General features: G+C 45.3%; 1 protein-coding gene across 1 annotated transcript; it reads left to right on the top strand.

Annotated features, from left to right (window-relative positions):
- Nucleotides 1-383: 383 nt before the first annotated feature.
- LOC122946852 (calpain-1 catalytic subunit-like) lies at nucleotides 384-62,458 on the top strand. The gene is made up of 21 exons (XM_044306711.1): nucleotides 384-469; nucleotides 2,000-2,206; nucleotides 2,286-2,355; nucleotides 9,309-9,427; nucleotides 9,509-9,666; nucleotides 9,747-9,918; nucleotides 15,127-15,198; nucleotides 18,414-18,499; nucleotides 18,586-18,657; nucleotides 20,472-20,638; nucleotides 21,853-22,016; nucleotides 23,602-23,810; nucleotides 25,102-25,138; nucleotides 27,282-27,344; nucleotides 30,487-30,547; nucleotides 39,634-39,692; nucleotides 40,093-40,161; nucleotides 41,908-41,986; nucleotides 45,050-45,166; nucleotides 60,808-60,866; nucleotides 62,241-62,458. Exons 2-21 carry the CDS (start codon nucleotides 2,036-2,038, stop codon nucleotides 62,265-62,267), a joined length of 2,031 nt encoding a protein of 676 aa, XP_044162646.1. The 5' UTR covers nucleotides 384-469; nucleotides 2,000-2,035; the 3' UTR covers nucleotides 62,268-62,458.
- Nucleotides 62,459-114,467: the final 52,009 nt, after the last annotated feature.

Raw genomic sequence — 114,467 nt, 5'->3', positions numbered from 1 at the left:
GAACACAGCAAACCAGTCTAAAAATGGCAAAATATTAAAAAAAAAGACGCAAATGACAATAGTAAATGACCCCCAATGTGTCTGCATTTTAGTCTTCGTTTGTATTGGTTCCGTGTCTTACAACCTCATTATGGCCGCCTGAACGAGGCCTTACCTGTCATCGGTCATTTTGTATAATTGAACTGAACTGATTCACACAGGAAATCCACTGGGAATTGTCCCACTTTGTATAATGTAACACATGTGGATACAATGTATCAGGACAGGCTGAGGCTTGTAGTTTCACAGTAACCTGCCTGCTGCGTTATACCGAGAGGCTCAGAGTAAAGACAAGGATTTCCCATGAGGCTTTGCAGGCTACTGGTTGTTCAGGTTCTCAGTCACTTCCTTGTGTAAGTCAGCGTGTCTGAATGTCTCTGGTCAGGACTGTCCTGCGACACCTTGGGTTCCTACCTTGTGATTTACTCAGGTAATGGGCTGTTTGGGAAAGTAGAGGAGACTGCAGCTCATGTAGATCATGTTGGGTCACTCTCATCTCATTTGGATGCAGTTTTTGTAGCCAAAACAAGAAGATAAAAAAATGTAGTATCTGTGCTATAAAAGTTCCCAAACTTTATCCTACTTTCCTGATGTTGGGGGTCATTTACAAAGACAGGCGTTTTAAGCCGGTCTTTGTTTCCCCCTGCGGTAGCGGAGGGTCCGTGTGCCAAAAGTAACAGTTACTCCAGACCCTGACTGAAGTCGTTTTTCACCAACATTTAAGCCGGCTTCCTTTTTGCGACTTTTCAAATGCAATATTTTGTCACACTGGTGTTTTACGCCATCCTCGCTACTTAGGAGCAAATTTACTAACATTTACGCCTGGAAAATGTTGGCAAAAAACTCAGGGGGACACATTTAGTGTTTGCGCCTGTTTTTAATCTATAAAATTCTCTTTTATTTTTAGTGGAATTTACTACTGAAATTGCGCCAGTTTTTTAACTGTTGCGATTTTTTTTGCCGACCTTTTTTTGTATTTGGCGCCAGTCTAATTTCTACGTCACTCCAGGGCTGGTGTACTTTTCGTCATCTGTTTTCAGTGATAATAGCCAACTTTTTTTGCAATAAAAGTTGCTGTTTCCTGTCGAAATGTGACTTTTCTCCGCAAAGATGCGATTTATTTTTTTTCACGCGCAAAAAAATTAGACCAGTCTAAGTGAATATGAACCAGATTGTATCATAGAAAACGGGTCCGTCCCCAACGGATTTCCGGATCCGTTTGGCTCAGTTTCGTCAGACGGACACCAAAATGCTGCAAACAGTGTTTTGGTGTCCGCCTCCAAAGTGGAATGGAGATGGAACGGAGGTAAACTGATGTATTCTGAGCGGATCCTTTTCCATTCAGAATGCATTAGGGAAAAACTGATCCGTTTTGGACCGCGTGTGAGAGCCCTGAACGGATCTCGCAAACGGAAAGCCAAAACGCCCGTGTGAAAGAGGCCTAATACAAATACACCTTGTCTAATTCATCAGCTTCTGTGCGACTTTTAATAAATAAATAGTCTGTAAAAGAAAGACAGCCGAATGAAATACGCCAGTCCAATCTTATGGCCAAAAACACGCAAACTTGATAAATAGGAAGTGGAGTACTTTTTCACTCCAAGTGTACTGTCAGAGATGTGCCTAATTTATGACAAATTGGCCTGTACTGCAACATTGAAATTGCAACACCAAGAAGGACAAGTCGTAAGGTTCTGCAACAGGTGTCACTAAGATCTCTAGATGATCACATTTTCAAGCTCTAATCTGTGACAAGTGGGAAAAGCATTAACTTTTCAGGGCTCCTTTGGAAAATAAGAGGTAGAATCTGATTGGTTGCAACTGGCAAATAAGCCAGTTTTCCTTTGCACCAGTTTTGATAAATCTCCCCCAATGACTCTTAATGCCCTGGGAGCCCAATATGTGTCTGCTTACTCGACAGCATATTTTTACACTCAACCTTATGTTTACTTATTACCAGGTCATGGACATGTGCTAATGTTGGTTGTGGCCAGTCATGGAACCTCCTCCAGCCAAGAAACTGAAACCTACAATCTCTCCATGTGAGAACCTAGTTCTAGAAGCGCCTGTGCCACCATCCTCCTCCTCAGGGCCCCTCTTTGAGGACAACACCTTTCCTCAGGATAAGGCTCTACACATTGATGGAATCAAGTGGAAGAGACCCAAGGTCATGAATTGTACTTACCTTCTAACTTTACACAACTAATGTCAAAACATGTGTCCTTCATGCTGTTTTCTCCTTGTAGGAAATCTGTCAATGTCCCCGCTTTATAGTAGATGGAGCTACCAGGATGGATGTGTGCCAGGGTAACCTGAGTAAGTCTGTGCAAGACCTATTTCAAGACTCATGCAAATCAGTATTTTAGAAGTCTGGGGTAGAACCTAGTCCATGTCTTACTGATAATGCCTACATAACATAGGATCCCCATTTGTACCCCACTATTCTCCACTAAGCTGTGCTTCCTGCTCCACTCAAGAGCTAGTTCCAGGGCCCCAATGATCAGATATTGATGACCTATCATGAGGCTAGGTCATAAAAATCTGAGGACCTGAAAAACCCTTTAAAGGTACTGACTAGTGCTTTGAGAAGTCCACAAAATGGCCCAATGACATAGTGTTGAGGTGGAAGCAGCATAAAGAGACCACAGAGTGGCCCAGTGACATAGTAGTGAGGTGGCAGCAGCAGCAGGAGGAGACCACAGAGTGGTCCATTTACATAGTGTTGAGTTAGCAGCAGCATGAGGAGGCCACAGACTGGCAAGGTGACATAGTGTGGAGGTGGCAGCAGCAGCAGCATGAGGAGGCCACAGAGTGGCCTAGTAACATAGTGTTGATTTTGCAGCAGCATGAGGAGGCCACAGAGTGGCAAGGTGACATAGTGTGGAGGTGATAACCTAAAAAGTCACACACATACTGTATATAATTGATAAATCTTTATTAATAGAAAGACACAATAATTGGTACTACATATACAACGGTTTCAATTAGTGGTAAAAAGATGCAGGAGGATAAAGTGATAAGTGCACGGAGCCACCAAAATAATCCTAAAACTGGTATGTCAGATAAGTCAGATGGTACATGAAATAAAATAAGACAAAGTGTTGTCTAAACTGATGTGATGGATGGTTATAATACCAATAAATAATCACACAGAAAGCACAGCGTCCCTATTACGCCACCGCAAGTCACAAAAGAATACATAAATCGCAATAATATTGCAGGGAAGTCAGCAGGAGTGATCACAACACAGTGATCAGACGCTGATCCGCCTGCAACCAGCAATACAAAGTACAATTGACGGTGGGACAACCTATAGTGACCAGAAAGGATAGGATGATGGCTCCTTGCCCGACGCGCGTTTCGCCTTGCTTCTTCAGGGGGCGTAGGCTTCATAATCCGGTAGCCTTTCATCTTGAACTTCCTTAGGCTCTTAAAATTCATAATGTGTTTCATAGGCCTTTGTTAAATAGATATATTAAACCTTTGGAACCGTCTTCCTTGCCACCAGCTCCTGTCATGGTGGAAGGTAGTATGGAATTTCAGATCGTCAAGATAATTGACTCTCGAGTTCTCCGTAGATCTCTTCAGTATCTTGTGCACTGGAAGGGTTATGGACCAGAGGAGAGGATGTGGGTACCAGCATCTGACGTGAATGCCAGTCGTTTGGTGAAAGCCTTTCACAAGTCTCACCCAGATAAGGTCGGTCCTGGGTGCCCAGAGGTCACCCGTAAAAGGGGGGGTACTGTCACGGACATTCCTGTGACAGGTGCCATGAGATCGGTGAGACTGCCAACACCTGGTGTGATCTAACAAGTTCTTTGTGGATCATTTTGTGTCTGTGTTGTTTCTGGTGATGGCCACACCTCTTGCCTTAGGTGTTGCTCATGGTCATTTACCCTTTCCTATTTATTGGGGTTTCTTTCACCTTCTGGTGCAGTCTATTGCTTCTGTCTTGTTTTGGATTGCTGGTGTCTGGATCTTGGCTGAGTTCCTGTGCTTCCATGGCTATTTGAAGTTAAGTGTCTTTTACCTTTTGTTTGTTGTTTGGGGTTTCTTGTCTTTGGTGTTTAGGCCTGAGGGAGACTCCTGTTCATCCTACCTTTTGGAGGAACAGGTTGTCTCTTGTCCTGACATTAGTACCAGGGTCCTACAGGGTGAATTAGGACTTTAGGTTCCGGTGTATGAACTCGCCTACCTCTGGGGTCAGTTCATATTGGCAGTAAGTCAGGACTTGGATTAGGGTTTCCCCAGGAGGTGACCTGCTCCTTTCCCTAGCTTCCAGGTCTTTTCCCCTATCCCCTTGCCCTCCTACGTTTGGTGTGGGTTTCCCTCCCACACCGAAACGTGACATCCAGCGGATCTTCAATGTGGGGTGGCAGGGTGCTGTCCAAGTATGCCACCACATGCTGGTTCAGGTTCTGCTCCAGGTCTAGCTGCTGCTACTAGTGAGTAGTTTCTTCATCGACTTTAGACTCAAGCTGCTTCTGATGGAGCTGGGACTGCTCCTACCCCCTACCCCACCCCGCCACAGCAGCCATGGCAGTGGAACGAGAGCGCAGAGGGCCCCCTGGTTAAACCTGCGAGAGGATGGACGATGGCGCAGATGGGCAGTGGCCAACTGACTACATAGGATGTCTCTATAGTAGTTCAGTTTGTCCTTCCTTTTAGCAGGTGTAATAAAAGGCCCCCAAAAAGGGCTGTAAATTTCTCACTTCACCACACAACGGCTAATAAGCCCTTTTTCCCATTAATACACGCCAAAAAAAGGCTCTAGAACATATAACTGCACCGCACAAGGGCTAATAAGACATAGAAATATTTCCTAGTAATACACCCTGTTAATAGCTGTATCTCACAGCACTTGCACCCCAATAAAAAGTATGGTTTGCTGGAATTACAGAGGTATCATCTATTGCAAACCTGAAAGCAGCAGTATAATAGCAATTTGGATCCCCAATCAGTGCAGTAAAGTGTAATAGGATTGTTCCTATTACCCAGGCTGTACACTCCCCTATTGGAGCAATATGGAAGATAATCAGTATAAAACTTAACTTTTAATAGATATGCATATAGAAAAATAGGTCCCAATATAAGATACTTAGATATTGACTAAATACATCTATAGAGTATTGGTGAAAGACCCTTAATACATAATGACACTTAGTGGCCAAGAGTACTTAAGTTAGTATATAACAGCACAGTGCTCAGTGGCACCTCAAAGTGTAACTATTGGTCCTACCGCTCCAGTAGAAACGATCCTTGTCCACCAATGGCCTCGCAATGGTAGATGTCGTCCGAGGCTAAAGAGGATGGCAAGGAAGGGTTAGGGAGGCTGGCTACCTTGCCCTAAAATGCCCTGCAAGGTCCTACACTAGACCCTGATCACCCACGACCAGGTGCTACAGGAACCTAACCCTGGAATTGTGCGCCCTAGTAAGCCCTACATGCACGTTTCGCTTTATGATGAGTAAAAAGCTCATCAGGGGAAACGCTCAGTTTTATACTGATCCTTTGGACCAACATATTCAACCTACCTCTATTATATCAAATTTGCCATAAATGCCATACATATATACGGTAACGCGACCACATATCAGCGGCCGCGCATATGACAGGGGCTGGGGAGAGCGTCCCGGTCACCCGGCAACCAAGTCATTCTGGTCATTATGAATCAATGAGACCGGACGTGGTGACGTCATTGTATTCACCATCGTCCGCTTAGCGCTCCGTCCTTCAGTCATGTGGATATATCTAACCGCTCATGCGCGGACTTGACATGCAATGTGACGTAGTAAGGGCGGGACGCTAACCAAACCTCGCTTTGGGGCTAGCGTTTAAATAGTGGCAGGATCCACCGCCGCCGCCAACTACATCAGGTCTATGCGCCATTGCTCTTGTAGGAGGAAGGACATCTTCCATATTGCTACTTGATTTTGGTGGTAATAATCACACATTTGTTATCAAATTGGTTTTGTACTCCCCTATTGGACCCTGTTCTGCTTCAGTACTGTGGAATAATTCCTCCCTATCCTTTCCCTACACTTCTAATGATCTTTCCCTGAACTTCTATTCAGCAAAATAAAAGTTTTAAAGTCTTTTCTACCACTGTCCCTAGCGCCTGCTGACGTCTCTCCCTGCACTAAGTGCAGTGTGCCGCCCCCTGGGGCCCTAAAGGAAAAGTCCTGAGTACCCAGGTGTAGGAATGGCCGAGTGGTATAGCGTGGCCTAAAATGTCCCTTAATGTTTTGTGTCATGGTGCTCCTACCTGGATACGGCTGGACCCCAGGCGTTGGCTCTGAAGCAGAAAAATAGGGGGGAATAATTGAGGAATTGAAGAAATAATTGAGTTCAGACCTTGTTATGCAGTTGAATAGCAGCTTTACTTTGGTAAACATTCATCAGACACAATCTTCCAACATTGTCTTGGTCCCAGCAGTCTTTGCCATTAAAACTCTGGCAGGCAAACTCAACTGTACCGACAGGGTAGCTGTATAACTTAGCTTCTTCTTTATGCTGCAACTTCTCTCATTGTAGTCTGTCTCTAGAATAGGCCAGGGAACACTCCTCCTGGCTCCTTGAGACTCTAAGCTGTGGCCTTCACATCCAGCAGAGCTGAAGGTGCTCTGGCTGGCTTGGCTTAGTCTGGGCATGTCCAGCAGAGACGTGCCCAGCACACCCTCCTTCCCCTAGCAGGGGTTAAGCTAGACTGCTTCAGAAACTGGTCCCCACCCTTCCTGCAGGAAGTGGGACTCGCCCACTCCTCCACAGAGGGGGGTGTTAGAATGGAATGAAAGGTTCAATTCTCTCTCTGTAGCTCTGCCATATTTGCTGCCACCTGCTGGTGAACCAGGCACATTACACATTAGAAATAGGAATGCACATTGTGAAGGAATTGGAATAAATGGACAAAATTACATTATATCAGCGCATTAAAGACAGTAGCGGGGTGAAGAAGTGGTAATGCCACTCTGGGGCGTTTACATAAGTACACTGGAAAATGGCTGAATCCAAGATGGCTGAGGCTATTTATAGGGCTGGCTGCTGATTGGCTGCATGCATGGCATTGTGGGTGATCCCTCGTTACCAGAGTTTTTTGCTCCATGTCCTAACATGTGCAGCATGAAAAAATGCGATTCGTTACCACAAAGCAGGAGGAAATTCGGAGCGAATATAATTTTTTCTGAAATTCGGATCGAATTCCACTTCGTCAACTTCGATTCGCTCATCTCTAACTAGCATCCCTGCCATATACAGTACAGACCAAAAGTTTGGACACCCCTTCTCATTCAAAGAGTTTTCTTTATTTTCATGACTATGAAAATTGTAGATTCACACTGAAGGCATCAAAACTATGAATTAACACATGTGGAATTATATACGTAACAAAAAAGTGTGAAACAACTGAAAATATGTCATATTCTAGGTTCTTCAAAGTAGCCACCTTTTGCTTTGATTACTGCTTTGCACACTCTTGGCATTTCTTGATGAGCTTTAAGAGGTAGTCACCTGAAATGGTCTTCCAACATTCTTGAAGGAGTTCCCAGAGATGCTTAGCACTTGTTGGCCCTTTTGCCTTCACTCTGCGGTCCAGCTCACCCCAAACCATCTCGATTGGGTTCAGGTCCGGTGACTGTGGAGGCCAGGTCATCTGGCGCAGCACCCCATCACTCTCCTTCATGGTCAAATAGCCCTTACACAGCCTGGAGGTGTGTTTGGGGTCATTGTCCTGTTGAAAAATAAATGATGGTCCAACTAAACGCAAACCGGATGGAATAGCATGCCGCTGCAAGATGCTGTGGTAGCCATGCTGGTTCAGTATGCCTTCAATTTTGAATAAATCCCCAACAGTGTCACCAGCAAAGCACCCCCACACCATCACACCTCCTCCTCCATGCTTCACGGTGGAAACCAGGCATGTAGAGTCCATCCGTTCACCTTTTCTGCGTCGCACAAAGACACGGTGGTTGGAACCAAAGATCTCAAATTTGGACTCATCAGACCAAAGCACAGATTTCCACTGGTCTAATGTCCATTCCTTGTGTTCTTTAGCCCAAACAAGTCTCTTCTGCTTGTTGCCTGTCCTTAGCAGTGGTTTCCTAGCAGATATTCTACCATGGAGGCCTGATTCACACAGTCTCCTCTTAACAGTTGTTCTAGAGATGTGTCTGCTGCTAGAACTCTGTGTGGCATTGACCTGGTCTCTAATCTGAGCTGCTGTTGGCCTGCGATTTCTGAGGCTGGTGACTCGGATGAACTTATCCTCCGCAGCAGAGGTGACTCTTGGTCTTCTTTTTCCTGGGGCGGTCCGCATGTGAGCCAGTTTCTTTGTATCACTTGATGGTTTTTGTGACTGCACTTGGGGACACTTTCAAAGTTTTCCCAATTTTTCGGACTGACTGACCTTCATTTCTTAAAGTAATGATGGCCACTCGTTTTTCTTTACTTAGCTGCTTTTTTCTTGCCATAATACAAATTCTAACAGTCTATTCAGTAGGACTATCAGCTGTGTATCCACCTGACTTCTCCACAACGCAACTGATGGTCCCAACCCCATTTATAAGGCAAGAAATCCCACTTATTAAACCTGACAGGGCACACCTGTGAAGTGAAAACCATTTCAGGTGACTACCTCTTGAAGCTCATCAAGAGAATGCCAAGAGTGTGCAAAGCAGTAATCAAAGCAAAAGGTGGCTACTTTGAAGAACCTAGAATATGACATATTTTCAGTTGTTTCACACTTTTTTGTTATGTATATAATTCCACATGTGTTAATTCATAGTTTTGATGCCTTCAGTGTGAATCTACAATTTTCATAGTCATGAAAATAAAGAAAAGTCTTTGAATGAGAAGGTGTGTTATGTTATGTTACTAAGTCCTTGTATAGCGCTCTAGAGGAACTCAATCCGATCGAAGCGCTTGTCGACGGCTATATTGGTGGGCCCCTACGTCATCCTACACAAAAAGCCAGGTCTTAACCAACTTCCTAAATTCCAGGTAATTTGATGTTGTTCTAATGTGTTCTGGGAGGGAGTTCCAGATCTTGGGGGCCAATACTGAGAAACGTCTGTCCCCCCCTTGTCTTGAGGCGGGTTCTTGGCACCGACAGAAGGGAGGCTGAGGTTGTGTCCAAACTTTTGGTCTGTACTGTATATTATATATTTCACAGTACCTGTTATTTGTTATATATGTGTACTTCATGCATGGTCTTCATTCCAATCTGGGATGGGTAGTTATAATGAAGGCTCCTCAGTGAAAACTTTACTTTACAGGTAATTGTTGGTTCCTCTCGGCTGTGGCCTGTCTTTCTCTGTACCCGCAGCTGCTAGAACAAGTAGTCCCCATGGATCAAGATTTTGGAGATGGCTACAGCGGAAAATTTAGATTCCGCGTAAGATACCATTCATAAAGAAACCGTTGGACGCCAGTTGGACAAAGATAAGATATAAAAGCTATTATATCTCTTTTATAGTTTTGGCAGTATGGACATTGGGTAGACGTTATGGTGGATGACCTTCTGCCTACAGTTCCCGCCCAGAGCAATGGGAGGACTCAATATAATCTACTTTTTGTGCACTCTAAGGACAAGGATGAGTTCTGGAGCTCGCTTCTGGAGAAGGCCTATGCAAAGTGAGTACCATGTAGAATGCTCTATAGACAAACTGGGTTCATATAGGTTTGGGATCATACCTTGATTGTTCTTGTTGCAGACTGAAAGGTGGTTACTCTGCTCTTCAGATGGGATTTGCAGGAGAAGCTTTGGAAGATATGACTGGAGGTGTGGTGCAGAGCTGTGATACCAGTGGCCCAATGTCAGACTTGTGGAGTCACCTACACAATATGCTTGAGCGAGGAGCTCTTATCTGCTGTGGGAACACTCAGGTAAGACATCTGCATCTTCTACAATGACATGCACCTCCAACAGACACATGACCTGACGTCGCCATCTGACCGTACTGTATACATTTTTTTTATGTATGCTTCTTCATGGAAAAGTGCAACACAATGTTGGTCTTAGGTGTGGTTCACGCCCCATGCAACGTCTGTGTCACACCCCCACGTATGATGTACCATATAGTACCCAAAGAATACAGTCTTACACTGCCCAAATAGCATTGCCAAAGTGCTGCCTAAATGACACTGTCCACTGTCAGTAATAAAAGGTGGAGCGCCCTATGCAACTGCACAGGTTCCACAACCATAAGGCTGGCCACACAAGAGAAAATTGTCAGCCAAAAGCTTGTTCACCTGACATTGATCTCCCCCTATTCCCACCACACACACATACAGACGTGGACAAAATTGTTGGTACCCTTTGGTCAATGAAAGAAAAAGTCACAATGGTCACAGAAATAACTTTAATCTGACAAAAGTAATAATAAATTAAAATTCTATAAATGTTAACCAATGAAAGTCAGACATTGTTTTTCAACCATGCTTCAACAGAATTATGTAAAAAAATAAACTCATGAAACAGGCATGGACAAAAATGATGGTACCCCTAGAAAACACAGAACATAATGTGACCAAAGGGACATGTTAATTCAAGGTGTGTCCACTAATTAGCATCACAGGTGTCTACAACCTTGTAATCAGCCATTGGGCCTATATATATGGCTCCAGGTAATCACTGTGTTGTTTGGTGATATGGTGTGTACCACACTCGACATGGACCAGAGGAAGCAAAGGAAAGAGCTGTCTCAAGAGATCAGAAAGAAAATTATAGACAAGCATGTTAAAGGTAAAGGCTATAAGACCATCTCCAAGCAACTAGATGTTCCTGTGAGTACAGTTGCACATATTATTCATAAGTTTAAGATCCATGGGACTGTAGCCAACCTCCCTGGACGTGGCCGCAGGAGGAAAATTGATGACAAATCTAAGAGACGGATAATCCGAATGGTAACAAAAGAGCCTAGAAAGACTTCTAAAGAGATTCAAGGTGAACTTCATGCTCAAGGAACATCAGTGTCAGATCGCACCATCCGTCGTTGTTTGAGCCAAAGTGGACTACATGGGAGACGACCAAGGAGGACACCATTGTTGAAAACGAATCATAAAAAAGCAAGACTGGAATATGCCAAACTACATGTTGACAAGCCACAAAGCTTCTGGGAGAATGTCCTGTGGACAGATGAGACAAAAATCGAAGTTTTTGCCAAGGCACATCAGCTGTATGTTCACAGACGAAAAAATGAAGCATATCAAGAAAAGAACACTGTCCCTACTGTGAAACATGGAGGAGGCTCTGTTATGTTCTGGGGCTGCTTTGCTGCGTCTGGCACAGGGTGTCTTGAATCTGTGCAGGGTACAATGAAATCTCAAGACTATCAAGGAATTCTAGAGAGAAATGTACTAGCCAGTGTCAGAAAGCTTGGTCTCAGTCGCAGGTCATGGGTCTTGCAACAGGACAATGACCCAAAACACACCGCTAAAAACACCCAAGAATGGCTAAGAGGAAAAAATTGGACTATTCTAAAGTGGCCTTCTATGAGCCCTGACCTCAATCCTATTGAGCATCTTTGGAAGGAGCTGAAACATGCAGTCTGGAAAAGGCACCCTTCAAACCGGACACAACTGGAGCAGTTTGCTCATGAGGAGTGGGCCAAAATACCTGCTGAGAGGTGCAGATGTCTCATTGACAGTTACAGGAAGCGTTTGATTGCAGTGATTGCCTCAAAAGGTTGCGCAACAAAATATTAAGTTAGGGGTACCATCATTTTTGTCCATGCCTGTTTCATGAGTTTATTTTTTTACATAATTCTGTTGAAGCATGGTTGAAAAACAATGTCTGACTTTCATTGGTTAACATTTATAGAATTTTAATTTATTATTACTTTTGTCAGATTAAAGTTATTTCTGTGACCATTGTGACTTTTTCTTTCATTGACCAAAGGGTACCAACAATTTTGTCCACGTCTGTACATGTTCGGCGCAGCTGAGGATGCATGTGTTATCAGTGGGATATGGGAGAAAGGGGGTTCCAGGCACCTTTGGCAGAAGCTTATCTCCCCAAGAACAAAATAATATTTAAAATTCAACTCCTGAAAAGTAAGATCTCTGTCCTGGGCAAGTCAAGATTGAGTCCCTGTGTCCCTGGCCCAGTTAGAGTGGCCAGACGTCCAGCTTTAGGCCGGACAGTCCGGTTTCTTGGCTCCACGCTGTGGTGTCCTCCTTTTCTGTGGTTCCTCACTCAGACAGCAGCATTTCACTGTCTGAGGGTGACGTGTATCCACAAACCGACTGACTGAGGCTTCCCTCACCCCAAATCAGTCACTAAAGCTGGCGGACATGAGGGGGAGTGAAGCACTCCGGGGCCGAGGAAGGGGTTATGCCATGATTGATGTAAAAAAAATCAGGCATCATATAGTACACTGCAATCTCTATCTAAAACCAGCCCTGTTCCTCACATGGATCCAGAGATCTCCACATTCATTGCTCCAATTCTTCTGCTAGATTCTCTTCAGCCTGGCAGACTAGGGGACGTTTCCTTTATGTGGTAGCTCTTTCCTTTCCACATCTTCTAACGTAAGATGGAGCTGGAGACTTAGGCCTCATGCACACGACCGTTGTGTGCATCCGTGGCCGTTGTGCCGTTTTCCGTTTTTTTTCGCGGACCCATTGACTTTCAATGGGTCCGTGGAAAAATCGGAAAATGCACCGTTTTGCAGCCGAGGCTGTGATCAGTGTATCCTGTCCGTCAAAAAAATATGACCTGTCCTATTTTTTTGACGGACAACGGTTCACGGACCCATTCAAGTCAATGGGTCCGTGAAAGAACACGGATGCACACAAGATTGGCATCCGTGTCCGTGATCCGTGGCCGTAGGTTGCTTTCATACAGACGGATCCGAAGATCCGTCTGCATAAAAGCTTTTTCAGAGGTGAGTTTTCACTTCGCGAAAACTCAGATCCGACAGTATATTCTAACACAGAGGCGTTCCCATGGTGATGGGGACGCTTCAGGTTAGAATATACTGAAAACTGTGTACATGACTGCCCCCTGCTGCCTGGCAGGTGCTGCCAGGCAGCAGGGGGCAGACCCCCCCCCCCCCTGTTTTTAACTCATTTGTGGCCAGTGCGGCCGCCCCCCCCCCTCCCTCCCCTGTAGTTAACTTCTTGGTAGCCAGCCCCCCCTCCCTCCCCTGTAGTTAACTAATTGGTGTCCAGTGGGCCCCCCCCTCCGTCCGCTATAGATAACTCATTGGTGTCCAGTGGGCCCCCCCTCCGTCCGCTATAGATAACTCATTGGTGTCCAGTGGGCCCCCCCTCCGTCCGCTATAGATAACTCATTGGTGGCCAGTGGGCCCTCTCCCCTCCCACCCCCTCCTAATTAAAATCGCCCCCCTATCATTGGTGGCAGTGGTGAGTACCGATCGGAGTCCCAGTGTAATCGCTGGGGCTCCGATCGGTAACCATGGCAACCGGGACGCTACTGCAGTCCCGGTTGCCATGGTAGCTTAGCAATTTGTAGAAGCTTTATACTTACCTGAAGAGCAGCGATGTCTGTGACCGGCCGGGAGCTCCTCCTACTGGTAAGTGACAGGTCTGTGCTATAAGCAATGCGCCGCACAGACCTTTCACTTACCAGTAGGAGGAGCTCCCGGCCGGTCACAGACATCGCTGCTCTTCAGGTAAGTATAAAGCTTCTACAAATTGCTAAGCTACCATGGCAACCGGAACTGCAGTAGCGTCCCGGTTGCCATGGTTACCGATCGGAGCCCCAGCGATTACACTGGGACTCCGATCGGTACTCACCACTGCCACCAATGATAGGGGGGCGATTTTAATTAGGAGGGGGAGGGAGGGGAGAGGGCCCACTGGCCACCAACGAGTTATCTACAGCGGAGGGAGGGGGGGCCCACTGGACACCAATGAGTTATCTATAGCGGACGGAGGGGGGGCCCACTGGCCACCAACGAGTTAACTACAGGGGAGGGAGGGGGGGCCCACTGGACACCAACGAGTTTACTACAGGGGAGGGAGGGGGGGGGGGCGGCCGCACAGGGGAGGGAGGGGGGGGGGGGGCGGCCGCACTGGCCACCAATGAGTTAACTACAGGGGAGGGAGGGGGGGCGGCCGCACTGGCCACCAATGAGTTAAAAACAGGGGGCAGTCATGTACACAGTTTTTCAGTATATTCTAACCTGAAGCGTCCCCATCACCATGGGAACGCCTCTGTGTTAGAATATACTGTCGGATCTGATTTTCACGATGTAGCTCATATCCGACAGTATATTCTAACATAGAGGCGTTCCCATGGTGATGGGGACGCTTCAAGTTAAAATATACCATCGGATTGGAGAAAACTCCAATCCGATGGTATAAAAGAACTCCAGACTTTACATTGAAAGTCAATGGGGACGGATCTGTTTGAAATGGCACCATATTGTGTCAACTTCAAACGGATCCGTCCCTATTGACTTGCATTGTAATTCAGGACGGATCCGTTTGGCTCCGCACGGCCAGGCGGACGCCAAAACGACTTTTTATTCATGTCCGTGGATCCTCCAAAAATCAAGGAAGACCCACGGACGAAAAAACGGTCACGGATCACGGACCCACGGACCCAGTTTTTGCGGGCCGTGAAAAAAAACTGTCGTGTGCATGAGGCCTTAAACTGAGCACGTAACCAGCTCAGAGAGGTGGACAAGAAATTAGGAAAAAAGTAAACAGCAGGTGGCGCTATACAGATATGTTTTATTGAATAGCTCACTGGCTATATTACATTTTTAATGACATGCGATTACAAAAGTATTCAGATGCAGGTTCTGGTTTGAAAAATATAGAATGTGTTTCGCGGCACAGCCCCTTTAAGGTTTTTTCCAGTCTTTTTTTTTTTTTTTTGCCGAGCACTGTCACTGGAAGAAGGCGTGGCTTAGCGGGGCTGGGGAGTGGCCTAGAATGTCTGCCTTTTTGGGGTGAAGCAAGTGGCCTCCCTCTGCACAGGTGTATAGGCTTTGCATAGAGTTATTCTTTAAATATGGCATGTTAGCAAAAAAATGTTTTTGTCTGTAATAAGTGAAAATGTTCAAAATTTCCATGATCCTTATAATTTCTGTATATTAAATTGCAACTTTTTTCCTATAGGGAGAAATTGAAACTTCAAATCTAATGGGAATTCTCAGCTATCACATGTACTCAGTGACAGGGGCAAAAGAGGTAAGAGTCACATCGGGTCCCATGATCCACTATAAGTGAAAAAGCAACCAATTAGAGATTAGCTGTCCAAATCTTTTTTTATTTTTTATTTATATTTTATTAGTTTTAGTACAAAAATTCATATCGATATTACATTTATGATATTATAAAATCCATAAGTCCGTCAATTCTGATTTGTGAGCATGATTAACAATAATTTCATATAGGTGCCCATAATTGTGTAGATATTAAAAATCAAATGGAGATCTCACATACTGGGGGAGAGAACAGGATTCACTCAGCATCCAAGGCTTAATAAAGCGGATACGCGAAGCATCTCTTTTAGCGTAATATTATCCATAAAGGGCAGGGATCAGAGGCGCCCAGACGGCTGCCAGGCAGCGAACGCGCACCACGTACGCTCTCCTCCAAACATGGGTGAGCACAATCGGAAGGATTAACAATCATGTGACCAGTCACCTGATACTCACATAAACCATACGTAGCGGGCTTACGGCGATCTTTGATCACAAACATTTCATAGAGCAAAAGAGGGGGTCCAGCAGTCTTCTGTGGCAATGGTGGACAAACCACTCGCATATTTTACTGCCTCATCCCCGTATGATTAAAATTGAGTATTAATGCCCTGCATAACCGTGCCTCACATGTATTCACATTAGTATCTCGTATGCCAAAGGACTCGGATCGAGTATCACTCGACAGTCACCGACAATTAAAGAAAATATGGACAGAGACACAACCAATGACTGACTCTGTCCCATTAAGAGGACACATAATAGCACCCATACCACACATGTGTCATATCGCTGCCCGCAGTCCAACCTCATGTCTGACAGGAAGAAGCGCGTCTCGGGTCGCACCCGATGCCCAGCCCCCCCGAAGTCCCGAGCCCCGGACCCCCGCCCATAAACCGCACAGTATTATGGCTAGATCCACACTTTAACCATTATTTAATGCCGGTAGGTCCTGCCATCCTCCAGTATTCCTAGAGATACTCCAGTGCTCAGGTGAAACTTCACATTCTTCAACAATTACAATTCATATAGAAAAGACCAGACTAATAAGATCTGATGGGCTCAATGGATAGACGGTGTGCTCCATGTGTAGTGTACGGGAGAGTAATACCCCGTCACTACTGAAGGGTCACTTGGGTATTGTCGTTCCCCCTGTATTTAAGGGGAGGTTGGTATAGAATATCTTATAATGTCATGCTATGTATTTTCCTGTTACTGTGAAACGTGCATTTGCAGGCCGGCTAGGGTGTAGTTCCAGCTCTGAGTCACTAGAGGGAGCTAGGGAACCCTAGGTTATATAAGGCCCAGTCAGGAAGGAGTGGCAGGAGACAGACTGTGGGAGCAGAGGTCAGAAATGATCCTGTGTCTGAGAGAAGGCCAGGCTATGGGCCTGTGAGAGCAGTGCAGGCCTGAAGCCTGCCGGCTAGGAGAGGGTAGTAAAGGCCCTGTAACCGGGTTCCGGATCCAAGGAAAAGGTTCCCCTCCTGAGTCACCATCCGTTCAGCTGAAGCAGCATAAGCGAGCCACAAGCCAAGACACAGATTACCACAGAGGCCGATCAGATAAAGCGAGAGGTACTCAAGATAACAGAGGAGGTACTAGATAAGGACAGCTTCAAGGGTACGCCAGATAAAGGGCATTAGACCTTGGAGAGAAAGTCACATGTAGCAGGACCAGTCAGGAATAGTGTGCAAACCGCCTGTACTGCATCTCCTGTAATCAACACTCTGTATAATGCCTTGCTAAGACCGGCCATTCTGTACTCCCAAGAACCAGCTGTATCCACTGATATTCAGTAAAAGTTCCAGTTTTTGTTGGCTATCCTATGCTTGCTTCATTCTTCTACAATACCATACACGGCGTGTCACCGTTTAATTGACACTGGCGTCACGAACTGTTTAATAACCTGCCTGTTCCAGCATTCGCCCCGATTTGAAGACGACAGTGGATCCCAGGTTAGTGGTCAAACTGCACTGCAAAGCCCAGCATACACTACTGACCCCCTGGGACACTGCACATGCGGGTGCTTTTTTGGGTTATCAACCCTCTCATTCAGTTTTTGTGCTCTATGTGGGCGCTACTTTTGCCTCGTTCTAGCGATCAGAGGAGGTCTCAGCACTCAGACCCCCAATGATAAAAACCCTTGATATGTGGCTATGACTTATCTTAAGTTTCAGTTTAAGGTAGTGAAAGGAGAAATGTCTGCCGGATGAATGGGCGTTCAGCCTACATCTATCTCATATGCATACCTTTTTTGATCCAAGTTCCTTTGTTCCTGCTTGGTCCTTAAAGCCCATCTGTCAGAAGATCTGTCCCTATGACACTGGCTGACCTGTTACATGTGCGCTTGGCAGCTAAAGACATCTGTGTTCGTCCCATGTTCACATGTGCCCGCATTGCTGAGAAAAATTATGTTTTAATATATTCAAATGAGCCTCTAGGAGCAACGGGGGCGTTGCCATTACACCTAGAGGCTCCGCTCTCTCTGTAACTGTCGAGCCCTCTGCACTTTGATTGACAGGACCAGGCAGTGAAAACGTCATCACACCTGGACCTGTCAATCAAAGTGCAGAGGGTGCAGCAGGTTGCAGAGAGAGCAGAGCCTCTAGGTGTAATGACAACGCCCCCGTTGCTCCTAGAGGCATATATGAAAACATTATTTTTCTCAGCAATGCGGGCACATATGAACATGGGACCAACACAGATGCCTTCAGCTGCCAAGTGCACATGTAACAGGTCAGCCAGTGTCATATGTACAGATCTGCTGACAGATCCCCTTCAAGCAGCGGGGTATTAGACAGAAGTTGTGCACCTAAACGTAATCACCGCATGGTGCTGACCTGTTATTGCCCGAAGCAAGTGACTCTCTTTCCAGCCACTCCATCGATCATCATTTTTCTAATTATAGGCAATTTAAAGCCTTGAATAGGAACAAAACAATTAGAACAAACTACAACAAATGTGTGAACCTAATCAGCTCTCGGGCACAATGGATGACAACTTCTGACTCACGCTTTTCTGTAGTCGCTCGAAATAAGGCTCCTGACTTTTGCCCCGCAGCTCTATTGTAATGAGTGACAATTTGCCTCCTCGGCGCACATTGTTTAGGGCTGTTATGACTAATCAGCGATGACATCAGTCATTCCAGAGTCGTCTCTGTGCAGAGCGTTCACCCGGTTCAGCACCTGTCTTTTCCTGCAGGTTCAGACGTTGCGTGGCTCTGAGTCTCTGCTAAGAATTCGTAACCCCTGGGGACACACCGAGTGGATCGGGCCTTGGAGAGATGGGTAGGAGTTCTTCCCTCATTCAGATGATGAGCTGTCAGGTACAGAGACACGAGATCTCCGTGGACAATATATTTTTGTCTTCTCAGGGGGCCCGAATGGCAGAGTGTAACCGACCCGGAGCAGTCCGAGAATGTGATATTAGAAGATGGAGAATTCTGGTATAAAAAAAAAAGAAAATTATTGCAAAAGTAAAAAAAATAATATCGTCCAAAAAATGAAATGCCCTATACAAGGGGTGGCCAACCAGCGGATCTGCAGCTGTTGCAAAACTACAACTCCCAGCATGCCGAGACTGCCTACAGCTATCAGCCTACAGCAGGGCATGGTGGGAATTGTAGTTTTACAACAGCTCGAGAGCCGCAGGATAACTGGATAACTGTTAGATCAGTGGGGTCTGACAGCTGGGACCCCGCCGATTATGAGAACAAGGGAACCACGTCTCCCATTTGAATGGAGCAATAGTTGAGCATGAGCATTCAAAGTATATAGGACTTATGGAAATAGCTGGCAGTCCCATATAGTTGAATGAAACGGCATTGCACATGCTCAGCCTGTTCATACAGGGGAGCAGGACCCATATTCTTGTCATTCGTTGGGGTCCCGGTGGTGAGACGTCCACTGATCTAACAGTAATCCCCTATCCAGTGGTCACAGGATAAATTGTTCTAACTGGAATATCCCTTTAAGTCTGAACTTTACTCTGAACTGCTTTTTAAAGGTCAAGTATCCTTCCCGAGTGTCTGATGGTCATTTCCATCAAGAAGATCATTGCAGTCAGCAGGGTGCACGCTCCTTCCGGATGAGGAGGATCATGGTTACCCATCATCATCATAAATATCCCCTTTAATATGGGAGCTGCCAATAGGTTTGGTCCAGAGACTTCCCAGCAAATATGATTTTGCCATTGCCTGTTTATCGGCCATCCTTGTGATACATGGACAACTCAAGTCCACCATAGCGGAGGCAGCTCTCTTTTCTGGGTCAAAGCGGGGTCCTTCATCCAGGGGCGTAGCTATAGGGGGTGCAGAGGTAGCAGTCGCTACCGGGCCCAGGAGCCTGAGGGGGCCCAAAGACCCTTGTACCACATAAGACACTGGCATTATAGAAAGTGTATACTGGTCAATTTACACCTCATGCTGGAGGGAGGGGGTGCCCTTTCAATGTTTGCCTCAGGTAGGAGGAAGGCTATGTGCTCCCCTGCCCCTTGCCAACAAGCACTGAGGGACGGGGCCCAAGCTGAGCTCTTACACCAGGGCCCATGAGTTTTTAGCTACGCCCCTGCCTTCATCTGTGACGTAGATCCATATTCATAAGTTGTACTTTTAAAGGACAACCCCTTTAAAAGAGCACCTATTAATAGGGTTAATTTTCCATGGGTTAGAATTAAAAGGTGACAAAGTGTGGCCAAAAGAACCCATGTTCAATTTCAGTTAAAAATGCGAAGTCCACGCCAACGACTGCCACACCCGCCCGCTTATCAGGGACTATACATAAAAAGGCATTTAAATGACCATCACAAATAAGGGAACTTGTTTTAGGCTCCATTCACACATCCGCAATTCCATTCCGCATTTTGCGGAACGGAATTGCGGACCCGCAATTCCGATCCTGAAAAAAATAGAACATGTCTAAAAAGAGAAGTAAAGGGTTAATCAATGGGTTATGCAAAGAAGGGCTTTTTGGTGCACCAATGGGCATAGTTGGCACTGGAACGAGGAGGAGATGAGGTGCACTGAGGGGCTAGTGCCCCCCCCCCCCATCTGTGCACTGAGGCCCTTATTTGCATAAAGAATAAAAATATTTTTGTCCCCTGGAATGACTCAACACAATTTTCACAAGACATGTATTAATCAGCAGGATCAGCGCTACCATGCCCACTTCACTAGGGTTGATCCTGATGACAAGGTCTCTTTAAATGACATGAATATCTGGCATAGATATATCACTATCAGCTATGTATTCCTGTATGCAGGATGGCAGTGGAGGACTTCCAAAAGAATTTCCATCTTCTGGAGATATGTCACTTGGGGCCACAGAGTATTCTGCGTATTGGTGCAGCAGCCAAGCCTTGGGAATACGCCACCTACGAAGGACGCTGGGTGAAAGGACTGTCTGCAGGGGGCAGCCTCACCAGCAGTGGTAAGAACAGAGTGCATGCACTATAGCTTCCTCTTGTTCCTATTGCCCTTCAGTTACAAGGCTGGTAGCCTCGGGGGTGTAAGCCTCAATCCCTTAGAGAGGTCAACTTCTGCTTTTTTTTAGAGTATTCTACACAAAGGTCCAAAATGTAGATCTTGTGATCTGCAGTGTTGTAGGTGCATGCAAGGAGATGGCCATACACCTTCAATAGTTGTCGCTGAGTGTTCGGCTATACCTCCTGACCCCCCCATACACCTTTCATTTCGGCCGAGCGTGCTCTTGTTCTCAGTGGGAAAAGAATATGTCTGGAGGCAGCTTATCTTTCTTCAGAACACGAGATCAGGAATATTGAAATTCAACATGCCTGATCCTTTATTTCTCTGGCTTCCTTCTGCCGAACCTTGTATCCATTAGATAGCTGACATTATTCTGATGTGTTTGGTCAACTTTAGACCACCGCTGATTTCCACAATGAAAGGATCTGACCACTTTTGACTTTCCTTGGAGATCTGTTACTGAAAATCCATTGCAGTATTTCGGGTACCTTCCATGTACATGTTCCATGTTCTCTAAGAAGTAGCATGAATATATGAAAAAACTGCATCTCTCAAAAAGTAATATTTTAAAAGGGTTGTCCACCTTTGAAACTCTTTTGGGCAGTAGACCCTACCAGCCAGACCTGTAGAGGGACACATACTTTTTCATACCTGCTCCCCACCACTTGGTTCTGGCTCCTTTGGTCCACCTCACTCCAGTCCCCGCCAGAATGGATGGGTGTTACATGTGGCGCTGCAGGCAATGACTTGGCATGTGAAGTGGCATGTGACCCAGTGACGTGCCACTTAGAGGACACAGCGCCGCTGCAGCAGCACACATGACCCCTGTCCACTCCGGATGTTGACTGGAGAAACAGCTAAGTATGCTTCCCTCCACAGGTCCTCCAGGGAGGGAGGTGGCTTTCCAAAGTCTTTCAAAGCTTGACAACCCCTTTAAGGCCACATAGAGAAAGCACTAATGGGGCTTTCAAGATCCAGCTGCCAAGTTCCATTTCTTGCAATCCAAATGGACTGCAACGAATCTGCGTCAGAGCACTTACCGACTGTAGATGCTCGAAAGCAAACACCTGTGAACCCTATAAGATGGGTGTAAAAAATGTTACATCCCGAGGGAAGGAATAGGCAAATCCCAAAACTAGGTTTTTCTCTGCTTTACAGATTATTACTGGATGAACCCCCAATTTTCCCTCATTCTGGGGAATAACGATGATGATGACCACCCTGACCCTCAGACATCATGCAGCTTTATTGTATCCGTCATGCAGAAGCATCAGAGGTTACGGAAGACTGGACATATCCGTGTAGCATGTCACATATTTCAGGTAAAGGAATATACTATGTAGTTCACCCGTAACCCAAAGACTCCCAGTATCAGCCAGTTTCATAGGTACAAATCTGCTGACAGATGCCCTTTAAATAATACTGCCATGCAGTACATGCACATAGCACTACTTATTCTGGTAGTTGAAGGCCAAGAAGGTTTACATGCTCAACTCTCAGTTTGCTCCTGGGAATTCTGTCCTTGGGGGGACCCCCTGGGAAAGATGAACCCTGGGCAATTGCCTAGTTGCCTACTAATGGTGCTGTCCATGGCTTTGTAATCATTAAAGGGGTTGTCTGAGATAATGAAAAACGTGCCCAAAGCCGGGGTTTTGCGTGAAAGAAGAACCTATACTCACCCATGTAATCCTGTGTTGCACTGCTCGTCTGGTCCCTATCACCAGGCTTTGTTCACATGACTGTGCAACAACAGCAGTCCGCAAGGGGTCCCTTTAAGATGAGATAAGTGTTTTGTGACGGGATAGAGTCCCTTTAAGAAATGGTGTTGGTACCCAGGTGTAGGAATGGCTGAGTGATATAGTGTGGCCTATAATGTCCCTTAATGTTTTGTGTACGTGTCACTGTGCTCCTACCTGGATACACGCTGGAACCCAAGGCGTTGGCTGTGAAGCAGAAAAATAGGGTGAACAATTGAGGGATTTGAAGAAATATTTGAGTCCAGACCTTGTGATGAAGTTCAATGGCAGCTTTACTTTGCATAAACGTTTCTCCAAACAGTTTACAGACTTTATCTTGGTTCCAGCAGGCTTTAGCATTAACTCTGGCAGGCAAACAATCTCAACTCTGCTACATCGGTTTCTCTTTGGCTCTGCTGTACTAACAGACTTAAATGGAATCTCTGCTTCTGCAGGATGCTGCAACTTCTCTCTGTAGTTTGACTCTGGATTATGCCAGGGAATAGGTTAGAATCCTGGCAGCTCCAACATGGAGTCTCAACCAGAACACACCAGAACTCCCTACCTCCTTCTGGTAGCAAACAGGACTGGCCCACTTCTGACCAAGAAAGGAGGGGAGAATGGAATGGCGAGTTCCATTCTCTCTAAGTGTAGCTCTGCCATAGTTGCTGCCACCTGCTGGTGAACCAGGCACATTACATGAACAATTATATAACATTATTATAAATGCACAGTGTCTAGGGACTTAGAAATAAATTCATAAGATAACATTATATTAGCATTCACAGATAGAAGCAGGGTGTAGGAGTGGTAATGCCACTCGGGGGCGTTACAACTGCAGCATTGAAGTGGCTGTATACCGCACATTACCGCTGCAGCCAGTTACTGGTCTCTGTACTATACGGCACAAGGCCAGTGTGCCTAAGCGTTCAACTTCTTACAAGATGTGCCAAATCTATCATACATTGTGCCCCTGTGATCAGTTTGGCGCATCTTGTGGCGGCCTAGTTTACGCTCTCTGCCTATTAGGCAGCGTTAGTGTAAGTGTCGGCCAATGCGTCAGCCAGACTCATGGACTTTGTCCCTTCAAGCCATGCTGTTCAATAAGCTTAATATTGTAGTCCACAGGATATCCTCTGACATGAAGCTTTGTCTGTGTGTATTTTATCAGGGAGATGACACCCATGTGTATCTATTCCAAGACGCCCTCCGTTCCTCTCAGCCCCTTCTCAGTGCTGGACCGTGTGATAATCACCGGGAAGTTGTCCTCTGCTCCAGCCTGCCACGCGGACGCTACATAATCATCCCATCTTTAGAGAAGGAGTCTGACGAGGGCGAGTTTCTGATTCGGGTCCTAACTGAGAAGGGAAACAGTTCCAGGTAAAAGTGAAAAAGTAATAAGTAACTTAAGGATTTAAAGGGGTTTCCAAGTGTTTAGTACTGAATACCTATTCTAAGGATAGGTTAGTAGTAAATGTTTGGTGGGAATCTGATTCCCAGATTTGATTTTGAGGAGGCCACGGGGCTCCAGTGATGGCCCCTGCCTTCTCGCAGTTTATCAAGCACAGCGCCATCCATTGGCTAGTGGCTGTGCTTGGTATTGAAGCTCAGCTCCTTTCACTTGAATGGTACTGAGCTGTGTCTGGGCCATGTGACCGATGAACGTGATGTCACTGCCCTAGGAAAAGGTTGCAGCACCCACCGGAACGCCGAGGCCATCTTTAAACAGTTGATCAGCGGGGGTGCTGGGAGTCGGACCCCCACCAATCAGATGCTGATGACCTATCCTCAGGATAGGTCATTAGTATCTGATACAGTTGGACAACCCTTTTAATTGAGGATTCCCTAATAATGAACTATCGTCCATTCAAATTGTCTGGGTCCTAAAATGTATTCCTTAGTAGGGAAGTCTGAGTTGTAACCCTTTTACATTAGTGAGGAGTGGCTACAAAGAGGGTCCTTCCTTCAGGAGGACCAACCATATCCATGGCTTACATAGACAGCCCACTGAATTCAACATGCAATGCTTCCTTTCACCTGTGGTGGCACTGCAGAGGAATTAAACTCCTCCTACAGTGCCCACCCACAGTGTACGGCTGATCGGTGATCACATTCTCTATGACCAGGGAGCCTTCCAATAAAAAGGCAATTGTCAAAAATGGAAAAAAAAAAACTTAAAATACCTTAATTAATGACCTTTGAAAAGTTTATTTTTACAGAAATGGACAATTCCTTTAAGGCATTCATTTTGGTGGAAGTCATCTCTGATCAAATCAAACTTTTACAAAAGTCTCTTTTGTCTTTAAGATGATGATGTTGATATGATGAGCTATCAGCGTAGTACTCAAGGGTGTATATACCACAAAGGCAGCCTATGCAGGTGCTATGGGACCCATGATAGAAATAAGCCCAGCTCTAGCCGATAATGCTCCCTCAGTGGTGGAAAGGGGTTAGTGGGTTACAAGCTCTGGGCTCTTCTGCACCTGGATACTGGGATGTGATGGCATGACTATGGGGGTCCCGTTTTGGGTTTTGCTATGGGGCCTCTCTGCTTTATGTACACCATTGGCGGTACTGTACCTTGCAGGAAGAACCTCTATGAACCCTGGTAAAAATACAATGTGTGGAAACCCCGTGATAAATAATGGATTTGATTGCTTTTTAATTTAAGGCCAATGGAGAATCAAGCAAATTGCAGTAATATTCCGGTAAGTTTCTAATACTCATTACTTCATGTATGATGCTGATTTTACACGCTATGTTCTAGTTTACGTCCCTGCTTAGTACAATATGAATTATATTTGGACCTATAGACCTTGGAAGTCGCCTTGGCTCCAGTACAGTTGGGGGCGCCGTTGCACTTGTGTCCACAGAATGCATTTTTTTTAGGGCAGTTTTTCTCATCATAAAAATTAGTGGAATATCTCTAGACCATTCCACCAGTGTCTGATCAATACCGGTCCAAACAATGAGACCTACACAGATCCCTAGAACAAAATGGAGTCCCACACTGGGTCACTACCCCTCCTGTTGGCCCCTATAGTCAGTACATCCATGGGTCCGGCCTTGCACTACTGCCCTGTTTGACAGGGTTCACACTGGTCAGACACTGGCCGACTGAACATTATCAAAATGTCACCAATTGCTATAAGAGAACGCCAGTTCATTTGCCCAACTAGAGCACCTGGACATCATAAAGGGGAGGATGAGGGACCAAGATCTCTATATGCCAAAAAGTACATAGAACTGTTCTATAAGAGCAGTATCTGCCCTGATGGACCTGCTGGGCTAATTCATTACACCTACGACCATTCATCTGGATGGCTGAGATGTAATGCAACAATGGGGGAGGATTAAGGAAAATTTGCACACAAAATCTGGCGTACATGCCTTGCACCACATTTTTAGGTGTTTTAGGCCAGACACACACGAGCGAGTTAAATGCAAGGAACTCTCGGCGTGTGTCCGTGAGTGTGTTCCCGTTCTGGCCTCCACTCCTCTGATGGGATCACATAGCATTATACTGATTTATAATGCTGTGTGACCCTGAGAGTCCTGGAATCTACTGAATTACACTGAACTAATGCTGTCAGTGTAATACAATAAATTCCAGGACTCTCCGGGTCACACAGCATTATGTCAGTGTAATACAGGGTGGGCCATTTATATGGATACACCTTAATAAAATGGGAATGGTTGGTGATATTAACTTCCTGTTTGTGGCACATTAGTATATGTGAGGGGGGAAACTTTTCAAGATGGGTGGTGACCATGGCGGCCATTTTAAGGTCGGCCATTTTGAATCCAACTTTTGTTTTTTCAATAGGAAGAGGGTCATGTGACGCATCAAACTTATTGGGAATTTCACAAGAAAAACAATGGTGTGCTTGGTTTTAACGTAACTTTATTCTTTCATGAGTTATTTACAAGTTTCTGACCACTTATAAAATGTGTTCAATGTGCTGCCCATTGTGTTGGATTGTCAATGCAACCCTCTTCTCCCACTCTTCACACACTGATAGCAACACCGCAGGAGAAATGCTAGCACAGGCTTCCAGTATCCGTAGTTTCAGGTGCTGCACATCTCGTATCTTCACAGCATATGCTGCAGCACCTGAAACTACGGATACTGGAGGTGCGGAAGGCCTTAGACACTTTGCAGGAGGCCTTAGACACTTTTTTCGTCTCATCTAACAAGTTCCGTGGCCTAGCAGAAAGGTGCAAGGCTTAAGACCTGTAAGTGCGTGCAAAACTTTTGCCAAAAAATTAGTAAACCAACTAATGGGTGATAACAGTCTATTGACCAGTCTTACCATCCAGCAGGAGCCACTGTAATAAATCTGGTGCATTTTTAGACTGTCTAAAAATTAGACAGAATTAGTAAATCTGCCCCTTTATCCGCTGGAGTGGAAGTGCGTGACTGGTAGCGGCTTCCCCGGTGGTAACAGCTGATCACTAGAAGTTAGAGAAGCCAACTCAGCCATCTTCTTTTTAAGATGGGCTGTCTTTATGAAACAATCCCATAAATACCCCAAACAGGTCATGATTTGAGGATATCCCATAGCATCAGTGTCATACTAAGGACATCCTGAAAGCATGACATGAGAATTGGAATAGAGAAATACTGCCGTAACGCGAGCAGTTATTAAGCCATTATTGAAACCCGTTCAAGTATTACGCTGGCGACACTGCAAGATATGCTAATATTTCATAACGAAAGTCAACAAAGATCAATCAATGCATCTCCCATTATAATCCATGGGGATTACGGCAATGCCATCCTGACTATCCTGTTCTGTATTGACAAACGCCTGCCTACTGGGTACACAGCTCCATGTTGTTCTGTTACAGGCGCTTTCTGCATTCCCCACAGAGGACCAGTGTTTGAGCCGATTTCTACAGTTTGCAAATGAGGTACGATATCTATTACACTAAATACACAGGGATGGGGACAGAAATGAAAATAATGTAATAGTAATGAGATAACTATAAGAACAGGCCTTGAATAAAAAAAATCTTAATTTAAATAAGCCCAAAATTCTGAGCATATCTATCTATCTCTCTCTCTATCTCATATCTATCTATCTATCTATCTATCTATCTCATATCTATCTATCTATCTATCTATCTATCTCATATCTATCTATCTATCTCATATCTATCTATCTATCTATCTATCTATCTCATATCTATCTATCTATCTATCTATCTCATATCTATCTATCTCATATCTATCTATCTATCGCTCAAAATCCCATGTAATACACTTAGGGGTGAATTTATTCAAGGCGTTGTCCCATAAATAATAGTCTACAATTTTCAAACCAGCCCCTGGATCTGAATACTTTTGTAATTCCATGTAATTAAAGGGCTTCTGTCGACCCCCAAAAGTAATTTTTCTTTTTTGGGCTAATTTAAATCCTTATACTGCGATTTTTCAATATATAGTGCTCTTACCCTTTTCTGTTGGCTAGTTTCTTCAAAAACCGCACTTTTATAATATGTAAATTACCTCTCTACCAGCAAGTAGGGCTGTTACCTGCCGGTAGCCGTCGCATCCTCCTTTCAATCCTCCTGCTGATTGACAGGGCCAGCGAGTGCTCTCCTCCTCCGGCTGGCCCTGTCTGCATTCTAAATCTCGCGCCTGCGCCGTACCGGCCTTCAGTCGGCGCAGGCGCACTGAGAGGAGGACGCTCGCTCGGCCGCTCCTTCCTCAGTGCGCCTGCGCCGATGACGTCGCATCTACACCCGGCGCAGGCGCACTGAGGAAGGAGCGGCCGAGCGAGCGTCCTCCTCTCAGTGCGCCTGCACCGACTGTAGACCAGGTACGGCGCAGGCGCGAGATTTAGAGCGCAGACAGGGCCAGCCAAAGGACGAGAGCGATCGCTGGCCCTGTCAATCAACAGGAGGAGGGGGCGTTTTTTTGAAAGGAGGATGCGGCGGCTACCAGCAAGTAACCGCTCTACTTGCTGGTAGCGAGGTAATGAACATATTATAAAAGTGTGGTTTTTTAAGAAACTAGCCAACAGAAAAGGGTAAGAGCACTATATATTGAAAAATCGCAGTATAAGGCTTTTAATTAGCCCAAAAAAGAAAAATTACTTTTGGGGGGTGACAGAAGCCCTTTAAAAATATTGTATAGCCACTGAGTTATTCACTGAAATGTATCTGTAGAGCGCCACCTGCCGTTTGTTCTTTTTCTAATTTTTCTGTCCTGCTCACTGAGGTGGACGCACATGCTCAGTTCCATCCTTCAACTGCCACTAGCTGCAGCAGAGAGGACGCGCCTTCTGAGAAAAGACACTGCCCCTAAGCTGCCAGCTTGAAATAAATTTAGTAGAGCAATTGGAGCAATTTAGATTCATGTGAGGTACAGGGCTGGTTCTAGCTTTGTTACAAAGAGGCTGTCATGTACTAGATGATGTATAATTTTCATTTTTTACATTAATCATGGGATAACCCTCTTACCTTACCGATTCCGCAATCTGGGCTATGCTCATGTGACCTCCTGACTCTGGCGTACAAGCTCTTCCGCTGACATGTCAACCACGCCTGCTCCCATGCCTTCCTGTTCACTTGCATTATGTATATGCAGCTCAACAGAAGGACACAGGGGCAGATCCGGTCCAAACATCAGCGGAAGAGCCCGAAGCCAGAGTCGGGCGGTCACATGAGCATAGCTCAGATAGCGGAATTGGAGGCGTGACAGTATAATAAATAGCAGCAAATCGATCTTCCTTCACAAGTTGTCTGAAAGCTAGAATTTAGTCAAAGCCCTGGATAACCCTTTTAATAAATTGGCACCAGATATGTGCTATAATTGAAATTATTTAGATTATAGTAAATCTGTTGGGTCATGGGAGGCCACAACCCATTACGCTAAGCCCCACTCAGCCACCACTAGAGGGAGCTTAGGAACTTACTGTATACTGTTGGTGCATTGAAATGAATTAGAACACTGTATGCAGTAAGCTCCCCCTAGTGGTGCCTGAAGGGAATCAGAGTTTTACATTTTATGTGTCTAGAAAGCGAATTTAGGACACTCTGGACACATTGTTATAATCAGGATTACGAACTAATTCCATACTGTGATTTCCATATACCCTAATAATGTATACCTACAGTGGTTGTCTTGTTAAGCCAACATCTTTAAAGGGAACCTGTCACCAAAAAATCACTTATTAAGCTGTTCAGAGTACCTTACATACTCGCGCCCGACATCTTCTCTACCTGTGCCTAGCCTCTGCGGCGTGCCCGAGATCACAGCTCTGTATGCGCAGGTAGAGAAGATGCCGGACGCGGGCGCGAGTATGTAAGGCTGGCGGACGCATGCGCTGTAGCGAGACTGAAGCCGGCTGAGTGTACGAGCCGGAGCCGGGATCGCGCTACAGCAGTCCCTCTCCTGCGCATGCGGGCTGAGAGCGCGGTCCCGGCACTGAGATGCAGCGTGTCAATCAAGGCGGCGGGAGGCGGGGAGAGCAGGATTGGAGACGCCTAGCCCGATGCCCCCTTGACTTCAAGCCTGACTTGAAGCACGGGGCAGCAGCTGAATAAAACATCGATTTCTCAATGAGGCTAAATGCTGGAAAACGAAGAAAAAGTGCAATAGGACACTACTATGTAGCACTATAAGGTACTCTGAACAGCTTAATAAGCGATTTTTTGGTGACCTGGTTCCCTTTAAAGTAGCTTCACTTTAGCTTACTATACAGTGACCTCTCTAGGTAGTATTATTTAGCTATACGGGCTTGAATTGGTACTGTTCTGACTTGCCTTGTGGCTTTTATACTGATTTGATGACTACATGATTAGGTGAGATGTGGGCGGCAAAAATGTAGCGCCTTACATTGACTTCTATGTAATGAGCTTTGTCTTAAGAGTTTCATGTATAGACAGGCTCCTTTATTGTCTCACTTTCTCCAATGCTCCTCTGTCGCAGTTCAGTGTAATGCATATGACAGATGTAATTTATTACAGTGCTAACCCTATATACCACTCATGGACATCCCCTTTAAATACAACAATTTTCTCTCCCAAACCTCCTCTCCTCTCGCAGGACGGTCGAGTTAATAGCGTTCAACTTCACAAGCTTTTGGCTTCATTACTGAACGAATTTGGTGAGTAAATCTAAACACCGGGAGCCCATGGACAACACTCAGCGCTGCAGATTCCAGACTGCTGCTGTTTTCTGCAAACAACTTCTTTGAGGCCTGTTTTGTGTCTACAGCTCCTATGCAGACCTATGTCTTTCCATGGATACAGACCACATACAAAACCTGTGCGTAGCCCAGTCCTGCAGTCTTGTGTTACTCCACTACCACCACTGCCCTCTCTTCAACCTGACCTAGAAACAGTAGCATGACTGCAAGGTCAGACTACACACAATGTTGTTTGTAGTCTGTAAACATGGAGACATATAGCTCTGCATTGGAGCTGTGTACACAACAAGGCAGAATAGCTTTAATCAAGGCTGTAGGAAAACTTGTATCATTTTTTTATTTTTTTTAAATGCAGTTTTTGGTGAAGTTCTTTGACCCAGAGTTAGATGTGAAGTTTAAGGACCTTTTCACACGGGCGAGTATTCCGCGCGGATGCGATGCGTGAGTTGAACGCATTGCACCCGCACTGAATACCGACCCATTAATTTCTATGGGGCTGTTCACATGAGCGGTGATTTTCACGCATCACTTATGCGTTGCGTGAAAATCGCAGCATGCTCCTCTTTGTGCGTTGCGATAATCCACGCAACGCAGGTCCCATAGAAGTGAATGGGGTTGCGTGAAAATCGCAAGCATCCGCAAGCAAGTGCGGATGCGGTGCGATTTTGACGCACGGTTGCTAGGAGACGATCGGGATGGAGACCCAATCATTATTATTTTCCCTTATAACATGGTTATAAGGGAAAATAATAGCATTCTGAATACAGAAATGTCACGGACGGTGTACAGGAAACAAGACAATGCAACATGCATATATGACTCACTGGATCCAAAGCTAAGGAACCAAAAGGGAGACCCCTGCACAAGACCTGGCACTTTCCCTGGCTGCTCAGCCTATGCAAAAATTTCAAAGGTGGATGGTTGCATATCCACGTACCTCGACTATATAACACCTGAACACCCTACAATAGTGAGGGGACACGACCACCGGCTCCCTACACCAGACACGGAGGGAGTCAGGGTCACCTGGGATCCAGCAAACAGAAAATAACAGATAAATGTACAGCACTTAACTTAGTAGCAGACTGGGAAATAGGATCAGCATGCACACACACTCCAGGAAGAAGTATAAGCCGCCCAGTAATGCATTATGGGGAGGAATTTAAAGGGATGCAATCAGTCCAACTACATGACAGCTGCGAGAGGCTAACGAGATGAGGAACTGAACACCACAACAAAGAAAACTCAAGGAGGAGGTTCTGAAAGGCTTCTGTCAGAGCTTCTCAGCTGTCTGGTTGTGACAGGACCCCTCCCTCTACGAGTGGACTCCGGACACTCAGAGCCCACCTTCTCAGGATGGGACCTATGGAAAGCCCTGATGAGACGAGAGGCCTTAATGTCCGTCACTGGGATCCACATACTCTCCTCGGGACCATAACCCTCCCAATGAACAAGGTACTGGAGAGAACCGCGGACAAACGAGAATCCACAATCCTAGAGACCTGAAATTCAAGATTCCCATCAACCATAATCGGAGGAGGAGGCAAAGGCGAGGGTACAATGGGTTGAACATAAGGTTTCAATAAGGACTTATGAAAAACATTATGGATCTTCCAAGTCTGAGGAAGATCAAGACGGTAGGCAACAGGATTGATGACAGACAGGATTTTGTAAGGCCCAATAAACCTAGGACCCAACTTCCAGGCGGGAACCTTCAATTTGATATTCTAGGGAGACAACCACACCAGATCACCAACATTCAGGTCCGGACCAAGCACACGTCTCTTATCTGCCACACGCTTATATCTCTCACTCATGCTCTTTAGATTATCCTGAATCTTTTGCCAAATAGATGACAAAGATGAGGAGAATCTGTCCTCATCAGGTAAACCAGAAGACCCCTCTCCCGAGAAAGTCCCAAACTGCGGATGAAACCCATATGCACCAAAAAATGGTGACTTATCAGAGGACTCCTGACGACGGTTATTTAAAGCAAACTCAGCAAGGGACAAAAAAGAACACCAATCCTCCTGATTCTCCGCCACAAAACAGCGCAGATATGTCTCCAGATTCTGATTGACGCGCTCTGTCTGGCCATTCGACTGCGGGTGGAAAGCAGAAGAGAATGACAACCGAACCCCCAAGCGAGAACAGAAAGCCTTCCAGAATCTGGAAACAAACTGCGTGCCCCTATCAGAGACTATGTCTGAAGGAATACCGTGCAATTTGACAATGTGATCAGTAAATGCCTGCGCCAGCGTCTTAGCATTGGGCAAACCAGGAAAAGGGATGAAATGCACCATTTTGCTAAAACGGTCCACCACCACCAGAATCACAGTCTTCCCCGAGGAACGAGGCAGGTCCGTTATGAAGTCCATGGACAGGTGTGTCCAAGGACGGGAAGGAATGGGTAAAGGAAGGAGAGGACCTGATGGCCGTGAATGAGGGACTTTGGCACGAGCGCAAGTCTCGCAGGCTGCCACAAAACCCTCAACCGACTTACGAAGCGCAGGCCACCAGAATCTCCGAGCGATGAGATCCAGTGTGGCTCTTGCCCCTGGGTGCCCAGCAAGGACCGTATCGTGGTGTTCCTTAAAAATCTTGTGTCTTAAAGCGAGAGGCACAAACAACCTCCCAGGAGGACAAAGATCAGGAGCCTCTGACTGGGCTGCCTGCACCTCTGCCTCCAATTCAGAAAAAAGAGCAGAGACCACCACACCTTCAGCCAAAATGGGACCCGGGTCTTCAAAATTCCCGCCTCCCGGAAAACAACGTGACAGGGCATCTGCCTTCACATTCTTAACCCCAGGGTGGAACGTGACAACAAAATTAAACCTAGAAAAGAACAAAGACCATCTGGCCTGTCTCGGGTTCAGACGCTTGGCTGACTCCAAGTAGGCCAGATTTTTATGGTCAGTAAATACGGTAATAGGGTGTCTGGCTCCCTCTAGCCAATGGCGCCATTCCTCAATGGCCAACTTGATGGCCAACAATTCCCTATCTCCCACATCGTAATTTCTCTCTGCGGAGGAGAGTTTTTTCGAGAAAAAGGCACACGGTCGCCATTTGGCAGGAGAGGAACCCTGAGACAAGACCGCCCCCACACCCACCTCAGAAGCATCAACCTCAACTATGAAGGGTAAAGAAATATCAGGTTGCACCAAGATGGGAGCGGAAGCAAAACTCTCCTTGATATTAGAAAAAGCCTTACGCGCCTCTACTGACCAAGAAGAAAAATCTACCCCCTTTCTGGTCATATCAGTGAGTGGTTTAACAATAGAGGAATAATTCAAAATAAACTTCCTGTAATAATTGGCAAAGCCCAAAAAACGCATCAGCGCCTTCTGATTCTCAGGAAGCTCCCACTCAAGCACAGCGCGGACCTTCTCGGGGTCCATGCGAAAACCAGAAGCGGAGAAAAGAAACCCCAGAAATTGAATTTCTGGAACCGCAAACACACATTTTTCCAGTTTCGCATAAAAAAATTTCTCCCGCAGGATGAGCAAGACCTGACGTAAATGTTCCTTATGAGTTTTGAAATCAGGAGAAAAAATCTAAATGTCATCCAAATACACTAATACAAATTTTCCCATCAAATGATAAAAAATGCTGTTCACGAAATGCTGAAAAACGGCTGGGGCATTCATCAAACCAAAAGGCATAACCAAATTCTCAAAATGGCCCTCAGGGGTATTGAAGGCCGTCTTCCATTCGTCTCCTTCTCTGACCCTGTTGTACAGGAAACAAGACAATGCAACATGCATATATGACTCACTGGATCCAAAGCTAAGGAACCAAAAGGGAGACCCCTGCACAAGACCTGGCACTTTCCCTGGCTGCTCAGTCTATGCAAAAATTTCAAAGGTGGATGGTTGCATATCCACGTACCTCGACTATATAACACCTGAACACCCTACAATAGTGAGGGGACACGACCACCGGCTCCCTACACCAGACACGGAGGGAGTCAGGGTCACCTGGGATCCAGCAAACAGAAAATAACAGATAAATGTACAGCACTTAACTTAGTAGCAGACTGGGAAATAGGATCAGCATGCACACACACTCCAGGAAGAAGTATAAGCCGCCCAGTAATGCATTATGGGGAGGAATTTAAAGGGATGCAATCAGTCCAACTACATGACAGCTGAGAGAGGCTAACGAGATGAGGAACTGAACCCTACAACAAAGAAAACTCAAGGAGGAGGTTCTGAAAGGCTTCTGTCAGAGCTTCTCAGCTGTCTGGTTGTGACAAGAATGCATAGTCAAATAGCGCTGGAGGGGTTAAAATAAATAAATAAATAATTTAACTCACCTTAGTCCACTAGTTCGCATAGCCCGGCATCTCCTTCTGTCTCCTTTGCTGAACAGGACCTGGGGTGAGCATTAATTACATCAACAGGACCTGTGATGACGTCACTCCGGTCATCACATGTTCCATCACATGATCTTTTACCATGGTGATGGATCATGTGATGGAACATGTGATGACCGGAGTGACGTCATCACAGGTCCTGTAAATAATGCTCACCCCAGGTCCTGTTCAGCAAAGGAGACAGAAGAGATGCCGGCTACACGAACAAGTGGACTAAGGTGAGTTAAATAATTTTTTATTATTTTTTAACCCCTCCAGCGCTATTGTACTATGCATTCTGTATTCATAATGCTATTATTTTCCCTTATAACCATGTTATAAGGGAAAATAATACAATCTACAGAACACCGATCCCAAGCCTGAACTTCTGTGAAGAAGTTCGAGTTTGGGTACCAAACATGCGCGATTTTTTTCACGCGAGTGCAAAACGCATGACAATGTTTTGCACTCGTGCAGAAAAATCGCGGGTGTTCCCGTAACGCACCCACACATTTTCCCGCAACGCCCGTGTGAAAGAGGCCTAAAGGTGCGCGTACACATAACAGCCAGGGTGGCCGACTGTCGGCTGACAGCGGCTCAGTGGTTAGCACTGGTGTCTTGCAGCACTGTGGTCCTAGATTCGAATCCTAGGACCCGTGTATGTTCTCCCCGTGTTTGCATGAGTTTCCTCCGGGTACTCCGGTTTCCTCCCACACTCCAAGGATATATTGATAGGGAACTTAGATTGTGAGCCTGGGGACAGCGTGCTGATAATGTCTGTAAAGCGCTGCGGAATATAGTAGCGCTATATAAGTGCATACAATAAATATAGATGAGATGGAAGGATCTGGCATGCTAAATTGTAATATGCCCTATCCAATGTTCTCACTCCCTATTGAACATATGTGCACACTTGGGCAAACTGAGAGTGCATGGGTATGGTGCAGCTGGGTGAAACAGCTGTTGAAGGTGTATGACCACCTTAAAGGAATTTTCCAGGAGTTTGATATTGACCACCTTAAAGGGATTTTCCAGGAGTTTGATATTGACCACCTTAAAGGGATTTTCCAGCAGTTTGATATTGTGAAATTTAAAGGAAGGACTTAAAGTGGTCTATCCTTTGGTCATCGGTATCTGATCGGTGGAGGTCTGCCACCCGGCACCCCCGCCAATCAGCTGTTTGAAAGGGCAGTGGTGCTCCAGTCAGCGCTGCAGCCTCCTTTCAGCACACCAAGCACAGCGCCGTACGTTGTATAGTGGTTGTGCTTGGTATTGCAGCCCAGGTCCATTCACTTGAATGGGACTGAGATGCAAATAGGCCATGTAACCAAAGAATGTGACATCACCAGACTAGAAAGAGGCCATGGCCTATTCAAACAGATGATCGGCGAAGTGCCGGGACTCGGACCCCCACCGATCAGACATTTATCCTTAGAATAGGCCATCAACAGTAAAATCCTGGAGTCCTTCACATTGGCTTTGACTACATTCCTGGTTTGGCAAAAAATAAAATAATTGCATCGAGAACTGCACCAAAAACGGCGACTTGTGACTCCAGCCTTAGAGCAGTGAAAAATGTTTGCAAAAGTCTACATACCCTCTTTTATATACATGTACAGTGAACAAAATCCATCCACTGAAACTATCCTTTCATTACGTGCACGGTCTTGACTGACTCCTCATCTTATCCCACCCGTCTGCCCCTTCCGTCATGCGCTAACTTATATCCCAAGTCCAATCTCGCCCACGTACGCCCACAATTTACTGCTGTCATTCTGCTATGAAGGTGCCATATTAGCAGAGCTCAATCACATGTGAGTGTTTATGATGCCACTCCTGCTTGTAGATGCTTTGGTGCATGACAAACATCCCCTCCACACCTAGTAAATCCTTCCACAAACATGGCCATGGACAGCGTAGCTCAGCTCTGAGTCACCCGTCTTGTGCTAGGTTTGGTGGACGTGTAATACCTATGCTTTTAGCACTTGTAGCCTTCTATATAGCCCCTTCTCATTGCTTAGCCTCAGTTCACAGTTACAATAAGGTCTTAGGAGGCGAGCGGCAGTACCCTTTCCTGACTCAGGGAGGCAGCGTTCTGACAGATTAGGCTTCCATCCCTGCGCAATATACCGCAATGTCCCTTAATACCTACCAGTATTAGTAATAGGGATCTCATGCTCCACGTGCCGTACAGCTGTGAATGGAGAAACTGGAAACAGCTATACTTGAGAATCGGCTGTGTCCAATGACCAACCCACCAAATAGTAACCTTGGAGAATCCCGAGTTCAGACCCTTAACGGGGTTGTCTCATCTTAGACATTGATTTCCTATCGCTAAGATATGCCGTCATTGTCACCTGCTCCTATCTCCAGAACATGGCTACCAAAGTGAAGGAGAGCCAGGGGCGGATTGCGAACTTAAAGTGGCTCTGGAAAAAAAAACTAGAAGTGGGCCCATGCTGTAGGTGGGACCAATCTGACAGAAGGCAGGCCAACACAAGTAGATGGGGTAGGCCATAGGACAGCAAAAAAAATATAAAAAAAAATACCGTCCCAGAAGACCTAAATATGACAGTGCATGCCCCACAAAGTGTTCCTCTGTGGTAGACATCAATAGCTGCCACGTTCTGTCCTCCTCCTCTAATTGTCTGTAATTACGATAGTGAGCAGGGTGCTTACGAGGTGAGGCCACGTAAGCGGTGAGGGATCTTACGAGGTTTTTTCAGCCTGTGGCCTGAGACACCTGTGTTCCTGCGCCATTTGTACACTGTCTCATATAGTGGCCTAGAAGGTGAACAGCAGGGCAGGGAGCCATGGGTTCCCATGAAGGATGAGCGAAGTTCTAAAAAATTTGATTCGGCTGCTTTGCCGAATTTCACAAACAAATTCGCTTTGTGATGAATTACTTCGTTACAAAGCGCATTTGTTTGTGAGTAGCGGGCGCAATGATGGGGAATGGCGATTGCTCCGCGCCCGTCACTGAACCCCTCAGATGAGTTCTGATTTGGCTGACAACTCCTCATCCCGACTCCCCTATACACCTATGAAAAAATGGTATAAGCCACATGGAATGGGGCATAAAATCCAACCTGCCCGATCCTTCTTTCTCCTGACATCTACAATCAGAGGTGACCACCATGCACGATACATGGTCTCCTGACTATCAAGTTGCAATATATACGGGCATTTTTAGCATATTTTTATGGCATGCTTAATTGATCCCATTAAGACAGAAGTATGTACGTATTAAACAGGTCATCTCATGAAGACAGACCCTGTCCATATACTGTATTACGACGCTGGATAAGAATCGCCTGGCTGGCAGCAAGCCTGCCCCGGTAAAATCAGCTGTTTGCTGGGGGTGCAGGAGTCGGACTGCAGCAGATTTTTTTCTGAAAAGGGTTATCTGTGATCAGAGAACTGCTTTATGGACAAGGAGTGTGTGCAACCTATGCCCCAGCCCAGAACCAATGGTTATACCAGCATTACAACTGTTGTGAAACTACAAATCCCAGCTTCCTCCATTCTCTTCTATTCTATTCAGTTCCAAGTACAGCTTAGTAAGTGTGCATGATGGGAGTTGCAGTTTTTACAACATCTGGAGCGCCGGAGGTTTTTGACCCCCAGCTATACAATGCTCTAGCCATGCGAGAGGCTCAGCCTACAACTGGTTTAGGTTGCCCCTTGTTGTGTGGTGCCCATACACGTTCAATAGCTCTCGGCCATAAGCCCATACACTCTTGGTTCGGCCGAGCCTGTATATGTTTTCAATGGCAAGAGAGGAGAAATCTTGTGCCAGACACCTCTGATGTCTGGTCATACACCCTACAGGGAAATTTCCCGGTGAGTCTATTCCCAGGGGGCCGTCCGAGCCCCCCTCACAGCTGCCGGCTGGCTACATATGAATCTGATGCTCTCAGCACTATTAATGCTCAGAGCATCGGGTACTTATGTAGCTGGCCAGCGGCCGCATGTTCCCTCCTGTCCTCAGAACGGTGATACAGTTGAATACTGTGGTGAGGGAGGCAGCATTTTTTGCTGCACTGTGGTATTTGGTTCTGCAGGGGCGGTATTTTGTGCTGCACTATGATATTGCAGGCCCCGCCTACTTCTGTTGTCCCTGCTTACTTGTGTTGCCTTGTCTTGTGTCACTTTGAACCCGCCTACAACATGGGGCCACTTTCATAATTTTTTTCAGGGGCCACTTTAAGTTCACAGTCCGCCCCTGGGCTTATCTATCGGGACAAGCATCAGGGGAGAGTTGGGAACTCTAGAGACACATTAGATTGCTGGCTGGGCCCGCCGAAAACAGTAGGTTCTGCCAGAAACAGTAGGTTCTCTGACAATACTCTGATTGAAATCTCTTAATGTGCCTCCTACAGCCCATGCCACAGAAGCCATCGTCTAGTAGCCATGTAGATTATAGGGTGAGATTTATCAAACTGGTGTAAAGTAGAACGGGCTTAGTTGCCCATAGCAACCAATCAGATTCCACCTTTCATTTTTCACAGCTTCTTTGGAAAATGTAAGGTGGAATCTGATTGGTTGCTATGGGCAAATAGGCCAGTTTTCCTTTAGATAAATCTCCCCGATTGTGTCTTATGTATTTTTTATCTTCCTTTGTGATCTGCTGCTGCATACAGATGTCCTGTATAGTGATGTCACGTCATGTACTTCTATATATTTGCAGTTCCCCTCTTGCCAAAGTTCTCCTTGGAGATCTGCCGCTCGCTAATGGCCTCAATGGATGTATCCTTATGTGATGACTTATCTGTATGGTAACGCCCCATATAAAGAGCATAATGGGGGAGATTTATCAAAACTGGTGCAAATGAAAACTGGCTTAGTTGCCCATAGCAACCAATCAGATTCCACCTTTCATTTTAAAGAGCTCCTTTGTAAAATAAAAGGTGTAATCTTATTGGTTGCTATAGGCAACTAAGCCAGTTTTCCTTTGCACCAGTTTTTATAAATCTCCCCCCATAATGACCAGAGGTTTAGTACAGATGGAGATTGTTGATGGAAGTTCATCTAGTCATCCGGTCCTGGACATACCCCTCATGAATAACAGGTGATATATTGCTGCGACACTTTGGCCCCCTCCGCAACTCCTCCTGAATCTCTGTTATGATGACGTGACTCTAGACAGATATCAGCTGCTGGATCCCTGGCGTTGGAGCAGTTTTGCATACTTTGGAAGAAAATCCTAGCTGGAACGGTGCGTTTGTCCCTTTTGTATGTGTATTCTAGTATTGCTGATGGCTGGTTATATGTGTTGCAGGCAGTCCATATCATCCATTGTAACCACTGTGGCAATTCCAAAAAGAACTGCACTTTCATTGGGAATCGATACCAGCTTGTGTGCCTGGTACTGTGGCGCATCGTGTTGCAGTATATAGGACAAGCTGCAGTACCAGGCATGGACGCCCTTAGGGCCCATTCACAAGGTGTCGTTTACCTTCAGAATTTTGGCACAGATACAGCTCAAAAATTTCAGCATTGGCCACCTCACATTGTTTTCAAAGAGAAGCCACATAGCTGGCGGTTTAAAGATAGGACTACACCAGTGTGTCCAACACCAAAAGTGCAGTGTCCAACACCAACAAAGGACGATGACACCAACAGAGGACATGTCCCTTCTTGGCGCAGTGTCCACCATCAACGAAGAATGGCCACACCAACAAAGGACATGTCTCTCCTTGGCAAGTTGTCCAATACCAATAAAGGACGACCACACCAACAAAGGACTTGTCCCCTCTTGGCGCAGTGTCCAACACCGATGAAGGACAACCACAACAACAAAAGACATGTCCCTTCTTGGCGCAGTGTCCAACACCAACAAAGGACATGTCCCTTCTTGGCACAGAGTCCAATAAGACGCCGCTGGAAGCCCCGGAGAGTATCCACTTGCCATTTAGCTGCAGTCAATGGGGCTAAACCACGAGTGGACTAAGGCATTAAGAATGAAATAGGCAAAATACGCCATGTGAACCTACCCTCACAGTCAAGCAATTTTGCCTGCGTAAACAATTAAAGTGGAGCTGCTCTTACAAGAACCATTGATGATTTTGATTGGTGGGTGTCCCAGATGTAGGACCTCTACTGATGAAACATTGGAGGTCTCTCCTATGGATGGAGCATCAATGCTAAAATTCTAGAGGACTCCTTTAATCCAAATATAATGTATTTTTAGCTTTTTTACTCCCAGACTGCCACAGATTAGCCAAGAAAGACAGGGTAGGCGGTTACAAGAGAGAAGAGGAAAGGACTATGCATTTCTCGAATGCCTGGGTGACTTCGTGACTAAATGATAGCTACACAGAGAAGGGGCTTCTCCTCCCCTCTCACAGCAATCAGTTTTACAGAAACTGCAGCTCCATCCCCCTCCTCCACATTGTGCTATTTACTGTAGATGGATTTCTGGTGACTGAGGAGTTTTGCTGTCAGACAAAGGGGAACTTGAAGCTTCTGGAGAATGAGGAAGATATGACTTACCCCTAATATATTACAAAGTGTCATGTATTTGCATATACTGCTGATTACTGCTAAATAAAATTATAATGACGGGTATGATTTAAAGGGGTTTTCCGAGTGTTTTACACTGATCGTGGAGGTCCAACTCCCGGCACCTGTGCCGATCAGCTGCTTGAAGAGGCCTCAGTGTTCTGGTGAGGGCCACAGTCTCCTCGTAGCTCACCATGCACAGCGCCATACACTGGATAGCAGCTGTGTTTGCTATTGAATAGGAATAAGGTGCACCTCGGACCCCTTTAGACCAGATACTGATGACCTATCCTGAGGATAAAACACTCGAAAAACCCCTTTAGCTGTGAAAAAAAAATCTCTAAATGTTATAGATTCTGTGGATTTTATGCACTTGTAGAAGTCCTACGTGGGTGGACATGGTTTATAAAAGTCTCCACTTTATTCGAGGCATCTAATATTAATCTGATTTTTCATGCAGTGTATATTTGCTAATTTGCACAAAGACAAGATTGACAGAATTTCCGTTGATCAGCTGGTAGCGGCTCTCCAGTCTGCAGGTAACAGCATGACCTAGATATACTCAGATCGCTCAGTATGCAGGGCTTGCAGTACTTGGACATCTCTTATTTAACACACAGTCAATTGAGTAGATTTTAGAGAAGCTGAAATGTTTAATCGAGCAGCATTGCAGAATGGTGACTGACTGCAGCATCCTCCCCTGCAAACAGGTATTGCCGATGTAATATGGAAAAAAATCCCAAATCCTTGACTTGTCCTTGCCTATTAAGCTGTAAATTCTAACATGCTTTTTAAAGGGGTAGTCCAGCTTTTTGATATTGATGACATATTCTTAAGATAGATCATCAATATCAGATCAGGGGGGTCCAACACCTGGTATTCCCTACCCCCATCAATCAAGCTGCAGTATTCTGGGACTTCAAGTAAATGGGGACTCAGCTGCAGTACGCTGGGACTTAAAGTAAATGGGGACTCAGCTGCAGTACGTTGGGACTTCAACTGAATGGCAGCGGAGCTGCAGTATGGTGAGACATCAAATGAATGGGGACTAAGCTGCAGTACTCTGGGACTTCAAATAAATGGGGGCTGAGTTGTAGTACACTGGGATTTCAAGTGATTGGGTGCTGTGCTGCAGTACGCTGGACTTCAAATGAATGGGGACTGAGCTGCAGTATGCTGGGACTTCAAGTAAATGGGGACTGAGCTGCAGTTCGCTGGGACTTCAACTAAATGGCAGCTGAGCTGCAGTATGGTGAGACATCAAATGAATGGGGTCTAGGCTGCAATACTCTGGGACTTTAAATGAATGGGGGCTGAGCTGCAGTTCGCTGGGACTTCAATTGAATGGGACTAAACTGCAGTACGATGGGACTTTAAGTGAATAGGGACTGAGCTGTAGTACTACAGTACAACCACTACACAGTGGTCAGAGTCTTCTGTTCCTGATTCCAACCCTATTTAGTTTCTGACTCCAGCGGTTGAGGTGCTGGGGTGTCGGTACTCCACCAAACTGATATTGATGGCCTAGGTCAGTAATATCAAAACGTTGTAATACCCCTTTAACTATATATGGTTCTTGGAAAAACCTCTGACAACTAACATGTTCCATCAAAAGTGGTCATATAGCTATTTTTCAGACTTTAAAGGGCCTCCCTCAATTACAACAATGTGGCCCAAGATAGACATAGATTAGATTGAGGCAATTCATCTGCATTATAAAAGCTGCCATTGGTGGTGAGTGACACTGCCAGTAATGCAGAGATTTGGCATAGTCGCCCACCATACAGTAGATTACTTCTTAACTATTTGTGGATTTAGTAGGTGGAGGCTAGTAGTGGTTATTCAGATTACCAAAAATGGTGCACAGGAAGACTCGTTTCCCTCTATTGTGTTCCCAGTAAAGGCTGTCTTTGGTTTGGTCAACCCTTTTTTTTTTTTTTTTGAAAGGTCCCCTAAATGCAAGTGATCACAGGATTTCCTGCTCCTGAAAGCCCAAGTTGTAGCCTGCAGTGGAACCTGGCAGCAAGTGTTCAATTTCCCTGCAGCGCCACCGCAGGACAAATTAAGCATTACACAGTTCTCATTAAAATCAAAGGGCTGTCCATGTAATGCATGCATGCACCAGATCCTCCAGAGTTAAAGAAGAAAACTTAGCGGCTTTTTGCTCCGGTTTATAGTAGAATCTACTGAACCGACGACCCCCTCTAATTAATAATTAGGTCTTTGAAAATGTTTTCTTTAAACCAGACACTTTTTACTTTCTGCTATTTAGCATTTTAGTCGCTAGTAACATTCTTGGCACTTAAATAAATGTTGTGAATCAGCATTAAGTGTTAGTTACAGAACAACATGCTGAATAATGCTAAAACGTTTGTAAGACAAGATGGGAACATGTTGAAGAACATGCTGATGGGTGCACTCACGTGCGCACACACATACAGTATATACACACACATACAGTATATACCTACATACACATACATACTTGCAAATATAAAATTGTTGCTCACAACAATAAAGATCACAGAATCAGCTTATGCTCCCCTCATCCTCAGGCTTACTCCCAATATTGTTTTGTGCTGCTTTGCTATGTCTACCTGTATACTTGATTTGCTTGTGACCTACCTCATAGAGAGGGTCCTCTGTGTACATAAAACGCAGACCTGGCCCAGTAAAAACCTCATCCGCTCCTAAGGCACGTAAGGCTACTTTCACACTTGCGGCAGTGTGATCTGGCGGGCAGTTCCGCCGATTTGGATGTGACTGAAAGCATTTGTGAAACGGATTTGGATGCGGATCCATCTCACAAATGCATTGCAAGAACGGATTCGTCTCTCCGCGGACAGATGGATCCGTCTTGTATTTTTTTTCACATTTTTACCGGTCTGCGCATGCGCAGGCCGGAAGGACGGATCCAGCATTCCGGTAATTTGAATGCCGGATCCGGCACTAATACATTCCTATGGGGGAAAATGCCGGATCCGGAATTCAGGCGAGTCTTCATTTTTTTTCGTAGCATGCTACGGTTTTATCTTTTGCCTGATCAGTCAAAAACGACTGAAATGAAGACATCCTGATGCAAACTGAACGGATTACTCTGGGATATGCCTGATCAGTTCCTTTCCGGTATAGAGCCCCTGTGACGGAAGGCTAGTGTGAAAGTACCCTAAGTCTAAATGTAAGCTGGACTGGTGGACAGGTGGAAGAGAGTATGACTTTAGAATCAGACTACACAAGGAAAGCGTGTAGTCTGTAACCATAGAGATATGTTTGTCTGCAGAGGAGCTGTAGACAGATTCAGGTTTGTTAAGTTTCCTCAGAGCTGCCAACCTAAACCAACTGCAGCAGAAGAAACCAAAATAACAGAATTCAAGCCAAGATGGATCCATCACATGACGGACTTATAATGGGGTCTGTCGGGTTCCATCATGGGGTCTGTCATTTCATGAAAAAATACTGCTGCATGCTGCACTAATTTTTCTAGATATATGATGACATCTGCAACAGAGGCTCCAAATATAACCTCCACTGCAGATGTGAACAGCGGCTTACATGCCATTTTACTGCAGTGACAAGCAGATGATTTTCTTTGTTTCTGGTAGGTCTTCCAGCAGATGATTTTTTGGTTCGTTTGGCTCAAGTAAGATATGCAGATCCAGATGGCTTCCTCAGTTATCCAGATTTTATCTGCTGTCTCCTGAAGCTTCAGAGTCTGACAGGTAGGTATTTAAAAATGCTTCACAATAGCAGTTTGGTGCTCCTCCATGCTACCCAATGGTGAATGGAAGCAATATCACCCAATTATAGTGCATGCGTTAGCAGTTGTAGGTTGGTTGGTTGTCCCAAATACTGTAGGTTTCCCAGTATTCTATTAGTTGCCAGAAGATTGAGAGGACTTCCTACATTATATATTAGTACACCCCCAAACTAATATTTCAGGGTTTGGTCATTCTATGCACCCGCTGTGGAGATGGTGGAGAAGATAAGTAATGGACCTTTTGACCTGAGATAGCGGGTTGAGATCTGGCCACCAGGAAAGGGACCCTGTTTAGATATTTACTTTATGGCCCTTCTTTTCAATGTTCACATCTACACTTTGTTAACATTTCCAAACATTCTGCCACATCTGGACTGGGCTTAATGACCTAAGTTGTATCTGCTTATTTTTTTTTGTAAGTTCTTCTCAATGTTCTCATGCTTTTTCATTATGTGACCTCTATCCTTCGCCCCGTCATTGAAAAGGAAATCCCTGGTTCCTCTTCCCATTGTATGCCATGTGCTTTCATACTTAATTCTCTTCCTCAATTCCTCATTCTTTGCCATCATGTATTTAAGCGGTTCTCCGACCCCCCCCCCCCAAAAAAAAAAAAATCCCAAAATAAACTAAACCTCTACTAGTCCTAGCTGTTTTAGTTTATCTAAGCCAGAGGTGAAGCTTCTGGGCCCTCGTTTTCAATCTGTAACAGGGCCCCCACCTACCATTTAGAATACTGGTCTCTTCTTATATGGCAGAGGGATATTTGGGGGCTGCCCACTCAGCAGGAACTGGCCGTGGAAAAAACCTAAATGTGGCCCCATGTTGTAGGCGGGTCAAAGAAGGTAGGTCAACACAATTAGATAGGGTCAGCAACTCAGCATAAGGCCGAATGCACACGGCCGTGTTCTGCGGCCGAGAGCGGTCGGTGGTATGCCGGGCTGGATTCCTGTTCAGAGCAGGAGCGCACGGCGTCATTGGTTACTATGACGCTGTGCGCTTCATGCCGCCGCTGCTGTACAATGTATTACTGTACAGCAGCGGCGGCATGAAGCGCACGGCGTCATAGCAACTAATGACGCCGTGCGCTCCTGCTCTGAACAGGAATCCAGCCCGGCATACCACGGACCGCTCTCGGCCGCGGAACACGGCCGTGTGCATTCAGCCTTAGTATGTAGAGACACCAGAAGTAGACGGGGCCAGCAATACCATAATGCACCAACAAAATACGGTTTTCCTCTCCACAGTATTCAACTGTATGATTGTCCTAAGGACGGTGATACAGTTGAATTCAGAAGGGCACCCACGGCTGCTGGCCAGGTGCATAAGTACCTGATGTTCCTAGCATCAGACCAACTAAGAGAGGCAATAGGCCTAACTAACTGTGACAAAGTCCTCAAAAATAAAAATACAGCCACAAAATGGGAAATTTTTAAAAGCATCCTAAAATCTGATTGTGAGAGGTACATACCTTATAGGAATAAAGGGTTAAGGAACAAGAAGAAACCAATGTGGATAAATAGAACTGTAAAGAAAGCAATAAATGACAAAAAGAAAGCATTTAAGTCACTAAAACAGGAGTGTGGCAAGGAAGCACTGAAAAACTATAAGGAAAAAAATAGAATATGTAAAAAAACACATAAAAGCAGCCAAACTAGAGACCAAGAGATTAATTGCCAAAGATAGCAAAACTAACCTAAAATGGTAAAAAGTATAACTCTTCTATAAATATTTTGTTTCCACTGTATTCTGTCAGATGAAAATGCAGAATATAAAAGTTAAAGGGGTTATCCCACTTTGCCTTTTTATACTTACCTGCTGCCACCGCGCCGTTCACTTCCTGGATTCTGATTTAACAGTGATCATTATGATGGGATAACCCCTTTAATTCCCCATTAAGAGTGCCCTGTCTGACCCAGGAAGAAGTACAGCGGCGTCTTAAAAAGATTAAAATAGACAAATCACCAGGACCAGATGGCATACACCCCCATATCCTAAGAGAATTAAGTAATGTCATGGCCAGACCCTTATTTCTGATATTTAAGGACTCTATACTGACAGGGAGTGTTCTACAGGATTGGCGCATAGCAAATGTGGTGCCAATATTCAAAAAGGATCCAAAAACAGAGCCTGGAAACTATAGGCCGGTAAGTTTAACATCTGTCATGGGTATACTGTTTGAAGGTTTTCTAAGAGATGAAGTACCTCAAGGAAAATAAGCAAATAATGCCATATCAGCATGGTTTCATGAGGGATCGGTCATGTCAAACTAATTTAATCAGTTTCTATGAGGAGGTAAGTTCTAGACTTGACAGCGGCGAATCAATGGATGTCGTGTATCTGGACTTCTCCAAAGCATTTGACACTGTACCACATAAAAAGTTGCTATATAAAATGAGAATGCTTGGACTGGGAGAAAATGTCTGTATGTGGGTAAGTAACTGGCTCAATGATAAAAAACAGAGGGTGGTTATTAACGGTACACACTCAGATTGGGTCACTGTCACTAATGGGGTACCTCAGGGGTCAGTATTGAGCCCTATTCTCTTCAATATATTTATTAATGATCTTGTAGAAGGCTTGCACAGTAAAATATCATTTTTTGCAGATGACACTAAACTGTGTAAAGTAATTGACACGGAAGAGGACAGTATACTACTACAGAGAGATCTGGATAGATTGGAGGCTTGGGCAGATAAGTGGCAGATGAGGTTTAACACTGACAAATGTAAGGTTATGCACATGGGAAGGAATAATGCAAGTCACCCGTACATACTAAATGGTAAAACACTGGGTAACACTGACATGGAAAAGGATCTAGGAATTTTAGTGAACAGCAAACTAAGCTGTAAAAACCAGTGTCAGGCAGCTGCTGCCAAGGCCAATAAGATAATGGGTTGCATCAAAAGGGAGAACATAGTCCTACCACTTTGCAAATCACTAGTCAGACCACACATGGCGTACTGTGTACAGTTCTGGGCTCCTGTGAACAAGGCAGACATATCAGAGCTGGAGAGGGTCCAGAGGAGGGCAACTAAAGTAATAACTGGAATGAGGGAACTAGAGTACCCTGAAAGTTTATCAGCATTAGAGTTATTCACTTGAGAAAAAAGACGACTGAGGGGAGATCTAATTACTATGTATAAATATATCAGGGGTCAGCACAGAGATCTCTCCCATCATCTATTTATCCCCAGGACTGTGACGAGGGGATATCCTCTGCGTCTGGAGGAAAGAAGGTTTGTACACAAACATAGAAGAGGATTCTTTGCCTGAGGAGGTGGTGATGGTGAGTACAATAAAGGAATTCAAGAGGGGCCTGGATGTATTTCTGGAGTGTAATAATATTACAGGCTATAGCTACTAGAGAGGGGTCGTTGATCCAGGGATTTATTCTGATTGCCTGATTAGAGTCGGGAAGAATTTTTTTTCCCCTTAAGTGGGGAAAATTGGCTTCTACCTCACAGTTGTTTTTTTTTGCCTTCCTCTGGATCAACTTGCAGGATAACAGGCTGAACCTGATGGACAGATGTCTTTTTTCGACCTTATATACTATGTTACTATTATATACCCAACCGGCAGCCATGAGAAGGGTTTAAGCGGCTGTCTGGGCATCAGCCCACATGGAAATTTTCATGTAGGACCTATGGCTAATCCGCCTGTCACAACCAGACAGCTGAGAAGCTCTGACAGAAGCCTTTCAGAACCTCCTCCTTGAGTTTTCTTTGTTGTGGTGTTCAGTTCCTCATCTCGTTAGCCTCTCTCAGCTGTCATGTAGTTGGACTGATTGCTTCCCTTTAAATTCCTCCCCATAATGCATTACTGGGCGGCTTATACTTCTTCCTGGAGTGTGTGTGCATGCTGATCCTATTTCCCAGTCTGCTACAAAGTTAAGTGCTGAACATTTATCTGTTATTTTCTGTTTGCTGGATCCCAGGTGACCCTGACTCCCTCCGTGTCTGGTGTAGGGAGCCGGTGGTCATGTCCCCTCACTATTGTAGGGTGTTCAGGTGTTATATAGTCGAGGTACGTGGATATGCAACCATCCACCTCTGGGATTTTTGCATAGGCTGAGCAGCCAGGGAAAGTGCCAGGTTTTGTGCAGGGGTCTCCCTTTTGGTTCCTTAGCTTTGGATCCAGTGAGTCATATATGCATGTTGCATTGTTTTGTTTCCTGTACACCGTCCGTGACATTATAAGCCGCCAAGACCGTCTCAAGCATGGATCCGGTTTCACTTTTGGCTGAACGCTTCCAGGGTCTTTCATTGGAGGTAGCTGATCTCCGTAAGACTTTTTCTCAGCTTCAAGTGACCGGTTCAGCTTGCGTTCATGGAGTTTGTTCTGAGCCTAAGATCTCGCTCCCGGATACGTTCTCCGGGGGTAGTGAGAACTTTGTGCGTTTTAGAGAGGCTTGCAAACTCCATTTTCGCCTTCTTCCCCATTCCTCTGGTGATGAGGAACGGAGGGTGGGGATCATTATATCGCTGCTCAGGGGTAACGCTCAGTCTTGGGCCTTTTCGCTGCCGGAGGGGGCACGGCCTCTCCGTTCAGTGGATGAATTCTTTTTAGCCCTGGGTCAGATATATGATGATCCGGATCGTATTGCTCTGGCTGAGTCTAGACTACGTCTATTATGCCAGGGTAAACAATCCGCAGAGATATACTGCTCAGAATTTCGGAGATGGGCAGCTGATACTGGTTGGAATGATGCTGCACTCCGAAGTCAATTTTGCCATGGTCTTTCAGAGGGATTGAAAGATGCATTTGCCTTTCATGAGAGGCCTATTTCCTTGGACTCTATGTCTCAGGCCGTTCGTATTGACAGGCGTCTTAGAGAGAGAGGAGAGATATCTCCTTCCTGTCATACTCAGTCCCAGGACTGTGCAGCGGTCTCATTCTGTGCGCAGGGGTCTCGGTCGCTGTCAGCCCCTTCTGAGCAGGAGCCCATGCAGCTGGGGTTGATTGCTTCTGACAATAGAAGATTCAGCTCGCATGGGAGGGTTTGTTTTTGTTGTGGAGGTATAAATCATTTGGCAAATGTTTGTCCCTCTAGGAGATTCAGGCAGTTTTCTGGGAGTAATAAAGAAACAAACAGGAAAAAATCTTTTAAAAATGTTCCGTCTGTTACTATTGGCAGGGTTGAGGCGGAAATTGAAGGTTTTCCGTTTGCTTGTAGTTCCCGTTTTGTCCTGCCGGCTAGGGTGGCGCTAGAGAGCAAGAGCATTTTTTGTGAGATTTTTGTGGATAGTGGAGCAGCTGTCAATCTCATTGATAATCAATTTGCAATAACTCATGGTTTCCAGGTGCGCACTTTGGGAAAGGATATTCCTGTTTTTGCTATTGATTCCGCTTCACTTTCTCAGAAATCATTGAAGGGCATAGTTCACAATATCCGTTTAATTGTGAGTGATGCTCATGTTGAGGATGTGTCACGTTTGCCTACTCCTCTAGTGTTGGGGCTACCCTGGCTCACTAAACATAACCCCACCATTGATTGGCAAGCGAGGCAAATAAATGGTTGGAGTGACTTTTGCAGAGAGACATCTGTTTCTGAGGTTGCTACTAAGACTGTACCATCTTTTCTCTCTGAATTTTCGGATGTCTTCTCTGAGAGTGGAGTTCAGGATTTGCCCCCGCACAGGGAGTACGATTGCCCTATTAATCTCATCCCAGGCGCCAAGCTGCCTAAATCTCGTTTATACAATCTTTCCCAACCTGAGAGGATCGCTATGCGTGCTTATATCTCTGAGAGTCTGAGAAAAGGACACATACGACCCTCGAAGTCACCTGTTGCCGCTGGTTTTTTCTTTGTTAAGAAAAAAGATGGTTCTTTAAGACCTTGTCTGGATTTCAGGGAGCTGAACAGTATCACTATTCGTGACCCTTATCCGCTTCCTCTGATCCCGGACCTGTTTAACCAGGTTGTTGGGGCTAAAGTCTTTTCCAAATTAGATCTAAGAGGGGCATACAACCTGGTCAGGGTCAGAGAAGGAGACGAATGGAAGACGGCCTTCAATATCCCTGAGGGCCATTTTGAGAATTTGGCTATGCCTTTTGGTTTGATGAATGCCCCAGCCGTTTTTCAGCATTTCGTGAACAGCATTTTTTATCATTTGATGGGAAAATTTGTATTAGTGTATTTGGATGACATTTTGATTTTTTTCTCCTGATTTCAAAACTCATAAGGAACATTTACGTCAGGTCTTGCTCATCCTGCGGGAGAATAAATTATATGCGAAACTGGAAAAATGTGTGTTTGTGGTTCCAGAAATTCTATTTCTGGGGTTTCTTCTGTCCGCTTCGGGTTTTCGCATGGACCCCGAGAAGGTCCGTGCTGTGCTTGAGTGGGAGCTTCCTGAGAATCAGAAGGCGCTGATGCGTTTTTTGGGCTTTGCCAATTATTACAGGAAGTTTATTTTGAATTATTCCTCTATTGTTAAACCACTCACTGATATGACCAGAAAGGGGGTAGATTTTTCTTCTTGGTCAGTAGAGGCGCGTAAAGCTTTTTCTAATATCAAGGAGAGTTTTGCTTCCGCTCCCATCTTGGTGCAACCTGATATTTCTTTACCCTATATAGTTGAGGTTGATGCTTCTGAGGTGGGTGTGGGGGCGGTCTTGTCTCAGGGTTCCTCTCCTGCCAAATGGCGATCGTGTGCCTTTTTCTCGAAAAAACTCTCCTCCGCAGAGAGAAATTACGATGTGGGAGATAGGGAATTGTTAGCCATCAAGTTGGCTTTTGAGGAATGGCGCCATTGGCTAGAGGGAGCCAGACACCCTATTACCGTATTTACTGACCATAAAAATCTGGCCTACTTGGAGTCAGCCAAGCGTCTGAACCCGAGACAGGCCAGATGGTCTTTGTTCTTTCTAGGTTTAATTTTGTTGTCACGTTCCGCCCTGGAGTTAAGAATGTGAAGGCAGATGCCCTGTCACGTTGTTTTCCGGGAGGTGGGAATTTTGAAGACCCGGTCCCATTTTGGCTGAAGGTGTGGTGGTCTCTGCTCTTTTTTCTGAATTGGAGGCAGAGGTGCAGGCAGCCCAGTCAGAGGCTCCTGATCTTTGTCCTCCTGGGAGGTTGTTTGTGCCTCTCGCTTTAAGACACAAGATTTTTAAGGAACACCACGATACGGTCCTTGCTGGGCACCCGGGGGGCAAGAGCCACACTGGATCTCATCGCTCGGAGATTCTGGTGGCCTGCGCTTCGTAAGTCGGTTGAGGGTTTTGTGGCAGCCTGCGAGACTTGCGCTCGTGCCAAAGTCCCTCATTCACGGCCATCAGGTCCTCTCCTACCCTTACCCATTCCTTCCCGTCCTTGGACACATCTGTCCATGGACTTCATAACGGACCTGCCTCGTTCCTCGGGGAAGACTGTGATTCTGGTGGTGGTGGACCGTTTTAGCAAAATGGTGCATTTCATCCCTTTTCCTGGTTTGCCCAATGCTAAGACGCTGGCGCAGGCATTTATTGATCACATTGTCAAATTGCACGGTATTCCTTCAGACATAGTCTCTGATAGGGGCACGCAGTTTGTTTCCAGATTCTGGAAGGCTTTCTGTTCTCGCTTGGGGGTTCGGTTGTCATTCTCTTCTGCTTTCCACCTGCAGTCGAATGGCCAGACAGAGTGCGTCAATCAGAATCTGGAGACATATCTGCGCTGTTTTGTGGCGGAGAATCAGGAGGATTGGTGTTCTTTTTTGTCCCTTGCTGAGTTTGCTTTAAATAACCGTCGTCAGGAGTCCTCTGATAAGTCACCATTTTTTGGTGCATATGGGTTTCATCCGCAGTTTGGGACTTTCTCGGGAGAGGGGTCTTCTGGTTTACCTGATGAGGACAGATTCTCCTCGTCTTTGTCATCTATTTGGCAAAATATTCAGGATAATCTAAAGAGCATGAGTGAGAGATATAAGCGTGTGGCAGATAAGAGACGTGTGCTTGGTCCGGACCTGAATGTTGGTGATCTGGTGTGGTTGTCTACCAAGAATATCAAATTGAAGGTTCCCTCCTGGAAGTTGGGTCCTAGGATTATTGGGCCTTACAAAATCCTGTCTGTCATCAATCCTGTTGCCTACCGTCTTGATCTTCCTCAGACTTGGAAGATCCATAATGTTTTTCATAAGTCCTTATTGAAACCTTATGTTCAACCCATTGTACCCTCGCCTTTGCCTCCTCCTCCGATTATGGTTGATGGGAATCTTGAATTTCAGGTCTCTAGGATTGTGGATTCTCGTCTTGTCCGCGGTTCTCTTCAGTACCTTGTTCATTGGGAGGGTTATGGTCCTGAGGAGAGGATGTGGGTCCCAATGACGGACATTAAGGCCCCTCGTCTCATCAGGGCTTTCCATAGGTCCCATCCTGAAAAGGTGGGCTCTGAGTGTCCGGAGTCAACTCGTAGAAGGAGGGGTACTGTCACAACCAGACAGCTGAGAAGCTCTGACAGAAGCCTTTCAGAACCTCCTCCTTGAGTTTTCTTTGTTGTGGTGTTCAGTTCCTCATCTTGTTAGCCTCTCTCAGCTGTCATGTAGTTGGACTGATTGCTTCCCTTTAAATTCCTCCCCATAATGCATTACTGGGCGGCTTATACTTCTTCCTGGAGTGTGTGTGCATGCTGATCCTATTTCCCAGTCTGCTACTAAGTTAAGTGCTGTACATTTATCTGTTATTTTCTGTTTGCTGGATCCCAGGTGACCCTGACTCCCTCTGTGTCTGGTGTAGGGAGCCGGTGGTCGTGTCCCCTCACTATTGTAGGGTGTTCAGGTGTTATATAGTCGAGGTACGTGGATATGCAACCATCCACCTCTGGGATTTTTGCATAGGCTGAGCAGCCAGGGAAAGTGCCAGGTTTTGTGCAGGGGTCTCCCTTTTGGTTCCTTAGCTTTGGATCCAGTGAGACATATATGCATGTTGCATTGTCTTGTTTCCTGTACACCGTCCGTGACACCGCCCGTGCATTCAGCCCCTATAGTTACGCCCCCACTTAGCCTACTACACAGAGACTGTATTGCAAAATATGCCTTTCAGGACCTGGGTAAAGTTTGATAACACTCTATGAGTACTTTAAGGACAGCAATTAGGCCACCTGCGCACAAGTGCGGGTGAAGGCACAAAGGATCCTCACCAATTTTCGTGTGGATTTATGTGCGTTTCTGCACAATATCTGCACCAAAATCCATGGTTTTTGGTGCGGATTAGATGCGGTTTTACCACAGATCTCACTCTTCATTGGAAAAGGGTGAAATCTGCAGCTAAAACCGCACACATAATTGACATGCTGAGGATTTGGGAATGTGCACGGCAGGTCAATTTCTGCTCGGAAAAAAATCTGCAAGGTGTACATGAGATTTATGTAATCCGCTGGTAGTGTACGACACTGTGGTTTGTTCACACGGGAATCCGCACTGACAAAAATGCACGTATTCCACAACATGTGCAGGTGGCCTTAAGATATCACCCAGTATCTGTTAATGTTGTGCAAGAAAAAGATTGACTCATATATGACTAAATCACAGGAGAAGATGGGGTAGGGAGGGCAAATTCACACAAAAATGATAAGTTCATATCATAAGATCACATCCATGCAGGGGCGTAACTACCATAGCTGCAGACCAGGCGACTGCTATGGGTCCCAGGACAAGAGGGAGCCCAATCTTAGTTGGGATTATCTCCTCTTCTACTAGAGGTGAAAACTTGGTCAGGACTCTACCCTCTAAAGGAACAACTTTTAGCAAATGAGGCAGTGGAAAGAGGGCCCAAGGGTCATTGAAAAGGGTTTAGGCAGAAACCCTTTTGTCCTGTGTGGGGGGGCCTGGTTGATTCTTGCTATGGGGCCCTTACTTCTCTATGTACGCCACTGCATCCATGGATCTGTGAGCCTGAACGTAAAGGTGTTCCATAGAGATAGACCATGTGGCTGCTGTGAGGCACTTGGAGAAAGGGAGTCCAGTCATGGTTGGTTCCAATACTTTCCTACTGGTTGGTGAGAACCTGCTTTCTTCTCAGGGGAACTGCCTATTTAGAAAAAGGTAGAAACAAACACCAGACCTGTCCTGGGTCGCAAAACCCTGCACCATAATAGCAGCCCAGTTTGATCTCTGCAGTAGGGCCCCTGTTCTTCTCTGTATGCTTCTGCTTGGACTTCCACAATTAGGCTAAGGTATGCCAAACCCTGTAAGTCCAAGAGATTTCCATTCACCAAAATCTTGGTGTTCAGTAGAGGGCTGCAGCCTCTTCTTTCTGGACATGGCTGTGGGCCTGAGCTCACAAATTCTAGATCAGGTGTAGGCAACCCCCGGCACTCCAGCTGTTGTGGAACTACAACTCCCATCATGCATACTTGCTCTGCTGTTCTCAGAACTCCCATACAAATAAATGGAGCATTCTGGGAATTGTGGTTTCACAACAGCTGGAGTGCCGAAGGTTGCTGACCCCTGTTCTAGATATCAGCAGGTCATTTTGGTTACCTTTGCCCTTTAATGCTGGTAAAATAGTAGAAAAAAAAAAGAAGCTGAAAAGGCTGTCAGGACTTACACATGACTTCTCCGTCTCTTACTACCATACCATATTTTGCAGAACTTAGTTGAAGAACCTCTTTGAAGGATAAAGGGAACGTGGCCTCTGTCACCATTGCCCTGAAATCCCATCTGTCAGCAGATTTGTACCTATGGCACTGGCTGACCTGTTACATGTGCGCTTGGCAGCTGAAGGCATCTGTGTTGGTCCCATGTTCATATATTGCCCTTTGAGAAAACTGAAGTTTTAATATATGCAAATGAGCCTCTAGGAGCCACGAGGGCGTTGCCGTTACATCTAGAGGAACCACTTTTTCTGCAGCTGCTGCACCCTCTCCACTTTAATTCGCAGGGCCAGGCAAATGACATTTTCACTGTCAGGCACTGGCAGTTGCAGAGAGAACAGAGCCTCTAGGTGTAAGGGTAACGCCCCCATTGCTCCTAGAGGCTCATTTGCATATATGGAAGCCTCATTTTTCAGCAATGCGGGCACATATGAACATGGGACCAACTCAGATGTCTTTAGCTGCCAAGCGCACATGTAACAGGTCAGCCAGTGTCATAGGTACAAATTTTCTGACAGATGGGCTTTAATCTCCATTGAGAGCAAAGAGATCTCTGTCTCTTGACAATTAATACTCAGCAGAATTGGCATCAACCACCGGGCATACCTGGTCTAATCCCAGGGCTTGGAGAGTCCAAGGCAATGAATAGAAGGCGCATTGCTGCACAAGTGACCTGGCCCTACTACACAGATATTTTCTTCCCCCTCTTATATTGTCTTATTAATCAGATTTTTTTTCACTAAAAATGTATTTTGAATAATTCTTGAGCTTTTCTTATCCCATGGACACCTGCTTATTCAGTTTTCATAGCATCTCCTCTTCCACTTGAGGACCCTCAGGGATCTAGGCCGCACTCCATTAGACAGTTACACTTCTCCAGTTTTTGTTAGTTTAATTGGTGAATTTATTGTAACTTTCTTAAAGGGAACCTGTCACGAGGATTTTGTGTATAGAGCTGAGGACATGGGTTGCTAGATGGCCGCTAGCACATCCGCAATACCCAGTCCCTATAGCTCTGTGTGCTTTTATTGTGTAAAAAAAACTATTTGATACATATGCAAATTCACCCGAGAAGAGTCCTGCCCCTGACTCATCAGGGACAGGACTCATCTCAGGTTAATTTGCATATGTATCAAATCATTTTTTTTTTACCCAATAAAAGCACACAGAGCTATGGGGACTGGGTATTGCGGATGTGCTAGCGGCCACCTAGCAACCCATGTCCTTAGCTCTATACACAAAATCCCGGTGACAGGTTCCCTTTAAGTGTTTCTGTTGTAAACCTCCAAATTTAGCCTTACTCCTGTGGGCACCAGCTGTTCTAACCGCTGTTTGTTATGCTGCCGTCTCCGCCATATAATAGAATATAATGAAATTCTATCCCCTAGGATGGAAACACAGAAACTGTTACATCTTGTGTAAGGAATTTGGCACGTACAGGTTATATTTTACTGCAAGTAGCACAGATTCAAAGTGTTGATTCATCATGACAATGCTGACTATTGAGGTTATGGCGCACATCACAGCTCGGGTCCCAAGGATTTAAAGGGGATTTGGCTTAGATCACATTAAACTGGAGTGTTTATATTGTGTCCTAATGCAATTATGTGAGTGCACCCTTTAAGCCACCCAATCCCTTTTGCAGTCCCAATTGGGGTCCTGAAAGAGCTTTCTTTCCCTAATGTGACTGCTGAGGCCAGTGATTGGCTGCAGCGGCCATGTGAATGAATGACGGATGTGATGTTACCGCTGTCGCACCAGTTTTTCATTTTATTAACTTTAGACAGTCCCAAGCTCTGTGCTGAACGTCTAAAAATCTTGACTGCCAAGTGTAAAATTGCTTTAATTTCTGCAGGTGTGTAGGGTTAAATGGGTTTTTCGGTACTTTAATATTGGTGTCCATCCTCAGGACAGGTCATCAATATCTGATTGGCAGAGGCACGACATCCTGCAACCCTGCTGATCAGATGTTCTGCTGTAGCTCTGGTGGCAGAAGTCGGCAACTGTGTAGTACCCCAGAGGGGGCACCACCATTCTTACACCTAGCTACTGTCTCTAATGGCTAGCAAAGCATGTCATCTGTGTATTTAATTTCAGGTTCTCTGATACTGTGCCTTAATATTATTGTTAGGCAACTGTTATTACATATAATGTGCCTGGTTGTCCAGCAGGTGGCAGTGTATCTGGCAGAGAGTACCTTTAGATAAAATGGAACTTACCATTCCATTCTCCCCCTTTTGTGCAGAAGTGGGATAGTCCTGCTTCCTACCAAGGGAAGGGCTGGAGGAAGCTATAGTTGAGTCGAGAGTAGGGATCGAGCGATATTGATTTTTTAGAGCCGATACAGATAACCTGTGAACTTTCAGGCCAATAGCCGATAATTTATACTGATATTCCGTGCATTTTCATAATAATAATTTTTTTACGCCGTTCACCACATAGGATATTTTTTTTAATATTTTAATAGTTTGGACTTTTCGGACGTGGCAATATGTGATATGTTTATTTATTTATTGTTTATATATTTTATATGTAAAATTGGGAAAGTGGGTGATTTATACTTAATATTTAGGTGTTTTTTTACTTTTTATTTAATAACTATTTTCCCCCTTAGGGCCTAGAACCTGGGATCTTTTAATCCCTTGTCCTAGTCACCCTAATAGAGCTCTATTAGGGTAAATAGGACTTCACACTGTCCCTGCTGTCCTGTGCATAGTGCACACAGCAGCAGGGAGCTTACCATGGCAACCAGGGCTTCAGGAGCGTCCTGGCTGCCATGGTAACCGATCGGAGCCCCAGGATTACACTGCTGGAGCTCCGATCAGAAGCTGCCACTGCCACCAATGAAGAGGAGGGGACCATGAGGCCACTGCCACCAATGATTTTAATACTGGGGGTGGGGGGAGGGCGCACTGCGCCACCAATGTTTTTTGCACTGGGGAGGGCGCACTGCGCCACCAATGTTTTTAGTACTGGGGAGGGCCGACGTTTAATACAGGAGGTGGGTGTGCTGGTGCAGAATCACATAGCCAGCACCCTGCATCTGACAGGAGACAGGAACCTGTGATCAGCGGCAGCAGTTAACTGCCGCTGATCACAGCTTCCTGTCATATAGGCTGGGCAACGCCTCCTGTATTTGTATTAGACGTTAATTATCATTGGCGGTGCAGTGCACTCGCCCCTCCTCCTCCCGTCTCTCCTCATTGGCAGCGTGGCACAGGGGGGAGGGAGAGAGTGACTCCTTCTCCCCTGTGCTGCCAAGGGAACATGAGCGCGCTGACAGCAGTGTGCTCATGTTCTGTGATAGCACGCTGGACGCATTATCGGCAAGGTTAGATGCCGAATACCGATAACTTGGAAAATCGATAATATCGGTAACTCTGATAATCGGTCGATCCCTAGTCGAGAGTATAGAAGCTGAGAAGTGGAGTTGAGAGTTGGAGCAAGAGAGTGAAGTAGCACGGCGCGGGGAGGGGGCGGTTCCACTCACTTGCTGCAGAAGCTTTGGGAAAGTAACTCAAAGAGCAGCCCGCCGCTCCTGATATATAAAAGGACTTAGTACCTCTTAGAGGCAAAATGGAGCCAAAGACCCCTACTATGCAAAACAGGTCACAGGATACCTCACTCTATTAAGAAACAGTAACTGAAGCTGAGAGGAACCAGACTGAAGCCAGAGATCAGCACAGAGATAAAGCAAAGTATTCAAGTTTACCTGCCAGTTTACCCTTAGCCTGCTGGAGCCAAGATAAAGGTCAAATATCGTTTGGATGACACAAGTTTATTGCAAGTTTATTCAAGTAAAACCGTTTAACTTCTGTAATCTACTTACTCCACCAAGTACATCTCCTTTGTTGCTACAGAGCCTAACCCCGTGTTGCGACAGTATCCAGGTAGGAGCACCGTGACACAAACTTTTAAGGCAATAACATACCACTCTGCATTCCTAAACACTGGGATGCATGCCACAACTGGACTACACAGCTCGATAGAAGCAGCACTGCAGTAACCAGCTGCGCTGGAGCTATTGCAGCTTCTGCAGAACACCTGATCAGCAGTGGCGTGGGGTGTCAGAAATTCGCTGATCAGATAATATTGACCTATTATGAGGATAGCCCACCAAAATTAAAGTACTGGAAAAGCCCTTTAAGTGATTTCATTTTTATTGCCTGCAGCCACCACTAGGGGGAGCTTACAATCTTAGTGCATACTATTTTATTATTGAGCTCAATGTAGAAACAGTATGCAGTAAAATCTCCCCCTGGTGGTTGCTGCAGGTAATCACATTTCTGTCTTATAATCCTGTGTCTTTAAAGGGATTTTGGAGCTCTGCATCCGAAAAATTAAACTCTGAATGTTAGAAAGATATATTAAGTAATTAATGAGCCCATAAGGGTGGATCTATTAGGATTTAAAGGGAACCTGTCACATTGAAGTTGGTGTCTGAGCTGCAGGCAGCATGTTATAGGGCAGGAGGAGCTGAGCAGATTGATATATAATTTTGTGGGCAAAGATTCAGTAAAATTTGTAATCTATCCATTTAATTCTATGCTCATTCTGTCCTTTGAAGTCCAGGAGGCGGTCCTATCAGTGATTGACAGCCTTCCCTCTATAGCTGTGTATACACATATCACTTTCAATCACTGATAGGACCGTCTCCTGGACTTCAAAGCCCAGAATGAGAAGAAACTTAAATGAATAAAATACAAATTTTACTGACTCTTTTCCCACAAAACTGGATATCAATCTGCTCAGCTCCTCCTGCTCTATAACATGCTGACTTCAGATTTCTTAGCATTTTCATGGTGACAGGTTCCCTTTAAAAATGAAATAGTGTTCAATGGTGGACATTAGGAATGAGCTATCCATAACTAATACTAATAAGATCATCCTCCATTTTCTTAAATGAGGCTATTTTCGGTAAAAATAGTAATAGTGAAGAACAATATATTGATTCATTGCTTATATGGATCTGTAACTAAGAGGTGACATGTTTCTGAAAGTTCAAAAACGATGATTTTCTTTATGCTCTGCAGAGAAGTTCCAGGCTGCGGACCCCACTGGCTCTGGTGAAGTGACCCTAAACTATCGTCAGGTTTGTATCTCTAAAGAGTTAGTAAATAAGTATAGTCCTTCCGTCTCCCTCGTACAGATGCATGCTCGGTTTGCAAGAGGAGGGACACTTATCCCCTGCCAAAACAAGAGGATAGGGTGCTGAAATTTATCATGCGTGATTATTCTCTCCCCTGTCAGGGGAGAGTCTGAAGGCCCTCATACACTTCAGATAGTTGGCCAACACCACAAAAATCACAGGGTTTTGGCCAAAGATAGCCGTATGTGTTTGAGTGCATACACAGGGCAACGCTGGGCCCCATAGCCTTGTGTGATCTGGACTATTGTAAGTACACCTCTGCCTATCCTTAAGATAAATTATGATTAACTCAGTGGGGTCCAACCCTCAGCACACCCATGCATACTTGCCAAAACTGTAGTTTATAAATCCGGGGCATGCAAGCCCCACCCCAGGAACACCGCCAAACCCACCCTGAGAATGCCCACATGAGTGGAGCTTGCATACGCCACACTCCTTTTGGGCCAGAACGATATGAACTTGCTGGCACTTGTCTTTGAAAATTAGGGACAATCTATGAAAACCAGGCATCATATAGTACAATACAATCTCTTTCTAACAAAGCTAGAACCAGCCCTGTACCTCACATGGGTCCAGAGATCTCCCCATGTATTGCTCCAATTGTTCTGCTAGATTTTGTTCCAACTGGCAGCTGAGGGGCATGATCTTTCTGCTACATCTCAGGAGGAGTGTCTTTTCTGCTGTAGCTCCTTACCTGTAACTACCACGGCTTCTAACAGTAGATCCCGGCTGGTGGCAGTTGAAGATTTAAACTGAGCATGTGTGACCACCTCGGTGAGGTGGACAAGAAATAAGAGAAAAAAAGAACAAACAGCAGGTGGCGCTAATACAGATACATTTTTTTTAATAGCTCAGTGGCTATACTAAATTTTTTATGACATGGAATTAAAAAAGTATTCAGATCCAGGGGCTGGTTTGAAAAAGGCAGAATATTTTTCGTGGCACAACCCCTTAAAGATTCAGCACTGTTGACAACTGTGATGATCAAGTGTTTGAAGGGGCCCCGCTGCTCTATGTTTACATCGCACTGTATATATTTTCACATGTGTATGGGGCAGTACTCGGAGCAGCCGCTCGCTACAAAAAGTTTGGTATTCTGAGTATGTATAAGCACCACAACCCCTTCAACAGCTGGGACGCGGACCCCAGGTGATCTAGTTTTGAAGGCCTGTTCTATGGACAGGCCATCGCTTTTATAAAGCTGAATAACCCCTTTAAGATTAGGGATCCTTATAGAGATTTTTTTATTCGTATTTATGTATTTCAATTATCAGACACCCTTTTATACAACATGTGTGATATACTTTACCTCCACAGTGGCTGCTGCTGGCTGTATTCAACTGATGGAAAAGTTGACGTGAGACAACCCTCTCAAAGGAGCAGCTTTCTCAGGGCTTTCCTACCTCACAGACTGCATTTCACCCACGCTATTTATTTTTACGTACACGTCAGATCATTTCATGAATGATCTTCATTCTGCAATATCCCGCAGCTGCCTCAAGATGGAATCTGTGAAAATCTCACAATAAATCAAGGCTTAATTGTGTCTTTTCTTAGAAGACGAGGTGACAAAATATTTTTATACAAGTTTCGCAAGTTTATACAGAAGCACAATATGGATCCAGCTGGTAATGGTGTAAACAGTTCTGCGGCTCTGTTTATAGGAGGTGGTTAAAAGCTCCTTATAAAGGAAGAGTAAATCACTGCGCTCATTAATGGGAGCCAAAATGGAGAAGAGAAATTGCTTTCCTTGCCGAAAGTCTCCAAGGAAGATCAGGCCATGGTTCCAGGAGTAAATCCTCAGAAATATCAGTCGCTTTTATAACTGTATATCTAAAGCTGGCCATACACATTATACTTTTGTTGACTGAACCCAGCAAGAACTGCAAGTTCGGCTGACCCTTTGTTGTGTACTGGGGAGCTCCAGATTCTCCTCGGACAGATGATTTCAAGGGAGATATTGGAATGGCAAAATTTATATTTTTGCCTGATCCTTTTGTTCTCCAGCAAGATAAACCACTGCCAGAACTGTCTGGCAGCAGCTTTCTCCACTCTCCCCATTGAATACACATACAAGTTGTGCCGAGCCAAATGTGTATGGAGAAGTAGGAGGCAATAGGGAGAGATTGCTGTCGGTCAAATTAACCTTTGGCCGACAATTATTGAATGTGTATTCCCAGCTTTAAAGGGGTTTTATCATCTCAGACAATGGGGGAATATGCAACGGGTGACTCCCCCTAGGGCCCTCTATATATAGAACGCGTGTCCCAGATGTAGAAATGACGAGTGGTATAGTGCGGCCTAAAATGTCTCTTTATATGTGTCACGGTGCTCCTACCTGGATACCGCTGGACCGCAGGCTTTGGCTCCAAAGCAATAATAGGGGGAATAATTAAGGGATTTGAAAGAAAGATTGAGTCCAGACATTGTATGTAGTTGAACAGCAGCTTTACTTTGCATAAACGTTCTCCAAAACGGTTTATAGACTTCGTCTTGGTCCCAGCAGGCGTTAGCATTAAAACTGGCAGGCAAACTCGACTCTGCTACATCTGTTTCTCTCTGGCTCTGCTGTACTGACATGCTGACTGTATGACTTTGCTTCTTCTTGTATGCTGCACTTCTCTTTGTATGGTCTGTCTCTAGATTAGGCCAAGGAACTTTCCTCCTGGCTCCTGAGGCTCTAAGCTTTGGCCTCCATAGCCAGCAGAGCTGAGGGTGCTCTGGCTGGCTTGGGCACGTCCAGCAGAGACGTGCCCCTGCACACCTGTCCCCTAGCAGGGGATATGCTAGACTAACTAGAAACTGGTCCCCACCTTTCCTGCAGGAAGTGGGACTCGTCCACTTCTCTTCAGAGTGGGGGTTAGAATGGAATGGAAGGTTCCATTCTATCTAAGATAGCCCTGCCATATTTTCTGCCCCCTGCTGGTGAACCAGGCACATTACATGAACAGTTACATGACATTAGAAATGCACAGTGTGGAGGACCTGGAATAAAATGCACAAGATGACATGAAGTTAGACCAATAAAGACAGTATATAGCAAAGAAAGGCGGCTCTCCACAGGTTTTTTGGAAAAAACAGGTGCTCTTGCTCAATTTGACTCACCCTCGTCAGTTAAAATTTAAAATAGTAGATTGATGAGCAGGCACTCTAATTATGGGTACATGGAAGACAATTTTATTAAATACTAAAATATAGAGACATAAAACCGTAAAATACAAATATATTATCAATAGTAGCAGTATCAAGATATAAATAATCTGAATAATTATAGCAGCAATAGCAATAAGACAGCAAACAGTCGCTAATAGGTAGTATGCAACAGTATCAATAGCAGTTGGAGGATATTAATAGTATGGACAGCAATCAATGTGCATATAAATAAAAAGCAGAAACTTTTTCTAAAATTGGATTAGTGGTGATAGTTCCATGTATTAATCCCCATGTGATGTATTCCACTGTCTGTTTAGAGGTTGAATCGCTATATGATATAGCAACAACGTAGCAGCACTATTCCTATTTGTAACACTCTGACATCAATGTTGCCGTTTTGAAAGTTCCACTATTTACGTGCCTACAGTGGATCGCTAGGGGTCTTCTTTCTTTATATAGTGTAGACACAGTCCCACTTTTTAATGTAGAGATAATGAATCTTCAGTTGTGCACATCAGATATTTAGATTTACTCACAGTTGCGCTGCTCTCTGGTGCGGCGTCCCGCTCCTGCTGTGAGAACAGGCTGACCTTTATTGTATGGATCCTCCGGTCACAGCTTCTTTGATAAGTCGGCGTTCCACGTGTAATGGCGGCGTCTCTGTTTATCAGTTCCGCCTCTCCAATATCCAGGATGCCACTTGGTTTCTTTATCCAGCTGTCGGGGTTCCACTTTGTAGATGTTAGGTCTAATCTTGTGAGGTTTTTTAGATTCAGTTTCTCTTAGAGCGCTCCAGTGGTGTAGTTATAATCTTCATATGCTTGTTCACCCAAACATGTTTCGGAGCTCAGACTTGCTCCTTCCTCAGTGGTCAAGCATATTAACAATCTCTTCCCTTTTTATCCTGTGTCGGTCTGTCAAAAAAGCCGGAATCTAATCCGGAATGGTATCTGTATAAAGTCCATTGGATAAAATTCAGTTTTTTCTTGTGAAAATATCTCAGTCCTTTTCTATAGAGAATGTTGCTATTCATGAAGTTTCTTTTCTTTCCGATGTTTACAAATAATTATTTGTGAATAAAAAAAAAAAAAAATATATATATATATATATATATATATATATATATATATATATACACACACATTCATTTAAAAATACATATATAAAAAATATATATAAAACATTAGGGGAATATGAACCTTATGGTTCCAATCACAATTTTATAATGCATTTTCAATTGCAAACTTATAAAATAGAAATATTTTTCAAAAAAATTCATTTTTCAAGCAATGTATAAAAATATGTAAAAATATATATAGGAGACTCCAAAGAACAAGGAAATTCCGAAAATAAGGGTAATACCCAGAGAAGAGAGGAAAAAGAAAAAACACAAGAAAATACTCAAAAAATACAGCAGACTAGATATAATATACCAGTCACAAACAAATACGAAGCCCTGTCTAATGAACATTTTTTAGATGGGACCCCCCCTCACCACAAAACAAGGACACGATACAGATCACAAACGTCACACGAACGTCACTACTCACCACCAATAAGGAGACATTATTCACCTCCACCATTGAAACACCAATACAACTTACGCCACAGACATCAACATTACAGGAGTTACCAACCAAACAGAACACAACACTCACAAGATACACAGTGGGCGACACCGACAAGGAACAATGGGGAGACACATTATCACAAAGAGAAAACACAAAACAAAAACCGAAAAAAACACGGAGAGGACGAAAGAAACCAACACCACAGGATATAAAAGAAATAGATGCGATTATAAATTTGAGTGACACGAAATTGTCTGATGCACAAATTAGGGTGCTGAATAAAGGGTTAAAATTTGCACCGACACCGAAAATAAATAAATTTGAGGCCTATATTGGGGTAGAAAAATTTATAAGAAAAATTTGTTTGAAAAAATATTTCCTGAAAAATCCGATTCTGGAACAGGCAGAGAAAAATTACAAATATACACATACAGAGTTAAAAGAAACCTCAAAAAAAATTCCCTAGACAGGAAATAGGGCAGGAAATTGCAGCATTTAGACAGTGTGTCAGTTCAGACATAAGGAAATTAAAACATGGACGAAATTTTAAAAATAATTTAACAAATCAAGAAAGACAGGCAATCAAACAGCTTCAAAAACAGGAAAATTTGATAATACGACCAGCGGATAAAGGAGGAGCCATAGTAGTAATGGAGGTAGAAAAATATAATAATGAATGTTTGAGACAATTGACAGACTCAAACACCTATGCCAAACTAAAAGGAGATCCAGGAGAACAATTTTACCAGGAACTTCTACAATACTGTAAAAAAGGTTTGGATAGCAACATTTTGCTAAAGCAGGAATATGATTTTATTACGAAAACACAACGAAGATTACCAGCGTTTTATTGTCTCCCCAAAGACCCAAAAAATCCCCCTGGCCGTCCAATAATTTCAGGGATTGGATCTTTAACCTCTAACCTATCACAGTATATAGATAGAATGTTACAGCCATCGGTAAAAAAGAGCGCCTCATATATAAAAGACACTACCCAGATTATTAAAATCCTAGAGAAATTGGAGTGTGATCCAAATTGGATTATGGGGACGCTAGATGTGAACTCCCTATATACAATAATAAGTCATGAGCAGGGAGTCGCAGCAATGAAAAATCAGCTGGAGAAAAACAGTGGATTGTATACTGAACAGATAGGTTTTTTAGAAGATGGGGTCAATTTTATCCTGTCACATAATTATTTTTATTTTGAATCCGATTTTTATCTTCAAACAAGGGGGACTGCCATGGGCACCAGATTTGCCCCCAGTTATGCTAATCTATTTATGACAGATTGGGAGGACACCTTCATCGGTCCAAGACTGGGGACAGATCTGGTGCTCTGGCAACGTTTTATTGATGATGTCATTTTTATCTGGAAAAGTGGGAGAGAGGAACTTTTAAAGTTTTTACAAGATATTAATATAAATACGTTTAATTTAAAGTTTACCAGCAATGTGAACCCTATAGAGACCGAATATCTGGATCTATTAATTAAGAACGAAGAGGGTAGATATATATGCAGTACTTTCCAAAAACCAATTTCGAGAAACAGCTATATATTATTCAGCAGCTGCCATCTTCCGAGATGGCTGCTGAACATCCCAACAGGACAATTTGGTAGGCTCAGAAGGAATTGTACAAAAATGGAGCAGTTTGAAATGGAAGCTGAAAAGATGAAAACTTGCTTCCTAGACAAAAAGTACCCAATAGACATAGTGGAAGAATCACTATGCAAAATTAGAAACAAAGATAGAAATTCTTTTTTTAAATTAGAAAATATGGACGATAAATATAGCATAAGTGGTAACTCAAAAGATGAAACACCAAGAATTATCCTACCCTTCAACCCAGAATATAAAAAAGTGGAACGAATCATCAAACGCTATTGGCACCACATCCGAGAGGATAAGACTATTGGTACATTAATATCAAAAAATCCACAGTTTGTATATACAAAAGTACAGAATTTGGGATGTAAAATAGCGCCAACAATAAAACAAACCCAAATAAAAAAGAAAGGAACTCGACAATATTGGGACCACTTAAAAGGGTTTTTTAGGTGTGGAAAATGTTCAAACTGCAAACAGACAACTTTTCCCAGAAAAACTATGGAAGTACAATCCAGACAAAACAATTTTAAAATTGAAATTAATGACCTACTGACCTGTAATTCAGAGAACGTATTATATTTGATCCTGTGCCCTTGTGGCAAACAGTATATAGGGCGTACTAAAAGACTCCTGAAAACCAGGATAGCAGAACATATCGGAAATATAAAAAAGGGATATGAAAAACATGTCCTGTCGAGACATTTTAAACAATATCATGACCAGAACCCCTCAGGTTTAGTGTTTGCAGCTTTTGAAAAAATAAACAAACACTGGAGGGGGGGCGATCATATCGCTAGAATGTCCCGACAGGAGTCAAGAAGAATCTTCGAGTTCGACTCCATCCAACCAAATGGCTTGAATGCGGAACTCGAGATTTTTGGCTTCCTGTAAAATGGGGTGCCCCTGGTTGACGGAGGACGGTGGTCTCTGTTTCTATCAGCACCCCCGTCTTCCCTTAACTAGGGGTCCTCCGTAAAACTACATTCTTTGGAGTCTCCTATATATTTTTACATATTTTTATACATTGCTTGAAAAATGAATCTTATAAGTTTGCAATTGAAAATGCATATAAAACTGTGATTGGAACCATAAGGTTCATATTCCTCTAATGTTTTATATATATTTTTTATATATATTTTTATATATGTACTTTTAAATGAATGTGTATATATATATATATATTTTTTATTTACAAATAATTATTTGCAAACATCGGAAAGAAAAGAAACTTCATGAATAGCAACATTCTCTATAGAAAAGGACTGAGATATTTTCACAAGAAAAAACTGAATTTTATCCAATGGACTTTATACAGATACCATTCCGGATTAGATTCCGGCTTTTTTGACAGACCGACACAGGATAAAAAGGGAAGAGATTGTTAATATGCTTGACCACTGAGGAAGGAGCAAGTCTGAGCTCCGAAACATGTTTGGGTGAACAAGCATATGAAGATTATAACTACACCACTGGAGCGCTCTAAGAGAAACTGAATCTAAAAAACCTCACAAGATTAGACCTAACATCTACAAAGTGGAACCCCGACAGCTGGATAAAGAAACCAAGTGGCATCCTGGATATTGGAGAGGCGGAACTGATAAACAGAGACGCCGCCATTACACGTGGAACGCCGACTTATCAAAGAAGCTGTGACCGGAGGATCCATACAATAAAGGTCAGCCTGTTCTCACAGCAGGAGCGGGACGCCGCACCAGAGAGCAGCGCAACTGTGAGTAAATCTAAATATCTGATGTGCACAACTGAAGATTCATTATCTCTACATTAAAAAGTGGGACTGTGTCTACACTATATAAAGAAAGAAGACCCCTAGCGATCCACTGTAGGCACGTAAATAGTGGAACTTTCAAAACGGCAACATTGATGTCAGAGTGTTACAAATAGGAATAGTGCTGCTACGTTGTTGCTATATCATATAGCGATTCAACCTCTAAACAGACAGTGGAATACATCACATGGGGATTAATACATGGAACTATCACCACTAATCCAATTTTAGAAAAAGTTTCTGCTTTTTATTTATATGTACATCGACTGCTGTCCATACTATTAATATCCTCCAACTGCTATTGATACTGTTGCATACTACCTATTAGCGACTGTTTGCTGTCTTATTGCTATTGCTGCTATAATTATTCAGATTATTTATATCTTGATACTGCTACTATTGATAATATATTTGTATTTTACGGTTTTATGTCTCTATATTTTAATATTTAATAAAATTGTCTTCCATGTACCCATAATTAGAGTGCCTGCTCATCAATCTACTATTTTAAATTTTAACTGACGAGGGTGAGTCAAATTGAGCAAGAGCACCTGTTTTTTCCAAAAAACCTGTGGAGAGCCGCCTTTCTTTGCTATATACTGTCTTTATTGGTCTAACTTCATGTCATCTTGTGCATTTTATTCCAGGTCCTCCACACTGTGCATTTCTAATGTCATGTAACTGTTCATGTAATGTGCCTGGTTCACCAGCAGGGGGCAGAAAATATGGCAGGGCTATCTTAGATAGAATGGAACCTTCCATTCCATTCTAACCCCCACTCTGAAGAGAAGTGGACGAGTCCCACTTCCTGCAGGAAAGGTGGGGACCAGTTTCTAGTTAGTCTAGCATATCCCCTGCTAGGGGACAGGTGTGCAGGGGCACGTCTCTGCTGGACGTGCCCAAGCCAGCCAGAGCACCCTCAGCTCTGCTGGCTATGGAGGCCAAAGCTTAGAGCCTCAGGAGCCAGGAGGAAAGTTCCTTGGCCTAATCTAGAGACAGACCATACAAAGAGAAGTACAGCATACAAGAAGAAGCAAGGTCATACAGTCAGCCTGTCAGTACAGCAGAGCCAGAGAGAAACAGATGTAGCAGAGTCGAGTTTGCCTGCCAGTTTTAATGCTAACGCCTGCTGGGACCAAGACGAAGTCTATAAACCGTTTTGGAGAACGTTTATGCAAAGTAAAGCTGCTGTTCAACTACATACAAGGTCTGGACTCAATCTTTCTTTCAAATCCCTTAATTATTCCCCCTATTTATTGCTTTGGAGCCAAAGCCTGCGGTCCAGCGGTATCCAGGTAGGAGCACCGTGACACACATAAAGAGACATTTTAGGCCGCACTATACCACTCGTCATTTCTACATCTGGGACACGCGTTCTATATATATATATATATAGAGGGCCCTAGGGGGAGTCACCCGTTGCATATGCCCCATTGTCTGAGATGATAAAACCCCTTTAAAGCTGGGAATACACATTCAATAATTGTCGGCCAAAGGTTAATTTGACCGACAGCAATCTCTCCCTATTGCCTCCTACTTCTCCATACACATTTGGCTCGGCACAACTTGTATGTGTATTCAATGGGGAGAGTGGAGAAAGCTGCTGCCAGACAGTTCTGGCAGTGGTTTATCTTGCTGGAGAACAAAAGGATCAGGCAAAAATATAAATTTTGCCATTCCAATATCTCCCTTGACATCATCTGTCCGAGGAGAATCTGGAGCTCCCCATACACAACAAAGGGTTTTAAGGGATTGTGTTATCTCAAGCATTGGTGGCATATCGCTAGGATATGCCACTAATGTTCTGTTCTAGAGATAGATGCGGGTCCTGCACCAATTAGACATTAATGGCATATCCTAGCGATATGGCACCAATGCTTTAGATAACACAATCCCTTAAAGGGGTTGTGTCATCTCAGACAATGGGGGCATATTGCTAGGATATGCCTCCATTGTCTGATAAGTGCAGGTCCCACCTCTGGGACCCGTATCTATCTCTAGAACAGAGGCGGTAAAGTGAAGGAGATCGGACTGTGCATGCGCGGCAAGCCCCCCCCCCCCCCCCCCTCAATACTTCTATGGGGCTAAAAGAAATAGCTGAGCCAATGCTTGGCTATTTTCAGCAGTCCCATAGAAATAAATAGAGGGTGGGTCCAAACTGATTGAAGATGGAGCAACACCTGGGTTCAGCAATACCCTTAGGGCCCTTGCAGACGAACGTTGGTCACGCTGCGAGTCCACAGCGCAGCTCCCGGCCTGAACTCCCAGCGCTGCTATGGGTCACATAGCATTATATTGATTTATGATGCTATGTAATCCTTACCGTTCTGGAATGTATTGTATATAACTGACAGCATTATGCCAGTGTTATCCAATACATTCTAGAACTGCAAGGGTTACATAGCATCAGAAATCAATATAATGCTATGTGACCCCATCAGTGCTGGGAGCTCAGGCCGGGAGCTGCACTGCGGACTCGCAGCATGACCAATGCTAGTCTGCAAGGGCCCTTACAGTGCAGTAAATTACCCCAAAAGCTGTCCTTCTATGGTGGCCATCAATAGCAGCCATTTTCTATCTAGCAGTTGAATTCAGTGGGGCATATGCGGTCATGGGTGCATGAGTACCTGATTCTCACAGGGTTAATTACCCCTAAGAGCTCATTATGTATCCGGTCTGTGGCAGAGAGGAGGACCTGGGCAGCCCCCTGGGCATTGGCCCACCGGGAAATTTCCCTGTAAGGTCTATGGCCAATCCGCCCCTGGCTACAGGGATCACTTAGTCACTCCGGTCAATCCGAGGATGAAGGTTAAGGGGGAGACAAGGAGTCTGGCAAACATTCAATATTATTGCAGAGCGCCAATCACTGCCCAAGAGGAACGTTTAAAACTAAAACAAAAATACTTTATTGCAATGCTCAATAAAATAAATAGAAGGGAAAGACCTGTGTGATCAGGTATCTTAAGGCTAAGGTGATCATAGAGGGCCTGGCTCGAGATAGTAAACGCCTCAGTGAAGTTCAGTGGATTAAATAACGTCACTGAGAGTATCTGTGTGCAAAAGCCAAACATGCACCCAACACCAAATAATAACCAGTACACAGTCGCATGCAATCTGGCCAAACAAGGTTCGCTAATCTATCTGTTAATTGATAGAATTAAGACACGTGGTACTGTCACAGATTGCATTGTGGCAACTGTGGACTGAGCTGGACTGGTGGTGGAGACTAATTGAGGCACCTAATGATCCAGGACCTAAAGTTCCATCAATGTGGATATAAACGCTCTTGCCCTATACATGGGATGCCACTCGATACAATGTCTGCACCTAACCCTCCAGCTGTAAAGAAAATGAACGCTGAATCATCGGCTCAGAGCATGGTGTAATGAATCATCTGCACCGCTGTCCTCAAAGTAACCCTATCTGCAGCTCATCAGGAACACAGGGTAAATTGAGCTAAGACAAACAAACATGCAGCACGCCATCCACCTCGTGTTATGAGGTTGGCGGCATCGGCGCTAGGATGGTCGTGACGTGGCCGCACAAAAGCGCAGGTTAGGGCCTCAAGCACACGGCCATCGTGCGGCCGTTCCATGCATTGGGGACCGCAGCTGCAGTCCCCAATGAACGGGCAACATCCGTGCAGCAGGCCGGACCCATTAAACTTGAATAGGTCCGTGGTCTGTCATATTTCTTTGCGGTGCTGCGGAACAACAGAAAGAAACACCACAGAAGCACTCCGTTCCGCATGTCCGGAATTGCGGACCCATTCAAGTGATTGGATCCGCATCTGTGATGCACACAGCCGGCGGCCGTGGATTGTCGACCAGCCATTTGCGGGCTGCAATACGGCCACTGCCGTCCAATGGCCATGTGCATGACGCCTAAATCAAAGAAACCCCTCCCTTCTAGCTGGTCAAGCTCCTAAACCAGCCAATAAGGGGCGGGGAGGCGCGGCTAAACCGCAATGTAACGCCGCCCATCATACCTGCTTACATGTCAGGGGCGATCCAGCAAGGAAGTCTAAAACACTATAGATAAATCAGTAGGGCTGCAACGATTAATCGATGTAATCGATAATAATCGATAACTGGATTCGTTGTCGACGAATCCAGTTATCGAATAATCGCAGATTCGTTGCTATGCGGGCGGGCGCCGGGCGGGCGGTTTACTTTAACTTACTGCATCTTTATTTTACCTTACAATCGTGACGCTCCAGTAACAACTAACAGGCAGAGCGGAGGGCGGCGTAACGTCACTTACTCACGTGACGCACTGCTCCGCCAACTTTATGAATGAAGGAGGCGGAGCAGTGCGTCAGGTGAGTAAGTGACGTTACGCCGCCCTCCGCTCTGCCTGTTAGTTGTTACTGGAGCGTCACGATTGTAAGGTAAAATAAAGATGCAGTAAGTGATTAGTCTGCTGTGAGCAGCAGGGCCGGGGCTGTTATGGGGAGGGGTAAATCTGTCTATGGCACTGCTATGGGGAGGGGTAAATCTGTCTATGGCACTGCTATGGGGAGGGGGAAATCTGTCTATGGCACTGCTATGGGGAAAGGGATCTGTGCACTGTTATGGGGAAAGAGATCTGTGCACTGTTATGCCCATAACAGTGCACAGATCCCCTTCCCCATAACAGTGCACATATCCCCCTCTCCATAACAGCGCCACCCACAGATCCCCTCTCCATAACAGCGCGACCCACAGATCCCCCTCTCCATAACAGTGCCATCCACAGTTCCCCTCTCCATAACAGCGCCACCCACATATCCCCCTCTCCATAACAGCGCCACCCACATATCCCCCTCTCCATAACAGCGCCACCCACAGATCCCCCTCTCCATAACAGCGCCACCCACAGATCCCCCTCTCCATAACAGCGCCACCCACAGATCCCCCTCTCCATAACAGCGCCACCCACAGATCCCCCTCTCCATAACAGCGCCACCCACATATCCCCCTCTCCATAACAGCGCCACCCACAGATCCCCCTCCCCATAACAGCGCCACCCACAGATCCCCCTCTCCATAACAGCGCCACCCACAGATCCCCCTCTCCATAACAGCGCCACCCACAGATCCCCCTCTCCATAACAGCGCCACCCACAGATCCCCCTCTCCATAACAGCGCCACCCACATATCCCCCTCTCCATAACAGCGCCACCCACAGATCCCCCTCCCCATAACAGCGCCACCCACATATCCCCCTCTCCATAACAGCGCCACCCACAGATCCCCCTCCCCATAACAGCCCCACCCACAGATCCCCCTCTCCATAACAGCGCCACCCACAGATCCCCCTCTCCATAACTGCGCCACCCACAGATCCCCCTCCCCATAACAGCGCCACCCACAGATCCCCCTCCCCATAACAGCGCCATCCACAGATCTCCCCATAATAGTGTCGTCCACAGATCCTCCCCATAACAGTGCCATCCACAATTTGTTTTAATATGGCCTTTGAACATAATTTTTCAAGTAAAATCATATAAACCGCTTTGTTTTGTAATTTTGTCGTTTTTCCTGATTAATCGATTAATCGTAGAAATTAATCGGCAACTAATCGATTATTCAAATAATCGTTAGCTGCAGCCCTATAAATCAGGGATCAGTATGGCGGCTTTAACCATATAAGGGCAGCTAAGGTTAAACCATATTGGACAGAATTTAGGGACGATGGGCTTAGGAGGTGAATTGGTGACGTCCGCTAGAATCCAAATATATGAGCCCAAAAGCATGTTATAAAGTAACAACCTCGTCTCCAGGGACGTGAGGCTACATCCTGGTGACGGCTGAATGAGAAAGCGCTCTAGACCAAATCAAAGGCTAACCAGGGGACGATGTCATATGACAACAAACATACAGTGGATATAAAAAGTCTACACACCCCTGTTAAAATGTCAGGTTTCTGTGATGTAAAAAAAATTTTTTGACAAAGATAAATCATTTTAGAACTTTTTCCACCTTTAATATGACCTATAAACTGTACAACTCAATTGAAAAACAAACTGAAATCTTTTAGGTGGAGGGAAGAAAACAAAAATAATGTGGTTGCATAAGTGTGCACACCCTCTAATAACTGGGGATGTAGCTGTGTTCAGAATTAAGCAATCACATTTAAAATCCTGTTACATAGGAGTCAGCAGACACCGGCCATCATTTAGGCTAGGTCTACACGACGACATTTGTCGCGCGACAATTTTTATAATGGCAGTCTATGGTGTCGCACTGCAACATGCGACATGTTGCGACTGCGACGCGACAGTCGCAGAAAAATCCATCTTGAATGGATTTTCTGCGACTGTCGCAGTCGCAGCATGTCGCATGTTGCAGTGCGACACCATAGACTGCCATTATAAAAATTGTTGCGCGACATTGGTGCAACAAAATGTCGTGCGACAAATGTCGTCGTGTAGACCTAGCCTTAAAGTGCCTCTGATCAACCCCAAATAAAGTTCAGCTGCTCTAGTTGGTCTTTCCTGAAATCTTCTTAGTCACATCCCACAGCAGAAGCCATGGTCCACAGAGAGCTTCCAAAGCATCAGAGGGATCTCATTGTTAGAAGGTATCAGTCAGGAGAAGGGTCCAAAAAAATGTCCAAGGCATTAGATATACCATGGAACACAGTGAAGACCGTCATCATCAAGTGGAGAAAATATGGCACAACAGTGACATTACCAAGAACTGGACGTCCCTCCAAAATTGATGAAAAGACGATTAGAAAACTGGTCTGGGAGGCGACCAAGAGGCCTACAGCAACATTAAAGGAGCTGCAGGAATATCTGGCAAGTCCTGGATGTGTGGTACATGTGACAACAATTTCCCGTATTCTTCATATGTCTGGGCTATGGCGTAGAGGGGCAAGACGAAAGCCTTTTACGAAGAAAAACATCCAAGCCAGGCTACAGTGTGCAAAAAACACATCTGAAGTCTCCCAAAAGCATGGGGAAAAGGTGTTATGGTCTGATGAAACCAAGGTTGAACTTTTTCGCCATAATTCCCAAAAATATGTTTGGCCCAAAAACAACACTGCACATCACCAAAAGAACACCATGCCCACAGTGAAGCATGGCGGTGGCAGCATCATGCCAAGGGGCTGTTCTTCTTCAGCTGGAACTGGGGCCTTAGTTAAAGGGAACCTGTCACCGGTATTTTGGGTATAGAGCTGAGGACATGGGTTGCTAGGTGGCCGCTAGCACATCCGCAATACCCAGTCCCCATAGCTCTGTGTGCTTTTATTGTGTATAAAAAACGATTTGATACAAATGCAAATTACCCTGAGATGAGTCCTGTCCCTGACTCATCTCATGTACAGGACTCATCTCAGGTTAATTTGCATATGTATCAAATCGGTTTTTTTACACAATAAAAGCACACAGAGCTATGGGGACTGGGTATTGCGGATGTTCTAGCGGCCATCTAGCAACCCATGTCCTTAGCTCTATACATAAAATCCCGGTGACAGGTTCCCTTTAAGCTAAAAGGAATTATGAACAGTTCCAAATACCAGTCAATATTAGCACAAAACCTTCAGGCTTCTGCTAGAAAGCTGAAAATGCGAAAAAACAAAAAAACAGAGCTCATAGTACCAAAAGTAAAAATATAATTTTATTGTAACATGATTAAAAAATCTGTAATATGCCGTTAAAAAGTAAATAGAAGCAGAAAAAGAGCGCCACCCCGGGATAGCACACGTATCAAATGTAAAAGATGGTGATCAATGGAATGGATTATATACGGTACAATGACCAGTCAGCGGTCAAAAGTAAACCTACACAGCAAAGAGCTAGAGCAGGGTTTGCATCGCAAGTGCAGCATGAATGAAATAAGAGCAAACCTCAATAGAGACTAGGTATGAAATATCCAGAATCAAATGCTGTATAGGTAAAAAAGAGAACAGAGACTCACCAAAAAAGACCGTGTGCTATATCACCCAGGGTGGCGCTACCCCAACGCGCGTTTCGCGGGGGGGGAGAGGGAAGGGAAGGGGCGAGGGGGGAAAGAATGTAAAAGTTGTATGACCGTACAAAAATGGAAGATAAAAAATAAATGAAAACATGATTGCCTTGATTATACTCAAGATAAAGTGTATAGATAGGTAAACGCATAAAAGAAGAAACAATCATGATGGGGAGGAAAAAAGAATGAATATGTAATATGCAGACAAACTATTGCTAAGTATATCTGTAGAGTTGACATAATCCAGTAAAAAATGTGATGACAAAAGGAGCAGACTGAAGAGAAGTTCAATTATTGCAGGCATGAACAGGTAGAGGATGTGAAGATGTGACGTCCTATAAAAAATAATGATGGAGGGGAGAAGGGAGAGAGAGAGCAGATTAGAAAAGTTAATTAAAAATAATAACTAAAAAATAATGGGATCCACAGGCGTGGTCCCAGCGGTTACAGGAAAGATGAGAAACCCAAATTATCATTTAGGCCCCTTGGGGCGTAGAGTCCCAAGAGTCCAAATCCAGCGGCTCTCCTTTTGAGCTAGCCTCTTTGATACATTGCCTGCACGTAAATCGACCTGGACACAGTCAATCGCTCTAACCTTTAGAAGTCTGGGATTACCGTATTTTTCGCCCTATAAGACGCAGCGGCCCATAAGACGCACCTAGGTTTTTGGGGAGGAAAATAAGAAAAAAATTATTTTTAACCAAAAGGTCTGCTTTTGGTGGGATTGGAACTAATGGTGGTCTGTGGGTGGCACTATTAATGGGGATCTGTGAAGGACACTGTTATGGGGGGATCTGTGGATGACAGACACTGTTATGGGGGGGATCTGTGGATGACGGACACTGTTATGGGGGTATCTGTGGATGACGGACACTGTTATGGGGGTATCTGTGGATGACGGACACTGTTATGGGGGTATCTGTGGATGACGGACACTGTTATGGGGGTATCTGTGGATGACGGACACTGTTATGGGGGGGATCTGTGGATGACGGACACTGTTATGGGGGGGATCTGTGGATGACGGACACTGTTATGGGGGGGATCTGTGGATGACGGACAGTGTTATGGGGGGATCTGTGGATGACGGACACTATTATGGGGGGGATCTGTGGATGACGGACACTGTTATGGGGGGATCTGTGGATGACGGACACTGTTATGGGGGGGATCTGTGGATGACGGACACTGTTATGGGGGGGATCTGTGGATGACGGACACACTGTTACAGGGGGGATCTGTGGATGGCACTGTTACAGGGGGGATCTGTGGATGGCACTGTTACAGGGGGGATCTGTGGATGGCACTGTTACAGGGGGGATCTGTGGATGGCACTGTTACAGGGGGGATCTGTGGGTGGCACTGTTACAGGGGGATCTGTGGGTGGCACTGTTACAGGGGGGATCTGTGGGTGGCACTGTTACAGGGGGGATCTGTGGGTGGCACTGTTATATATGTGCCATCCACAGACCCCCCACCCCATAACAGTGCCATCCACAGCCCCCCAGCCCATAACAGTGTCATCCACAGCCCCCCAGCCCATAACAGTGGCATCCACAGCCCCCCAGCCCATAACAGTGGCATCCACAGACCCCCCCCCCTTAACTGTGCCATCCACGGATCAGCTCGCCCAAGCAACCGCCCCCACCCCGCGGCCGCCCCCGCCCCCAGTATACTAATATTAAATGTCTTATTCAATTAAAATGTATTAGATATGCCCCCTCACTCCTATATTGCTAATCGTACCTTACATCCTATTCCTAGGTTATGTAATGCAGGCCGGGCGGCCGGCGCGTCACTCGCTGACGTCAGTTGCCTGCGCCGCATGCTTCATTCATAAAGTAGGCGGCGCAGGCACGTGACATCAAGGAGTTACGCTGCCGCCCGCCCGGCCTGCATTACAGAACCTAGGAATAGGATGTAAGGTACGATTAGCAATTTAGGAGTGAGGGGGGCATATGTAATACATTTTAATTGAATAAGACATTTAATATTAGTATACCGGAGCGGCGGGGCGGGGCTATAGTACATTGATTGCACCGCCCCGCTGCTATTCCCGGCCCCCAGCTCCTCCTCCCAGTCCCTCCCCCGGCCCCCGCTCACTCTACATCGCATCCAGCGATGTTAAATTGTCAGCATTCGCCCCATAAGACGCAGGGGCATTTCCCCCCGATTTTTTGGGGGGGAAAAGTGCGTCTTATGGGGCGAAAAATACGGTACATGACTGAAACTCTTTGAAGAGTCTCGCAATTGGTTTAGGAACTTCATCCTCTTTTATTTCCTGTGCATTGAGGATGTCCTTTACATGTTCACGTACGCGGATCTTTAGTTTGCGTGTTGTCAAGCCCACATATATCTTAGGGCATGGGCATGATGCATAGTATACCACCCTCGAACTAGAACATGTAAGGGAGTGGTGAATCTTAAAGGACCTAGCTCCAGAGGAGTCCACAAAGTCAAAGGATTGTTCCATATTAGGACATGCGACACATCTGCCACATGGTCTGAAGCCAGTTTTTGGGCTGGTTGTAAATAACTTCTGACTAAGTTATCTCGTAGAGTGTTAGCCCTACGTGCTGTAACTAAACAGGAGTTTTTCTAAAATGGGATCTGTCAATAAAATGGGCCAATGTAAGGCCAGACACTTCCTCATTTCATCCCAATGTGAGTGGCATGTACAGGGTGGCCATTTATATGGATACACCTTAATAAAATGGGAATGGTTGGTGATATTAACTTCCTGTTTGTGGCACATTAGCATATGTGAGGGGGGAAACTTTTCAAGATGGGTGGTGACCATGGCGGCCATTTTGAAGTCGGACATTTTGAATCCAACTTTTGTTTTTTCAATAGGAAGAGGGTAATGTGACACATCAAACTTATTGGGAATTTCCCAAGAAAAACAATGGTGTGCTTGGTTTTAACTTAACTTTATTCTTTTATGAGTTATTTACAAGTTTATCTTTGTTTACAGCCATTGACATGTTGCCGAGGTTAACACGTGCGGAGCGGATAGAAATTGTGTTGATGTCTGGTGAACGCAGTAACCGGGTCATTGCAGCAGATTTCAATGCAAGACAGCCTACGAGACCACCCATCTCCCATGCTACAGTTAGCAAACTGCTTGCTAAGTTTCGTGAAACTGGTTCAGTGTTGGATTTGCCAAAATGTGGACGCATGAAATCTGTCACTAATGAAGAAACATCAGTGGCTGTCCTAGCTTCATTCAGCAAGAGCCCACAGCGTAGCACTCGCCGCATGTCACTGGAGAGTGGCATTAGTCGAACATCCCTTCGGCGGATATTAGCTACTCACAAATGGCACCCTTACAAACTCCAGCTACTGCAGCATCTCAACGAGGATGACCCAGATCGGCGCACTGAATTTGCAGAATGGGCAAAACAAAAATTGGAACAGGACCCTCAGTTTACGCAGAAGATTTTGTTCAGTGATGAGGCAAACTTTTATGTGAATGGTGAAGTTAACAAACAAAACCACCGCTATTGGTCTGACACTAACCCACATTGGATAGATCCCTCCAAGACTGTTGGAACCAAAAATTGATGGTATGGTGTGGTATATGGGGTACAAAGATAGTGGGGCCATTCTTCATCAATGGAAACCTCAAGGCCACTGGATATGCGAAATTGCTACATGATGATGTGTTTCCCTCTTTATGCACTGAAGCTGGCACGTTCCCTGAGTTTTTCCAGCAAGATGGTGCACCACCACATTATGGGTGTCAGGTCCGAGCATTCCTAGATGAACAGTTTCCTGGAAAGTGGATTGGTCGTCGTGGGCCAGTTGAATGGCCCCCAAGGTCTCCCGATCTGACCCCCTTAGACTTTTATCTTTGGGGTCATCTGAAGGCAATTGTCTATGCTGTGAAGATACGAGATGTGCAGCACCTGAAACTACGGATACTGGAAGCCTGTGCTAGCATTTCTCCTGCGGTGTTGCTATCAGTGTGTGAAGAGTGGGAGAAGAGGGTTGCATTGACAATCCAACACAATGGGCAGCACATTGAACACATTTTATAAGTGGTCAGAAACTTGTAAATAACTCATGAAAGAATAAAGTTACGTTAAAACCAAGCACACCATTGTTTTTCTTGTGAAATTCCCAATAAGTTTGATGTGTCACATGACCCTCTTCCTATTGAAAAAACAAAAGTTGGATTCAAAATGGCCGACTTCAAAATGGCCGCCATGGTCACCACCCATCTTGAAAAGTTTCCCCCCTCACATATACTAATGTGCCACAAACAGGAAGTTAATATCACCAACCATTCCCATTTTATTAAGGTGTATCCATATAAATGGCCCACCCTGTACTTATGAATCTGATTTTTTTGTCAGGTACCTTGTCTCTTTTAGTTTGCAGCAATTGTGTTTGTTGTTGTGTCTTTGCTCGCCAATACGCCTTTTTAATGGAACGATGGCTGTAGCCTCTCCTAAGGAAACGGTCTTTTAGCTTGTTTTTCAAAAGTCGCATCATCGGAACATATCTGACGAATGCGCAAAAATTGGCCAACAGGAATGACACAAATAGTGTTTCTAGGGTGCAAGGAAGTTGCATGCAGATAAGCATTGACGGCAGTCTCTTTACGGAAGACATCAGTCCTGAGATGGCCGCCAGCATCCCTAAACACGGATACATCTAAGAAATCGACTTTCTGCTTGTTTGATGTTTCTAGAGTTATTATTGAGTAATTTGAAAAAATCATGAAGTTGTCCCTCAGTTCCCTGCCAGATCAAGAAGACGTCATCAATGTACCGCGCCATCCTATGATGACGTGTCTGTCTGACAGGAAAAGGTCCCTCTCCCACAGCCCCAGGAACAAATCTGCATACTAGGGCGCATATGCTGCCCCCATAGCAGTTCCCTGGAGCTGCAGGAAGAAGGACCCATTGAAGGAGAAAAAATCCTCATGAGTACAAACTTTAAAAGTTGTAACAAAAAAGAAGTAAAATCCCTTGGCATATTGCTGGCAGAAAGAAAATATTCTACTGCCTGCAAACCATCCGAATGTTGAATACTGGGGTAGAGGGATTCTACATCACAAGTCACCATAAGGGTGTCCTCATCAAGAGTAATTCCCTGTATCCTTTGCAGAAAGTCAGATGTGTCCCTGACATATGAAGGCAAAGTTTCCACAATTGGTTTAAGATGAAAATCCAGCAATTTACAGATATTTTCTACCATACTATTGCACCCTGATATGATGGGCCTACCTGGAGGTACAGAGGTGTTTTTGTGAATTTTAGGTAGCAAGTACAGAGTTGGAATGGAGGGTTCCTGAACGATGAGGGCTTCATACATCTGTTTGGAGATGATGTTCCTCTCCAACCCAGTGTCCAAAATTTTCATCAATTCACCTCTGAAGGAAATCGAGGGGTTAAAAGTTAATTTCTGGTAACAGATTTGATTCTTGATTGTTGGTAAGCTTCTGCTAAATACATGCTCCGGGGCCAAAGCACTAGATTTCCCCCTTTGTCGGCTGGTTTATAAATCACATCCGACATGTTTTTGAGTCTATCAAGACTTTGTCGCTGGTCCCTATCAAGATTATCGTGGCAAACAGACGTAGAGATTTTCTCAAAGTCTTTGCTGACCATTTTAACAAAAAGGTCAATCGCAGGACATAGCGACAAAGGGGGAAATCTTTTGGATTTTTTTCTTATCTCCAATGGTATCTCATTCATAGTATTTGTAACAGGTCCCTCCTGTCTCAACAACAGTTCCTCCAAAATATGGAGGGCTTGTTTTTCACCCTCAGTGTTGAGGGTCCCAAAGGAGTCACCCTTAGTGTACCACCTCTTTATCATCAAAGAACGCCCAAAGAGGTGCAGATCTTTATACATGCACAGCTGAGGACAAGTATGTATAATCAACTTTTGATTGGTGGAGAGAGCCTGTAAATAGATGATTCACAGTGATGGCGTTACCCCCGGACGAAGACACACCGAAACGCGCGTTGGGGTAGCGCCACCCTGGGTGATATAGCACACGGTCTTTTTTGGTGAGTCTCTGTTCTCTTTTTTACCTATACGGCATTTGAGTCAGGATATTTCATACCTAGTCTCTATTGAGGTTTGCTCTTATTTCATTCATGCTGCACTTGCGATGCAAACCCTGCTCCAGCTTTTTGCCGTGTAGGTTTACTTTTGACCGCTGACTCATCTATCATTTAGGTTGCATTTTTTGGTCATTGTACCGTATATAATCCATGCCATTGATCACCATCTTTTACATTTGATACGTGTGCTATCCCAGGGTGGCGCTCTTTTTCTGCTTCTATTCACTTTTTAACGGCATATTACTGATTGCTTTATATTTTTAAATCATGTTACAATAAAATTATATTTTTACTTTTGGTACTATGAGCTCTGTTCTTTTGTTTTTTTGCTTGTTTCACTCGGGAGCTAGTACCGAGTTACAACTACGGGTGTCCTTTTGGTTGTATTGGGTGGACACTGTCTTCCATTCTTTACCAATTGGACACCTATGGTCTTTTTTGTTTAGTTTTTTTCTAGAAAGCTGAACATGAAGAGGAACTTCATCTTTCAGCATGACAACGGCCCAAACAGGGGAGGGCTGGCAGCCTTAGTCCTGGGGGGCAAATCCAGTCAAGTGGCCCATTTTTAGCCCTGCCCATTATGAAAAGCCCCTCCTACATATAATAGGCCACTCCCAACACACACTGTACAGCGGACATTCTATAGTTGCGGCCTGTCTCTACACATCATACGGAGAGGGAGGCCTGTCCTGGCTGCACTGCCTGCTTCACATCATACAATAAACAGCCGGCTACAGCCAGGAAGCTCCTCCTCCGCTCTCCTCCCTCCCCAGATCCTGCTCAAGGCCTGTGGTTCCCCGCACCATCTGCCACCCGCCCGTGGCCTGCTGCCCACCTTGGCCGTCCTCACCCAGCTCTGAATCCTCCTTCTTCAAATGGCAGGGAGAGGAGCCGGAGCATCTCCTCCCCTACATAGCGCCCCCTACCTCTTACATCCAGTGATGTCACCTTTGTTGTAGACGTTCTCTTTCCTCATCTTCTCCATTCAGACCAGACCGCCATGATAATTTTTCAGCCATCTCCCGTCTCTGCAGAGATTGACAAACAGACATTAGTTTCCCACATTTCCATCATTTTCACATCTTCTGAACACCCTTTCCTGCCACCCCCAATACTATACTGCAGAAACAGCCCCCCTGGAAATACTACCACCACACAGATAGTGCCCCCAATACTGTGCCCGCTGTGCCCCCAATACTATATTGCAGAAACAGTGCCCCTGGAAATACTACTACCACACAGATAGTGCCCCCTTTAACAATTATTGGCACACAGTGCTCTAAAAAATAACTGCGCCCAGACACTAATAGTATAAAGATAATGTCCCCCAAAAATAATTGTGCTAAGCTGATACTGTGCCAGGGTGCCCCCCAAAGTGACAGTGCTCCCCAAAATCCCACCAATAGAAATAATTCTCTGCCAGAGCACACTTAGTAGTAATAATGCCCCTATAGTGCCCATACTAGTAATCATGTTCCTCATAGCCCCCCAGTAGCAGTGAAGCTCCGCATAATACCTCCTAGTAGTAATAATTCTCCCTATAATATGACAGTACATGAAATACCCCCGCTTAGTGCCCGCAGTTGAGCTAATGTCCCCATAATGTATGCCAGTATAAAATACCCCTATATAGTGCCCCAGTAAATGCCCTCATAGTGCTTTTCTCCCCCTTCCGCATAGTGTCCCCCATAATATGCCAGAAAAAAATGCCCCTTCTCAGTGCCCTCAGCAGATGCTCCTATAGTGCTCCTCTCCCCCATAATGTGCCAGTAAAAAATGTCCCTTCTTAGTGCCTCCAGATGCCCCAATAGTGCTCCACTCCCCCATAGTGCCCCCAAATAATGCCCCATAGTGCCACTCTCCCCTATGCCTCCCATAATGTGCCAGTAAAAAAGGCCCCTTTAGAGCCCCCCCACTTCTCCATAGTGCCCCCAAATAATGCCCCTATAGTGCCAACAGATGCCCCATAGTGCCGCTTTCCCTTATAGTGCCGCCCATAATGTGCTAATAATAAAAAAAAAAAGCACCTTTAGAGACCCCAGATGCCCCCATAGTGCTCCTCTCCCCCATAGTACCCCCTACATAATGTGCCAGTAAGAAATGCCCCCATAGTGCCCCCCAAAATGGGCAAGAAATAAATGCCCCAGAATGCCACACCAAAAAAATGGGGCTGTAAGAAATGCCAGCTCCCCCCATAGTGCCAGCTCTCCCCTGCAAAGAAAAAACAAAAACAAAACACCAATAGGAAGAGGCCTGATGCGATGCAGGCCTCTTCCGGCCTGTGTCCCTGCTGTGTGCTGCCCGGCTCAGGCGGCGCGATGATAATGACGTCATCGCGCCGCCTGAGCCGGCCTCTGAAAGGCTGCAGGCATTAGTGCCTGTGGCCTATCAGAAGAACAGGGAAGGGAGACGCCTCTCCCCTGCCCCGCCGCAGCACAGGCATCTGTATCACTGTCCTGAGGACGGCGATACAGATGAATATGGAGATGAGCGCTTCCACTATGGAAGTGCTCATCTCCTACTGCCCGCCGCCATCACCACTGCCGCAATTACATCCAGCACAGCGCCGCCTGTGGTGATCAGCGACGTGGCCCTGAGGAATAAAAATAAATAAATATTAATAATAATATTTGTTGAAGACGGCCCAGCGGACGTTTTTTTAGGGCGGCCTGGCGGGCAATTGCCTCCCTGCCCCCCGTCCCAGCACACCCCTGGACCCAAAGCATACATCCAAATCGACAAAGGAAAGGCTTCACCAGAAGAAGATAAAAGTTTTGGAATAGCCCAGCCAGAGCCCGGACCTGAATCCGATTGAAAATCTGTGGGGTGATCTGAAGAGGGCTGTGCCCAGGAGATGCCCTCGCAATCTGACAGATCTGGAGTGTTTTTGCAAAGAAGAGTGGCCACATCTTGCCAAGTCAAAATGTGCCATGCTGATAGACTCAAAGTATTAGTTTAAGGGTGTGCACACTTATGCAACCATATTATTTTATTTTTATATTTTTTCTTCCCTCTAACTAAAAGATTTAAGTTTGTTTTTCCATTGAGTTGTACAGTTTATAGGTCACATTAAAGGTGGAAAAAGTTCTGAAATGATTTATCTTTGTCTCATTTTTTTACATCACAGAAACCTGACATTTTAACAGGGGTGTGTAGACTTTTTATATCCACTGTATGTCTGTTAGAAGCGTAGTTAACATTACAGAATCACTTGTTGCCCGTACTACTAGTTGTCACCGCCTAACCAGGTGAGTGAGGCTAGCGTGAGGGCAAGTATTACCACCGGACCTCTGTTAAGGGAGAAAGGATACAGGCACGAGATGTAATTTAAACATCTCGGAGAGACCCCGCTAAAAGTGTTATACAAAGGCAGGGGTACAGATTGTATCCTATCATACAGGGTTGAGGGACCTCAAAGGAAGCAGGCAAACAAAATATGCTCATTGAGGCTCTCTAGATGCACAGTCCGCAGTCTGAACGTCCATTGCGCCTCTTTCTGGAGCATTTTTTTGTTGTCGTCTCCTCCTCTCGGTGATCTTCTGATCACTTCAATCCCCTGAAACCTGTCCACCTCCACATTGTTGTCATGATGTATGGCAACATGGCGCGCAATTGGGGTATCAAAACAGTTACGTATCCTAGAAAATGCCTTTTCTTGTCCGCAATTGCGGACAAGAATAGGACATGTTCTATTTTTTTTCGGAACGGAAGTGCGGATCCGCAAATGCAGATGCGGAGAGCACATTCCGGCCCCTTTGAAAATGAATGGGTCTGCACCTGTTCCGCAAAATTGCGGAACGGATGAGGACCCGTTTTGCGGACGTGCAAATGGACCCTTAGAGGCTGGCTGTTCTGTTCTGCATAATGTGGAATGCATACACCCGGTATCCATGTTTTGCGGATCCGCAATTTGCAGAATGCAAAACATCCAACGGTCGTGTTCATGAACCCTTACAGTGATAACAGAAATATTAAAGATGAAGTATGATGGCAGACACTCACAGCAAAATGCAAAAACATACATGTAGCAGAATTTAGGCTGCTTTCACACTGGCAGTAGCAGGGTCCGGCAGGCTATTCCAGTGGGGGAACAGCCTGCCACATCCATGCTAACGCTAGCCCACCGTGGTGCTGGAAGTCCGCTGTAGGTTTTGTCCGGCGGACCTCTGGCGGCACAGTGGGCTAGCGTAAGCATGGATCTGGCAGGCTGTTCCCCCACTGGAATAGCCTGCCGGACCCTGCAAAGTAGCCTTACACACATATGATATCCTGCTCTTAAGTCATTCAGAAACAGGACACATGCAGTTCCTATCACACATAGGAAACACGCAATGCACGCAGCAAGACATTTTTTGCCTAACCCTATTAAGTGTAGCACACATAAAGGGGTTGTCTCACTTCAACAAATGGCATCTATTATGTAGAGAAAGTTAACACAAGGCACTTACTAATGTATTCTGAGTCTCCAGCAGTGGTGGTCGTGCTTGTACACTATAGGCAAAAGCGTGCCCTGTATTAACTTTCTCTACATGAGAAATGCCACTTACTGAAGTGAGACAATCCCTTTAAGACCACGTTCCCTTGATCATGGGGGTCCCAGCAGTCAGACCCCCACCTATCAGACACTTATCACCTGTCGGGTCATAGCTGTTTCACCTTTTCACATTCCCTATCCTTTGGGAGTAAAAAAAAATTTTTATAAAAATTTAAAATCTGGCCCAAAATATGTGTTAAACTAAAATAGAAATGCTCGCCTGTTAAAGGGCCCGTGTCCACTTTTCTAGTTATCCTCTATCCACAGGATCGGGGATAACTAAGTGATCAGTGGGGGTCTGAACGCTGGAGCCCCCACTGATCCCCCTTCTTGACTGAGTGGCAGGTCGAGCATATGCTCTGCCTCTCCATCCATTCTCTATGGGGTCGCTGGAGATGGCAGAGTACAGCGCTGGCTAATTCCAGTGGTCCCAAAAAGAATGAATGGAGCAGCAGGGCGTATGTGTGGCCTGCCACACCATCAACAAGGGGGAACAGGACCCGTTACTGAGATCAGTGGGGGGAGGTCGCAGAATCGGACCACACTAATCATATAGTTATGCCCTATGGTGTGGAGAGGATAACTTGGTTGTGAGGATAAACCTGCACAACCTGTTTAAATCCTTCACTACTCCACCACCAGTATCTCTTTACATGGCAGCAGTGATGCCTGTAAATACGGAATATCATCACTGCCGCCATACGTGTCAATACTGGATAATATGACGCACTGTGCAGAATTGTTCGGGCATAAGTCCAACCCCCTTTGCAGGTCACATCCTTTAACAAATCCCAAGCAAAGGTGCTAGAGGAGCAACATGAGCTAGGGCACAAACGGAGGGTTATAACTGAAACACAGGCATTAGGGTCCCCTGAGGCAGGGTAATAGTGGGGATCCTGGAACAGGGGTAACTGGAGAAGAGGGAATATTAGCAGTGCATTTAGAGTGGGGGAATTGGGGGGGGGGGGATCTGGAGCTGGGGCACTTATGGGGGTGCAACTAAAGCAGAGGCATTGGGGGGGGCCTAGGGCAGAGTCCCCTCAGTGCCACTCTGAACTCTGCAGAGAGCAGCACACATGCACAGATCTGAGTCTGCTATAAACAAATCCCCTATTTCCCCCTTACAGTCTCCTACAGCTCACTACTGTCACACACCTGAGAAATCAGCCCAGCACCGCAGAGGGGTCCTTCTCTCCAGCAGCCACGGTTTCCTGACAGCAGGGAGGGCAGGAGGATGGCCAGTCATGTTCTCTCCTCCTTCACTGCCAGCAGCCCCAGAAGTCTAGTAGATACTGCGGGGCCTCCTGTACAATGTACACCAGTGCGATACTGCCACCTAGTGGTTACAATAATTATCTCTCCATCTTATCTCGGGCGCAGGAGACTGGGGGCTCACTGAGAAATCCCCTGCCTCCCCGGTGGGCCAGTCCAAGCCTGGATGCATGTAGCCAGATAAATTACTCCCCTGGTTCTACAGGTGATGAAGGATCTCATTACAAATCTTCTCTGTGTGATGGTACTGATGAAATTATTGCCTGACCCAATGGAGCCGCACTCCACACAATTCCCACAACGGAATGTGCCTGTGAGACCCTTATTGAGCCAGGTTGTACCCGGAGGGGTTTGTAAGAAACTGTGGACCAACCTGTCTCTGAGATTGCACCCAAGTCTGTAAGTAATGGCCGGTTTACTGCCAACCAAGTGCCCTACATCTGGGTCCCTTAAGGATACCCCGTGTCATGTGCCTCATCAAATGTAGCAATAATACGGACCTGCTAATTTTCCAGATTCTGAGGCTTGGGATCAAGCAAAGTTTAGCAGCTAGGCAGGGCCGGGGGGGGCAAACTGGACAATTTGCATGCTGCGATTTTAAAGCATTGCAGAAGTGATGCGTGAACTCAGCCTTAGATGCCAGGAAGGTGCACAGAACAGAGCCGCCCAGGTGAATCCAGCCCATCACACTGATTCTTTTAATTGTGAGTCTCAAGATGTTAGCTGAGAGTCTATGGAAAATATGAAACGTAGAACACAAAAGCAATTTTTTTGCTACTGTTTTTTTTTTAATCAATCAATCAGGTGGGGTCACTGGCATTTTTTTTTTTTTTTTTTATGATGCTGAAGCTTTTGCCTTTTTTTTCTCCCATTCTCAGTTCTCCTTCTCTATAGGGGGAAAGACGCTACTAAAAAAAAAAAAAAAGCCATAAAAACTGCATGTGGTATGGAAAAAATGCTAGTTCTAAATCATGTGTGTAGGGACCCTTAAAATGGTTCTCCGGGATTTACATACTGATGACCTATCCTCAGGAGAGGTCATCAATATGAGATGGGTGGAGGTCTGACTCCCAAGTAAAGGGAGCCTGACTCCAAAGTGATAGGCCTATCGTTGGGATAGGCCATCACTATCTGAGTGGCGGGGGTCTGACACACCACCGATCAGCTATTCTTCAATAGCTCTGGTGCCAGAACTACACAGCTCCATTTATTGTGCCGTGGACAGTTCTGATTACTGCAACGCTACACCCACTGAGCGCCGCACTAACTAGCTCCATCCACTGCACTACGGATGCTAATAGGTGGGGTGCAGGGTGTCAGACCCCTACTAATCAGGCAATGATGGCCTTTTTTCTCTCCTTGGGCTTATCAAAAGTTGGGAGGTATGACTGAAGGGCCGAGAATCCAAAAGATAATTGTTAACGAACGTTCATAGGAACGCTTGTTAGATTATCTGGCGGTGTAAATGTGCTGCTGATTGCCCGATGAACGAGTGAAATGCTCATTCCTCGGGTAATTCAATTGTTCATGCACACAGAAAAATAATCGTTTTACCGTGCTGTGTATGCCAGTATGGGAATGAACGATTGCATTAGTAATCCCTCCTCCCCATACTGTGGAAGAGATCCCTGCATAAAAATGCAGTGGTCTCCTCCACCAGAAAGCAGCAGATTATTGGGAAGGAACGCTTCCTTCCCAGCAATCTGCTGCTCTGTCGTCCCGGGTAAAGGACCTTAACAGCACAGTGATATGTGAGGACATCCTGCAGCCACTTGTGTCCCTCTCATAGCAGGGCTTCCAACTGGTATTAGTCAGCAGGGTAATTCTCGCCCACACCCAGCAAGGGTCTCCTCCAGATTACAACACTTCCTTGGCTGCTCGATCACCAGATTTACCGCCAATCGAGCACTTATGGGACCAAGTGGGATACCAGCTTCACCAACCTGTAAATTATGTGGGCAAATGTGCCACAGGATACCATACTTGTATGCCTCCATGGCCAACCGTATCTCATCTTTTAACCAGGCTAGTGGCAGTATCTCATCTTGTATCCAGGCTAGAGAGGGCCCAACAAGGTCCTAGAGCCTACTTTCAATTGTACAGTTTTCCCCAATAAACGTATCCTTTCGCTCTAATATTGTAATCACTTACTTATACCGTCATTACCTTTACACAGGAATTTTTGTACACCGCTTTGGTACAAAATTTTTTTGCTTGTATTCTGCAATACCAAGGAACAGACACTAGATGGAGTTTGTAAAAAATCCTTGTTTATATATACAAGATCAGAGGAGCTCATGAAACTAGAGTTGGGAGCTTATAAAAAGAGCTGTGTATATCACTCATGAATATGAATGTAAATGTTTCAGGAAGTTTTCACAAGTCGAGGTGTAATGTGAGATTATGTAGTCATCATGGAGGCAGAGATTCTTCTGGACTTCCTGCTATTAATCCGACTGAAGAACATTATAGTCCCTGCCTCGCCCCAGGTTGAAACAATTAGTAAAAGGCCACAAGTACCCAACTGCACCACAAATGTAGATAAGATGGGCTTAAGGGTCCATTCACACGTCCGTAGTGTATTGCGGGTCCACATAGAAATAACAAGAATAGGACATGATCTATTTTCTTCCGGAGCTGCGGAGAGCGCATAATGAGATATTGAATAGGTCCGCACCCGTTCCACAAAATTGCGGAACGGATGTGCACCCATTTTCGGACGTGTGAATGGAGCCTTAGATTCACTTCGGACAACCCTGAGACAATCTAATGGCATGGGGTCCTATTACTGGGAGCCTCCATGATGAGCGGGAATAAAGACGTACTTGGAAAACATTTACATACAGTGCTACAAAACACACAGTGTCATACAGCACCACATACCTCTTACATCCAGGGATTTTGTCCTCTGACGTTCTCTTTCCTTCTCTTCTCCGTTTGGACCAGAACACCTTGACTACTTCTTTCAGTCGTAAGTGCTTCCAGACTGCCCTCAATAGTAATAGTTCCCCCTACAGTACCCCCAATAATGCTCCCAAAGAGTGCCCCAGTTAGTTGCAATGTCCTCCATATTGTGTCCAATAAAAATGCCCTCACAGTACGAATTAGTAAGTATGCCCCCAATAGTGCCCCCAGCAGTAACAAGGCTCCTCTATAAGCCATCCCTGTAAAAACCACAGTAGTAATACGGCCCCCTATAGTTGCCCCGGTATTTATAAAAGCCCTCTGTAGTGTCAGTATGTATAATGTGAGGCCTTTAGTGGCTGCATGCGTAATGCTCCCTGTATTATAGTGCTTCCACTGTAGTGCCCCCTGTATTATAATGCCCTCTGTAGTTGCCCCTGTATTTCAAAACTCCCTGCATTAAAATCCCCCACCGTAGTACTCGGGCCTGCATTATAGTGCCCCTGTATTAAAACGCCCCCTGTAGTTCTGCAGCCTGTAGTGCTCAGGCCTGTATTATAAGCCCCCCCCCCCCTCTAGTGCTCAGGCCTATATTATAAGCCCCCCCCCCCCCGTAGTGCTCAGGCCTGTATTATAAGCCCCCCCCCCCATAGTGCTCAGGCCTGTATTATAAGCCCCCCCCCCCCCCGTAGTGCTCAGGCCTGTATTAATAAGCCCTCACTATAGTGCTCAGGCCTGTATTATAAGCCCCCCGTAGTGCTCAGGCCTGTATTATAAGCCCCCCGTAGTGCTCAGGCCTGTATTATAAGCCCCCCGTAGTGCTCAGGCCTGTATTATAAGCCCCCCCGTAGTGCTCAGGCCTGTATTATAAGCCCCCCCCCTGTAGTGCTCAGGCCTGTATTATAAGCCCCCCCCCTGTAGTGCTCAGGCCTGTATTATAAGCCCCCCGCTGTAGTGCTCAGGCCTGTATTATAAGCCCCCCCCCCCCCTGTAGTGCTCAGGCCTGTATTAAAAGCCCCCCCTCCTGCATCATAATGCCCCCCTGTATTCTAATTGCCCACCCATATTGCCACCTGTATTATAATGCCTCCCCCTGTTATATATTACCCCCAGTACACAGGCATTTATGACCATGTAATCGAGCCGCCTGAGACCCAGCGCAGCAGGTTGTGATGGTGTTATTTTTACCTCTTACGCCTCATAGGATTCAGGCCTAGTGGCCTGCAGCCTATGAGGCTGAATGGTATCGACGGGAGCCATAGGCTCCTGTGCTCGCCACAAACTGTGACCCCCTCAGAGGCAGATTGGATACCACCTGAGGCATGATTTTCATCTCACCTCATCGCAGACGCGGCCCTGTCGGATCCCATTTATTGAAACAATCAGGTCAGGTGCAAAAGTACCCCAGGAATGGTGATCCTGGAATGCCTGAACTCACTGGGGAGGGGATTCCATTGTCCAAACCTATTTAGTCTATTTTTATGTCACTGTGTGTTCACTTTTCATTTCATTAGGACAGTATCAAGGTGCATTAGTCTTTTGGGGGGGACCCTCCTGGAGGTCTGGGTATTTGTGTGGCCATCAGGTTTCTTATTGCCCCTGCTGCAACCCCTAGTCTTTGGCTTCAGGTGAACACTGAGTGACAGCCCAGATGGCAATGAGGGAGATGGGTTCTCTCTAACCTTTGGGGAGGCTGAAGCTTAAAGAGAACCATCGATCTTTCACCCTTGAAGGGCCCTCTGGCCCAGATGTTTGGGGAAAATGTATCGGGCTCTTTCGGGCAGGGCTTAATATAGATCACATCCTTGTGCACTTTTTTTTAGCAGCACTTGGGTAAAGAAAGATTGGATAAAAAAGTCAGTTGTCACATTGAGTAGCCTTAGGGGAATGAATCAGGCCTTTCGTGTAGCATTTGGCCATTTACAATAGCATTAGTAATTGCAAGGATTTTGTATTATTATGTAACATTATCCTTGAGTGCTGCATCGAAGACAATGCCAGGTCAGTAGATGAGAAGAGGAGACCAGCATCCATCTTCCCATGTTAAAGGCATCAGAAAGCACTGTTGGTAGTAAGTGATCGCTAAACTGCACCAGCACATTTGTAGTATAGAGGACAGTCTAAGGGGCAGTGCATGACACAGGGATGCTCTTAAAGGGGTTGTCCCCACCAAAATTAAATTAACATATTATATATAATTCAGCATGGAAAATATAGTGACTTTTGTAATTTACTTTCTATTACAAATTTTTTCCAGTTGTGAGATATTCTCTTTATTTCATTAGAATGATGCCCCCTGGTGTTTGATCTGTATAGTAATGTGCATGTCCACCTACTGAGGAGGTCACACATGCTCAGTTCCATTCTTCAACTGCTCACAGTTGTATCTAATGTTAGAATCTGTGACAGTTACAGAGAGAAAGCTACAGAAGAAAGAACACGCCAATCCGGCCCAGGGAAGGGATGGCAACTCAATTTGCTCTCCCTCTCCCCACATAGTTACGCAACTCTTGGTTGGCTCATTTGAGATTTGCTAAGTGGTGTTTACGCCACAAGTTTTGGTATTTGTTATTCTACCCACTCTGGAATAGCTGGCTTGGGTATTTGGTTTAGAAAGCTACCCTATAGCGTTCTCCAAAAAAACTCTACCCCCGTGTGTCATCTTCCTGTCCTCTCGTTTTCCTCCCTAACCCCCTTCCACCCCCCCTTTTTTTTTTTGTTCTCTTTCTCCAATATTATAGACTGAAAGAACGTCCACCGTCAACTTTGCGTCCATTATTGCCAATGGACTGAATACTCCAGAGAAAAAGGTCCTCCATTCTCCGACTCCTATGGAGCAAGAAGGTACAAATTGCATTCATACAGGAAACACATTTCCGTAAGGGAGCATTACCCTCTTTCAGATCCCGCAGATACCCAGACTCTTACCATAATTGCTACTCTGTGTCTAAATCTAGGGGTGTAAGCATACTAATCTCCAGATCTACCCCCTGGGAACTGGTAGACATCCAGACGGATGATAATGGTAGATACTTATTCGCAAAAGGCCATCTGGTGGGACAACTTCACATCCTAGCCAATGCATACCTTCCCAACACCAATCAACACAAGGCTCTAGCGGGAATTCTATCAAAATTAGATGGTTTTGCGGAAGGTGCTTTTTTGGTCGGGGGGTTCTAAGTGTCACCATTGACCCGCTGGTAGACGTATCTAAAGGGGCTTCACACTTGGCCTATTATTATCTCCATCATATCAAACGCCTTTAAACTCCCACCAATTAATAGATGTGTGGAGGGCGGTGAACCCAGATGTTCGGGACTACACCCATTACTCTGTGGCAAGAGATGTCTACTCCAGGTTAGACTACTTCCTGATAAGACACTCAGCGGTTTCTCTATTGGCTTCCTCCTCGATTGATACTATGACCTTCTCTGATCACGCTATGCTCCATGCTTCTCTGAGAGTCCCGCTTCCAGCACCCAAGTCCTGGCAGTGGCGATTGAATGAGTCTCTAATACAGGATCTGGTAATCTCTTAAGATATCCACAAGGTTCTCTCCAGTTATTTTCGAGGAAAACCAGGTGGATTACACTTTCCCCCCTTACAGTATGGGCGGCTCATAAATGTGTGGTCAGGGGGGGGCGCCCATTAAGCATAATGTAGCAGGACCCTAGCTCGATCTTTGCGGGAACAGAGAGCGAGAAACTGTGTCCCCCTAATCGCCAATCCAAAGGGCCTCAACCTAATTGACCCAGATAAAATATCTGAAGCTTTTGCCCATTACTACAAGTCCCTGTATAACATCCCCTGCCCCTGCGCGACTAGGCCCTCCTTAACCCTCCCACAAGAGGCACTTTCAAATCTAGGCAGGCCCATTTTAGGAGAAGAACTTTCGGAAGCCTTAAAAACCATGCAGCCGAGCAAAGCCCCTGGTCAAGATGGACTACCTGCATCTTATTATAAGAAGTACTTACCTCTACTGCAGACTCCACTTATTAAGGCCCTGAACATGGTAGCAACAGGAACTCCCCTTCATGCACACATTACAGTTAAACATAAAAAGGGAAAGGATCCAGCAGCCTGCGCAAGTTATCGCCCAATCTCATTACTTAATGTGGACCTCAAGCTGTTTGCCAAAATCTTAGCCACGAGCCTGGCTCCCCTATTATCAAGCCTGATCCACTCTGACCAAGTGGGCTTCATCCCATCCAGGGAGGCCCGAGACAATACCACCAAAGTACTGAACCTGATTCACCAAGCTAAACTTCAGCACATACCTTTCTGCCTGTTGTCCACAGACGCTGAAAAGGCTTTTGATAGGGTGAGCTGGCAGTGGATATTTGAAGTCCTACACCATGTAGGCGTACATGGCTCAATGATGGCCTGGATCCGTTCCCCATATACTAGCCCCTCTGCGGCGACGAAAGTGAATGGGGTTTTATCACCTACGTTTGAAATACAAAACGGGACCAGACCGGGTTGCCCCCTATCACCCTTGATTTTCATACTCTCCTTAGAGCCTTTACTCCGAACAATCCGGTTGAACCCTAATATCAAGGGTCTTTCAGTAGGGGGGCAGGAATATAAAATTGCGGCATAAGCCCATGACCTAATGTTCACAATCACGAGGCCTATGACATCTTTCCAGAATCTGATTACTGAATTCAACACTTACCAGACGATGACTAATCTAAAAATAAATTTTCAAAAATCAGAGGCCTTAAATATTTCGCTGTCTAGCTCCCTGGAATCCAACTTAATGACTTCTTTCCCATTCCGATGGTCTGTTGGAGCGGTTAAATATTTGGAAACTTGGATCCCGAAAGGCCTTAGAGAAATTTACAGCAGGAACTATTCCCTCTTGTTAAGTCGGATTAAAGGAGACCTCACTAAATGGGCAAAGGGTATGTACACTTGGTTTGGCCATTGCGCCATCTTTAAAATGAATGTCCTCCCGCGCCTACTGTACATATTTCAGACCCTCCCGATTAAACTGCCTCCCAATTTCTTTGTCAAAATACACAGAGACCTTTTTAAAGGGTTTCTGTCATCAGACCAGTTAACCATTACCGATGTGCTAATGTCAGCTAAACGTAACTAGCCTATTCCTACTTTTATCTATGCCCCCGTTACTGCAGAAATATAACTTTTATAATATGCTAATTAGCCTCTAGGAGCAGGGGGGGGGGCATTGTTCCTGCTCCTAGAGGCTCCGTTCTCCCACTTTTGTCGCCTCCCTCCAAGTCCTGATATACAGGGCCAGGCAGCGCTCGCCTCTGTCTGACAGCACTGTGCTCTGGTGAAATCTCACGCCGTTCAGCATTCGGCGCAGACGCGGTGAGGGAAAGACGCTTGAAGGCTGCCAGCTTCCTGCAATGGCGTCTGAGTGGTAAGTGCAGAGCCCCTTTCTTCAGAACAGCAGGGAGATGGCTCACATACTCCGAATTACAAAATCTGTCAGACCTGTGCACCCTGGGGCATTGGAGGGCTAGACAAATATCTCACTTCCTCTCCTCGATCCCCTCGTCTCTGGGTTTTGACAGATCCTTGACACAGTTCGAAAAGGTTTGTTCTCCACTATGCTGGAGATGTGAGTCGGCACCAGGCACACTGATTCATATCTTCTGGCACTGTAGTAGAATCAGACCATTTTGGGAGTCGGTACATAAAACCATGACCCAGATCTTCTCCTTTCCTATTCCGAACACTCCGATCTTCTTTTTATTACTCCTCTCGGACCGATCTAACCGCTTACTATACAAATCAATATTGCGTTACCTGGTCAACACAGCTAGGGCCTGTATCCCAGCCAGATGGAAATCACCTTCCCCACCTGCTATAAACCTTTGGGTCAACAAGATAGAGGATATCCAGAGAATGGAGGAACTAACAGCTACCCTGAAAAACTCTCACAAGGCATTTGTCTCGGCATGGACTCCATGGTTTACCTTTCAGTGCACACCAGAGTACCATGCTCTATTAACATAATAGAGACCCTCTTCGTTACTTTATTCGTCTCCCCCCCCCTTTATTTTTTTCTTCTTCTGTGATCAATAGGTAAGGATTCGATGCAGAGGTCCTATTCAAATAGCTGTGATGTCTGATGTAATTTTGGAGGTGCCGTTTACCTAGGCAAACTCATGCGGTGGCCAACGGAGACAGCGGCATTGCGGCTGGGAACTGGAGAACTACCCAACACTGGAGAGGAAGGAGTATCGGGTTGCACAGACAAATGTTTGGACAGCTAATTGGGACCGTGACCACCGATAGGGACCGGTACTCCTCTACTGATCTTCACAAATGAAGTCAATTTTGGAAGTCTCACAGCAGTTCTTTCCTGGAATGTTAAGATTAAAGGGGTTATCCGAGACCTGAAATGCCCCCCCATAAGCCCGGGTCTCTCACACACAATGTACTTACCTGGCTCCTGGGCACCCGCGTCACTCCTTGTCCCCGCATGACCGCCGCTGATTCTCCCCGTGCGGGGGCGAGCCTTCCTAGCATCGCGGGTGATGCTAGGGAGGCTCGTCCCCGTCACCACCTGCCATTGGCTGCCCCACCAGATGTTTTCATCCGCACATGGAGAGAAGCAGCGGCGGCCGTGCGGGGACCAGGAGTGACATGGGTGCCCAGAAACCAGGCAACTACATTGTGTGTGAGGGGCCTGGGCGTATGTGGGGGCATTTCAGGTCTCAGATAACCCCTTCAATTTCTTTATATATCTTTATAGCTCAGATAATGAGCTCCACATTCCCAGGGTTAGAGCGGTTGTCCAGGAGTTGAAAAAAAACTGTTCTCATCTGAGTGCTCAGCGCTAATTCTAGAGGCCAGTCTGATCACTGGTGGCCTTTAACTGCCTCCGGACCGCCTAACGCAGGATCACGGTCCGGAGGCAGCTGTCCCAGGCAGAGTCACGCATATACGCGTCATCTCGCGAGACGCAAGACTTCCTGTGAACGCGCGCACACAGGCGCGCGCGTTCACAGGATCGGAAGGTAAGAGAGTGGATCTACAGCCTGCCAGCAGCATTTTTTTTAACCCCTAACAGGTATATTAGACGCTGTTTTGATAACAGCGTCTAATATACCTGCTACCTGGTCCTCTGGTGGTCCCTTTTGCTCGGATCGACCACCAGAGGACACAGGCAGCTCAGTAAAGTAGCACCAAGCACCACACTACACTCCACCCCCCCCCTCCGTCACTTATTAACCCCTTATTAACCCCTGATCACCCCCCTGTAAGACTCCATTCAGACGTCCGTATGTGTTTTACGGATCCACGGATCGGATCCGCAAAACACATACGGACGTCTGAATGGAGCCTTACAGGGGGGTGATCAGGGAGTCTATATGGGATGATCACCCCCCTGTAAGGCTCCATACAGACGTCCGTATGTGTTTTACGGATCCACGGATCGGATCCGCAAAACACATACGGACGTCTGAATGGAGCCTTACAGGGGGGTGATTAATGACAGGGGGGTGATCACCCCATATACACTCCCTGATCACCCCCCTATAAGGCTCCATTCAGACGTCCGTATGCGTTTTACGGATCCATGGATCGGATCCGCAAAACACATACGGACGTCTGAATGGAGCCTTACAGGGGGGTGATCAGGGAGTCTATATGGGATGATCACCCCCCTGTAAGGCTTCATTCAGACGTCCGTATGTGTTTTACGGATCCATGGATCGGATCCGCAAAACACATACGGACGTCTGAATGGAGCCTTACAGGGGGGTGATCAATGACAGGGGGGTGATCACCCCATATAGACTCCCTGATCACCCCCTGTCATTGTTCACCCCCCTGTAAGGCTCCATTTAGACATTTTTTGGCACAAATTAGCAGAAATTTATTTATTTATTTCTTACAAAGTCTCATATTCCACTAACTTGTGTCAAAAAAATAAAATCTCACATGAACTCACCATACCCCTCACGGAATCCAAATGCGTAAAATTTTTTAGACCTTTATATTACAGACTTCTTCTCAGGCTTTAGGGCCCCTAAAATGCCAGGGCAGTATAAATACCCCACATGTGACCCCATTTCGGAAAGAAGACACCCCAAGGTATTCGCTGAGGGGCATATCGAGTCCATGAAAGATTTAACTTTTTGTCCCAAGTTAGCGGAAAGGGAGACTTTGTGAGAGAAAAAAATAAATAAATCAATTTCCGCTAACTTGTGCCCAAAGAGCACCTTTAGGATTTCACAGGGCATTTTTTACACATTTTGATTTCAAACTACTTCTCACGCATTAGGGCCCCTAAAAAGCCAGGGCAGTATAACTACCCCACAAGTGACCCCATTTTGGGAAGAAGACATCCCAAGGTATTCCGTGAGGGGCATGGCGAGTTCCTAGAATTTTTTCTTTTTTGTCAAAAGTTTGTGGAATATGAGACTTTGTAAGAAAAAAAATAAATAAAAAAAATCATAATTTTCCATTAACTTGTGACAAAAAATAAAATCTTCTATGAACTCGCCATGCCCCTCATTGAATACCTTGGGGTGTCTTCTTTCCAAAATGGGGTATTAATACTGCCCTGGCATTTTAGGGGCCCTAAAGTGTGAGAAGAAGTCTGGAATCCAAATGTCTAAAAATGCCCTCCTAAAAGGAATTTGGGCCCCTTTGCGCATCTAGGCTGCAAAAAAGTGTCACACATGTGGTATCGCCGTACTCAGGAGAAGTTGGGCAATGTGTTTTGGGGTGTCTTTTTACATATACCCATGCTGGGTGAGATAAATATCTTGGTCAAATGGCAACTTTGTATAAAAAAAATATGGGAAAAGTTGTCTTTTGCCGAGATATTTCTCTCACCCAGCATGGGTATATGTAAAATGACACCCCAAAACACATTGCCCAACTTCTCCTGAGTACGGCGATACCACATGTGTGAAACTTTTTTGCAGCCTAGGTGGGCGAAGGGGCCCACATTCCAAAGAGCACCTTTAGGATTTCACAGGGCATTTTTTACACATTTTGATTTCAAACTACTTCGCACGCATTTGGGCCCCTAAAATGCCAGGGCAGCATAACTACCCCACAAGTGACCCCATTTTGGAAAGAAGACACCCCAAGGTATTTCATGATGGGCATAGTGAGTTCATGGAAGTTTTTATTTTTTGTCACAAGTTAGTGGAATATGAGACTTTGTAAGAAAAAATAAAATAAAAATTCATCATTTTCCACTAACTTGTGACAAAAAATAAAAAGTTCTATGAACTCACTATGCCCATCAGCGAATACCTTAGGGTGTCTACTTTCTGAAATGGGGTCATTTGTGGGGTTTTTCTACTGTCTGGGCATTGTAGAACCTCAGGAAACATGACAGGTGCTCAGAAAGTCAGAGCCGCTTCAAAAAGCGGAAATTCACATTATTGTACCATAGTTTGTAAACGCTATAACTTTTACCCAAACATTTTTTTTTATCAAAGACATGTAGAACAATACATTTTGAGAAAAATTTATACATAGATGTTTTTAAAAAAAAAAGTTTAAACTGAAAGTGAAAAATGTCATTTTTTTGCAAAAATTTTGTTAAATTTCGATTAATAACAAAAAAAGTAAAAATGTCAGCAGCAATGAAATACCACCAAATGAAAGCTCTATTAGTGAGAAGAAAAGGAGGTAAAATTCATTTGGGTGGTAAGTTGCATGACCGAGCAATAAACGGAGAAAGTAGTGTAGTGCAGAATTGTAAAATGTGGTCTGGTCATTAAGGGTGTTTAAGCTAGGGGGGGGGGGGGGGCTGAGGCAGTAATGCCCTTCTGCAGGCTATTTACCAAAAGTTTAAACTCACTCGGAACTGTTGCTCCATATATTTCGGTTCATATAGGATATTACATTTTCTGAGACACTGTTAATTGTAATTGATATATGTATGATATACTCAATTGTGAACTGGACCAATTGATTCAGATATGCTATCTGGTTGCAAGTGTATACATTTTTATTTTGTTAATAAAAAATATCTGATTCAATAAAAAGTTTGGACATGGACCACCAGTGGATTGAAAAGGCTTATCCTGATTTTCCTTCTTTTTTAAACCCTTGGTAAACACCTTTAACCACCTCCCGACCGCTGTACGCACATATGCGTCCGGGAGGTGGTTGCTTTACTCCTCCTGGACGCATATACGCGTCATCTCGCGAGACGCGAGATTTCCTGTGAACGCGCGCGCACAGGCGCGCGCGCTCACAGGAACGGAAGGTAAGCGAGTGGATCTCCAGCCTGCCAGCGGCGATCGTTCGCTGGCAGGCTGGAGATCCGAATTTTTTAACCCCTAACAGGTATATTAGACGCTGTTTTCATAACAGCGTCTAATATACCTCCTACCTGGTCCTCTGGTGGTCCCTTTTGTTAGGATCGACCACCAGAGGACTCAGGTAGGTCAGTACAGTCCCACCAAACACCACACTACACTACACCCCCCCCCCCCGTCACTTATTAACCCCTTATAAACCCCTGATCACCCATGATCACCCCATATAAACTCCCTGATCACCCCCCTGTCATTGATCACCGCCCTGTCATTGATCACCCCCCTGTCAGGCTCCGTTCAGACGTCCGTATGATTTTTACGGATCCACGGATACATGGATCGGATCCGCAAAAAGCATACGGACGTCTGAATGGAGCCTTACAGGGGGGTGATCAATGACAGGCGGGTGATCACCCATATACACTCCCTGATCACCCCCTGTCATTGATCACCCCCCCTGTAAGGCTCCATTCAGACGTCCGCATGATTTTTACGGATCCGATCCATGTATCCATGGATCCGTAAAAATCATGCGGACGTCTGAATGGAGCCTTACAGGGGGGGTGATCAGTGACAGGGGGGTGATCACCCTGATCACCCCTGTCATTGATAACCCCCCTGTAAGGCTCCATTCAGACGTCCGCATGATTTTTACGGATCCGATCCATGTATCCATGGATCCGTAAAAATCATGCGGATGTCTGAATGGAGCCTTACAGGGGGGGTGATCAGTGACATGGGGGTGATCACCCTGATTACCCTGATCACCCCCTGTCATTGATAACCCCCCTGTAAGGCTCCATTCAGACGTCCGCATGCTTTCTGTGGATCCGATCCATGTATCCATGGATCCGTAAAAAATCATGCGGATGACTGAATGGAGCCTTACAGGGGGGGTGATCAGTGACATGGGGGTGATCACCTTGATTACCCTGATCACCCCCTGTCATTGATAACCCCCCTGTAAGGCTCCATTCAGACGTCTGCATGCGTTCTGTGGATCCGATCCATGTATCCATGGATCCGTAAAAAATCATGCGGATGTCTGAATGGAGCCTTACAGGGGGGGTGATCAGTGACATGGGGGTGATCACCCTGATTACCCTGATCACCCCCTGTCATTGATAACCCCCCTGTAAGGCTCCATTCAGACGTCCGCATGCGTTCTGTGGATCCGATCCATGTATCCATGGATCCGTAAAAAATCATGTGGATGTCTGAATGGAGCCTTACAGGGGGGGTGATCAGTGACAGGGGGGTGATCACCCTGATTACCCTGATCACCCCCTGTCATTGATAACCCCCCTGTAAGGCTCCATTCAGACGTCCGCATGCGTTCTGTGGATCCGATCCATGTATCCATGGATCCGTAAAAAATCATGCGGATGTCTGAATGGAGCCTTACAGGGGGGGTGATCAGTGACAGGGGGGTGATCACCCTGATTACCCTGATCACCCCCTGTCATTGATAACCCCCCTGTAAGGCTCCATTCAGACGTCCGCATGCGTTCTGTGGATCCGATCCATGTTTCCATGGATCCGTAAAAAATCATGCGGATGTCTGAATGGAGCCTTACAGGGGGGGTGATCAATGACAGGGGGGTGATCAGGGAGTCTATATGGGTGATCACCCCCCCGTCATTGATCACCCCCCTGTCATTGATCACCCCCCTGGTAAGGCTCCATTCAGACATTTTTTTTGGCACAAGTTAGCGGAAATTTTTTGTTTGTTTTTGTTTTTGTTTTTTCTTACAAAGTCTCATATTCCACTAACTTGTGTCAAAAAATAAAATCTCACATGAACTCACCATACCCCTCACGGAATCCAAATGCGTAAACATTTTTAGACATTTATATTCCAGACTTCTTCTCACGCTTTAGGGCCCCTAAAAAGCCAGGGCAGTATAAATACCCCACATGTGACCCCATTTCGGAAAGAAGACACCCCAAGGTATTCCGTGAGGGGCATATTGAGTCCATGAAAGATTGAAATTTTTGTCCTAAGTTAGCGGAAAGTGAGACTTTGTGAGAAAAAAAACAAAAAAAAAATCAATATCCGCTAACTTATGCAAAAAAAATAAAATTCTAGGAACTCGCCAGGCCCCTCATTGAATACCTTGGGGTGTCTTCTTTCCAAAGTGGGGTCACATGTGGGGTATTTATACTGCCCTGGCTTTTTAGGGGCCCGAAAGTGTGAGAAGAAGTCTGGGATCCAAATGTCTAAAAATGCCCTCCTAAAAGGAATTTGGGCACCTTTGCGCATCTAGGCTGCAAAAAAGTGTCACACATGTGGTATCGCCGTACTCAGGAGAAGTTGGGGAATGTGTTTTGGGGTGTCATTTTACATATACCCATGCTGGGTGAGAGAAATATCTTGGTCAAATGCCAACTTTGTATAAAAAAATGGGAAAAGTTGTCTTTTGCCAAGATATTTCTCTCACCCAGCATGGGTATATGTAAAATGACCCCCCAAAACACATTGCCCAACTTCTCCTGAGTACGGCGATACCAGATGTGTGACACTTTTTTGCAGCCAAGGTGGGCAAAGGGGCACCTTTCGGATTTCGCAGGCCATTTTTTACACATTTTGATTGCAAGGTACTTCTTACACATTTGGGCCCCTAAATTGCCAGGGCAGTATAACTACGCCACAAGTGACCCCATTTTGGAAAGAAGACACCCCAAGGTATTCCGTGGGGGGCATGGCGAGTTCCTAGAATTTTTTTTTTTTTTGTCACAATTTAGCGGAAAATTATGATTTTTCTTTTTTTTTCTTTTTTCCTTACAAAGTCTCATATTCCACTAACTTGCGACAAAAAATAAAAAATTCTAGGAACTCGCCATGCCCCTCACGGAATACCTTGGGGTGTCTTCTTTCCAAAATGGGGTCACTTGTGGGGTAGTTATACTGCCCTGGCAATTTAGGGGCCCATATGTGTGAGAAGTACTTTGCAATCAAAATGTGTAAAAAATGCCCTGCAAAATCCGAAAGGTGCACTTTGGAATATGTGCCCTTTTGCCCACCTTGGCAGCAAAAAAGTGTGACACATCTGGTATCGCCGTACTCAGGAGAAGTTGGGCAATGTGTTTTGGGGTGTCATTTTACATATACCCATGCTGGGTGAGAAAAATATCTTGGTCAAATGCCAACTTTGTATAAAAAAATGGGAAAAGTTGTCTTTTGCCAAGATATTTCTCTCACCCAGCATGGGTATATGTAAAATGACACCCCAAATCACATTCCCCAACTTCTCCTGAGTACGGCGATTCCAGATGTGTGACACTTTTTTGATGCCAAGGTGGGCAAAGGGGCACATATTCCAAAGTGCACCTTTCGGATTTCACCGGTCATTTTTTACAGATTTTGATTGCAAAGTACTTCTCACACATATGGGCCCCTAAATTGCCAGGGCAGTATAACTACCCCACAAGTGACCCCATTTTGGAAAGAAGACACCCCAAGGTATTCCGTGAGGGGCATGGCGAGTTCCTAGAATTTTTTATTTTTTGTCGCAAGTTAGTGGAATATGAGACTTTGTAAGGAAAAAAGAGAAAAAAAAAAAAAATCATCATTTTCCGCTAACTTGTGACAAAAAATAAAAAATTCTAGGAACTCGCCGTGCCCCTCACGGAATACCTTGGGGTGTCTTCTTTCCAAAATGGGGTCACTTGTGGCGTAGTTATACTGCCCTGGCAATTTAGGGGCCCAAATGTGTGAGAAGTACCTTGCAATCAAAATGTGTAAAAAATGGCCTGCAAAATCTGAAAGGTGCACTTTGGAATATGTGCCCCTTTGCCCACCTTGGCTGCAAAAAAGTGTCACACATCTGGTATCGCCGTACTCAGGAGAAGTTGGGGAATGTGTTTTGGGGTGTCATTTTACATATAACCATGCTGGGTGAGAGAAATATCTTGGCAAAAGACAACTTTTCCCATTTTTTTATACAAAGTTGGCATTTGACCAAGATATTTCTCTCACCCAGCATGGGTATATGTAAAATGACACCCCAAAACACATTCCCCAACTTCTCCTGAGTACGGCGATACCAGATGTGTCACACTTTTTTGCTGCCAAGGTGGGCAAAGGGGCACATATTCCAAAGTGCACCTTTTGGATTTCACCGGTCATTTTTTACACATTTTGATTGCAAAGTTCTTCTCACACATTTGGGCCCCTAAATTGCCAGGGCAGTATAACTACCCCACAAGTGACCCCATTTTGGAAAGAAGACACCCCAAGGTATTCTGTGAGGGGCATGGTGAGTTCCTAGAATTTTTTATTTTTTGTCGCAAGTTAGTGGAATATGAGACTTTGTAAGAAAAAAAATAAAAAATAAAATCATCATCATTTTCCGCTAACTTGTGACAAAAAATAAAAAGTTCTATGAACTCACTATGCCCATCAGCGAATACCTTAGGGTGTCTACTTTCCGAAATGGGGTCATTTGTGGGGGTTTTCTACTGTTTGGGCATTGTAGAACCTCAGGAATCATGACAGGTGCTCAGAAAGTCAGAGCTGTTTCAAAAAGCGGAAATTCACATTTTTGTACCATAGTTTGTAAATGCTATAACTTTTACCCAAACCATTATTTTTTTGCCCAAACATTTTTTTTTTATCAAAGACATGTAGAACAATAAATTTGGCGAAAAATGTATATATGGATGTCGTTTTTTTTGCAAAATTTTACAGCTGAAAGTGAAAAATGTCATTTTTTGGCAAAAAAATCGTTACATTTTGATTAATAACAAAAAAAGTAAAAATGCCAGCAGCAATGAAATACCACCAAATGAAAGCTCTATTAGTGAGAAGAAAAGGAGGTAAAATGCATTTGGGTGGTAAGTTGCATGACCGAGCGATAAACGGTGAAAGGAGTGTAGTGCCGAAGTGTAAAAAGTGGCCTGGTCATGAAGGGGGTTTCACCTAGCGGGGCTGAAGTGGTTAAATACTAAAATCTTGGTTGTCCACTAGGGGGAGATTAGGAACTTACTGAATACTATTTGTACATTGAGCTCAATAACAAATCAGTATGCAGTAAGCTCCCTCTAGTGGTGGCTTCAGAAGCCGGAATTGTATTATCAAAGGCATAATCCCATCTGGACATTTACAATATTGCATCTCCATAGGATATGCCATGAATATCAGATACTTTGGGTCCGTCCTCTGACACGTCCTCCTAACTCAAGGATGGGGCTCAATCATTGGCCCATGTTAAAAGGGCCTTTAGTTTGATTTTTACCAACAATTACTATGTATACATAGGCCTTTAATAAGTAAGTATGATTCCCTTTGCAGGTCCGGCTAAAATAGGGGGTCTGCCAGAAAGGCCCCCGGGGGTTGACAACCCTTTTAATGTACCTAAACAAACAAACCTTACATAAGTATTTTGCATACTGAGCCCTAAGGTCCAGAGATTGTGTCTACATACCGGTACCAGTGGTGGGAGCTACTGTTTCTTCATCATAGGAGAACAGACTTGGTCAAAGAGATAAAGCTGCTCTCCATACCAGATTCTCTTTAAGGGCTCATGCACACAGCGGGTCCACAATATGCGGGCACCGGCTGTGTGCCCCTCGCATCACAGATGCGGACCTATTCACTTGAATGGGTCAGCAATCCGGAAGGTCGGTGCGGAACGGAGGCACGGAACCCAACGGAAGCACTACGGAGCGCTTACGTGGGGTTTCTGTCCGTCCCTTCGCACTGCAAAAAAATAGAACATGTTCTATTTATTTGCGGTGCAGACAGATTACAGACCCATTCAAGTTGAATGGGTCTGGATCAGTCACGGCAACTTGTAGACTGCAAATTGTAGCCCCCAATGCACGGAACGGCTGAACAACGGCCGTGTGAATGAGCCCTAATATATACCCTGGCAGGAAGAAGGTGGAGGGCTGTGGCTGAAGGGTTTAGGCCTCTTTCACACAAGCGAGGTTTCCGTCTGGATGGGATGTGTCTAGCGAAAGGATAGCATCTGGACTGAATCCTGAGCCATTCATTTCAATAGGTCTGTACATGAGCCTCATTTTTCACGCCTCATCTCTGCGTTCAGAAAAAAAAAAATCGCAGCGTCTTCGATATTGTGCGTTTTTTATGCAGCTCTGGCTCTATAGAATTGAATCGGGCTTGCGTGAAAAACGGAAGCCGCCCGGATGCAATGCGTTTTTCACTGATGGTTCCTGGGAGATGTTGATACAGTCGTGGCCAAAAGTTTTGAGAATGACACAAATATTAGATTTCACAAAGTTTGCTGCTAAACTGCTTTTAGATCTTTGTTTCAGTTGTTTCTGTGATGTAGTGAAATATAATTACAAACACTTCATACGTTTCAAAGGCCTTTATCGACAATTACATGACATTTATGCAAAGAGTCAGTATTTGCAGTGTTGGCCCTTCTTTTTCAGGACCTCTGCAATCCGACTGGGCATGCTCTCAATCAACTTCTGGGCCAATTCCTGACTGATAGCAACCCATTCTTTCATAATCACTTCTTGGAGTTTGTCAGAATTAGTGGGTTTTTGTTTGTCTACCCGCCTCTTGAGGATTGACCACAAGTTCTCAATGGGATTAAGATCTGGGGAGTTTCCAGGCCATGGACCCAAAATGTCAACGTTTTGGTCCCCGAGCCACTTAGTTATCACTTTTGCCTTATGGCACGGTGCTCCATCGTGCTGGAAAATGCATTGTTCTTCACCAAACTGTTGTTGGATTGTTGAGTTGCTGTTGGAGGGTGTTTTGGTACCATTCTGTATTCATGGCTGTGTTTTTGGGCAAAATTGTGAGTGAGCCCACTCCCTTGGATGAGAAGCAACCTCACACATGAATGGTCTCAGGATGCTTTACTGTTGGCATGACACTGGACTGATGGTAGCGCTCACCTTTTCTTCTCCGGACAAGCCTTTTTCCTGATGCCCCAAACAATCGGAAACAGGCTTCATCTGAGAATATGACTTTGCCCCAGTCCTCAACAGTCCATTCACCATATTTTCTGCAGAAGATCAATCTGTCCCTGATGATTTTTTTGGAGAGAAGTGGCTTCTTTACTGCCTTTCTTGACACCAGGCCATCTTCCAAAAGTCTTCGCCTCACTGTGCGTGCAGATGCGCTCACACCTGCCTGCTGCCATTCCTGAGCAAGCTCTGCACTGGTGGCACTCCGATCCCGCAGCTGAATCCTCTTTAGGAGACGATCCTGGCGCTTGCTGGACTTTCTTGGATGCCCTGAAGCCTTCTTAACAACAATTGAACCTCTTTCCTTGAAGTTCTTGATGATCCTATAAATTGTTGATTGAGGTGCAATCTTAGTAGCCACAATATCCTTGCCTGTGAAGCCATTTTTATGCAACGCAATGATGGCTGCACGCGTTTCTTTGCAGGTCACCATGGTTAACAATGGAAGAACAATGATTTCAAGCATCACCCTCCTTTTAACAGGTCAAGTCTGCCATTTTAACCCAATCAGCCGATTACTGAAATGATCTCAGCAGGACCTTTAATGACAGCAATGAAATGCAGTGGAAAGTTTTTTTGGGGATTAAGTTAATTTTCATGGCAAAGAAGGACTATGCAATTCATCTGATCACTCTTCATAACATTCTGGAGTATATGCAAATTGCTATTATAAAAACTTAAGCAGCAACTTTTCCAATTTCCAATATTTATGTCATTCTCAAAGCTTTTGGCCACGACTGCAGTTATTCTTTGTTTGTTTTTTTCACGCACGGAAAAAGCATGCAATCTGGACCAAAAAAATGCAGACGCTGAACTTGCGTGCAAAACCACCTGTATCGCTCATGTGAAAGGGGCCTTAAAGCTGATTCAAGAGAGGAGTCATTTTCAAAACAGGTTTATCCAGTAGTTGTAGTGGGGACAACAAGAAGTCAGGTAAGTGCCAATCTACCCCCAGGTACAGCTATTCACATGTAAAACAGTGAGACATGGAGGTTCTCTAAGGCTTTTGGAGCGGAATTTATCACACCCTCTACTCCAGAATTCTGGCTTGGATAACTTGCAGTAGGGCTTTGTGATTTTTTTGGGAGGCTCATTTGCAAAGAAAAATGTTGTCATTTTGCATTTTTACATCACTCCTGTTTTGAAATGTGGATGGGAAAATGGATGGCAGATGTTTAAAAAAAAAAAAGCAAAAATTGTCACAATGACATAGAAAGTGGAGTAACATCTTAAAACAATAGTGTTAAAGGGAACTTGTCATCAACTTTGTGCTGCCCATACTAACGGCAGAATAAAGTAGAGACAGGTGAGTTGATTTAAGCGGTCGGTAATTTAAAAGTTAAAGGTAAGTGGTTGCCGAGAACCAACATCACAATCATTGCAGACTGGGCCTGGAAAAGAGTCCCGGCCTCCTGAGAAGAGTCATGGTTATTGATGAATTCCTGCTCTCCTGCCCACCTGCTGATGACTGACAGTCTTCTACCTAGTTTTCTCCCTTCCTCTCTAGGAGAGAACTGCCAATCATCAGCAGATGGCGGAGAGCAGGAGATTATGAATAACCAGGACTCTTCTCAGGTAGATTTGACTCTTTTCAAGGCCTGGGCTGTAATGATTATGATGCCTGTTCTAGGCAACCACTTACTATTATGAGTGACACACCGCTGAGATCAGGATTGCTGTCACTAATTTATGCTATCCTCAGTGAGGTCAGCATAAAAATGATGACAGGTTTCCTTTAAAGGGGTCCCGTTGTCTCTTCTGGTCTCCACATGTAAGCTTCCTGCAAGATTCCAGCATTAGACAATCCCTTTAATAACCAAATTGACCAGACATTGTGCAGCATTTGATAAATTACGGCAACGCATGATCCATGAAAACTGTCTTTCAAAATTCCCCACATGATATGTACGGTATCTCTCGGGTTTTATGAGCAATATCACTGGGAACATATCTAGAGTTCATGTTTTAACCAGATTTCTTGTGTTAAAGGGGTTGTCTCACCTCGGACATTGGTGGCATATCGCTAAGATAGGAGCGGGGTCCACCTCTGGGATCCGATCTTATCTCCAGAATGGGACACCGAAGTGAGTGGAGAACGGCCATGCTTGTGCGGCCACTAGATATATCTCAGGCTGGCAGCTGGGGGGGTATTCTTTCTCGAGGGCATGTACTTTCTGCTGCAGCTCTCTCTTCCTGTAACTGTAACAGTAGATCTGGCAAGGTTGGAACTGAGCATGTGCGTCCACCTCAGTGAGGTGGACAGAGATAAAAAGAAAAGAACAAACAGCAGGTGGCGCCATACAGGTAGATTTTATTGATTATCTGAGTGGCTATGCAAAATTTTTAATTGCACCCTATTACAAATTAAACTAGTGTTGAATTTTTTAATTTGCGGGGGACATCCCCTTTAACAGTCTCCGCCACAATAAACAGGGCCACCAATGGCTCACGTTTATCAATGCGTCTATGCTAGCCTTTGCTGAGAATGCATTTCTTTTTTTGCAGATCTTTGGGAAATCTAGGTAAGGGTACTTTCACACTTGCGGCACGGACCTCCAGCAGTCTGTTACAGCGGATGAACAGCGTGTCGGATCCATCCTGCCGCTAGTGCACACATACCCCCGGACTACAGCTCCGGCCCCTATTGACTATAATGGGGGCGGGGCGGAGTTCCGGCGGCAGCGCACGCTGAGAGGTCACCGGAATAAAAGTACGACATGTAGTAGAACTGCGTCCCGCCCCTATTATAGTCAATGGGGCCGGAGCGGTAGTCCGGGGGTACGCGTGCACTAGCAGCAGGACGGATCCGACAGGCTGTTCACCCGCTGGAGGTCCGTGCAGCTAGTGTGAAACTAGACTAAGTATTGTTGAACTTCAACCTTCGACCCTTGTGTTCCCTGATGGGAGATGTTTAAAGAATCTCTTAGTAAACTCTTTCCCTCGGTACATGAGGTGTATCAGATAAAAGGTCCTTCACCGCAGACTTATTAGCTCCACTTTGGTCTGCTGCTATATGATGTGGTCCACACAGACGCCGCCGTAGGACTCAGGTAGTCACAGACAGGGTCACATGATAGAACGACGGCAATAACACTGACGGTGAGGGAGTCTCCTGCTCTACCTTTTATCTCTCGTACTTTACAAATGAAGGCAAACAGAAAAAATTCCCAGAGTGCTTCCATAAGAGCGCATGGATCAGCTTTGACTTTTTTTTTTGCTGCTAATCGCCCCCCCCCCCCCCATCATAAAAACCTCAAGCTTGCCTCTTTTCATCATGCATGTAAATTGTGTTTAGTTTCTTTTCAAGAGTTTTTTTTTCCCTATAAAGAAGAAAAAAAACACCATTGCTATAACATCTAGATTTCGCTGCAAAAAAGAACGTAAAATATTGCATTAAACAACAAAAATATTGACAAAAACCACATAAAAAAATATGGGTGAGATTTATCCCCCCCCAAAGCCAATTTACCGGCATAAAAAAATCTCGCCCTTGCCACTTTCCAAAAAGTATGGGCAGAGCCATTTATCTGAAATCTGCGCCAGCGACGTACTTTTAGGATGCGCTTAGTATATGACAAGGCCTGCACTTTGTCAAACATGATGTGCTTGAACAGCGTGTCACTAGAGGTGACCGCAGAGGCCAGTGATTGGTCGCAGACAGGTGAGGACTGGGAACTTATAGTGACCCTGGAAAAAAAAACTACAACTGGTCCAAATTGACAGAAGGTGGGGCAACACAAGTAGGCAGGGCCAACACATTTCAGCAGGGACAAGAGAAGTAGGCGGGGCCAGCAATACTGGAGTGCAGAACAAAAGACCGCCCCAGCAGAACCAAATACCACAGTGCAGCACAATATGCCGCCCCAGCAGAACCAAATACCACAGTGCAGCACAATATACTGCCCCAGCAGAACCAAATACCACAGTGCAGCACAATATACTGCCCCAGCAGAACCAAATACCACAGTGCAGCACAATATACTGCCCCAGCAGAACCAAATACCACAGTGCAGCACAATATACCGCCCCAGCAGAACCAAATACAACAGTGCAGCAGAATATACCGCCCCAGCAGAACCAAATACCACAGAGCAGCACAATATACTGCCCCAGCAGAACCAAATACCACAGTGCAGCACAATATACTGCCCCAGCAGAACCAAATACCACAGTGCAGCACAATATACCGCCTCAGCAGAACCAAATACCACAGTGCAGCACAATATACCGCCCCAGCAGAACCAAATACCACAGTGTAAGACAATATACCGCCTCAGCAGAACCAAATACCACAGTGCAGCACAATATACCGCCCCAGCAGAACCAAATACCACAGAGCAGCACAATATACCGCCCCCGCAGAACCAAATACCACAGTGTAAGACAATATACTGCCCCAGCAGAACCAAATACCACAGTGCAGCACAATATACTGCCCCTGCAGAACCAAATACTACAGTGTAAGACAATATACCGCCCCAGCAGAACCAAATACCACAGTGCAGCACAATATACTGCCCCAGCAGAACCAAATACCACAGTGCAGCACAATATACTGCCCCAGCAGAACCAAATACCACAGTGTAAGACAATATACCGCCCCAGCAGAACCAAATACCACAGTGCAGCACAATATACTGCCCCAGCAGAACCAAATACCACAGTGCAGCACAATATGCCGCCCCAGCAGAACCAAATACCACAGTGTAAGACAATATACCGCCCCACCAGAACCAAATACCACAGTGTAAGACAATATACCGCCCCAGCAGAACCAAATACCACAGTGCAGCACAATATACTGCCCCAGCAGAACCAAATACCACAGTGCAGCACAATATACTGCCCCAGCAGAACCAAATACCACAGTGCAGCACAATATACCGCCCCAGCAGAACCAAATACCACAGTGCAGCACAATATGCCGCCCCAGCAGAACCAAATACCACAGTGTAAGACAATATACCGCCCCACCAGAACCAAATACCACAGTGTAAGACAATATACTGCCCCAGCAGAACCAAATACCACAGTGTAAGACAGGCATCCTCAAACTGCGGCCCTCCAGCTGTTGCAAAACTACAACTCCCAGCATGCCCGAACAGCCTACAGGAATCATCCTACAGCAGGGCATTGTGGGAGTTGTAGTTTTACAACAGCTGGAGGGCCGCAGTTTGAGGATGCCTGGTGTAAGACAATATACCGCCCCAGCAGAACCAAATACCACAGTGCAGCACAATATACTGCCCCAGCAGAACCAACTACCACAGTGCAGCACAATATACTGCCCCAGCAGAACCAAATACCACAGTGCAGCACAATATAACTGCCCCAGCAGAACCAAATACCACAGTGTAAGACAATATACCACCCCAGCAGAACCAAATACCACAGTGTAAGACAATATACCACCCCAGCAAAACCAAATACCACAGTGCAGCACAATATACTGCCCCAGCA

The sequence above is a fragment of the Bufo gargarizans genome, chromosome 9 (genome assembly GCF_014858855.1).
Source record: "Bufo gargarizans isolate SCDJY-AF-19 chromosome 9, ASM1485885v1, whole genome shotgun sequence".
Classification (NCBI taxonomy): domain Eukaryota; kingdom Metazoa; phylum Chordata; class Amphibia; order Anura; family Bufonidae; genus Bufo; species Bufo gargarizans.
The sequence above is the reverse complement of the archived record's forward strand: the minus strand, read 5'-3'. Positions and strand labels throughout refer to the sequence as shown.

What these genes read in the sequence shown, in the direction of transcription:
- LOC122946852 (XM_044306711.1), top strand. Translation starts at nt 2,036, where the DNA reads ATGGAACCTCCTCCAGCCAAGAAACTGAAACCTACAATCTCTCCATGT. An exon ending in TCAAGTGGAAGAGACCCAAG is followed by an intron (nt 2,207 to 2,285) that starts GTCATGAATTGT and finishes TTCTCCTTGTAG; the next exon opens with GAAATCTGTCAATGTCCCCG. An exon ending in TGTGTGCCAGGGTAACCTGA is followed by an intron (nt 2,356 to 9,308) that starts GTAAGTCTGTGC and finishes TTTACTTTACAG; the next exon opens with GTAATTGTTGGTTCCTCTCG.